At 40.2% G+C, this 121,896-nt stretch overlaps 2 protein-coding genes across 6 annotated transcripts; one reads left to right on the top strand and one right to left on the bottom strand.

Annotated features, from left to right (window-relative positions):
* Nucleotides 1–1,929: 1,929 nt before the first annotated feature.
* Gsdme (gasdermin E) lies at nt 1,930–52,049 on the top strand. 4 transcript variants are annotated; one of them, XM_042684975.1, is made up of 10 exons: nt 1,930–1,997; nt 5,746–5,975; nt 9,035–9,227; nt 29,804–29,975; nt 32,731–32,851; nt 39,430–39,594; nt 42,093–42,220; nt 43,834–44,035; nt 46,121–46,194; nt 50,626–52,049. In XM_042684975.1, the coding sequence occupies exons 2-10, from the start codon at nt 5,765–5,767 to the stop codon at nt 50,854–50,856; spliced, it is 1,497 nt and encodes a 498-aa protein (XP_042540909.1). In that variant the 5' UTR covers nt 1,930–1,997; nt 5,746–5,764; the 3' UTR covers nt 50,857–52,049. The 4 variants fall into 4 exon arrangements, with proteins under 4 accessions (XP_042540909.1, XP_042540908.1, XP_042540910.1 ...); XM_042684974.1 differs by having other exon boundaries at nt 1,965–1,997; nt 5,750–5,975; XM_042684976.1 differs by lacking the exon at nt 1,930–1,997 and adding an exon at nt 3,647–3,726 and having other exon boundaries at nt 29,804–29,948.
* Nucleotides 52,050–59,014: 6,965 nt separating this feature from the next.
* Pals2 (protein associated with LIN7 2, MAGUK family member) lies at nt 59,015–107,394 on the bottom strand. 2 transcript variants are annotated; one of them, XM_042684971.1, is made up of 12 exons: nt 107,275–107,394; nt 97,890–98,042; nt 96,057–96,206; nt 95,110–95,337; nt 87,143–87,184; nt 85,609–85,740; nt 83,542–83,641; nt 83,147–83,215; nt 80,674–80,835; nt 67,637–67,839; nt 66,591–66,719; nt 59,015–59,451 (listed from the first exon to the last, which is right to left on the bottom strand). In XM_042684971.1, exons 1-12 carry the CDS (start codon nt 107,389–107,391, stop codon nt 59,275–59,277), a joined length of 1,662 nt encoding a protein of 553 aa, XP_042540905.1. In that variant the 5' UTR covers nt 107,392–107,394; the 3' UTR covers nt 59,015–59,274. The 2 variants fall into 2 exon arrangements, with proteins under 2 accessions (XP_042540905.1, XP_042540906.1); XM_042684972.1 differs by lacking the exon at nt 87,143–87,184.
* Between the last annotated feature and the right edge of the window lie 14,502 nt (nt 107,395–121,896).

The following is a 121,896-nucleotide window of genomic DNA, read 5'->3' as shown; positions in this document are numbered from 1 at the left end:
CTTCCAGAACTGTGAGGAGCAAAGTTGTGTTGTTTATAAGCTATCTGGTCTGGTCTGTGGGATTTTGTTACAGCAGCCTGAATGGATGAGGACATTTACACGTCACCTTAGACCCTTGAGGCCAGGCAAGTCATCTTTACCAGCTGAATGGTGTGTGTGTATACACACGCACATGCACGCGCACATGCATGCACACACACACACACACCAATACTAGGACTTGAACTCTGGGCCTGGGTGTTGTCCCTTAGCTTCTCCTACTCTACCACTTCATTTCCAATTCTTTACTGTTTTATTGGGGATTAAGGGTCTCATGGACTGTCCCAGGTTGGCTTTGAACTTCCGTCTTCAGATCTCAGCCTCCTGAGTACCTAGGATTACAAATGTGAACCATTGGGCAGTCAGCCTACTTTTTCAAAAAATTTCTTGTAGGTCATGGGCAACTGAACTCTGGGCTTGGACGCTGTCCCTGTGCTCTTCAGCTCAAGATGAGTGCTCTACCGATTGAGCCACAGCACCCCTTCTGGTTTTCTAGTGGTTTATTGGAGATAAGAGTCTCACAGACTTTCCTGCCCAGGCTGGCTTTGAACCTCAATCCTCAGATCTCAGCCTCCTGAGTAGGTAGGATTACAGGCATGAGCCACAGGCGCCAGCTTGCTTTTTCTTTAAATACCGAATCACTTTGGCAAAACCAGCAACCATTTGTTTACCTATTTATCCAACATCCATTAATTTTCACCGATCTTGTAGAAGAGTAAGGCCTCACAATCTGGTTGAAGAAACAAGAGGGCTCATTCCTAAATGTTTTTTTTAAAGTAAGTGCCATGCAGTAAGTTCTAAGTTTGTAGTAGTAAGCAAAGCAGACAAAAGTTGTTGTCTTTAGTGAGCTAACATTACAAGTAGGATAATGCATGAAATTAGTAAGAAGAACATCTAGCTGATGGAAGAGCAAAGGAGAAACAGTAAAGCAGGGAAGAAACTAGGGTTGTTGTGGGTGGGAGCTTTAATTTTGGGCCTTGGGGTAAGGCTTTATTGAGACTGCAATTTAGATGCCCCACAAAGCACATACTGTCACGTGTGTCTTTGTGGGTGTTGCTTTCTCCTCACCAGGTTTGAAAGCAACCACAAAACTCCATGGCTGGTACTAGGACTTGAACTCAGTGCCTGGGAGCTATCCCTTAGCTTTATTTGCTCCTGTGTAGTCTACCACTTGAGCCACACCTCCTCTTCCAGGAGAGATAAGAGTATCACAGGCTTTTCTGCCCAGGCTGGCTTCAAACCTCCTACCTCGGATCTCAGCCTCCTTGGTAGCTAGCTGGGATTACAGGTGTGAACCACTGGCACCACGCATCTCTATACTACTTGAAAGTATGGAGAGAGAAGAAACTTTATTTTTGGTTCTTCCATGGGATGAGAAAAAAGCGATCTACAAATATTGACTGAAAAGATAATAATCAAGCCTTGAGCACCGGCTAAATTCCGGTTTCACCTGGTGTTTACCAGCACCTAATACTTGTAGGAGGCCAGGCTTCGACGTCGCACGTAAATCCAGCTGTTCCCAGGCAGGGGCACGGTGGCCTCCCGAGGCCAGCGTGGACAGTGAAGGCACGGTGCGAGTTCACACCCCAAAGTGGGGGGGGGGAGCGGGGAGAAGCGTCTTTAGACTTTAGGACGTGCTGCTGACTTTTCCTCCCATCCTAGCACTACTCCCTGGCTCCGGGTGTCACCGGAAGGAGCCCACAGAGGTCTCTCCGGGGCGATCGCGCCCCCAGTGTCCCACCCGGCTCTCCACGATCGCCGTCCACGCCTCCTTCCTCGGCCGCCAGGGGCCACTCAGCCCCGCCTCCGCGCGAAGCCAGGAGGCGGCGACCGAGCAAAGGTCCTGCGGCCGCTCCCTCCCTCCGCGCGCGCCCATCGCCCCGGCCCCGCAGGCTCCTCCGGCTGCCCTGTGCGTGAGCGCGCGGCGGTGGGGACCCGGCGGCGGCGGCGGCGCGCGGGTAAGTGCGCGGGGGCGCGGGCTCCGCTCCGGCTCCTCCCCTCCCGCGTCGAGCCGCGGGGTGCCGGCTCTCCCGGACCCCCGCCCCTCCCGCATCAGCGCGCTCCCACCCCGACCCTCACCCCGCCGCCTTCCACGGTGGGGCCAGCGCGCCGGGGCCTCGCGCCCCCCACCCTGGCGCCGCCCGGGCCCCGCTCGCTCCTTCTTTGTCTTCGGTGCGGTGGGCGCGGGGCCGTGCGCCTCGGGAAGGAGGCCGGGGCCGCCGCGCGGGGGGAGGAGGCCGGGCCCGGGGTGCCCCGAGGGCTGGGCGAGGGAGCGGGCCCCCATCCCGGGCCTCCCCGACCCCGTGCTCGGGGGAGCGGCGTCCCGTCTTCACCTGCGCGGAGAAGGCCTCGGGGCCGCGCTGCCGAAGCATTCGCTGTGGCGTGGGAAACGCCATTCATTCATTCATTCATTCGTTCACCGGAGGGGTGAACCGGACCCCCCCAGGGTCGGCCGGGAGAGGCCGCGGGACGCCGGGGAGGAAGCGGCCGGGGCAGGGGAGGGGTGCCCGGACCCCAGGCCCGCGTGCGCTCCGGAGGCCGCGGCGTCGGGCGGGTGGACGCGGCTGAGCCACGGCCGGGACCGCGAGCGGAGGCCGGGCTGCCGAGGCCGGCCTGCGGGGCTGCCTGCGGGGCTCAACGGGAAGATGTCGAGGTGGGGTTTTCTCCCATCCGTGTTTATTTAACCGTCGGGGGTCCGAGGCCCCCTGTTCTCAAGCGGCCCAGGCCTCCTGTGGCTGCTTGATTTCCCAGAAGCCTCTGGTGCCTCTCTGCTCAAGCTGATGTGTGTGTGACCATTCTTTATTTGGTGTGTGCGTGTGTGCGCGTGTGCGCACGTGTGTGCGTGTGTGTGCGGGGAGGGGTGGCGGGCTTGAACTCCATGCCTCTCGCCTTCCTGTGGCTTTTCCCTCTCAAGGCTGGTGCTGGCTGCTGGAACCACACCTTTCGAGATGTAGTTTTTACTTTAAGAGATGGCAGAGTATCTTGAAGTTGTGTTCTCATTAAGGTTCAGGCTGGGCGCCAGTGGCTCACACCTGTAATCTTAGCTACTCAGGAGGCTGAGATCTGAGAACTGTGGTTCTTAAGCCAGTTCCAGCAAGAGAGTCTGTAAGACGATCTCCAATTCCTCTCTCTCTCTCTCTCTCTCTCTCTCTCTCACACACACACACACACACACACACACACACAGCTGGAAGTGGAGCTTTTGGCCCAAGTGGTAGAGTGCTAGCCTTAAAAAAAAAAACTAGGTTCTGGGCTGCAGCTATCAGAAAATATAAAAGGATGGCACCTCTGTGTTAATAGACTGAATTTCACTTTGTGATTTAGGAAACTAAAAAGACTTTAAACTGTGTTAACTTGTTAGGAATGACACCGGCACACGTGTATAACACTTGTGCATTTCTGCTGGGAGCATACAAGTGATGTTTTTATGGCAATGACTTGTTTCCACCATAACTGGGTAATGTTCTTTCAACCACACGTTTCTTATCTTACACAATGAATCACATGTTCAAATTTCGAAAGAAAAAGTAGACTGGAGATTAGCAGAGTAGGGCAGTCCGACTCCGGAATCAGAACCTCCAGAAGAATCTTGCGGGGAGGATCCATTCTTGTAAAGTTCAAGGCCTTCCAGTTTTACCTGGAAGGGCACAAGTTGGCATTGTTGCTCCTTCCAGGAGAGGTTCCCAGGTGATTGGGGGGGAGGGCTAAAGGGAGCAGGCATTGCTCTGGTTTGAATGATGTTAGAGGAAGAGATTCTATGATTGTGTGTCTTCATCCATCTTGCATAAAGGAGAGAAGGTCACAATGAAGCCGCAGCTGTGGGTGGTCAAGAAGCGGCAGTGGGTCACTGCCGACTGGAAGGAGTTGGCTGTTGGTCATTTTTGTGGTTTGGATAATGTCTGTGTTTGGTCTGTGGTTTGTTTCATGTTGATGGCCAGCGTCACTTTGTATTCAGCAGAGGAATGGCAGGCCTGCTCCTGACTGCTCCTAACCAAGGCTGGGATGATAGCCTGGCTCCTGCTTCTCTTCTTTCCTGATCCCAGCCACATTCCTAATGTCTTCGAAGGCCACATCTGTAACATGTGGACAATGTGTGCCTCCCAGAGCTGGAAAGATTATGTGAGGAAACCTGTACAAAATGTGCACTCAGCCCAGTGCCTGACACACAGTAGGGGAGGGTGGTCCTTGATCTTTGTGAGGTGTGTTTGATGTTGAGGTTGAGGCAAGAGGATCTTGAACGATAAAGCCCAATCCTGTCTCAAAAAAAAGAAAAAAAAAAAAAAAAGCAAGACTGTCTCAAAAAAGGGGGGCAGTAAAGAAGGAATAGGAAGAAGAGTTTCTGCCTATCAAGTTTGAGCCCTGAGTTCAAACCCTGGTACTGCCAAAAAGGGGGGGGAGACTTATTCTTTCTGGGAATATATAGCTCCAGGGTCAGGAAGCTACTTTATAGTAATATAAGAAAAAGTACTGTAGAGTTAGGTAAGGCAAGTGGTTTTTGATACTGAAGAAAAGATTCATGTTGAAGAAACTGAACTGAACAGCTAAAATGCAAGATTCATCTGGGTTTAATTTTTATTTTTTGGTGCTTGACCTGGGGCTTGAACTTATGCTCTAGGTGCTGTCCCTGAGCTTCTTTTGCTCAAGGCAAGCACTCGGCCACTTGACCCACAGCTCTTCTTTCAGCTGTTTTGGTGGTTAACTGGAAGTAAGAGTCTCATGGACTTTCCTACCAGGGCTGGCTTTGAACCACGATCCTCTCAGATCTCAGCCTCCTGAGTAGCTGAGGTAACAAGGAGTGAGCCACTGACACCTGGCAGGTTTAATTATTTTTTTAATTTGCTTTTTTGTGTAATGGTTTTCCTTATTCTATTTGTGAATGTGGAAGGTGTGTGTATGTATGAATTTATCTGGCTATGTTCAATTTGTGAATTATAGATCTTTATAACTCTTTTTATTGTGAAAATACTGTACAGAGGGGTTACATTTACATGGGCAAGATAATGAGTATAGATCTTTATAACTCTTATCCATGTTTCTACTGGAGTTTTTTTTTTTTTTTGTCCATTGTGGGGCTTGAACTCTGGGGTTGGGTGCTGTCCCTCAGCTCTTCACCTCAAGGCTAGCACTCTACCACTTAAGCCACAGTGCCACTTCCAATATTTTCTGCTTATGTGGTGCTGAGGAATTGAACCCAGAGCCTCATATATGCGAGGCAAGCACTCTACCACTGAGCCACCTTCCCAGCCCTCTACTGGAGTATTTTAAGTTTGGCTTTTGCAATTTTTTTAAAAAAATAAACATTTTAGTTTGGGTCATAAGTGTTACAGGTACTTTCACCATTTATTTGCCTCTAGACTGACAAGGTTCAAAAGAGTTGCTTGTGCTTTGGTCTGGATCCTTAATAATTACAATAAACAAAGCTGTCTTGTCTTCCTGGATAGGAACAAATAAAACTTTTTTGTTATTAGTCACTGAGATTTGGGGGTTGTTGTTTCTGGAATATAATCTAGCCTATCCTGACTAGTATATTCTCTTTCCATATTAGAATTCTTTATCCTTACCTACATTCATTAGCGTTCACTAGAAAGCAGATCTTTTTCATGTGAACTGTTGGGACTAAGGAGTATGATAGCTCTAGAAAAAAGATACAAAATAATGGAACTTTGTATTTGTCTTTAGGGTAATCTTATTTTTCTTTTTTTCTAGATAGTTTGGGGTCTTCAAAATGTTTGCCAAAGCAACAAGAAATTTTCTTAAAGAAGTTGATGATGACGGTAACCTGATTTCAGTATCAAACTTGAATGATTCTGATAAATTACAACTTCTAAGCCTGGTGACTAAAAAGAGGAGATACTGGTGCTGGCAGAGACCCAAGTACCAGTTTCTATCTGTCACCCTGGGAGATGTACTCACAGAAGACCAATCACTGAGCCCAGGTATGTCCCTTTGTATGTATTCTGTTATCAGACCCAGAATAGAAGGTGGTTTTTCTAGATATGTGTTGTCTAGAATTGAGGGGAATCTCTCTTTTTTTTTCTTTCTGTGATATCTTAAGAATATCCTTTCCCACGACGCAAGAATTCTGCAGTCCTGACATTGCACAGTCGTAGCTTAATGAATTTATATAGTTTTTCAGTGTTGTTATAAACATAATCAGTCATACTCACTGTAGATGGGGAGAGGGTTGGGTGCCATACCCAAAATTTGGTTTAATGTTGGGGCTGATTATGTGTCATAGTGATCAGGAGGGTGTAAGGAGACTCGGCTGCGTTGGTGAGGACACTGGCAGTCAGTGTGGCTAGAAAATCCCTGACTACGGTCAGGATCAGGGGCCGGAGCTCATCCTGGATTCTGTGTCCTGCTAGTGCCAGAGTGGCAATGAGAAATGTCACTACTTTGTCTGTTGAGCAGATACAAGATGGTCATTTTTGGTTCCTTTTTGCCACTTAGAACAACACTGGCATGTGTTGCCCAAGGGATAGAGAAGGAATAGAGGTTGGTTGGTGGCATTCCATTGATGATAACTGCCTGTTGGTTCCTTCATGACATCTCTTCCATCAGCAGCAATTGATGGCTTGATGCCAAAGTGTACGCAAATGACATCTTTCGTGGAAGTGTGTCTAGGGTGGCGTTTGAGTGTACACAGTCTTTTTTTATTTTGTTCTGGTGCTTTTAACTCACAGCCTGGGCTCTGTCCCTTAGGTTTTTTTTGCTCAAGGATGATGCTCTATCAATTGACCCACAGTTCCACTGCTGGCCTTTTGCTGGTTAAGTGCGGATATAGTTTCATAGACCTTACTGCCCAGGTTGGCTTGGCTTGGAAAACCATCATCCCAGATCTCAGCCTCCTGAGTAGCTAGGATTACAGGAGTGAGCCACTGACACTTGGCTGATATGAAGACTTGATTGTCCCTATCTGCTGCAAGACAAGTTTTGGAAATAGTTCCAAAACAGCAATGGCAGGCCTGAGACCAGAATTGTGTCCTGAAGTGAGAATGTCTGTGATTGCAGTAGCCTTTGGGAGAATCTGGATCTGCTCTGTTTATCAGAAAGGATGCTGGTTTGACACAAACCCACTTGTCTTTCAGACTGTGAATTTCACTCTTTGTGTATAATATCAGCTGGTAACCAGAATCCATCAGGTAGTTACCATTAATTATCTCAGAATGACACACGAAAATCTCAGTTCAGGGAGATGTTATCTAAGGTCTGCCAGGACTGAGGAAGTGGCTCAGATGTAAACTGCTTGCGTTTATAAAACCTGGGCTCAATCCCTAGTGGAAAGAAACCAAAACAAATAAAAAGAATAGTAAAAACCTGGAGTCCTAAGGTTGGCAGTTCAAATATGAGGTCATCTGATATTCATCTTGAGGATTCAGACACAAAGGGCAGAGCCTGCAGGCAATCTAATAGCAATCACCTGGATGTGGCCCTGGAGGTCAGTTGGAGGGCCGTGCAGGGTAGATAGTTTGCAGCAGACTTGAGTCAAGCTGGGATGTTAAGTGTTATTCCTTAGTGTGGTGGAGCCAGGAAGAAGGGGAGGGGGTGAAGGTTGTATGTTCTCCGGTGATGACTGAGGGGTTAGGGCATGTCTGCTGACTTTATCAGGAAGGCAGATAAGGAATTACTTAATAAGGATTGAATGATTGACTAGCATTCAGATAGAAGAATGTGAATAGGAGAGGGGAATTACTTGAGTGGAGTTGGTAGCTTGGCCCAAGGGATGGATCTTTAAGACTGGTGGGCAAAATGGCCAAGGACAGTCAGGAAGCTGAACCGCTAAGACCCCTGTCTGGGGTATGTTTTGCTAAACTGTACAAATGCTTTTAATGCTGTCTTCTCTATTTATTGGAATTGTAAAACAATAAACCAGAAAGCACCCAGAGTTCTCTGATGAGTTAGAGCAATCAGAATCCATCTGCTCCCTAAAAAAATATTTTCTTATTGTAAAGGTCATGTACAGAGCCGTTAAAATCACATAAATCAGGTAAAGAGTATATTTCTTTTTGGACAGTGTTACCTCTTCTCTCACTCTTTCCCAGTTTTTCCCTCCTCTCCCTTCCCTACCTACAAGGTAGAGAATTCATTTTCAACATAGTGTCCAGTGAGTACCACTGCTACCTTTGTTCACGCTGTCTCTCCATTTCTGTGACCCCCACCCATCCTCCCAAAGACAGATAAATGAAAAAACAAGACAAAAAGAAAAACAATAAACTATTGTTTTCATTTCCCGGAATTCACTTGGGTAAATATTGTTTTATATGATTAGAGGCACATAGGCATTGTGCCTTTGTCTGTCTTTCCTTCTTCCTTTTTTTTTTTTTGGGTCGGGTCGTGGGGCCTGAACTCTGGGCCTGGGCGCTGTCCCTCAGCTCTTCAGCTCAAGGCTAGTGCTCTACCACTTGAGCCACAGCGCCACTTCCGGCTTTTTTCTTTTTGCTTATGTGGTGCTGGGGAATGGAACCCAGGGCCTCATGCATGCAAGGCAAGTGCTCTACCACTGAGCCACCTTCCCAGCTCCTTCTTTCTTCCTTTCTTTCTTTCTCTTTCTCCCTTTCTCTCTTTCTCTCTTTTCTTCCTTCCTTTCTTTCTTTTCTTCCTCCTTCCTTCCTTCCTTTCTTTCTTTCGCTTTCTTTCTTTCTTTCGTGCTGGTACTGGGGTTTGCACTTTGAGCCTGTTATTTAGCATTTTTGCTCAATGAGACTGGTGCTCTACCACTTGAGCCACAGTGCCACTTCTGGGTTTTTGGTGGTTAATTGGAGATAAGAGTCTCAAGACTTTGCTACAGAGATTAGCCTTGTACCTTGGTCCTCAGATCTCAGCCTCCTGAGTTGTTAGGATTACAGGTAGGAGCCCTTGGTGTTGTTTCGGTTTTCTTTGGCTCAGGCAGCAGGGGCTGGGGGCTTCCTCTTGGGTTGTGGGAGTGGGTGGGTGGGTCCAGAAGCCAGGCAGGCTGACACCCAGCTCACCACTTCCTCTTCTCCATCCTTCCCAGTGGTTGTGGAGTCGGACTTTGTGAAATATGAGGGCAAGTTTGAAAACCACGTGAGTGGAGCCATCGAGACGGTTCTGGGGAAAGTGAAGCTGAATGTGGGCGGCAAAAGCCTGGTGGAGAGCCAGTCTTCCTTCGGAACCCTGCGGAAGCAGGAGGTGGACCTGCAGCAGCTCATCAGGGATGCGGTGGACAGGTCAGGACAATTGGGTGTGGTTCTGGGTTGTGGCGCGTGTTGCGTGTAAAGGTCATTTGTTTGGACTTTGGTGAAAAGCGTGGACAGGTGCAAACCTTGCCAAAGCAGCACATTTGCTGGGTGCCTGTTGTGTGAGGCGTCACAGGAATGCTTCTTTATTCTAGAATTTCTTGATTTGTTAACCTGAAGGTGAGGAGCTAGGATGTATTTTAAGAGGATGTTATTTCAGGTGTGTGTGTGTGTGTGTGTGTGTGTGTGTGTGTGTGTGTGTGTGTGTGTGTGTGTGTGTGTGTGTGTGTGTGTGTGTGTGTGTGTGTGTGTGTGTGTGTGTGTGTGTGTGTGCGCGCGTGCGTGCGTGCTGGTCCTGGGGCTTGAACTTAGGGCCTGGTTGCTGACCCTGAGGTTTTTTTGCTCAAGACTGGTAATCTACCACTTGAGCCACAGCTCTACTTCTGGCTTTCTTTTCTTTTCTTTTTTTAATGTTTTTTTTTTTTATTGTAAAAATAGTGTACAGAGGGGTTACAGTTACACGAGTAAGGTACATTTCTTATCCAGCATTGTTACTTTCTCCTTTGTTTTTCCCCTACCAACCCTTCCCTCCCCTACTACCCCCTCCACCTCCAAGTTGTAAAGTTCATTTTTTATATAGTGTCTTGTGCATCTCATTGTTACAATGGGTCAACCTGTATCCTTGTTTCAGCATTTTGTTATTTCCCTTCCCCTTCCCAAATTAGAAAAATGTATATACCAGATGCAGGGCACCCATGTCAAATACAGTAAAAACAGGGGTTATACTGTGGGGAAAGAACATACAAGAGAAACAAAAAAATCACGTAGTACATTTTAGATACATTAAAAACAGTAGAAGGAAAAAACAAGTTGTGTTCCTATCTTGGGGTTCATTTCACTTAACATCATTGTATGTGGTCATATGTACATAGCATTTGACCTTTTCTGCTTGTCCTAAATATATACTAGTTATTTTAAATAAGGGAAACCATGGGACCTAGGTTTCTTTGGGCCTGGATTACTTCACTTAATATAATTTTTTCCAAGTCTTTCTATTTCCTAACAAATTGGGCAATGCCATTCTTTCTGATGGAGGCATAGAATTCCATTGTGTATATATACCACATTTTCTTGATCCATTCATCTACTGAGGGGCATCTGGGTTGGTTTCATATCTTAGCTATGGTAATAAAATGCTGCAATAAACATAGTTGTGCTGGTAGCTTTAGTATGGTCTTGTTTGTGATCATTTGGGTAAATGCCCAAAAGTGGGATTGCTGGGTCATAGGGGAGCTCTATGTGGAGTCTTTTGAGGAACCTCCATACTGATTTCCAAAGTGGTTGAACAAGTTTACACTCCCACCATCAAAAGACCCCGAATAGCAAAAACAATCCTTAGCAGAAAGAACAGTGCTGGAGGAATATCAACACCAAATTTCAAACTCTACTACAAAGCTACAGTAATCAAAACAGCTTGGTACTGGCACAAGAACAGATCTGAAGACCAATGAAATAGAACTGAAGACCCAGAAATGAACCTACAGACCTCTAGCCACCTAATCTTTGATAAGGGAGCTAAAAAAAAAATAGAATGGAAGAAAGACAGCCTCTTCAGTAAAAGATGCTGGCAAAATTGGTTAAACACCCGTAGAAAACTAAAGCTGGATCCCCATATATCACCCTGACCCAGAATCAACTCCAAATGGATCAAAGACCTCGAAGTCAAAGCAGACACTCTGAAAACATTACAGGAAGGAATAGGAGAAACCCTAGGTATCCTTGGCACAGGCTGAAATTTTCTGAATAGAGACCCAGAAACACAACAAATCAAAGAAAGGTTGGACAGATGGGATTGCATTTTCTTTTCTTTTCTTTGCAATTTATTGGAGATTAGAATCTCATGCACTTTCTTACCCATGCTGTCTTCGTACTGTGATCCTCAGATATCATCCTCCTGTGTAGCTAAGATTATAGGTGTGAGCCACTGGTGCCAGCCTGTAAATATGTATTTTAAAAATCATCATTTAGGAAAGACTTAGAAAAAAATCATATTAAGTGAAGTAAGCCAGACCCCCCCCCAAATATAGGTCCCATGTTTTCCCTTATTTGCAATAACTAGTATACATCTGGGATAATATTTTTTTGTTGTTGTTGTTGGTCGTGGAGCTTGAACTCTGGGCCTGGGCGCTGTCCCTCAGCTCTTCAGCTCAAGGCTAGCGCTTTAGCACTTGAGCCACAGCACCACTTCTGGCTTTTTCTGCTTACGTGGTGCTGAGGAATCGAACCCAGGGCCTCATGCCTGGGAGGCAAGCACTCTTCCACTGAGCCACCTTCCCAGCCCCATTTAGGAGAATCTTATCAGATGAGCAGAAAAGCTCAAAAGCTATGTACATATGACCATATGAGATGATGCTAAGTGAAATGAACTCCAAGATAGAGACACAAGAGGTTTCATTGTTGTTCTTTTTCATGTATTGTGTGATTTTTTTGTTTCTTTTGTATATTCTTCCCCCTATGTTATATTTCCTGATGTCACTGTATTTGATTTTGGTACTCTGCATCTTGTATATACATTTATTTAATTTGGGGGGGAGGGGAATAACAAAATGCTGAAACAGGACACAGGATGACCCATTGCAACAATGATACTCACAAGACACCATGTTGGAAATGATCTTTACAACTTTGGAGGTGGGGGAGGAAAGGGATAGTGGGATAAAAAGGAGGGGGTAACAATGTCCAACCAGAAATGTACTCATTACCTTACTCATGTAACTGTAACCCCTTTGTACAGCATCTTTACAATAAAATAAAATTTAAAAAATAATATAGTTTTAAGATACAATGTTAAGAAATGAACAAAAAGGAACATAGAGCCAGATAAGTTATATTGTAAGCAAAGTTGATAAATAATAAAAAGCTTACCACTTCCTTAAAAAATAAAAAATAGGCCTGGGAAGGTGGCTCAGTGGTAGAGTGCTTGCCTTGCATGCATGAGGCCCTGGGTTCGATTCCTCAGCACCATGTAAGCAGAAAAAGCTGGAAGTGGCTCAAGTGGTAGAGCGCTAGCTTTGAGCTGAAGAGCTGAGGGACAGCGCCCAGGCCCAGAGTTCAGGCCACATGACCGACAAAAAAAAAATATAATAAATCATCATTTATGAAATAACAATAGAGATACTAGTCATAGTGAAGAAAGGTTACATCTTGATTTTATTTTTATTCTTATTTTTGAGAAGGTATCATAGACTGGCTTGGAATTCACCTCCTGCCTTAGCCTCCCCAGTGCTGGGATTACAGGTTTATGCTACCATGCCCTGCTCTCTCACACATTCTTTCTCTGTCTAATATCTCCTCTGTTGCCAGTGCTAGGGATGGAACTTAGGGCTACATGGTCACTGACCTATACCCCTAGCCCTTGCATTTTTTGAATATTAATATCAGCAGCAGGAAACCCACTCTAGCAGAACTCCCTCGAGCTCTTTATACTTTCCTAGTAAGGAAGACAGCAAGGGACGGGCTTTAGGGGAAGGGTTGTTTTTCAATATTGACCCCTTGGAAAAACAACATATTCATTCAGCTTTCAGTAAATATTATATATTCTAGGATAGTTTGTTAATATTTATACCTTAAGTCGATTTATCCACTCACTCATTGGTTTTATTAAATGCCTACTGTGTGCCCTTCTCCATGCTGAGGATGCTGTGGTAAGCAGAATGCCATGACTTGTCCCCTACATTCTAGTAGGAAGCATGGAAAACACGTAACTAGAGCCGGGTAGCAGTGGCTCACAGCTGTGATCCTAGCTACCTAGGAGACTGAGATCTGAGGATTGTGGTTTGAAGCCAGTCTGGGCAGGAAAGTTGGTGAGACTCATCTCCAGTTAACTACCAAAAAGCTGGAAGTGAAGGTGTGGCTCAAGTGGAGAGTATGAATCTTGAGTGAAAAATCCTGAGTTCAAGCCCCAGTACTGCTAAGTACACACACATGCATAGCATATATTATGTGTATCTATACAGATATGTGTGTGTATATATCCTACCTCTCCTACATCTACTTATATTGTATATATGTGTGTATAGATATATAGATAGATAGAGATGTAGGAGGGATAGAATGTGCTAAGATCAGGGCTGTGGTTTTATGTGGTATGGCTAGAGACAGCAGCAGGTGGAGAAGCTGGTTCCAGAACGAGCCCTGGGGGGAGAGGAGAGGACAGGCAACGATGCTGTGGGCAGCGGTCAGGGTCCCGAGAGCCATGGTGATTAAGGAAGGGTAGGTAGTGGAACTAGAGTGAGCCAAGTCCCTCAGGACCTCAGAGGCCATTGAAAAGACTAACTTTTGCCCAGGGTGAGCTGGGAGCCCCTGGAGGATTCTGAGCAGGAAAGTGACAGGATCATTCAGGCAGCTGGGTTGAAAAGAGACTAGATGGGCAGAAGGCAGGAATCTGACCGAGAAGTTTTGCACTCATCCAATGGAGATGATATTTCAGTTTATACAGTGCCGTATGTGCATTCTCATGAAATTTCATCACCTTTTTTTTTTTTTTTTTTTTGCAAGATACAAATTTCAATGCAGAATGAAAAGTCACTTGTATTGAAGTATGGGTAGCTGATTTTTTCTTCCAATGTTCTTTGGATTGTATGAAACTTAAAATAGATACTCCTTAAGCAGAATTTTATTTAAAATGAATAAAAGTATCATAGAACACACATATGTGTGGATGGATTGTATGTGTAGAGACTGGACAGTTTTGGTCTTCACAACTGAGTCTGGCTCCTGAAAGAGCCTCTGTGGAGTAGGGTTGAAAGCCTCTGGCCGTGTATTTGACTTCTGCTTCCTGGTTCTGGATAGGAACTGTCTGATGGTCAGAGAACTTGAAGGCAGGTAGCAGAGGTGGAAGGCAGTCAGCTGTATGTATGTCTGGTGTTTAGTTCTTTCCTTTAATGCTTGTGAGATACTAGACACGTGTTTGTTTATCTGAAATTTAAATGTAACTGGTTGCTCTGAGTTTTCTTTTGATAAATCTTGACATGCTTTGGATTGAGGAAGGGGATCCCAGAAAGCTTGGAGGAGGCCAGGGCTTCTTATTTGCTCCTGGAGTCTTTATGTGGTCTCTTTTTAGCTATATATTGCAGTCTTGTCATTTTTATTTCCAGAAGCTCGCAGTTGGGCAATGGCTCTGTAATCACATTTCCTGATCGAGGTTTCAAAACACTCTTCGTGATTCAGGTGTAGAAATTATGGCCAACAGGAAGTACTCATGTGCACCCATGTGTCTGTGTGTGTGTGTGCATGCACATGTGCATATGTGTGTGAGTACAGTGGGAAAAAGCAATCTGGAGACAAGAAGCTATTTACAGTGATGAGGTAGGAAAGGGGCATTATGGATCACCTACTGTGTGCCAGGCCATTATAATCTTCATGTCATTTCCTCTGGGTACCTGTCCCCTATTACACATGAAGGAATTGAGGTGCAGGAAGGGGAAATAACTTGTTCCCTGGCATAAGGCTCAATTTGGGTATGGGAGATGGGCTTCTACCCAGGATTTTCTGGCTTTCAAGCTTCCTGTTCTTTCCTTAAAATCATATTCTGTGAAGGTAAAAGTACTGAAAATGGTAGCACAGCCTGCAAAGGCAGAGGCGTGAATTGGAGCTCCCTCTTTTTCCTGGTATGGGGGCACCTGCTCAGGGAAGAGTGATGAAATATGCCGCATCCTGAGCAGCTCATGGGAATAGCTGGGCCTGCTCACCTGGGTGTGCCCAGATAAAGGGAGGAGCTCACCTAGGAAGAGGCATCAGCAATCCCATTTATTACAGAGGTCATGGGGCTGGGATGGCCTGGGGGGTGGGGATCAGTGATGCTAGGAGCAGGATACAGAATTAATGAAATTAAAAAAAATACATATGGTGCCTTCAAACCTGTCACAGAATCATTTCTTTCTTGTTAGGTGAATGAGAGTTCAAGGTGAGCTACAGGAAAAGGTAGGAAGGTTCTACTCTTCGGTTTTCAGGATGGATACCAATAAAGCTATCATTCTTGCTAGCATTCATGCTAGAGCAATAAGTTGCTATCTAGATGTCCTGTGCCTATCTTTGGACTCTTATAACATCATCTGGATTGATAAGGGGCTGTTGATAGATGTGTCTTTTGGGAGTGGCCATCAATGATGCTTAAGTACTGTATGTTCTCCAAGGCTTATTTGCAAACCAGGCAATTTTATTTTGGGTCATATAGATAAGTTGTCATCTGTGTACAAGTTATTTAAGCCCTCATATTAGAGTAGGAAGGCTGGTGGTGTATAACTCAGTCCTGGAGTGCTTGTCTAGCAATGCATCAGGCCCTGGATTTGATCTCCAACATTGTAAAGAAGAAGAAGGAAAAAGATCAGAGTATTAAATTTATTTCCTGTGTCATGTGAACTTAGTTTCTTGTGAATTCTCAAAAATAAACTTGAAAAAAATACATGTATCTATAAAATATTTCTCTTGAATTATTGAGCATGAAAAGCATTCCAGGAGAATTAGATTTCTGGAGACATGAAGCTGATTCCTTTGAATGAGCTCACTAGGTTTATCTTAAATGTGTCTGATTCAGACAGATCATCCATCCTAAGATCTATTACATTTCTTTCTTCTTTAAATGAAGAACAACCAATACTGAGAATGGCCTCAGATTCTGTTTTTGTCTTCACATCCAACTTGATTCTGCCAGGAAATTCCAGCTTTCTTGTCTTGTCCTCCACCATCAGCTTTCATTTACCACTGCCTTGAGTAAAACAGCCATTCCTGGCCTCATGTCTGACCCCGCTTTATTGCCTTTAATCTCCAAGGGTCTGGGGCAACTTTATTTCTGGTAAATAACTTAGGTGGGCTAGGTAAGTCATACCAGGCTTTGGCCTTACTTTCCCCAGTTGTAGGTAAGATATTTGGATTGCATGGTCTTTTACAGGTTCCAGCTTTCTAAGTGTCTGGGAGGGAGCCCTGGCCTACAAATGCCAGCTGTTCCCCTTGTTTTCCAGCTGTGGTACCATCTTGGTTTTATAGGCTACTTGGGGATCCATGATGTTGTTATCATAAATATACACTAGATTTCTGTTATTTGCCATATTGAAAAGCACAGTTTACTGAGGCAGATTACATTTATGCAGTGTATACTTGTTTGTTCAAAGTTTGGTTCTTCATAAAGATTTCAAAATTATATGAAATGGATGTGTTATGACAGCAACGATGTAGCAATAAACCTTCACAAATATTTGAAATACTTTCAGACTCAATGTCATTTACTTTATACACATTTTTAAAAAAGTGCTCTGAGCCGGGTGCCAGCGACTTACGCCTGTAATCCTAGCTACCCAGGAGGCTGAGATCTGAGGATCGCAGATCAAAGCCAGGCCGTGGCAGGAAAGTCCATGAGACTCTTATTTCCAATTAACCACCAGAAAACCGGAAGTGGCACTGTGGCTTATGTGGTAGAGCACTCGCCTTGAACTGAAGAGCTGAGGGACAGTGCCCAGGCCCAGAGTTCAAGCCCCATGACTAACAACAAAAAAAAAAAAGCTCTCTGTGGTGTGTGTGTGTGTGTGTGTGTGTGTGTGTGTGCGTGCGCAAATGCACACACATGCTCAAACCCATCCTGGAGCTGGAACTAAGAGCCTGTATACTATTCCAGAGCTTCTTTTGCTCAGGGCTAGTGCTCTACCACTTGAGCCACAGCTCTACTTCCAACTCTTTGGTAGTTTATTGAAGATCAGAGTCTCATAGATGTTCCTGCTCATGCTGGCTTTGAACCACGATTCTCAGATCTCAGCCTCCTGAGTAAGCTAGGATTACAGGCGTGAGCCACCAGCACCCAGTAAAACTTGTGAGTACTGTTTCAATGTTAATAACTTATTTAGAAGTTTTAAAAGGGGAATGTGAGGACTCATGTTTGTTCTGGAAAAAAACACACAGCAAAGCTTAAACTACTCTTTTTAAATATTTGTTTTTTGGCAGCCATGGGGTTTGGATTCAAGGCTTGCTACTCAGGTGCTCTGCCTCCTGAGTCATTCCTCCAGTCATTTTTTTTCTGTGGTTATTTTTGAGATAGAGCTTTTTGCCTAGGCCAGCCCAGACTCTGATCCTCTTATTGTACTTGCTACAATAACTGATGACAGGCGTGTGTATATACCACATCCTGATTTTGTTGTTGTTGTTGAGATGGAGTTTCATGAACCTTTTTGCTTGTCGTCCTTCTGATGTGAGCCTCCCATTTCATTGGGGTGCTAGACACAGACTATTATACCTAACTATTGGTTGAGATGCAGTTGTACAAACTTTTTGCTGAGGCTGACCTTAAAGTGTAATTCTCAGTCTCTACCTCCTGTAAATTGATCTCAGTCTTCATTTGTCTGTGGCCGTAGAGGATTTGAAAATCATCCCACTTGTCTTTGTGCTTTAGTCAAGGCTAATCACTGCGTTTGGTAGTTCGTGCCCCTTTCTTCTCTTTGAATTCTTTCTCATTCAGGGAAAGCCTGTAAATATCAAGAATAATCCAGGTAAGGCCCCCTGAAGTAGGGGGTTGAGGCTGGTAGTGCCCCTTGATGTTCTTCTGTTGGTGTTGGTGGTGCAGATAGTTTTAGATTGATTTCAGGGTGGTAAACTTCAGCTTCTCTCTCTCTTTTTTCCTTTCTCCTTTCCTTTCTCCCTTCCTCCCTCCCTCCCTTCCTTCCTCCCTTCTTCCTTACCTCCTTTGATTCTCTTGGGAGATAAGGTCTTACTTTATAATAAAGCCCATACTGGTCTCGAACTCTTGACCCTTTTGCCCCCACTTCCCAAGTGATAATATATGTGCCCAGTTCAGGTTCTTTTCAAATTATATTAAAAACCACACAATTATAGAAACATAGAAACTTAAAAAAGAACAATATAATTAACACTAACATATTACCTTTCACCCAGTTCGACAAAAGATCTTCATCATCTCCTGCCTTCATGGCTCAGAATTTGGTCAGCAAAATGTGCTTCGTGTTTCTATGGGGATTACACTAGAGACTCTAAACTGGGCCAGTGAATGGCAAGTTCTCATGCTTGTAGCTATGACTAGTATGACTTCTGGCAGAAGAACAGAGCCTAGTTACCAAGCCTGGGGAAGCTCAGCTCTCCTGGTGGAAGAGGCATGATTAGCATGCACAGGCCAGCAGGAGGCGCAGAGCTTAGCCATGAGGCCATGAGGTGGCCTCTTGTTCCTGTTTCCCATCCTTACAAGGGACAAAGGCAGGGTCGTCTCTGTTTTGAACTGCAGTATGGAATGAAAGTTGGAGGAGCTCTGGTCCTGATTTATAGCAGCTACCTGTGTTCTTTCCCAAGATGAGGGCAGATCCAGCCATAAAGCTGTGCCCTAGAACAGCCAAGAGGGCACACACAGGCTGTCCTTGGTGTATGTGTTACACACACATACACAATTGTGCTTTGCACTGTCACTTGGCTTTTTCTCTCAAGGCTGGTACTCTACCACCTGAGCCACATCTCTCGTTCCAATTTTTTGTGCTGGTATATTGGATACAAGAGTCTCACAAACCTCATAATGCCTGGACTGACATTGAACCCTGATCCGCAGATCTCAGCTTATTGAGATGCTGATCATATGATGATTACAGGTATGAGCCATCAGCATGCAGGTGCATTGCACAAGATTCTTAAGATGCAAGAAGCTCTTAAGGAGAATCAGTAAGACTTTCTTCAATGGGCCTTATGAAGAACTCAGTTCTGAGGCTTTCATGGCCTGAGCAAATTTATTTTATTTATTTTTAATAAGTTTTTTTGTTGTGAAAATACCATACAGAGGGGTTACAATCACAAAGTAATGAGTAATGAGTACATTTCTTATCAAGCATTGTTGCCTCCTCCTTTGTTTTTCCCCTACCATCCCTTCTCTCCCATCTCCACTACATCCCCCCTCTCCCTCAAATTATACCAACATCAAATACAGTGAAAATAGGGGTTATACTGTCAATTGGAGTGAGAGTCTTCTTTTTTGTTGTTGCTAGTCATGTGGCTTGAACTCTGGGCCTGAGCGCTGTCCCTCAGCTCTTCAGCTCAAGGCTAATGCTCTACCATATAAGCCACAGCACTACTTCCGGTTTTCTGGTGGTTAATTGGAGATAAGAGTCTCCTGCCCAGGCTGGATTTGAACCACGATCCTCAGATCTCAGCCTCCTGAGTAGCTAGGATTACAGGCATGAGCCACCGGTGCCCAGCACAAATCTATTTTTTAAAATTTTATGTGTATGTGTGATGTGTGTGTATTTGTGGTGTTGGGGATTGAACCCACACATTTCTGAGTGCTAGGCAAGCACTCTACCACTTGGCCAACCTCCACTCAATCTCTACCCAATCTGTTCTTTCCAATTCTTTCAGGCTGCAGCATTTCATGTGTGGACACGAATCAATTTATTGCCCTGTTTTTCCTAACTTATTTTGTCTCCTCTTGCTCTTAGCTGTTGGGACTGCAAGCCCCTGAAACTTGGACCTCTGAGGTTTCCTTTGGAAGGATAGCACAGCCCACTGTTCACCCCAGGCTGGAGGGTGGGGTATGCTGGGTAGGCTGGGCTGAGTCAGGAGTTGAAATCCAGGTGAGCTGTTGAATGTGCTTCTGGGTGTGTCACAGTGTGTGACACGGAAACTCCAACCATCTCTGAACTTCGCTTCTTCATCTCTTACCCACCACAAGGAGCCATATCTAGAAGGCTAGAGATCAGACATGCATCCCTCCTCCCCTTCTTTCCCGCACCAAGTGTCATACTAGTTGATTGATTTTAAGCTCTCTTTTTTGGTGCTGGTACTAGGGCTTGAACTCAGGCTCTCAAGCTCTCCAATAGCTTTTTTCTTCAAAGCGGACATTCTACCACTTGGCCACACCTCCACTTCTGGCTTTTTGATGCTTAAATTAGAGAAAATTAATCTCACAGACTTTTCTGCCTGAGTTGTCTTCATACCACAATCCTCAAATCCCAGCCTCTTGATTAGCTAGGTGTACATGTGTGAGCCACTGGTCCCTGAAGCTCTTACATATTTGTCCTACACGTTCCTATTGCCTCCAGCCTCATGACCATTTCTTTCACCAACCTTTTGTTATTTGTTCCCTTCTGGCTCCTTCCATCTCATTCTCTACCAGGCAGCAGTGGAATCCCATCACTCCTGCTCATGACCACCTGTGCTGTCCCCACCCCAGGACATGTACACAGGCCTCTTCCACAAAGCCTCCTTTCTCCACCTTCTCCTTGCTTCCTCCAGGCAAGTTCCTTGCACTTACTTACTTCAGATCCTGGGATCTGTGGTCTCTAAATTCTCTCTCTGCCTTGCCTGGCCGATTCTCAATTATGGGTCATGCCTCAGAATTGTAGGTCATTCCCTGATTCCCCCGTTGGGATGCCAATCATGCCATGGACTCAAGAAGTCTGTTTTTGAGGTGTGTGTTGGGGTATGTGTTGGTAGTAGGGCTTGAACTCAAGGCCTGGGCGCTATTCCTGAGCTTTTCTTGCTCAAGGCTAGTAGTGCTCTATCACTTAAGCACCGCTCCACGTCTAGGTTTTTGAAGAGGAAAGTTTCATGGACTTTTCTGCTGTGATCCTCAGATCTCGGTTTCTTGAGTAGGTAGGATTACAGGTGTGAGCCACCAGCACCCAGCTGGTGGAGTCTGTTTCAATTGCCTAGTCCTTCGTCTGTATTTCCTTCCTGGAACATACCTCTCTGGTCCACTGTGGGGTCTGGCACAGGGCCTGTAGCGTACTAAGCACTGTTTGGTTGAACGAATAATTGATTTACTCCATTTTTACATCCAAGAAGTCTGAAATGCAGAAATGAATTGACTAAATTCAGCATTTAAGGCCAGGCTCTCAAAACACATGACTTTAAAAAAAATTTTTTTTTCAGTCCCAGCAGCTGCTAGGCACAGAGCTAGGAAAGAGAAAAAATTTCCAAGATCTGCTCTGTGATGTCACCTCCCAGTGTTAGCTGCACTTGGGCTAATCATCTTTCAGGCTTGTTGCATCTCATCACCCGCTGGCGTTAATTAGTGACTGAAAGGCTGAGCACCATAATTGCTTAGTCACATTTTCCTTCCTTTCTCCCAGAGTTGTTTCATATGAGGAGGATAAAGGTGCTGGAGATGCGGGTGGATAGAAGCAGAGCAGTCAGTGTGGCAGTGGTGGCTGTGGACTTGTCACCTTGGTAGTCCCATATACAGTCAGCATTAGGCCCCGATTATTCATCACAGCTGAGCCAGGAGGGGGAGAGAGGGAGGGAGGACTTTTCTTACTATGGTAGTACCCTTTTTCTGTGCTGGTACTGGGACTTGAACTCAGGGTCTTGCACTGTTGTTTTTTGTACTCAAAGTTGACAGCCTACCACTGAACAACACCTCCACTTCTGGTTCATTGGCGATAAGAGTCTACTTGGGCTGGCTTTGACTCACACCCTCAGATCTCAGCTTCTGAGTACCTAGGAATATAGGCAATATGAGCTACCAGGTAATCCCTGGTAGACTACCAGGAGAAGCTTGAAAGTGAGGCTAGTACTTGATTTTATATGTGTGTGTATGTGTGTGTGTGTAGAGATATACATAAATGTGTATCTACACATATATGTGTATATAATACATATTTTCTATCCATACCATTGATAGAGATCAACAAGAGCTAATAACAGAATGAAGTTATAACAGTTTATGTAATTGAAGTTATGTGAACATGGTCTCTGTCAGAATATCTTGTACTGTGCTCACCCTCCTTACAATGATGTATGATGATCGATGTCTGTATGAGATGGAGTGAATGAACACTGTGGACTTAAACCTGATGTGGCTTTGCAGCTTGATACTTGACGGAGTACATTTGTCTTACTGGAGATCTTGGCAACCTCCCAGGTACTCTTCTTGTTTTTCTGATTGTCAGAAAAAGTTGTTTTTTTTTTTTCAAAATTTGAAGCACTTTAAGGCTTGTTTTGCCTCTTTTTATTTTCAAACAATGTAGTGGGAAAAAGCAATGATCTAAGCATCAATATATGTGAGCCCTGGTTTGGGCTCTGCCACTAATGTACCACAAGATTCAAGGTAGTCTGGGTGACTTGTATCCATGAGCAGGGATGGGGGATTAGACCCACATGCTCAGGACAAGCTCCCTCCCATGCAGGCATTACAAGTCAGTCTCAGACCTCTTGATTCTTATTACTTCCCAGCCTAGACTTAGTCTTAGACTCATTTCTTTGTGACTCAGCAGCACTGTCTGCTGGATTGATCAGAGGATCAATCCTGAGAGGAAACTTGTTCTCCATCTGATAACTAGATAATCCTGGTCTCCAGTGAATAGTACAGATACGTGGAAGCTCCTTCCTCCTGTGTCATGATGGCTGTGGGTTTTGGAGCATCTGGTTAGAGCTCCATGGACAGCTCTGTCTCTGGGACATGCTATTATTACAGGTTGCACATGGGGAATTGTGCCTGCTTTAGTCTTGCTCATCCAGATTCTGTAGCACAGAGGGCTCAGTTGTTCATGAGCTGGGGAAGTGAGCACCACTGGGGTTGTTCACAGAAACTGTGCCATCCCCATCTCTTGAGGAGCGGGGTTCCCAGGGAATGCATTTATGCTTTGGAAAAGAAGGCTGCTTCTTGCCTTTGAGATGTTGCCAGGGCTTTGAAGATCTTTGGGTTTCCCCTTGGCAAGTTTACATTTTGGCTTCTTCTTCTTCTTTTTTTTTTTTTTTTGGTCGGTCGTAGGGCTTGAACTCTGGGCTTGGGCGCTGTCCCTGCACTCTTCAGCTCAAGGCGCTTGGCTGCCTTTTGGGTTTGAGAGCATTGGAAGTGGAGACCATGGAAAGAAAAACCTGAGCCTGGGAGAGGAGCAGCTTCATTTGGTGTCAGTGCTGAGGAGCTGGTGGAGGCCCTGTCCCAGCCTTCCTTTCTCCCTGGTGGCCCCTGGCCTGGGCACAGTCCAGCAGCCCCCTAGAGATGGAGATGAGGGTGGAATTCTTAGTACAGCCAGAAGGTGTCAGGGGCTGCTGAATGATCAACCTGAGGCTAGCTGTGTGACTTTAGCTACTGTCATTAATCTCTCTGAGCCTAACCCAAGGTCTCATCAAAATATAGCTGGCTCATCCGCTTGCCCCAGGACCCTGACTCATAGTGAGTGCTGCTTAGGGGGAGATCAGGGGGCCAGGGGCTAGCCCTCTTGAGCCATTCTGAGGATATCCCCCAAGTATCCATTGTCCTCAGAGGAGCATCCAGACTTCTCCTTGGGTTTCTTGGAGCCAGACAGGAGGTAGAAGGAAGGATTTCTTCCAGAGATTGTTTGAAGAAAGTCAAATGATTTGTTTTCCTCTGACCCCATGAGGTCTCTCCCAAGGAAAGATAATAATGACATCTGTCCAGCATCTGGCTTCCAAAAGGTGGCAGCACTGACCTGGGAAACAGAATCCTAGCCCCACGGCTGTCATCACAGGGGTGAGACAGATTGCAACTGGGAGGCAGCTTGGACTACGTAGCAAGGTCAAGGTCAAGGTCAAGGAGGGGCCCGCAGGAGCAGGGACTCTGATTTCTGCCTGTCATCCTGTCAACCTGTCCCTGGGTGAGCTTCTGCTTCCTGTTCAAAGTGATCTAGCAGGTCCCTTGCTGTGCTCAGCAAGCCTTGGGGACCATCCTGTCACGAGGTGCCTTTCCCAGGTCTAAGGGTTCTGGAGAGAGGTGAGGATTTGAAGTAAGGAGACTTGGTGTCTCGCTTCCTTTTCCTTTTCCAGCCACTTAGTATGGACTCAGAACAGCATCCAGTGTTTTAGTGGGTTCTGTCCTGGGCGTGTTGCCGTGCAGTGATTTTAGATCGGGCACAGTCACATGGGACTCCCGCTTGGCCCCTAGGCAGTTCCTCTGCTCAGGTTTTGGGTTTGTAATCAGCGGTGCTGCTGCTGCAGGGTGTGCTCCAATGAGTCAGTGGCTTGACTGCTCCACCCATCGGTTCCCAGGGGTCTGCAGGAAGATGGAGCTTTGTATACGAACAGGAAGAACTTTAGATCTGGTTTCTAGCCAGGTGCTGGTGGCTCACACCTGACATCTTAGCTAATCAAGAAGCTGAAATCTGAGGAACATGGTTCAAAGCCAGCCTGGGCAGGAATGTCCTCAAACTCTTATCTCTAGTTAAGTACCAAAAAGCCAGAAGAAGAGCTGTGACTCAGGGCGTGGAGTGCCAGCCTTGAGTGAAAAAGCTAAAGGACAGAGCCTGAGTTCACAACATGGTATTTGTATGTCCTTTATGACATCTTAGGGTATATTGTAGTTAGCCAATACAAGTATATAGTGTGTAATAACCAACTCGGGGTAAGCATTACCATCTCTTTAAACATGAATCATTTTTATGTATTAGGACTGTCATACTCTTCTAGTCACTTATTTTTATTTTTATTTTTTTTAATGCTAGTCCTGGAGCTTGAATTCATTGACTGGGTGCTGTCGCTGAGCTTTTGGGCTCATGTCTGATGTTTACCACTAGAGCTACTGCTCCAGTTCTGGCTTTTTAGTAGTTAATTGGATATAAGAGTCTCATAGACTTTTCTGCTTGGGCAGGCTTTGTTCCTCAAATTTTTGCCTCCTGAGTAGCCAAGATTACAGGCATGACCACTGATGCCTCGCTTAATAACAATAACTTATTATTTAGTAGTTTTATTATTTGTTATTATATTATTATGTATTATTATTTGTGCTCCTACTTAGGCAGAACTCAGGTCTTAGGCACTGTCCCTTCTTTTTTTTGGTCAAGGCTGGCACTTTACCATTTGAGCTCTATTTCTTGCTTTTTGGTATTGATTGGAGACAAGGATCTCATAGACTTTTCTGCCCAGGCTGGCCTCAAACTTCAGTCCTCAGATCTCAGCCTACTAAATGGTTAGGATATAGATGAAAGTCACCAAATCTTGGTTCTTTGTTTTTCTTTAATCTTTTGCATCTCACTGAATTTTCTTAGGATCATTATTTAAAATTTCTTTTAGATATTTAAAATATCTTCTTTAAACTGAGAACTATTTCTGGAGGTTTTTTTTTTTTTGAGGGGGTCGTGTTTTCTCATGGCATCATGTGGTTATCCGCACATCTTGGATAATGTTTGCCTTTTTCCAGTTTTATGAAGTGTCTTTTGTATGAAGGGACTTTCTATTTAGATGGGATTTAGGAATTCAGTTGAATACATGTTTTAGTTGGTCGTAGGGGGATTCCAAAACATGGTGCCCGTATAATTTCTTCATCTTTTATGTCGGCCGTGTCATTGAGTTTCCTGCATTCTAAGGTATTCATGGGACAGTTCTGTGGCTTTCCAGTAGACACAGGCTTCTAAAGGTTTCTGTCTATAGGCTCCACAGAATCCAGCCCTCATGGCATTGGTATAAATAGTGGCAGCTGCCAAAGTTTGGGTGGCGTAGGTTGTGAATAGAGCTTTGCTCAGGTCCCTCATTACAAGTTCAATGTAATGCCCAAATAAGGACATGATCAGTCCTCCTGGGTCACAGAATGTACATTAGGCCACCCAGGAAACCTCAGGATGAGCGTGGGAGATGCCTGTGCCAGCAGCCACAGTTCTGGAGCTGGGCTGGCGGTGGGGGTAAGGATGGACCTTCCCCTGGTGCCTCAAGAGGAGCTCAGCTGGTACTGAGTTTGTGGCCCTCGTGACTGTGGGCTTGATGTGTTGGAACACACTGGTGACTTTTCTAGGTTCTCTGGGGGTGACTGCAGTTGGTTCTGGGAGTTGGAGTGCTTAGCTGTTTTCACAGAGGTGTGGCAGCTACATGATAGCTTCTCTGGGCCCCAGGAACAAGCACAAGTGGATCCAGGGCGTTAGACACAAGTACTGATTGGTGGAATTCTGTGGATTGTGGTGGAGATGGTCCCAAACTAGGAACAGTTGGGCTGGTGGAGCTGGTACCCGTGCCCCACTGCCTGTGGAGGAGACCTCCCTTAGGCCCCTAGGGTTAAGCAGAAGTGGTGCTAGGGCTTGCACCTTTGATATCTGCAGCCATGTGGCTGCAGAAGATGGGTTAGAATGGCTTTAGATTGTGAAGGGCAAGCTCTTTTGAACACTTGGATTGCAGCATTGTGGCTGTAATCCTGTCACTGCAGAGCAGGCATGGGACTCTTCTCAGAATCCCCAAGGACAAGCTTGCTCCATGATGAGGCTTTTTAATTTTCCACCAGCAAGTGCAGTCCTACCACCATAGTCCTGGAAGAGGAGTTCTTGTTCTTGTTGGGCAGGTGCAGAGGTAGGTGGGAATTGGATCTGTCACCTCAAAATATGTTTTCTCCTTACATCATTTTAGCAGCTTTTCTTCCTTTCTTTCCCTCTTTTTTTCTTTCTCTCTTTCTCTTTCTCCCTCTGCCTCCCTCCCTTTCTTTTCTTCCCTCCCTCTTCCCTCCCTCTCTCTCTCTCTTTCTCTCTCTCTCTCTGTCTCCCTCCCTCCCTCCTTTCTTTCATTCTTTCGTTCTTTCTCTTTGTGATGGTACTGTGTCTTGAACTCAGGACCTCTTGTTCTTGCTTGGCTTTTTTTGCTCAAAGCCAGTGCTTTACCACTTGACCTATATCCTCACTTTTGGCTTTTTGCTGGCTGATTTAAGAGTAGGAATCTGAGGGATTTTTCTGCCTGGGCTGGCTTCAAACCACAATCTTCCAATTTCAGCCTCCTGAGTACCTAGGATTATTGGTGTGAACCATTGGTGCTTGGCTCATTTGTGTGTTTTTAACATGGAAATTGTGTAAGATTACTTCATTCCTACCTTTTCTCAGTTGTTTCTTCCTTATATTTGTTTTTTTCCTTTCCTGCTTGGCAAAATTTGACTTCTATGTAAGGATGCTTTTCTAGTCCTCGTCTAGTTTCAGCCCCGTGGTAACCGCTTTGGCAGTGAGTGTCCTCAGGGACAGCTGTGCCGGTCCCCTCCCCTCCCCTCCCCTCTCCTGTGCGGGGCAGATGGTGCATTTCTTCTGCAAACCTGGGCTGCTTTTCCAAGTTGCTGACCTTTCTACTGTCCTCACACAACCTGGACTTCATCATCCTTTTGGATGGATGGCTGGAGCACTGGACTTGCATCTCAGCTCTTTGGAAAGTGGAGAAGATGTGATCTTCCTGCAAATGTGGGAAAGAACCAGAAAATGCCTTTTATGGCTTTTGCTTTTGTCAGAAGACATAACGTTAGGAGCTGGTGCCTCCATAGTCCAGCCCCTGCTCACCCCACCCCGCAGCCATCTCTCTGCCTTTTATTCACTAGGTGCGTGCCCAGTTATCTTTAACAATCATCACCTCCAAGGGAGACCTTGGAGGTAGAGTAGGGTAAAGGTATGTCTCGAGCTCATTTTCTCATCTTTCAGTCATGGAGATGAGGACACTGCTCACCTCCATACTCACAATCTCAGTGCTAGATCAGCACCCAGAGCACATGAAGGGCTCAGGAAATGTTGTTAGAATAAACAAATAATATCCTATCCATTTGCCCCCTCTTTGTTTCTTTGCTTTAATGAGTGTCTTCATGTGTGCATTTGTGTGTGAAAGATGAGTCAGGGAAGATAGAGGAAAAAGGACGAGGAGCCCAGATTGGCTTAGTGAATGATAGCAATGGCCAGTATGAAGCTTAGCTTCTTTGTGACGTGTTTGTGTGTGTGTGTGTGTGTGTGTGTGTGTGTGTGTGTGTGTGTGCGTGCGCGCGCGCTCGCATGCGCGCACACCAGTAATGGGGGGCCTGGGCATTGTCCCTTAGCTTTCTCTGCTCAAGGCTGGCACTCTACCATGTGAGCCACAGCTCTCCTTCTCGCCTTTTGGTGCTTAATTGGAGATTGAGTCTCATGGATTTTCCTGCCTGGGCTGGCTTCCAACTCAATCCTCGGATCTCAGCCTTCTAAGGGTCGGTTATGAGCCACCAGTGCCCTACTGGATATTGACCATTTAAAAAAATATATTCCCTTTTTATTATTATTTTTATATATTTTATTATCATTTATATAACATAAACATTTGCTACTTTAACCCATTATTAAGTGTACAATTCCACAGCATTAAGTGCAGTCCTACTACTGTGCAGCCTTTACCACTGTCCCATTTCTAGAACTTATTTCACCACTCTACCAGGATTCTATCCCAACACCAATTAACCACTTCTCATCCTTCCTCTCCTAGCCCTTGGTATCCTTCAACCTTCTATGATTATGAGTTTTCCCATCTACATTTGGTCCTTTTATACTTACGTTATTTCTTTCATACTGTAGCATGTGTGGGAACTTCCTTCTTTTCTCTGTGCATGCCACATTCCCTTGTGGGTCACGTATCCATTCTAGGCAAGTTAACACATGGAGATGGCCCTTTCCAGCTCCTTGCTTCAGTTCAGGCTCCTTCGTGAAGGCTGTGGAGTTCATGTATGTCTTCGATGGGTTACCTGTTCCTTGTGTGATTTGGGAGGGGTGCTGGGCTTTGCAGAGCTGCTACAGAAGCCCCAAATGAACATATAGATCTTTTCATGCAGACATCAGCTCTGATTTGTTTCTTCTGCCCACTTCATAGATACAGTGTTCAATGATATGTCTAAGAAACTTTATTTCTAAACATGACATCACTTTCTGTAGTCCAAGGTCTCTGCTTAGTGGTAGACAGTCCATGTGAAGTTGATCTTTGTTTCTCCAAGTATTGGAAATCCCTCCTAAGAAGTTATCTACTCTTCCCATCCAGATAAGAAGCCCTGTTTACTCCCTCCCTCCCCCTCCCTCCCCCTCTCCCTCCCTCCCTTCCCTTCCTTCCTCCCTCTCTCCCTCCCTCCCCACTCCCTCCCTCCCTCCCCTTCCTTCCTTCCTTCCTTCTTTCCTTCTTCCCTCCCTCCCTCCCTTCCTCTCTCTCTCTTCTTCCTTCCTGCCTGCCTGCCTGCCTGCTTGCTTGCAAAAGTAATCCTAGCTACTCAGAAGGCTAAGATCTGAGTGTCCTGGTTTGAAACCAGCCCAGTGTGAGATTCTATTTCCAATTAACCAGCAAAACAATAGAAGTGGAGAGTAAGACTCAAGTGGTAGAAGATCAGCCTTGAGTGAAAAAGCCAAGGAAGAACTTGAGGCCCTGAGTTCAAGCCCCAGTACTGGCACATATAGGAAAATCACCACCACCACCACAACAAAACCAAACCATCTTAATTTCCTCCTTGCTACTTGTATTTAAAGCCTGTAGTCCTCTGTGTTAAGCTGCTGGCCCCATCCCTATCATTAGCTCCCTGGGCCTGGCTGTGATGTGTTGTCCCTAGGTTCCCCCAGACTCCATGCTGGATGGACTGCAGATGCTCTGTGCATTGGTTTCCTCCTTGAAGCTAGTGCTGCTGTTGGGATGGACATTCTCTCTTCAGCCTGTCCCGCAGCATGGATGTGAGGGGGCAGCAGAGGAGTTTGGTTGAAACCTTTCTGGTTGACTTTTCCTCTCTTTCATTACCAGGAGGTCAGCACAGCTGATTGTCACCCTTCTCTCCTCGGCCATCTGTGTCAGGAAGAGAGAATTTGTGTCATCATCTCCCTGAGCCATTCATGGTCATTTTCCTTTTTCAGAAAGCTCAATCTGAAGGACCCAGTGCTGCAGCAGGTGCTAGAGAGGAGGAACGAGGTCCTGTGTGTGCTGACACAGAAGATCGTCACCACGCAGAAGTGCGTGATCTCTGAGCATGTGCAGATCGAGGAGAAGTGTGGTGGCATGGTGGGCATCCAGACCAAGACGGTGCAGGTGTGGACTGGGAGTGGGCGGGGCCAGCCACAGCCATGGAGACACCGCGTGGGCGGGCAGGGTGATGGCTTCATTAGAAGAAGAGTTTCCAGAGTGGGGTAATAGATATACATGTCACACTTGCTTTAGTGAGCAAGAACGTACTCGCTGCTGTAACTGAAGTATTTGAGGCAATCTGGCTTCAGTTACTGCTGGATCCAGGAGTTGACATTGTGGGTCACTGTCCCTCAAAGAAGGTTAATTTGATTACACTGCCCCCCCCCCCCCCCCGCCACCTCCCCAGCCCCAGACAGCCTCTCATCAGTTTTATTGCTGTCTGTGGGGCAAGATTGCCTCAAAACTACATCTCACCTGGGTTGTGTCTCGGCCTGAAGCAGACCCATGGTCTAGCAGAAGGGCTCTCCGATTGACCAGGCATTTTCCTTAGTGGGAGTGAGATTTCCCCCAAAGGAAAGTAGGTTGAGTGGCACTGACCAAGCCAGATATACAAGAATACTCAGCACACCGTGGAGTCAGGACTCTCAAATGTTTACTTTGAGGTTAGCTACCCTGATACTTTGCGAACTGAATGAGGGCAAAGATCTAGCTATGTATATGTGAATGGATTCTTCCAGTTTAAAGTAGAAATGTCTTTGGGACTGATCTGCGTGCTGGTGCTGACAACCCCACACTGCACCCTTGATCCATTGCTCCCTAGTGTTTTGGAGATCTACTTTTCGGGTGACTTTTGGCTTCTTCTTTTTTGCTGTTGTTGTTGTTGTTGTTTGTTTTTGGGTGCTGGTACAAGAGCTTGAACTCAGGGCCTAGATGCTGTCCCTTAGCTTTTTTTTGTTCAAAGCTGGTGCTCTACCACTTAAGCTACAACTCTACTTTTAGCTTTTTGGTGGTTAATTAGAGATAAGCTTTGAACTGTGATCCTTAGAGCTCAGCCTCCTGAGTAGTTAGAATTCCAGGCATGATCCACCAGTGCTAGCTTACTTTTGGCTTTTTCTAGCAGACCTTTCATGGCTGTATTTGTTAGGTGGTGCAGAAGTCATCTTGAGCTGAGACTTTGGGGGTCAGTAGGGGGTGATAGTACAGCAATGAGAAGAGAGGCGCTTCGTAAGAGAGATGGCTTAGGTTGTCCCCATTGATGCTTTGGGTAGTGGTCAGTGCCTGTTCAAGTCCTGGTGCTGTACAAGTCAGGAGCCTATCAGCCATTGCTTGACCAAGTTGCTAAAAATAAGTTTCTTTGGTCCCCAGCAATAGATTCCCAGCTTTGTTTCTCCAAGAGCATGGTGGGATGAATGTCAAGGATGAAACTTTCCTGCCTGCCATTTCCTTCCCAGCCTCTCCTGCCTGCTTCTCAACCTCTCCACACACTGCACTTCCTCTTCCTGGCTCTGTGGGGATGGGGTCTGTCCACAGGAGTCAGGCTGACTCAGCTGGGGTCTTCCAGATACACTGGTTCTGTTGGGATTTTTAGTAGGATTTCCTAATTGTTTCCATAACCCTTGATGGGAGAATTGGGAGTTGATCTTATTTAGTCCTACATTGCTTATTATGTTCTGAGAAATGCTTCACTAAATGATTTCATGGTTGGGAGAACATTACAGTGTCCAGCTGCACAAATGTAGATGGTTGAGGTCAGTTAGTTGATGTGGCCTCTTGGTAGTCTAGAGACAAGGGTTCTGAGATGACAGAGGCTGCTGCCTGCATCACTCAGCACAGTTTCGCCGCATACTTCACCTTCTTCATAAGTAAGAAGTACAGCCAAGTGCACTGGCTCCTGAGATAGGAGGATCAAGAGTTCAAGGCCAGCCTGGTCTACACAGGGAGACCCATTCCACTATGTGTGTATATGTATGTGTATGTATATATATTCTCTATATATATACATACATATATATTCTATATATATGCTGTATAATTTATATGGTTTATAGTGAATACTATATATACTTAGGTTTTATATATATTATATACGTAGTATATAGGAGGTTTTATATATGTATATATACACTATATACTTAGTCTATATATACACAAATGCTAAAAAGTATGGTAAAAATAATAGCACAGCTATTAATAGCATGACTATGTGTGCATACACGCTAACATTACCACAAACACTAGTGGTATCTCTTGCTGTGATGTCACAATGGCTTGAGAGGAACTTTTTGGTTTCATTAATTATGTTATGGGACCATTGTAATATATATATATATATATATATATATACTCTGTTGACCAAAATGTAACTCACTTATGTGATGCCTGTTCATTAGTTTGTTTGTGGGTTTGTTTGAGTTCAAGTGGGGCTTGAACTCAGAGCCTCATGATCTTGCTTGGCTCTTTTTGCTCAAGTTTCACCCTCTACCACTTAAGCCATGCCTCTACTTCCAGCTGCTTGATTGGAGATCAGAGTTTCATGGACTTTTCTGCCTGGGCTAGCTTTGAACCACAATCCTCAAATCTCAGCTCCTGAGTAGCTGGGATTACAAACATGTGCCACTAGGACCCTGACATGTCATGTGTACTTAGCACTGTACATCTGAGCTCACAGCCTCCCGCATTCTAGGGCCACACAGGTTGCCCTCAGGCTCTGGCATATGTGTCATACATCACAACATGGTGGGGTTTAAGGCCTCGTTTTGGCCAGCTCCTCTTTCCCACTCCGCTCTATGGACATTTCAACAGCACACTCGTATGCAAGGCAGGCAGAAAAAAGAGCCGAGGAGTGAGTGCAGGTGGGTACCTGTGTTCTCCCCCGCAGGTGTCAGCCATGGAGGATGGGAATGTCATCAAGGACTGCAACGTGGCCCTGGAGATCCCAGCTGCCACCACCATTGCCTATGGCATCATGGAGCTGTATGTGAGACAGGATGGCCAGTTTGGTGAGTGCCACCTTTGGAGGAGGCTGAAGGGCCCTGAGTGCCCTTGAGGCACCCACTTGTAGAGGACCCTTCTACTTGAGGGGTCCTAGGGAGAGAGTCCAGGGGGAGCTCCTTCTGGAGATGTCGGTGTGGGGGTGAGGTTCTGCTGCCAGGTCAGGGGTAAGCACATGCCTCTGCCATCAGCCACGCAGCACCTCAGAGTGCCAAATCTTGGCACTTTCAGCTTCTCCCCTTGAAAGGGGGGAGAAGCTCCCTGGTGGGACTGGTGTGAGGTGGAGAAAGTGCAGGGTGTGGCAGTCTAGCTCCCCCACCTTAGCTCTTAATAGTTTCCTAGTCTGACTCTCATGCTGGTGATCTTAACTGAGGTCCGAGGATCCTGGTTCAAAGCCCACCCGAGAAGACAAATCCCTCAGACTCACATTCCAGTTAACCAGTGTCTCCAATTAAGAGCTAGAAGTGGAGGTGTGGCTCAAGTGGTAGAGCTCCAGCCTCTGGTGAAAACAGCTAAGCAAGAGCATGAGGCTCTGAGTTCAAGCCCCAGTACCCCTGCACATGTGCACGCGCATGTGCACGCACACACACACAATTCTAATAGAAAGCAAGTGAGTAAAACTGCAACCTGACCTTCTGCTGCCATCAGAGGCCTGTCATTGTTACTGGAGGCAATCAGCCCTTTTGTCTCATTCCTGTCCCCTCATCTTGGAGGCTCAGGGCCCCTTCCCTCTCAGTCTTAATGAGAACTTGTGCTGAGCCCAACAAATTGCTTCCTGGGAACCAGAATGAGTAAATGTAACAGATCGTTGCTACCCTTTTGGGGTATGATAATGACATTATGGCAGTGTTTCTAAAGTTATCATGTAGAAGCCGGCATTGAAATCTCACAGATGGAAGGACTGTGCATCTGCTTCCTCTACAGTGGGGTGAGTGGAGTGGGTGGAGGTGAGGCAGGGTGGAGGATCCTTGGCCAAGGCCCAGGTCCTGACCTGGTCAGTGGGACCATGCAGGTCACAGCACTTCATTCACAGTTGTGGTGCTGTTTGACATTTTCCTCCTGGGAGGAGGTGCGCAGGAGTGCCCCACATGCCCCTCTCCTGTGGTCTCCTCTCTCCTCACTCGCTCCAGCGACGTGGGTTCAAGATGAGTAATCCCATGAGACAGCTTCCCACTAAGCCATCCACTGGACACACCCCCCCCTCGCTGGCAAACCAGGGATGAAGACACCAGAGGTAGTGTCCTGATGCGACCCTGTCCTCACCTCCTGGGAGCCTGGGGGCTCAGCCTCCCCCATGGCTTTGTACACAAAGCAAGCCAGCATTTGGGGAAGTCCAAGTGAGAAGATGTCAGGGTTTTTGTTTTATTTTGGTGCTGGGGCTCGAACTTAGGGCCTTGGCACTGCCTCCGAGCTTCTTTTTCTCAAGGCTATCACTTGAGCCACAGCTTCATTTATGGCTTTTTGGTGGTTAATTGAGGATAAGAATCTCAGTAGCTTCAAATCATGATCCTCAGATCTCAGGCTCCTGAGCAGATAGGATTATAGATGTGAGCCACTGCCCTCTTGTTGAAGATGTCAGTTTTAAGGAAGTTTAGAGAGGTCAGTGATCAGGAACACTAAGAACTCCAAGAACCGTGAGCTCCACACTCTGTATGAGGCTCCTCATCTGCGCCATCCTAGATGGCATTATTGTTTTATTATTTCTCTTTGAAACACTCATCTTCCAGGTGGACTGCTGTGAGGGTGAATAGGTTACTCCTGCTTCTGGGATACGCAGCTGTGTGCTCAGCCCAGTGCTGGGCTTTGCAGTTCTGTTCAGCTGGATTTGGCCCGTGGGCCAACCCTGCTTTATTGAGATGCAATGGACAGAAAACAAGTTAGAAATATTCAATGTATATAGGGCAATTTACTATCATATACACTGTGAAGTGATTGCCACAATCAAGCTAGTCAACACATCCATTATTTGACACAGGTATCATTTGCAAATTGGGGAGGGAGGGAATGTGCGTTAAAGATATGTGCTCTTAGCAGATCTCAAGTAAGCAATTTTTTTAGTTGTTCTAGACTGTAATTGCATACTTATGGGTTATCATTTGATGTTTATTTAATGTTTCAATGTGTGCCTACGTTGAATATTGCTCAAATCTATCACCTTGTGCTTTTGTTATTTCTTTATGGCAACTGTATTGTAAAACTTCTTCTCTAGCTATTCTGAAATATACAGTTAACTGTATTGATAACTAGCCACTATCTGTTCTTGAAAAAACAACAATGACTTATTCTTCCTATCTAATGGACCTCCTATGCATTAACACTCTCTCCATCTTCCTTTGGGAACCAACATTCTGGGTTTTTGTTTATTTTTGTTTTGGTTTTTTTTTTTTTGATACAGAGGATTAAACTCTGGTCTTCAGGTTTGCTAGGCTAGCACCTTATGAATTGAGCCATACCTGTAGTCCTGGAACATCAGTAGTCTTTAGATCTTGGTAAAATGGGGGTAATATGATGTTTACTTTTTTTTGTTGTTGTTGGTTGTGGGGCCTGAACTCTGGGCCTGGGCACTGTCCCTCAGTAATTCAGCTCAAGGCCAGTGCTCTACCACTTGAGCCACAGTGCCACTTTAGGCTTTTTCTGCTTATGTGGTGCTGAGGAATTGAACCCAGGGCCTCATGCATGCGAGGCAAGCACTCTACCACTGAGCCACCTTCCCAGCCCCTGATGTTTACTTTCTGCATCTGGCTTACTTCACTCAGCACATTGTCCTTCAGGTTTCTCTGTGTTATCTGAAATGATAGGATTTCATTCGTCTTTTAATGGCTGAATAACATCGTTATGTGTGTGTGTGTGTGTGTGTGTGTGTGTGTGTGTGTGTGTGTGTGCGCGCATTGAGTGTGTGCACATGTGCGTGCATGCACCCTATATTTTCTTTATTCATCTGTTCAGCATTTAGGTAGACTGCAAGTCTTCACTAATAACGCAATATTATTTTTTGTAACACAGTATTTATTAACTATTGTCACTACTACATACCAAATCCCCAGAACTTAACAACAGAAACTTACAATCGGTTGTATATCCTCATTTCTTCTGTTGGCAATCTTGACAACCATTGTTCCATTCTCTGCTTCCATGAGTCTGACTGGCTTTTAGATTCCAAATATAAGTGTGAGCATAGAGTGTGTGTCCTTCTGTGTCTGGATATAATGTTCTCCAGGTTGAGGCATGTTGTAAATGGTAGATTTCATTCTTTTTTATGGCTAAAGAATATTCCAGTGTGTATATATATTTTTTCTCTGTTCATTTATTCTTGGACACATATTATTTCTATATCTTGACCACTATGGATAATGTACCATTATTGTGAGCTCTTTTGAAATCTTGGCACATACCAGAAAAAGCCCCTGAGATCTTTAAGGACACTTGGTGGCTGGGGAGACAGGCAGGGAGTTCTGGCCTGCCGTGTCTGCCGCTCTGTTGGGTAGCCTGTCTCTTCCAGGGTGGCTTCTTTCTTCTCAGAAGAGCCTTTGAAAGACACACAGCCTTGTGTGGCCTGCTCTCCTGTTTGCATTTTAATTTGGAGCCTTTTATCTTAGCTGGCTTTTGCTGTGTTTGAAAATAAACTCCTTATTATGCTGCCAAGAAGAGGCGCCCTGGGAATAGCTCAGCACTCCTGGACTCATTTCCTGATGCCCCATGGCCCTTGCCCTCTGCTCAGTGCCATGCCTGGCATGTGGAGCATCCCTCGCCCAGATTGTAAAGCACTGATGCATTTTTGTTGTTCTTGTTGTCAGTTTTTCCTTTTCTTGCCCATTTGTGCCTTCTGTCACGCTTGCCCCAAAATGATCTGGTTCCGCCCAAGTAAACAAGCCTGCAGGGGCTGGAAGGACCCTCTCTTCCACCTCTGGTGTCATGACCTTGGACAGTGACCCTTGTGTCCTTTGTTTTGCCCTGCTGGGCCAGGTGCTGCAGCCTGCTGCCTGCAGTACTGTGACCTTTTCCTTCTACAGCAGATCACCCTTGGGGAAACTGATGGCTAATCAGAAATGCTCCTTTATCATTTTGCACTTTAGCCAATGCTTTTGTTCCCTGATCCTTGGTATTTGCATATCCTTTCAGCATCAGCTTCGGATCTGACTCTCCCAGGTTGAGAAGCCGTGTCTCACCCTGACCTCCAATCTGTGCGCCTCTCCCCAGGCCAGCTGGTGACCCTGGGATCTCCCTGGCTTCCCGCCAACTGCTTCTAACCAGACTCCTCTGCTTCTCTCTCTTTCGTTCTGTCCCAGCACTGTAACTAATGTGACTGTTTAAAATCACATTTTAAATGTGTTTTAAAACCATTAAACAGGTCATTTCAGACATCCTCTTTGGCTTCCCCTGTCCCAAGGATAAAGTCCCTCGACCTGTACCTCCAGGCTTTTCCTCACCAGTCTAACCCACCTGGTGATCTGCCCAAAGTGAACCCACATCCTGACCAGAGTGTGTTTCCACCTCTTGGCCTTGAGAACATCTCCAAAACTTTCCTCATGATGCTTAAGGCATTGTCCATGAGCCTTTCGCCATGAGGGATTTAGGATACGTGACCCAAAAGAATTTGAAAGTGAAGGAATTTGAAGAAAGGGCAGAAGCCAGAAGCCCACTCAGACTTTCTGTGAAGCAGAGGACAAGTGCCAGGAAGGATTTTCTGGCCTTCCCCATATACAGGTGACACACCATCAGGACAAAGGTGCCCTCTCTCTCTCTGCCTATGGGAAAGATGTTCTCTAATCTGTGAGGACACACACAGAGGAATGTGAGCACAGGTAGTTTCTTCCTAGGCTCACACGACAGCTCAGCGCTGTTTGTTAGTCATCTGTTTTGTCTTAATACTTCTCTCTCCATTCTTCATCAAACCTAGCATACCTTTACTTAGGTGAGCTGGGTATGGTGGTGCATACCTATAATTCTAGCACTCAGGAGGCCGAGGCAGGAAGCCAGTGTGGATTACATAGTGAAACTCAGTCTTAAATAAACCAAAAGCCAAACAAAGAAAATAATGAAATGAACACGGTCAAGTATTGCTTTCTCTGTCCTTAGGAGAGTTTCTGTGTAGTGCAAAGCTGCTATGCAATGAATCTTTCTGCCTCTGTGTTTGTTGATAATCTGTCTTTGGTTACAGAGGCCTCAGCTACGAATCTAAGGTGGCTTCAGGTTCACTTTTATTCTATAGCTTTGCTTTTATTCCTTTGTTTTGGTGCCAAATTTAATGAACTAGAAGCATAAAGAGAACATTAATTCTTGAGCCTGCTCCCTGTTTACGCTAGCAAAAACATCCCAAGAGTTACTTTTTTTACTCACCGTCTAGATTCTTAAGCCCTCCATTATATTCCAAGAAACATTTCTTTTTATTAGTAAAAACAAACATTTCATTATGGGAAATTTCACACGCTTAACTATGGCTAATGCCGTAGTGACTGGCATGGACCTACCACCTGGTTTCAATAACCAGGTGACCTCAGGTTTCATGGCAGTACCACCACCTCCCATCTGTCCATGGATGGCTATGAAGCCATCAGGGCTGGTCCTAGGGCTTGAACTCAGGGCCTGCGTGCTTTCTTTGAGCTTTTTTGCTCAAGGCTAGTGTTCTACTACTTGAGCCACAGCTCACATTCTGGCTTTTTGGTGATTAATTGGAGATAAGAGTCTCATGAACTTTCCTGCCTGGGCTGGCTTTGAACCTTGATTCTCAGATCTTGCCCTCCTGAGTGGCTAGGATGACAAGTGCATGCCACCAGGGCCTGACTCAGTTCAGCACCTTTAAGCAATAAGGGAATACGATATAACTAGTTTTGCCTCAGTGTAAATAGATTCTTATAAAATGCATTATTTTTTGTCTGGCTCTTTTTGTTCTATGTAATATTTGTGTGATACACTCATCCCATCGCAGAAGTCAGTAGTTTCTTTTTATGGCTGCGTATCATTGTCTTTACTAACACAGAAGCTAGGACTCATAAAGATGTAACTGAATGGCTGACTGTACACCAGAATATACTGACAAAGAGTCTTGAATATGACAAGTGTCACATTTCCTCAATTGTTTTGTTCATGGTAGGTTTTATTTGTCTGTTTAGCGTTGTTTGTTCAGGTCAGAGGGAGAAAATACTTCCAGCATGTGAAAGATGAGAGGGCTTTCTACTTCTATGGACATCTAGTAGATGAGAGTGTCCTCTAGAGAGCGGACACTCAGACAACAGGCACTTGAGGGAGAAGGCACTGCAGAGACAGGGTACTGCATAGACTCCATAGAAAGGACAGTCTAGAGGGGGGCATTCTAGAGACAGCGCAGTCTCGAGAGAGTGCGTGTGGTCCAGAAAGAAGGCACTTCAGAGAAAGGAGCTAGACAGGGCACTCTAGAGAGCTTTGGGCTCCGCACAGCCACTGAGGGTGCATTTAGAGGCAGTGGCTAGGTTTTTGATTTGGCAGCGGGAGGTATGTGGGAAGTGGTGGTGTGGGGAAGAGGATACCCTGAGTTAGGTAAAGGTAGGGGAAGATGTATCCAAACTGGGCCAGTGCCAGGCCTAGCCTGCCCTCTCCCTCCACACTGCAGAATTCTGCCTCCTCCAAGGGAAGCACGGTGGCTTCGAGCATGAGAGGAGAGTCGACGACATCTACCTGGACCCCCTGGCCTACAGAGACTTTGCGTTTGTGGACGTGCCGGATGCTGGGCTTGGGACATCTTCCCACCATGGATCTCTGCATGCTTTAAAGCAAGGTACTGTTTGCCATCCTCACCTCCAGCAGGTGGTGATGGCTGCCGGGCTCAGTGACTCACAGTAAGTAACTCAGTGAACATTGCAAGTGAGTCGCTCTGATCTGAACCCCAGTCTACCCAACAGGAATCCTCTTGGGTTGGTCTGGGGGCCTGGGGAGTGAAGCCCCATCCTGCCCTGTCACCACAGAAGCCTGCTGACTACGAAGAATAGCAAGTGAGCAGCCAGGCTAGAGAACCCAGCTTTTGGACTGGTTTTCATTGTATCCCAGGCTTCCTTGGCAAGAGCAGCGATGCATTGTCAGCATCCCACCAGGCAGAGCGCTCTCTGGGAAGCTTTTCATCCCTCTGGCCCAAGCCACTTAGTACAAAGAGAAAGAGGCCAGGACTCCTGAGGTGCCCACAGCACGTTGTGTTTTCTTGGTTGGTTTCTTTTCGGTGAGGTTTCAGACTGCAGCATCCAGTAGAAGGAGATGAGCAAGGATAAAGAAACAAGTAATAAGATAAAAAAGGCTGGGCATTGGTGACTTGTGCCTGGAATCCTACTTACTCAGGAGGCTGAGATGTGAGGATCAAGGTTTAAAGCCAGCCAGGGCAGGAAAGTCTTTGAGATTCTTATTAACAATTAACTAGCAAAAATCTAGAAGTGGAGGTGTGGCTCACATGGTAGAGTATCCACCAGCCTTGAAGAGAAATGGTAAGGGAAGGGATAGAGCCCAGACTCTGAGTTCAAGCCCAATACTGGGGTCTATACACAGACATACACACAGACACAGACAGACAGACAGACAGACAGACAGACAGACAGACAGACACACACACACACACACACACAGGAAAAAGTGAGGAACAGCGGCTTGGAGGATGAGAGGAAAGAGTCCTCAATGGGGCTTCAGTGAATCCAGGTCAAGAGGATTTTTGTTTTGTCGCAGGTTTTTGGAAGGTTTGGCAATGAAAACCAATCTGGTTCTTCCTATTGATATTCATGTAGAATGGGACTTGTGGCTGACGGATATCCTTATCTATGCCACAGCCTTGAGCTACACTGCATCTGGGTCTGCCCTGACAGGGAACCATTCTAGTCTGCTGGGGTGTGGTGGCAGCCAGGCATGTCGGGCAGGAGTGGGGAGGGGGTAGCTTGGCTTCTGTGCCTCAGATCCTGGATTAACCCGCCCAGCTCTTCTGTTCAAGCCAGGGCTCCAGGAGATCTACTTGTGTTTCTGAATATGTCGTGTTACTGCAGTTCTCTCTTCTTTTCCTTTTCCCTTCTCTCCCTCTCTCTCCTCTCCTCTCTCTCTCTCTCTGGCTTTGTGCAGCATTTCTAGATTAGTATGCTGCCCTGCATATGCAAACATTATTTCCTTTTAAAAAATATATTTTCTAGAAAAATCTTCATTGAGCTCAACTGTGAGTGCGTGTGCATGTCTGTGTGCTGGTGCTGAGGCTTGAACTCAAGGCCTGGGTGCTTCCTTAGTGTTTATGCTCACAGCTGGCACTCTTCCTCTTAAGGCACAGTTCTACCTCTAGCTTTTTGCTGGTTAATTGGAGATAGCAGTCTTGGAGACTTTCTTGTCCAGGCTGACTTCGAACTGGGATCCTCAGATCTCAGCCTCCTGTGTAGTTAGATTTATAGGCATGAGCCACTAGTACCTGGCTTAGGAGCTTTTTTTTTTTTTTTTTTTTGGGTCCGGTCGTGGGTCCTGAACTCTGGGCCTGGGCGCTGTCCCTCAGCTCTTCAGCTCAGGGCTAGCGCTCTACCACTTGAGCCACAGCGCCACTTCTGGCTTTTTTCTTTTTTCTTATGTGGTGCTGAGGAATCAAACCCAGGGCCTCATGCATGTAAGGCAAGCGCTCTACCACTGAGCCACCTTCCCAGCCCCATGGCTTAGGAGCTTTTAACTACCCTTAAAATAGAAAGAAAAGAGAAGAGGATTAGAGGAGAAGGGAGAGGCTCCCAAGGACCCCATGTACATCTTGAGCAGATGGGAAGAAGGAAATCAGGGAAGAATTTCCTTGCTTGCCAGGATCATGGGGGTGCCAACCCCTTTGAGAAACATGCATTAAACACAAAGGATACAAAATCTTTATGAAAGAGCATTGAGTTATGTGCTTTGGAATTTGCATGTTTCTGACATATGCTCAGTAATTCAGCCTGGAGAATTCTGCAGTCTTGCTAACAGGGAGTCTAAATGACTCTTCTAGAAATATTTGGTTAGACTTGATCATGTAGTGAGCCTCCTGTGAACAGGAAGCCTGCAGTACAAACCTGGGTTTCCCTCTTCCTTTCTCCTCTCTCCCTGGAGGAATTAGCCTGGTTCTTGGAAACATTGCAGGGTTATGTTTCACTGGGTGCTGTTTATTTCTGAGCTGGCGTGGCTGACTGCAGCTGGATACATCTGTGAGGGGCGAGTGGGGAGGAGCTGTAAGAAGCCGGCATTGCCGTGTTAACCTCAAGAGCTGTGCATAGCAGTCATGGCACCAGGTCTGTTCTGTCTTCACAGTGACTCTGCGCCTGGAGAGCAATTTCCACCCGTTCGTGGAGCTGCCGGAGCAGCAGCAGACAGCTGTGTGGCATCTGTTGCAGATGGTCCTGTTCGATGAGGAATTCCTTGTGGCCCTAGAGCAAGTGGTGAGACAGACATCTCCTGCTCAATTGTCCTTTCTTCTGGCTAGACCCAGTAGACAAAGGCTTGGGGCTAGAATGAAATGGTGCTACGTTTCCCCACCTCTTTCAGTGCTTAACCTTAGTTATTTTCTTTCTTAGTTACAGGTCTTTAATTTTTGAACTGCAGAAAGGTAGCTGACCCTAGGCAGAGAGGGATGTATGAGTTTCTCAGACCTGCTACAAACAAATGACCACACACTTGTGGCTTAAAATAACAGAAATTTGTTCTCTTACAGTCCTGGAGACTGGAAGTAGAAATCAAGGTTTGGGCAGGGCGTTGCTACTTCCCCTAGAAGATCTGGTGGCTCCTGGCATTCCTTGGCTTGTGGCTGTGTCACTCTGCCCGATGCTGCCTTCATATGTTCTTCCTTACACTGTGTGTGTTTGTGTCCCCTCTACTGTCTCTTTTGAAAGGACAAAAATCACTGGATCTAGGGCCTACCACAGTGTAGGACAATCTCATCTTGAGATTCTCACAAAGAGTCTTGTCTTTGAATAAAGCCCCATTCTGAGATTGCAGGTGGACATACGCTGGATAGGCATTAATTAGCCTATAATAACAAGGGGCTATCAGACGAACCTCGGCAACCTCTTCTGTTCCGAATAGAGAGAAGCAGGAATCTACATTTTTCAGTATTGCAGCAGGATTTCCTGGGTAGCACAAGTGTCTGAACTATTAGTTTTGCATTTGCAGAATGAATCATTTATTAGGGATCCACTTGCTGTCCTTTTACTTCCCTATGCCCAGGCTTTTTTGTGCTTAAGGCTGAGGTTTTGGAAACCTGCCTTTTATTGTAGTTTTGGTTTTAGGTCTTCTGTTGTTGAGGGAGTTGGGTTAACTGACCGACTGCTTTCTGACATCCAGGATAGTGTTCATAGTATTTTTCCTTCAACATTCGATTGTGCTATGGGCATTTCATCCCCAGTGATAGGACCTGAAGTTGTTGAAACAGTTCAATGACCCTGAACACCTCTGCATTCTGAGCTCAGCCCCAGAGAGAACACAAATTATTCAAAAAGCCGGGGACTTTTACTTCCTAAAATAGCTCTTTCTAAGAAGAAAATGTCAGGCCTGCCTCCTGTGGCCCGAGCATCAGCTACCCCGAGACACTTGGGAGCAGAGCAGCCCAGGTAGCAGACAAGGAATGGACAGGAGCCAGAGGCTGACTGCTGGGCAGAACTGGCAGGGGGTGTGTGGGGTGGGGACCTTGGCTCACGCAGCAGGGCCTCGGAGGGTGGGTGAGCAGCCAGAACATAGAAAAGGGCACAGCATCTAGCTTTGCCTGGGAGGTGAAGGACATGGAGTGTGTGTGTGTGTGTGTGTGTGTGTGTGTGTGTGTGTGTGTGTGTGTGTGTGTGTGTGTGTGTGTGTGTGTGTATTGGAGTGTGTGTGTGTGTATGTATTGGAGTGTGTGTATTGGAGTGTGTGTGTGTATTGGAGTGTGTGTATTGGAGTGTGTGTATTGGAGTTTGTGTGTGTATATTGGAGTGTGTGTGTGTGGGGGGGGTGGCTGGCCTCTGACCTTTATCACACCCTCCTGTTGTCTTCTCTCTCCCTCCCCCCAACCCCCCGACAGTGTGATGACGTGGCCAGTGGCCTCTGGTCCCCACAGGCAGCGCTGGCCATAGGCGGGCTGAAGGCTGCCCAGCAGCAGGACTTGACCGCCTTCCTGGGGCTGGTGGGGTGCAGGGTACAGGGTGAGCGCCCTGGCCCTGAAGACCAGATCAGCAACCAGAAACTCTTTGCCACAGCCTACTGCCTGGTCAGCGCACTAGCAGGTATGGAAACAGACAAAAGAGAAACTGCTGGAATGTGGAAATCATGTTGCTTTGTGGAACACAAAAGATAATTGTGGGAAGTTTGGTAATTAAAACAGGTTCCTCCTTTCCAGTCTGGTCAGGGTAAGAGGCAGAGGCCAATGGAGAGTTCTAGACTCTAGCGTGAAGCAAGCCTTACTACCTCGGGCCTCTTCTGCCTTTGGAGGAGCTGCTCTCCCCAGCTCCTCTCTGCGGATCTGTCATCCCAGTCTATGGTGGCCCCAGGCTGCAGAGGGTCTCGGGTCCCATGTGAAAGGCTTGGAGGCAGGGTTGTGCTGGGCCAGCCATGGCTCTTGCATGGATCCTAAAATGACCATCAGTGACTGTGGACCACCAGACCCTGCCTGCTCATGTCTCTGTTGCTCTCATCCAGACCCACTGTGTCAGAGGCCCTGGTGGTAGTTGCCCTTTGCGAGGAAGCTGGGCATGCTGTTACTTTTTGGGAAGAAGTGGCTGAGCAGCCTCAAGCCCCTGCTGCCCCTTCCCAGTATTACAGGAACAGGCCCAGGACCATTTGGTTTTTCAAAGAGTCACCAGAGAATAATGCCGTCCCCAGTCCATCATCCTTCCCCAAGGATGCATGTCAACTCTCATATCTTCCTGGCGTGAGTCTTCTCGGGGTGCAGGGACCACAGCTGAAGGCACTGCTTGGGGGAAATCTCCGCAGGATCCTGCCTCCTTTTTCCTAGCAGCCGTTGGTTGCTCTCTTTTGAGAATGAGCCTTGTTCTGCTGTCCTCTAGATTGCAGGTTCAGTGACATGCTGCCTTTTTTAATTTCATCATTATTTTTAGTAACCCAGACATTCAGAAGTTCATTTACAACGGCATTTACATAGACTGGAAGATAATTACGGTAATTCTTAGCTTTTATAACGACAGGCATCTTTAAATTCATCCTTCTGTCTTAGGAGACGCTGTTTAAACTGAACATGGGTTGAAAACAGACTTGTAAATGTGAGAGAAATCCAGGCAGAGGGAAGAGTTACTGCAAAGGCCCTGGGGTATGGCTGACTTGGCTGATCAGGGAGGCCACTGCCAGGATGAGTTGATAGCATCAGAGCTGGGCCAAGGCCTGCTTGCCGAGATCTTGTGGGCCAGGTGAATGAATTTGAGGCTGCTGGGGGAAAACTCATTGTGGCATCTGGAGTGAGGCCAATTAAGGTACTTTATAAAATTAGCATACATTAGCATACATGTTGGATTTTTAAAAAATATAAGTAAGGCTGTTAATGCTGCAGGTGAGAATAATTCCTGAGCAGTCAACACCCCCTACCCCCATCCTGCCTCTTCCCAGGTGGTTCAACAGGTGATTTTTTCCCCCTTTTCAGCTCTAAGCTTGTACCCCATGAATTGAGGTTGTTTTAGGAACTGTAGCTGTTTTGGTAGTATCCTAATATCTATTTGGAATAACAGACTTGTATTCCCTTTCCCTGGGAACTGACAGGCCCCTGCCACAGAGGTGCCACCGCTATATTAGTCTATGCTGAACAACTCTCCCTAAATGTTTGGGGCCATGGGTAGAATCCCTTCATGGTTTATGCAGTTTGAAATATGCTCCCCCAAGATAATCTATGGTACATGAGGAACTTGAGGCCCAGTGACTCATGCATCCTTGGAGCCTGATCATGTGAGGGGCTCAAACCATGTCACCAGATGACAGGCTCTACTTTTCCATGCTGATTCTTTTCTCCCACAATCCACATTTTCTCCCTGACTGGTGAATGCCAAGGAATATGCTCTGGTGACAGGATTCCCATGCTTTTCAAAAAGGTCTACAGTACATTTAGTACCTTTCATTTACGGGATAATTATTCAGCAGCCTCCCCTCCCCCGCACCCCCTCCCCCACCCGGCTGGTTTTAAGCATCCTTCAGGGGAAGTTTTTGGTGGGGGCGGGAGGCAGAGCCTTGCTGGGTAGCCCAAGCTGGGTTTGTACTAGTGATGCGCCTGCCCCAGCCTCCTGAACGCTGTGATTACAGGTGTACACCACCCTACTTGGCGTGGATGAACTTGTTTTTGTTGTTGATCTAAGCTTTGTTTCCTGCAGAAATGCCAGATAATGTTGCCACTCTTCTGGGTATTTGCTGTAAGCTCCAAATGATTCCCACGCTGTGCTACTTGGTGAGAACGCAGTGCGGTGTGGGGGACTTTGGGAGGGACAGGAATGGGGAAATGGTGGGGGAAGGGTAAAACTCTACATCTAGTGAAACATCATTCACCACAGCCCAGAGGGGTCTCTGCTCCCTGCCCATCCCACGGCAGGCTCTACACTCCCAAGTCACATGCGTCCCCACCGGTCAGGAATTTGGCCACAGCTTGAATGCAGCCTGACAGCCCTATCTGTCATGGTTGTTGGGCTTACACTTACACTTCTACTCTATCACATTCACCAGAGGCATTCAGGACTGTTTTGTCTTAGGGAGGCAGTGTTCATCTTACCTTCTCTTTTAGAAATGTCATTATAAAAGCAAGAGTTAAGCAATGATGAGTGTAGTCTGAGAGTCAAGGTTAAGTTTTTCGAGTTAGACTCCACTGTTGGTAGAAGGAGCCACTGACAGGTGGCCCTCAGGTGGTGCTCAGCCTGGGCAGAGGGGCAGGGCACGCCTGGCCCACTTAGATCCTGAGGTCTTGTTACCGAGGACCAGGGCCAGGCTGCTGTTAACCCAAACGACCACAGCTCAGAACTCTGCTGTCAGATCAGGGACTGCCTAGACTGTACCTGGCATTTGTTAATCCATCCACTGTGAGAACACTGAGCAATGCAGTCTGGTGCTTTTGGTGGTACTTTGCAGATACCAGAAGACTATACTCTACATGCCATACTATTCCAAGGAGCAGACAGGATACAGCCTGTGCGTGAAGAGAGGCCCAGGGGAATACTGAACTCCTTGCAAAGATAGTAGCTTGTGTATCCTGGGCCAGCTGAGGACAATGGTTGGGGTGTACTTTTGTTATAGAAGTTATCATTATCCTAATGAACAGCAGCTCCATGAGTTCTGCTCCAGTTGGCAGTATCTGAGTGATCAGCAGGTCACAAGCCAGCCTTCGTATTTACAGATTCATTAGTTGCATTGAGAAAGTTATGCACAGAAAGAAGTCCTCCCAATGCCATGTGAGCTAACTCAAGTTCTGCTCTGTTGCTGCAGCCAGTAACACAAAACCACTGGGATTCAAGTAAAAAGTATTCTGCTTCCCACCTGCAGAAGTATTTGTTTGCCTTCAGCGTACTTTTGTGTATGTGTGGTAGAAGTGGGGGTTTGAACTCAAGGCCTTTGGGCTGGTAAGCAAGCACTTGGTTTTTTGCTTGGCTACCACTTGAGCCACTTCTTCAGATGAGAAATCAGAGACCACTTTCCTTTACACAATTGCTTTAGATTTGCTGTAATTCTGTGATAGCCAGGCTCCTGCGTCCTGAGGGAGTCCTGAGTATCATGTGCTTCTTCAAAGGACTTGGAACAGGGCCCAGAAATCCTGCATCCCGGTCTCATCTTGTCTGGTGGTCTGAGGAACTTTGAGAGGCTTTTGGGGAAACTAACATGTTTGCCAAAAACTGTGAAGTGGGTGAATTAGAATCTAATAGACTTCACAGCTTTGTGTCATGGCAATCCCTTTAATACCAAGCTGTGCCTCTGGGCAAAAGCAGATGGTAGCCACTTAGAAAAGGAAGTTGGGTGCTACTCAGCACCTGCGCACCAGGCAGGACGCAGAGCCACTGTGCTGCTGGCAGCTTCCATGCTGAATGGAGCCCATTCTGAACTCACTGAGATGTAGTTTGCACTGGGAAAAGTGGGTCAAATCCTAGCCTACTTCAGTGTGGGCCAAATAGCTGCATTGAGTATGTGGTGAGGCTTTTTATTTTGGGCTATTACTGGAGTTTGAACTCGGCCTGGGCACTGTCTAGCTTTTTCACTCAAGGCTGGTGGTCTACCACTTGGCCTACCCCTCTACTTCCAGCGTTTTTGGCTTCATGGTATGATCCTAAGCCTCCTGAGCAGCTAGAATTACAGGAATGAACTACTAGTTCCTACCAAGGTATAGATTTTTGTGTGCTGGTCCTGGGGCTTGAACTCAGGATTTTTTCACTATCCTTGGGCTTTTGTGCTGAAGGCTAGGGTTTTTACCATTTTAGCCACAATTCCACTTCTCATGGGCTTTCCTGACCTGGCTGGCTTTGAACCAGAATCCTTAGATCTCAGCTTCTTGAGTAGCTAGGTGGCATAAGCCCCTGGCACCTGGAAGATATAGATTCCTAAAGCTGATTTTGGTAACAAACACAAAGTACTCATACATTTCCACATTGTTGCCCTGGGCAGGCTGCACATTCCTTATAGAAATGCTGCTCTCACACAGAATATTTCTAAATTCTTTTGGATTCTCTTCAGATTCAAACACGGTTTCATGAAGTCCATGAATGGGCTACTTTACTTTTCACATTTTATTCTCTGTACTCTGTATTATTAATCTGATCTTACATGCCTTTTCCAAAGTTCTTGCTTCACCCATTCCATTTCATCATGATCTGGGAAAGTTCCCAGCTGAGCTCCACAACCTAGGAGAGCACAGTCTATGGCCCCACCCCAGGATCCAGGGTAGGGCTTCCTAGCCTAGAACCTTAGGACTGTAGTCGCTGAAAATTCCTGGCTTTACTCTTGTCAGTTGCAAAAGCTGAGAAAGTTCCCAGCCCAATCCAATATCCCTAGGAACTCATTACCAGAGGCCCAATATCCACCAATACATGCACTCATAAGACAGGAACTAATGGGGGTCTGCTTAGGGTCTGTAGGTGCACAAAGTCCCAGTGGTAGAGCACTGAGAGGTCTTGAGTTCAAGCCTCAGCACCAACCAAGCTTGTCCCTGAGGATAAGGGGAAGATCACATCTATTTTGTTTGGTCTAGGACAGCAGCTCAAAATGCAGAGAGCTTCCCAGGTATGGCAAGGGATATCCATGCCTCAAAGTTCTATGGCCATAATGCCAAATTTACCTGCACTTGACCTGCAGGACCTAGGGAAAGACTCTCCTATAGTCCTACATGCTCAAGAGCATGGACCCCAGCACCACACGCCTTGGGAGACCAACGGAACATCTCTATAGCTCACAGACTGTTTGAGCCCAAAGTCTGGCTAACACTTGTGCTTGTCCTTTGGGTCCTCAAGAAGTAGCTGGACCCACAACTCCAAAAAAGTAGTTAGCAGTGCTACAAGCCCCAGCAACTGCCATCTCCCCCATGGGACCCAGGAGAGTCCCCAAGGACTTTCCCCCTTAGCATGGCTACTGGTGCCACAGATCTTAGCATCATCTGTGCTCACTCTGTAGAACCAGGTGAAAGTCCCCATCCCTCCCTGTATTCCAGATCTGTGGGAGCGGTGTCATAGGCTTAGGTGTCTCCTACAAACCTTGGACTCACCTGTGTTAGTATTGAGGGGCTTGTAAAAGTCCCCTCAACATGCCACTGCAAGACTAGGGCAGCTGCAAGTACTAATGTCAGGGATTGTGGAGCCTGGGCGTGCGCGCACGCACGCGTGCGCGCGCGCGCACACACACACACACACACACACACACACACGGCAGCCCATGACAGCTGCAAGTACTGTCAGGGATTGTGGAGCCTGGACACACACACACACACACACACACACACACACACACACACACACACACACACACACACACACACACACACACACACACACACACACACACACACACACACGGCAGCCCATGACTGCTTCACAGGTGCACATGAACCGGTCTGCAGTAGAGACTATTGAGACAGGCAGACACTGCTGACATGGGTTCAAAGAAGAAATCAAAGGAGAATGAAGATCAAGAGGCATCAAAACAGAAGAGGGATTATTTCCTATTTAACACAGTGGGTAACTGTTTAGACAATATATATTCCACATACAAACGAGGAGTGACTTTATTTTGCCAGTCCTGGAACTTGAACTCAGGGCATGGGCACTGTCCCTGAGCTTCTTTTGCTAAAGGCTAGCATTCTACCACTTGAGGCATAGTGCCACTTCTGGCTTTTTCTGTTTATGTGGTACTGAGGAATCGAATCCAGGGCTTCATGCATGCTAGGCAAGCAGTCTACCACTAAGCCACATTCCCAGCCCTGAGTAGCACATTCTTAATACAAAAGTGATTCCTTAAAGAGATGTAAATCCTTATTACCTGAAGTTAATTACGCATGGTATAACATATTACTGTAACATGCCACAAATGTGCGTCAAGACAAAAAACCATAGACAAACCCTTACATAATGGTGTGTGAAAAAGGTACCTCTGACCTTTCTCATCAGTTGGAATTACTGGGTCTAGCAGGCATAGTTCAGAGTGGGGATTTAGAAGACTCAGGCAAATTGGATAAAATCAGGCTTAAGATTCTACCCTGGAACAAAATATAAAATATATCTTATTAATGGTTTTCCTGATCTATTTGGGGAATTAAACTATTTGTTGCTTTTTTTTCATACTGAGCAATGCATTAGTGTCTAAGTCCATGGATTTTCAATGGCATTTTAAAATAAGCTTAAATTTGTCATTTCAGCTGCATGCTCTGTCTGATGATGAGATATCTGATCTTGAAGACCCAGCCTTAGCTCCTCTGAAAGACACAGAAAGGTTTGGGATTGTGCAGCGCTTATTTGCCTTGGCCGACATTAACCTGGAGAGAATGCAGTCATCTGTGAAAGCCATCATCCTCAGGGACTCTCAAGTCCTCCCGCTAATTCTCTGCATTGCCTTGAGTGGACTTGATGCACTAGGCAGGGAACACTAGCTGTCTGTCAGTATATGTTATAGGACCAAGCCTGGGTGCTCTTTTTTTTTTTTTTTTTTTTAAATTTAATTTAAGCCTGGGTGCTCTTTAGAATTGTTAGGGTACTACTTTGGGATTTAGGTCTAATTGCACATTAAAAGTTGATCAATGAACATATTTATAGAGCACTTTAAGAGGTGGTTTTGTACTATGAATGCCAGTAGGTACTCTTATTAGAACTGCTGTTTTCCAGAGGCCTGTGCTAGATTCTAACACCTGTGGAGCTGAGATGCCTATTCAAACCTGTTCCTTGAAGAATAATGGACCATCCATTGTTTCTTTTATATACACTTCTTGGCTTTGTTATACAATAACATGAATCTTTGAACACTTTAATCCAAAATTCATTTTAAATTGTGAATACTATGGGAAAGCAATTTCTGTATCCTCTCAGAAGAAGTTACATTTTGGAAGTGCTGTGAATTTTGGTGATTGAAAAATGAACTGTAAATGCCACTAGCGTGTATGAACACACACACACACACACACTTTCCCCAAAACCTCCGCAAAACAAAATTATGTTTAAGTATTACAACAGTAGTCCTTCCTTGTTGGGAGTCTAGCTAATGTACATTTTATTTGAACATGCATTGATGAACGTACTAATTCCTTTTTCTTCCTTTGGTGGTTCTGGTGTTTGCATTTATCGCCTTGGGCTCCTTACTTGAGTGCTCTACCACTTAAGCCAGACCTGCAGCCCATGAATATGACTAATTCTATGACTGTGGTATTCTTATGAATTATGGGTACCTAAAATGTCACATACTGTTTTTGATCAAAGGGAAGGTTGAAGTGTATTTTGCCCTTTTGTTTTGATGGCTGTCTCCCTGAGGGCTGCTGATCCCAAGGGCAGGGTCTGTCAGCCTTCAGGGATTGGAAGGCCCTGGGATGAGGAGAGAAGCACATTAGTATGTTCTCTTTTCCTTCACCACCCACGTCCACCCTTTGTCCTTTCATATTTTAAGAAACATGAACAAGGATGAAATAAAGCAAATAATACTTTCATCACCTCTTTGAAAATGAGACTAGCCTTAGGCAACTGCTTATTATATGTGGGGGAAAGGATCTAAGTTGCACACTGTGGTAGTGACTTCAAAAGCAGTTCCCTTCTACACAAAGTGGGAAGAATATACAAGTGAAGTAGTTGTGCTAAATTAGTGGCACCCTAGGTCCCTTTTTGTCTGGTTTTCTGACATCAATGTAAAGAATAAACTGCAAAGAGAATGTGTACCAAGAACCTCCTAGTATAAAAGTGTATGTATCACAAGAAACCTGGAAGTGTTCATTTGTGTTTAGGGACTTAAGATGTTGGGACAAGAGGCAAAGGGACTCCTGTATTCCTCTTAGACATCTTTATGGATCGTCCTCTGAATTAAAAGACAAAGATTGTAGGTAAGACGGAGCATCATGTGGAGTAATGAACAATATAAAAAAAGCCTGGTGTGGAGACATGCTATACTAGACTAGCACTTTCTCAAGTGTGACGTGAACTCCTGGCAATCATCTGCAAAGAGCCCTTCCTGTAAAGGGCCTGCCCATCTCCGTTGCTTGCTAGCCACTGCTCCTCTCTAAGGAGCTGCAGGCCCAGGGCTGTGATACACAGCAGAGCCTACTCATTCCTGGCCAACAGGAATTCCTGGGAAACAGCCACCACAACTAAGCAATCTGTATGTGATCTTGTTCTTACATTTTATCCCCTCCAATGCTGAAGTTCTGATTTTGAAGTCAGAATAAGCAAGGCAGGCAAAAATTTTACTTAGGTCAGAGAAACTAAACCACACAAGAGACCATACAAAGACTACTGGCAGTAAAGGAAATTGACAATGCTGATCTGATACCCTGTCCTCTACCTATAAACTCTCCCCTGTACCCCCCAAACGCTAACTGGGCCTCTGGGCTTGGGCACTGTCTTTGAGCTCCTTTTTGCTGAAGGCTAGTGTTGTACCACTGGAGCCACAGCACCACTTCCAGCTATTTTATCAGTAGTGCACTGGAGATGAGTCTCATGGACTATCCTGCCTGGGCTGGCTTCAAACCATGATCCTCAGATCTCAGCCTCCTGAATAGTTAGGATTACAGGTGTGAGTCACCAAGTCCCAGCAAAGCACTACCTTTTTAGTACAAAAATTTTACCAGGGCTCTCACAAATTGAATATTTCAATCAATTTTTTCTTGGATAATAAATGGAAATATGTTAGTAATAAGAAATTTCTGAAAGCTGAATGCTTAATTGGACTGAGAAAATTTTATACAAGAACAGTAAGATTTTATACAAGAATAGGAAGCGGTGGACTGGGAAGGTGGCTCAGTGGTAGAGCGCTTGCCTTGCATGCATGAGGCCCTGGGTTCGATTACTCAGCACCACATAAGCAGAAAAAAAAAAAAGCCGGAAGTGGTGCTGTGGCCCTAGTGGTAGAGTGCTAGCCTTGAGCTGAAGAGCTGAGGGACAGCGTCCAGACCCAGAGTTCAGGCCCATGACTGGACCCCACCACCAAAAAAAAAAAAAAGAAGAATAGGAAGTGGTGATACAGTTACTGGGACAACTGTAGTACTTAGTGTTTAAACTTTTTCATCAGAAATCTAAACAGTTTTGCTCAGCTTTGATTTTGATGACTAATAAACATATTGCCTCTTCTTGTGGGGAAAAAAAAAACTGTTACAGAGAGCATGTATTTGTATTTAAAAGCTATACTGAAATGAACTGGGGGAAGGGGAGAGGCAGAGATTATTAAAAAGAAAAAAGGAAAGCCACAACCAGGTTCTTCGCATCACCTACTCTTCATGGGCTCTAAGAGAGCTCATAGTTCCACACAGAACACTGCAGTCACTGGGTCCCTACTGCGGCTGCAGATACAAGAGACTGCTTAACACAAGTTAAGGACAAGACAGCAGCCAGTCAGCAGTATTTTTAAAAGAGGACACATAGCTTTAGAAAATATTTACTTTGTACTTCAAGTATAGATATAAACTCTGACATCCTATCTGGTTCTTCCTGAAAAGACTAAGGTAACCACTTGGAGCCTATTTATAAGGTTTGTTATGTCCTCAAAACAAGGACATACAAAGGACATACAGAGGTGGGCAGAACCCACCTCTCCTGTTAAGGAGATGATGACTTTATTTTTTGATATTGTGTAATTTATTTCTGATGAGATTTTGTCATTGTTGCGGCTGCTGCTCACGGATGGAACCTAAGACTTTATGCCAAGTGTTCTAGCATGCAGTTGCATGCTGCATCCCCACCCTGATGATTTTGTGTATATGCTGCAACTGGAGCTTGAACTCCGTGCCTTTTCTCACACAGCTGACACTGTACCACACTTGAGTCACATCTCTACTCCAGTTTTTTTTGTTGTTGTTCATTAATTGGAGATAGTTATGGCCTTTTCTGCCTGGACTGGTTTTGAAGCTTGATCCTCCAGGTCTCTGTCTCCTATGTAGCTAGCGTCTTAGTATGGATTACAGGTGTGAGCTGATGAGCTTTTAATACTGTGCTTTCTTAATTTAGACTCATAAAGATTCTTCTAAGCTTTTTGGAAGGAAAAAAAGGAAATTTTAAGTATGGCCTCATATTTACATATATTGCTTTCTCTGGCTAGCTGAAGTCCTATAAAGACAGTTATTTTAAAATCGGGGTCTGGGCTTATTGTTCAGTGGTGGAATGTATACTTAGTATGTGAAAGGTCTTGGGTTCAATCCTCAATACCATAAAAATCAGACTATCTCTATTTTGTGGTAACACTAATACCCATATCATGACATTCAAAGACAGTTGTTTTAGAAGCAGTAATTTAACTTTCAAGCTATAAGTGGCATTTACTTCCACTGATACACTCATTCAGTCTGTGCTGGAGATGAGAAAGCAGGAAAAAGAAAGGAACTGTTGTTTTCGACCTTTTGTGTGTGTAGTCAGATTTGTCACACCATTGAATTATCTGAATTATCAGCCAATGGTGGAGAAGCAATTAGAGAAATAATTCTTATCTGGATTTTGAGGTTCATTAATTTGACTGAACTGTGACTGTTTCTTCCTATGAAGAAAGAGATGACTGTTAAACTTAACATCAATGGCTTAAACAGGGGCTGCAGTGGTAAGGACCAGAGTCTATACTGTCTGGATTTGGAGTGGGATTCTAGAATGGGACTCAGTGGTCCTACAGCACTACCAAAAGGGCAGCACAAACCCTCAACCCGGCTGGAACTGCATGCCTGAGGGAAGGGGGTGGGCGGGGGGAACGGCTGTCTCAAACCCCAAGGTCGGGCCTGAATGGTGTTTACCATCAGCTGCATCACCTCAAGATGAAATGGACTTCAAGGAACTGGAGGATAAACAAGCTCAATGTACGTGAACATATTTAAAAAAGTCTAAAAGATTTACCACATCACATTTACAAATTACCTTTCTTGGCTTTATAACTTAAGGTGGTATTAACTGAAGCCCTATGCAACATGGGCAATAGTAAAGATAAATGAATGTATAAATTTTTATCAAGAACTAGAGTCAGAATTAGGATGCCAGCAGTACAAGCACTAGTTTTACTTTTATCGTGACTTCAGGGTGCTGTCAAAGCTGTGGAAACCATGCTCCTTACCTGGCAAGTGGGCCACTACCATTCCTTGTACACATTAAGGATTCATGTTTGATCCTGGGTATTTCACAACTCATTCCAGGCACACAGATGTTAACATGATGAAATATAAGAAAATATTCTTTAAAAAGAATGTAATTTGTAAAGAGTTAAAAAAATGCAGTTTAATGATAACCCTATTTTAAAATACCAGAGAACTGCCACCAGCATCAGGCCTATCACACATACTTACATAAAGACTGACACAATGCCTAATTATTGGCGAGGTGTATTCTTCTTACATGCTTGTGAGTAATATCCAGTAGCACTACACATAATAATGCCATCATTAAAAATACTGAGTTTTCCCCAGGAACTCCAAATACATTATACATATTACGCAAATATTCTCTTATGACAAAGGAGGTGCTGGCACCGGTGGCTCACGCCTGTAATCCTAGCTACTCAGGAGGCTGAGATCTGAGGATCTCAGTTCAAAGCCAGCCCAGGCAGGAAAATCCTTGAGATTCTTATATCTAAACACCAGAAAACTGGAAGTGGTGCTGTGGCTCAAGTGGTAGAGCACTAGCCTTGAGCTCAAGAGCTCAGGGACAGTGCCTAGGCCCAGAGTTCAAGCTCCACAACCAACCAAAACAACAACAAAACAAAAACAAAAGAGGAGGGAGGGTATTATAATCTTTAAGACTAGATCATGGCACAAATTCATTTGAAGTTCAAATATGCTTTTCCCAAGAGGCTTCTATCTAGAACTCTGTTTTTTCTTGGGAAAATTATGTTAGAACAATATTCCGAGTTTAATTTCTCACATATTTTTCTGAAAGGAAATTAGTATCAGCTTCAGGGTTGAACCAGGGCCTTTAAAAACAAACTATTTCAGAATGTCTAATAAATTAAGGAATAATGAAAAATTTTAGAAAACCACTTATATGGGTAAATATTTTTATTATTCATGTATTTTTGGAGAATATTAAATATTCTACACATAGCTGTGTCTATATATGTATTTATACACATAGCTACAGCTACTCAACATTTAAAAATGAACTACTTATGTACACAAAATTTTAGGATTGCCGTTTTCATATTTAGTATAAAGATTGGATATTATAAAATTATTGGCTCTCTAATCCATGATTCTGAATAAAGGAGTTTTTCAGAAGTTATCCAAGTAACATTACTAAGTAAATTATTTTAAGTGATTTACAAACGTTCAGATTTTGAATTTGCCGATTCAAAATAACAATACATAATTCTATGGCGATCTTACCTTAAAAATTAACTCAAATCTTTGGATCATGACACTTGTTATACATGAAAATTTTAAGATAAGGATTTTATTGTCATTAGCATGGGCAAAACAGTATCTGGTCATAAAATTATACCACTGGATTTTATTGCTAATTTAGGTTAAACTGTGGGTGTGTCTTAACCAATTTGCAGTTTAAAGAAAACTTCTTATAGGCTGTAATAAATAAATCGATTAGTCTCTACAATCTAGGGTATAGAATCCTACTGCAGTAGCCATACTGGGTTTCTATTAACAGTTTCTCTTTTGGAAAGCTATAGTCAACAACTGTATGAAGTTGGCCAAAATGAAACAGACTCCTGACGTATTTGACACTGGATATTACCTAAATATCAAAGAATGGGGACTTCATAATAAAAATTAGGCTATAATAAAGGTAAAAATTCTACTTATACGGCATCAAACATAGTCTGCTTGCTACAGCTAAATGTAGAGATAATGCAGAGGGACATCACCTCCATGAGTATTATCTGTACCGTACGTTTGAAAACGGACATGTACATAAACAGTCATGCCAAGTGCTAGATGTGGACTCTCATCTGGCCACAGGAATCCTCAGGTGTTACATATCAGCACACCTTGTTTACCTTTATTCAGTATCACTGTAAACCATTTTTCTTCAGTAAAGCTATTATAAGGAAGTTGACTAATTCAGACTTTTCCTGTAAGAGGAGGACACATTTCCTTCATTACATTACCTGGAAAAATCCTGAGGTGGGGCCTCTGAACCTCCTGGCCTCAGCACAGCAGTGCTGTAGAAATACTTTGTGGATAAGCGTCTGTGCTGTTCCAGTCATCCCAAAGCTGTGTGAAAAGCTTTCCTGCAGCAGTATGCAGGTATATTAGGGAAACACGATCCATTTTGTGGGTGTGTGGAACTGATATTTCTCTTAAACATATGGTGTATTGAAATATTAGGTCACAGGCTTTCACCTCAGTAGTGTGCTTTCATTCACGTTGTTTCAAAAAGCCAAGATTTTGGAGCAAATATAGTTTAGCACTTTCCAATGTTATTAAAAGGGGAATTTTTAGGTTTTGGGAAAAGAATTTATATTCTGGCTATAAAACCCATAAAAACAAACAAAAATGCTATAGATTAAGATTTCCACTTTAAACAAATACAGTAGCCAGGTATCTCTGTCACCAAAGAGTCTCATCGATATTTAAATACCTAACCCTTTTTTAAAGTATGAAAACTGTATATGAAAAGGTGGAAGTGACACAGAATACGGTTAAGTTGTTAGCAATGATCTGGACCTCTAAATGTTTTTCAGAAAAAAATTATACCATGTGAAAGTCCTTAAGGAAAGACAGAGGTGAATGTGGGAATTTTTATATTATGGCAATCAATGCATCTAAAGAGCTTTTTCCTAGTTATCAGCAAAAAAGTACATTTCCTAAAAGAAATGTCAAAACCCTCAAACCATTATAATACATATTTTATGATGTATATAAAATATGATACATATTATATAATGTACCCACTATGTGTATATATAAAACAGACATATATGTCTAATTTTTGTATATTATTCAATGGATTTGATTTCCTCATACAACAAAGATAACAAGTACCCTAACACTAACATCACATTCAAAAATCAGGGATCCTTCACAAAAACACTTCCAATGGTAAACTTAGAGCCATCTTTAAACAGCACAGACATTTGCAGAGGCACAGTTTTACTGACTATACCTTTCAAAGTATGAATTTGTATTTTCCAGGATAAGGCACTCTCTCAGTGTGCATGACCTGGCTCAAGATTTTATACATGTCAGTTAGCATCAGCACGTCACAGCAACAAATGAAAAGAATAATCTTGTAAGAGAGTGCAATTGCTCTTCATTTCTTCACTCGTTAGAAACGAGGGGGAAAAGCTAATCTTACTGTATAAATTAGCAATCAATCACTGAAATAATGTAAAATACATGACATTGGAAGGATTTTCTGATATCAGACTTAGATGGTAGGAGAGTAGCCATAGCACTGATTTTAAAATCCTGCCTCTGTAAAATTCTGATTAAGAAGGAAAGGTTGATAACTACGATTTTCTTCTAATAAGAGCATCTGACCCTTCACTAGTTACTGAACTAGATGACAGCTTTACAAAACTATTTCAAGTATTCATTATCACAGTGAAAATGTGAGACCAATGTTAAGAGTGAATGATCTGAAAATTCCTTTGATGAAAAAGGTAAGGGCACTAAATCAAAACATACAAAATGCTTCAACGCATTTCTTTATGTGATATGAATAGAAAGATTATCCATAAAAAGTTAGAAAAATTAAGATAAATTATATATTAGTACACCTTCTCAACCACATTTTATATAAAAATTCAGAATAGTGTACTGTTATTTCATTCTACACAATAAAAATGCCTTGATTGGGCAGATTATCTTCTATCTGTGCATGTATTCTCTCAGCAGAAGGTTTATTTGTTGAGTCACTAGTTTTATTTTAATTGTTAGCCTATTGTATCATCAGTAAACCCAGCTGATTGGAACCCACTGTGGCTCCATTCTCAGTTTCTCTGTGGCAGTTTGTAGTTTCTCAAAGGCTTTGTCTAGATTGTCATTTATGATGATCAGATCAAAATAGTGGTTGTAGGCTCTCTGAATCCGGGCACTTTCATCCACTGTTTTCTTCAAGTCTGAATCCTGTAAAAGTTTTAAAAGATAATGTTCATATTATAATACATATTTACTTGCTCAAACTCTAAAAGCAAATAAGACATAGATCCAGCAGATATGTGTTTATTATAATCCTTTCTAAAATTTTACTTTTTATCTTTAAATAGTTACACAAAGGAGTTTCAATGCAAGAGGTTAACTTGTTTATTATGATTCTGATATTAATCTTTAAAATCTATTCAGTATTAAAAATAGCATTTTTTTCATCTCTTAGCTTTTTCCATCTACATTTATATTTGTATTTTGGGTATTCCTTACCTTCTGTTTTGCTGACATGAAGATAGAATTCCTAATTAAAAGACTGCTGACTATAATCCTAGGGTGTTTATAAGGTAATAAAAGAATTATTGAAGGTGATAGGTTTCAGATTCCTTTCAAAAGATGTTTATCTTATGGGCTATGTAGTTCATGCAAGCCACTAACTAAACTAATGGGTTCTGTATGAGCAAGTAGAGCTTTTCATAAAATTCCATGACTCTATATCCTACAAATATTTACTTGAGCTCCTGCTGTTTCGTAATCGGTAGCAATAACAATGAGTAAGGCAGAGAAGGCTCCTGTCTGCTGTGGAAGAGACAGATAATGGACAAATAAACACATACAAACTGCAAGTTATAAAAGAAACAAAGGCAAAGCATTTTAAGAGATCAACTTGAGACAGAGTGACTGGAAAGACATTGAGCAAAGGACAGTTTACCAAAAAGCAAGAGAAAATAAGGAAGTTGTCATATGTGTAGTAGAAGGAACATTCCAGGCAGAGGGTTCAGCAGTGTCAAGTCCAGAAAGGAAATGGCCCTAGAATATTAAAGAGACGGAGATGGAGGGTTGTAGGTTGAGGCAAGGTCGTGAACAGCTAGATGTGATAAGGGTCTCAGGTTGAAATGTGACATATAAGTGAATGCAGGAAGACTGGTGGCTGTGATCCAGTCAGAGAAAATGGTTACCTGGGCTCAGTGTGGGTGGCTCACACCTGTAATCCCAGCCACTCCAGTGGCTAAGGTCTAAGAATCACAGTTCAAAGCCAGCCTGAGAAGGAAAGTCCATAAGACTCTTATTTCCAGTTAACCAGCAAAAAGCTGGCTCAACTGGTAGATCATCATCAGCCTTGAGTGAAAAAGCTAAGGAACGAATACCCAGGCCCTAAATTCAAGTCCTGGAACTGGGGCGGGGTGAGAGGTGGGGTGGGAAGGCTACCTCTACCTGGATTGTAACAGTGGTAAAGGACATGGTAAAGACGCCAGCCTGGACATTTATTTTGGTGATAAAATAATCAGGATTATCTGAATAACAAGAATGAAATAAAAGCTTCTCTTAGGTTTCTAGCTTGAGTAAATGCATATAATACAGGCTTAGAAGATGTAAGTTAAGGGGTTGAAATGAATAGAGAATTTTTTTTTGAAGTTTACAATGTCTGAGGTATAAAGTAGGTGAGAAGTCATGGCTTTGTGGTCTATGAAGTTCATCAGAATAGGTGAAAACACCTAAAGGGAAGTGTAGAGAGAGAAGTGGATTTTGCCACTAGGCCAAGGAACCTAAATCCTTACAAATTTCCACTGAGACTTGAAAGTAAGTTTGAAAGTACGAGAGATTTGAAAGTAAGAAACAAGTAAAATATCTTGGCTATAGAAATACTATCAGGCTACTATTCAAGCTGAAAGCAATTCTTAACTATTATAGTCATTTGTTGATATGTCAAAAAAAGAAAAAAAAAAACCCAAGCTTACTTTTTGAGTGTATGTGTGGCGAGGAGAATGGAATTCAGGTCTTCTACAAGTTAGGTAAGTTCTACCATTGAGCTATACCTCCAGCCCAATAAGCCCCATTTTATATAATAATCCAGAGAAATACACATACACACTTAAAACAGTAAAAATCGTTACCTCAAATAGTTATATATGGGGGTGGAAAAGAACAGAGTGGACAGAACACAGAAATATAAATTATTTTTTTTAAGATTTGCATTCCAACTATGAAAATGTATAAAATTGTACAACAAAATTAAATTCAAGTGGAAAAAAATCATACTGAAAAAATTTAAAGCAGAGATGAAACAACCCAGTGTTTCCAGCTGGTGCTTAATCACATGGGAAAGAATTATTTTGATGATTTTAAAATAAAATGACAGTATCTAGTGAGATATAGCCTATGAATAGCTAAGAAAACTTTCTACTAAGAAAATTATATATGTGTACTTCTATACTTAGACACTTATAAAATTAATTAGGTTGATGTCATGAGAAACCAAGACTTCCAGCATAAGAGATAAAAAGGCAAATATAGGGTCAAAGAAATAAACGTAATGTGAAATTTGAAATGAAACTATGAAGTTGAACTAATGATGTTCATTAAAAAAACAAACAAAAAGAAATCCTTTTTCAGACCACAGACTAGCCTAGGAATGATGCCTATCTGAGTTGAATGTACACCCTTAGCACACTTAAGATTATCTCTGAGAACTATTTCCCACTAAAAGGGATCAGGGTATTTGTGTGGCTAGTTCCAAGTATGGGCCAGAAACTGTCTAAGAACAATCTGGAACAGCCTGTCATTCTAAGAAGCAAAGACTAATGGTTATGTTAAACAGATTCAGAGGCCAAGTTGAATGAGCTTACCTCTAGTTGAAAGCAGGATAATTTAAACAGCAAAAAGAATAATCAACTGATCCAAAAATACAAAGAGGAAGTACTGCAAGACATACTACAACAGAATGATTTGGCTGACTATACTTAGCAGAATATATTGGAAAGAAATCTGTGTGTGTGGGTAGGGGAATCTTCATAGTAACCATACCATAGGATAGTAGATGATGTACTTGCTCTCAGACTGTTGTGTGCATACAAGGCATAAAGCAAATAGCCTGTGTAATATTCTAACTATCCACCAGTGTTGAGAAGAAAGAAGGAATTGAAAGTTTGGGAAGAAAAGTTTGGGAGTATCAATATGAATTGAAAAAGTATGATAGAAGCATATGTCAAGCTCTGTCTACATAAAAAGGCCTAGTTACAATGATTAGCTGGGGCTGGTGGCTCACGCCTATAATCCTAGCTACTCAGGAGGCTGAGAACTGTGGATCACGGCCACTGATCAAAGCCAGCCCAGGCAGGAAACTCTTATCTCCAATAAACCACTAGAAAACTGGAAGTGGTGTTGTGGCTCAAGTGGTAGAGCGCTCGCCTTGAGCTGAAGAGCGCAGAGACAGCGCCCAGGCCGGAGTTCAAGCCCCATGACTGACAAAAACAAAACAAAACAATGATTAACCCTATGACAATGTGCACCTCTTTTAGTCTTAAAATATAATTTACTCTAAGGAACCTGAGCAACACAGGGAGATAGCTGCCTCCTGGTCTAGAATAGGAAATACAAGTAAAGCATGAAATATCTGTCATGTAAGGTATCAAGGAAGCAAAAATCATCAGGTTGATAAAGGTGTCAAGTCAATGAATACATACTTATAATGGTCAAAGACTGGACAATTTAGCTGGGTGCTAATTGTTCACACTTGTAATCCTAGCTACTAAGGAGGCTGAGATCTGATGAACGCAGTTCAAAGACAGCCCAGAGAGTAAAATCTGTGAGATTCTTAACCCAAACTAATCACTAAAAAGTCAGGAGTAGAGCTGTGACTCAAGTGGTGGAGCACTAGTCTTGAACAAAGAAGTTCATAGACAGTGCTTTGTCCCTGAGTTCAAGCCTTAGGAATACCAGGGGAAAAATAAAAAAGGTAGGGCAATTTGAGTATGAAGAAGATTACTACAATAGAGTGTACGGAAAGTGTATCAAGTAAATTTGAATCCACGCATTCCATAAACAAAAACCAAAGAAAACTAGCCACAATCAGTCACATGGAGGTTGAGGGAACAAGTATATTATTCTAAAAGATAGATGACCTATAAAGCAACAGTATCAGACATGTACTCTGCTTTTCCCATATGAATTGTATTCAGAATAAGAAACCAATAGGGAACAGCTCTTCTTGGTTTTAAGAACTGCTTTGGTTGAGTCTGATGGAGCACACCAGTTTGCTACTGAGGAGGCTTGAGAACTGACAAAGTCTGAATTTGGCTTAAACACACAAATCTTATCTCCAACTAACTAGCCAAAAAAAAGCTGGAAGTGGAGATGTGGCTCAAGTGACAGAGTGCCAGTGTGAGTGAAAAGTTGAGTAAGAGTACAAGATCCTTAGTTCAAGCTCCAATTTAGGCATATATATACACACACACATACACACACACACAAGTGCTCTGGTTTATAAATTAAAGAATAATAAATTTAGATTATTACTTTGCCACCCCTAAAAACGTAACTGATTCAGATAAAGGTTTAAAATTTGTTGAAATCATTAAGTGAAATGCTACTAGGGAACTTTCTAGATCACACAACCTCTGAACCCATTGCTTGACCCTATCACAGAAGAGAGTCTGACATATGCTTAATGATGTAATGAAACAAATGCTAATTACAAATGGACTTTTCAAAAACCAAGCATCAAACCTGAATAAGCATTCTGACCAGGCCTCTCTGTCTACCAGTAAGTTTATGGAACACAAATGGATATGAGGAAGACTCTATAGGACAAATGACTTAATGTTTTGAACAAATCAATCACAATGTCAAAAGAGAGGACACAGAGAAAGCTAGTGGGAACTTATTGACTAAAAGAGACCTAAAAGGTAGCATAACAAGAGCTAGACTAATGCTGCCACATGGCAACCTAACATAGGCAAAAATGTCAAACACTACCTTGAAAGAACTACATCAGGCAATGAAGGCCAGAGATCGTAAAGAAAGAAGAACGAAATGAAGGGTACTCTGAGATTACTCCAGTTTAATGCCTTGAAAAGAGTTTCTAGATGGGGAGCCCAGGAAGAGCCCAAGGGAGACAGTTAAGAATAGAACATCAGAGGTAAAAACAAAACAAAACAAAAAACAGCACCATATGAGAACATATTTGTTCCTATCAGAATAGAAACCCTGAAAATTTACTGGCCATACAGAAATAGAGCACCAAACAGGTCTCATCCACAGTAGAAAATAATGGGCCCTAGAATGAGAATTTAAAAAGCCAGACCTGAGAAAAATGGTAATTCCAAATAACTGCAACTTAGAAAATTCATGCCTAGTATAAAAGATCAGCGTTGCAAAGACATACCAAAATTCTTCTATACAACTACTTAAGGACAATAATTTTTTTGACAATAATTTTTTTTTTTTAAGGAGTAGGAAGAAGCCAAGTGCTGCTCAGGAGGCTGAGATCTGAAGACTGTGGTTCAAAGTTAGTCTGAGCAGGAAGTCCATGACTCTTGGCTCCAAATGACCAGAAAAAAAAAAAAAGCCAGAAGTGGAGCTGTGGCTCAAGTTGATAAAACAAATTAGCCTTGAGGAAAAAAAATTTAGGGACAATGCCCAGGTCCTGAACTCAATCCCCAGGACAGGTATGAGGAAAAAAAAAAAGGAGGAAAATACAGCCCACAATGAGAAAAATCAGTTATTTACTCCAAGTGGCCCAGAACTGGTAAAATTACAATTAGTAGTAGACAACAACATTAAGCATTTATTGTAAGTATATTTCAGAAAGTGAAGAGATGGAGCAATTTAAAAGAGCTAAGAGGACTTAGATCACTTGATTTGAAGGCACCTTATCTGCTATATAGGATGGGAAGAGCAAAGTGAAGCAGGGGATGGTGGTACAGGGATTTTTATAAAGGAGCACAGGAAAAGTTTTAAAGGACATCAGTATTTTGGTTGATAGTTTTCATGAATGCATGCATAGGCCCAAACTTATCAATTGGATACTTTTAGATAAATAGAGATATCAATTATACATCAATTAAGCTGAAAAAAATAAGAGATTAAGGAGACACTAAGTAAACGCAATGTGTTGATCTTATTTGGATCCTGGTTTGAACAAATCAACTATAAAAAATTCTAAGGTTTAGAAATTAAAACATAGAAGAGATATTAACATTATAATACTATTTTTTTAAATTAGTAATGTTATGATCTTGTTTCTAAAGAAGTTCTTATGTTTTAGAAATAAATAATAAAGTATAGATGCCATGGATATCAGAGATTTGCTTCAAAATAAATCAAGCCAACGGAGAAGACAGAGAGAATGGAAACAAGAATGGCTAGGTATTATTAAAGCTAGGAGACGGGCACATGAGGGTCATTTGGCCTTTTTGTGAATGTATCTTTCTCTTTTCTATAATATGAAAGAGAAGCCTGTCACAGAAACTAAACAGAGAACATGGGACCCTACTAGAAAGAAGGCATCGGATGAACATGTTTGTTAAATATCTTGAGGCTTCATTTCCTTATTAGTAAACTGAGAGGGCTGACTTAATATGCATATCTTAGTATAATGCTTTTCATTTTTTATAAAAGACAGACAACTTTTGTTTTTGTTTTGGGGTCTGGTCGTGGGTCCTGAACTCTGGGTCTGGGCGCTGTCCCTCAGCTCTTCAGCTCAAGGCTAGCGCTCTACCACTTGAGCCACTGCGCTACTTCCAGCTTTTTTTCTTTTTGCTTATGTGATGGTGAGGAATTGAACCCAAGGCCTCATGCATGCAAGGCAAGCACTCTACCACTGAGCTACCTTCCCAGACCACAACTTTTGTTTTAAAATAAGGATTCTTTCTAGGCACCTGTGGTTCATGCCTATATTCCTAGCTATTCAGGAGGCTGAGATCTGAGGATCATGGTTCAAAGCCAGCCCAGGCAGAAAGTCTGTGAGACTCTTATGTCCAGCAAACCACTCAGAAATGGGAAGAGGTGCTGTGGCTCAAGTGGTAGAGTGCTAGCCTTGAGCTGAAGAGCTGAGGGACAGCGCCCAGGCTGAGTTCAAGTCCAATGGCTGATAAATTTAAAAAAAAAAAAAAAAAAAATATATATATACATATATATATATAAATATATATAATAAGGATTCTCAATTAAAAGCAACACTGTTTCTACATTTTAACTAAGTCTAGTGAATTAATCTTTATTCTATAATATCTTGTATAGTACGTTTAGATACTATTAGATAGAATGCAGCATACTCAGATGAAAAGAGAAGGAAACAATCTGGGGAAAATAAAACCGCCTGTCTGCAAAGCAGCACTTACAGTCAGAAGCTTGGTGGTGATCCCTGCATCCACCACAGCCTTGTGCATGGCACGTAGTGTCTCTAGCTCTGGGGCAGCAATAAAGACCACATACGGCATGAACTCTGAAGTCCTCAACACTTTCAGTGCCTGTGTAGAAGCATAATTAGAAACCAATGTATAGAGCACTAGAATCTAAAGTACATTATCATTTAGTGTAAACCAAAGTCTACCTGCTCTAGTTCTAAGAATTGAGGATATCATTTACCATCTGCCCTCACTCTACCCTTCTAACTCCAATTAATTTCCTGAAACGGTCCATTTTGTTGTGAATCTGGTCTCACTCTTCTTGAAAAGTGTAAAAATTAACAGAAAAATGATTGATGTAAACTCTAAGAGAGCTGTCAAATTCTGTTAATATTGAAAAAGCAGAAATAACTTCAGAATTAAGTGACTATACATTCAATGAAATTCTATGCAGCTACTAAAACTAATAAAAACAGCTTTTCAGAAACTGACAATGAAGAGATCAAGAATAAAAATGCTGAAGAATCTGTGTGTAATCATTCCACTTATATAAAGTGACAAAAAATAGAAAATCAGTTACAGTCTGTATATATCTGCATTTATAGCATACAAAAATGACTAGAAAGATATACACCAAGTACTTATTTATCTGAGTAGAAAGGCTGAGCTGAGTGTAGAGGAATCGGAAGGGGTGAGTAAGACAGATATGGAAAGAGAATTGATTCCTTATGTTGCAGCTTTGAGTTTTAAATTTAGTATTTCCTGACATATGCACTTATGTATTACATAAACAAGTAAAACATTAAACTTATTTAATCATAAGATTTCTATTGCTATTTAAGGCCCTACTGGCTAATTGATCAGATATTTATTTACTTAACAAACTATCGATGCATAATGATGTTCTCTGTTACCGAAAGTTAAGAGACAAAGAGTTGTCTCTGTTTAAGAAAGCAAACACTCCCATCTAGCATATGCAGAAGCAAAAACTTCCCAGGAAATAAAAATTTTAAAACAGCTTTGGAATCTATGCAGCTCACTTGTGGGTTGACATCCAAAATACATGTCCGTCCAGTTTGGACAACTTCAAGAATAGAGTCTATCTTCGTTCCGTAGAGGTTTCCTTCATATTCCCCATGCTCCAAATACTTTCCAGCTTTAATATCTGCTTCCATCTCTGATCGTGACACAAATTTATATGCTTGGCCATCTTTTTCATCTTCCCTTGGCTTCCGTGAAGTAACTAAGTAAAATAACATTCCAAATTTGTACAGAGGTTATAGGGTATAAAAATTAAGACTAATGTACACAAAGTAGCTTGTATGTTTTTTCTTAGTACAGGGGTTGGTAAATTACACCTTATAGCTAAATCTGACCAACTTTATGTTTGTAAATAAATTTTTTTGGGGGGCCACAAGCTATTCTCATTTAAGCATTTTCTATAGTTTCTTTCCCATTAAATTACAGAGTTTTTGTGACAAAGAGTAGATGAACTGCAAAGTCTAAAATGTTTTCTATTGTGGCCTGGCCTTTAAGCAGAAAATATTTGCTTACTTCTGACTCAGAAGAATGTTTTAAGAGGTAATAACCAATATAAAATTTATATAAAAATGTGACTTTAGAGAGAGAATGGAGAGGGAGAAGGAGGGTCAAAAAACTTCATGTATGGAAGTGGAACAAGGAAGCTTGGTGAAACTGGTTTGTGAAGAGGGCTGAGGGAGAGCTGGGAAGGTGGCTCAGTGGTAGAGTGCTTACCTTGCACGCATGAGGCCCTGGGTTCGATTCCTCAGCACCACATATGGGGGGAAAGAGGGCTGAGGGAGAGTGATGGAATAGTTGAGTCCCATCAAGGGACACTGTGTATACAAATATGTCAAATGAAACCCTGTTGTATAACTAATTGATGTTAATAAAAATGTGGGGGAAAAGTCATTTTGACACTTAAAAAATTATTACCTAGAAGCAGAGTCCTCAATTAAGCCTACTGTTATATGAATCTTAGTAATTGAGCCCTATTGCACGTATCTTTTCCAATTGATCAGCACATGTCTTTTTCCTTAAAGAATATATCTTTTCTTTCTACTTTACTATTTCCTGAGTACCCAAAAGGTGGGCAAAGTTTGCCATTTCTTCGTTTGTAATACCAATTTTCAGAAATGTAATTTTGTCTACAAATTATCTACTCTTTAACTTCTCTGAACACCTGCCTTTTAGCTTCCCACTTACTGATCTTCCCAAACTTCAAAGATAGAGTTAGCCACCTCATTACTGTTATGGCCTAAACCCTCACCTACTGTTCCTGTCATATGCTTTGTGAATGAGGGACTAGCCGAGGTCCAAATTCAGAAGAGGATCTCTTTGTATATTTTAGAGTAATTTGTATATTTTAGAGTAATTTTAGACATGTAAGTCTTTGGTGGAATGGACTACTACCATCTTTCAAACTATTGCAAAGGTGTAGATATTTTATTGTGTATTATTTTAAGCTTCTCTGAGCCTGGCTCTGTGTGTGTGTGTGTTGTGTGTGTGTGTGTGTGTAGAGCACTAGCTTTGAGCATGTGGTGTGTGTGTGTGTCTGAAGAGCACTAGCTTTGAGCATGGTGTGTGTGTGTGTGTGTGTGTGTGTGTGTAAACAGAGCACTAGCTTTGAGCAAAAGAGCTTAGGGAACCATGCCCAAGCTCCAGGTTCAAGCCCCATGACTAACTAAAAAAACCCAAAACAAACCTATCTTATTTATATTAAGTACTTAAAAATGCAGAATGTATATCCAACAAATCATTAAGTACAAAGTAATCTAAATAAAAAGTTGGCAGTTTCAAAATTTAAGATATCATTTGTACAGGATTTCTTTTTGTCCTCCTTTCTTCTCTGGAATAATTAACTTTCCATTCAAAATAATACGATCCCTGTTTCTGAAATCCATCAAACGTGGTATGATAAAATTTCTAAGGCAACTTGAAATTTCCTATGCAAATACATATTGAGACTTGGCTCAGTATCTGAACATAATCTTTAAAATAATGTTTTTGTTTTGTTTCATTTTTGTGAAGCCCTCCAGTGAAACCATGTATAGGAATGTGCTGCTTAAAATCAAAATAATAATGTACATTGTGTCATACCTCAATATGTTGATAGCTACTCCTTCCTTTTTTCTTTCCCTTTTCCCTTTCTTTCTCCCTCTCTTTCTTCCTTCTTTCCTTCCTCCCTCCCTCCCTCCCTCCTTCCCTTTTCTCTTTTTGCCAGGCCTGGGACTTGAACTCAGGAACTTGTTTTCTCACATAGCTGCCTGCTCATGGCTAGTGCTCTGGAGATGGAGTCTCACTAACTTTTCTGTCTAGGATGGCTTCAAACCAAGATCTTCTGATCTCAGACTCTTGAGTAGCTAGGATTATAGATGTGAGCCATTTATCAATGGCAAGAACCTTAATTCTTGGTAAAATGTTTACAAATGATTAAGTACAACCTCATTCTCTACTGAACATGCTTAAAACAAAACTTTATATTTAAAACCCTTTTGCCTCATATTTATACCCTTTCCCATTCCTAAAAGATAGAAATTAGAATTGAGTACAACTGATTCCTTGTGATTATATGCTAAGCAAGTAATTATATAACGTGATTTCTTAGAAGTGAATTTCTGTAAATGATTGGCAAAATTCTAAATTTCAGCAGGAAAGAAATCAACAATAAAACACTTCTTCAGTTTACTAAGTTCAAGAAATCATTCCTAAAGAGAAAATAGTTTTTAAAAGATAGTTTGTCTTCCTGAAATAACAATGCTTTTCTACTTTACTTTATGATTTTATAATATATTAAATATTTTAAACACTTAATATAATATCATCTGTATCACCTGATAGTGTCTCATACAACACTGTGTATTATACATTAGCAACAGCCAGACTCCCACTGTAGGGCACACACCCAAAGGATATGAAATGAGACATGGGCATTCCTGTGTTCACTGTACCCCTATTCACTACAGCTACATATGGAAATAACTTGTATCCAAAAACTGACAACTAGACAAAAAAAAAAAAAAAGGTATATAACCACAATGGGATGCTATTCAGCCTTTAAAAACCAGGGAATTTGTAACAACATGATAGAGGGTATTAGGCTAAGCAAAGTAAGCCAGGTGCAGAGACAAATGTTGTACATTCTGACTTATAAGTGGAATTTCAAAAATTTAAACTCACAGAAAAAAAAAGACCAGCCTCTGATTACCAGGCTGAGTGTAAGGAAAGGATGATATTCGGCTAATGGAGGGATAAATTACGATATTCTATAATATGGTGATGAAATGACTAGTTAAGAGTGAATTCTAAATGCTCTTACCACAAAAAATGATGATATGCTAATACAATGTGGTCATTATATAATGTACATATGTATCAAAGCGGCCAATTAGGAAAACTTGTCTGTCTTAATCTGTGTGCTATAAAAAGCCAGGTAAATGATTTAAAGAAATCATTATTAAGGTGGGTGTTGCTGGCTCATGCATGTAATCCTAGCTACTTAGGAGGTTGAGATTGGAGGATCACAGTTCAAAGACAGCCTGGGCAGACAAATTTGAGAGACTTCATCTCCTGTTAATCAGCAAAAAGCCAGAACTGGAGGTATGGCTCAATCTTGAGCAAATTGCTGAGTAAGATCTAGAGGCTTTGAGTTCATGCCTCAATACTGACACAAAAAAAGAGTAATTATATAAAGAAATGTGAGTTAAAGATACACAAAATTTCTTCTACATAATTTAGACTTGAATCCACTCAAAATTAAGGTCTCGGGCCTCTGATATGTTGTGTACATGCCTGAAATCCTAGTACTTGTGAGGCTGAGGTGGGGGGGATGTTGACAGACTTTGTCTGTTAAAGATAAAACATCTTTCTGAAATTAATGTGACTTTATAAAATCAGGAAACTTGAACATTTATATATACCATTTGATCTAATAATTTTATAAGATTTATATACATACTTTGTAATCATAATCATTTATAACAAAAACCTCCCTATCTGCCAAGCCCACATAAAAGAACAGAAGTAATAATTTTTAATAAATTTTATAAATGTTCAAATATTAAGAAACTATTAAAAGTGTTCAACTTTCTATGGTAGTAGAGCATACATAAAAGAGACCATTCTAACAATTCTTACTCCAATTCAGTACATTTAGTACATTAACACTGCAGTGCAACCACCAGTACTATTCATTCCAGAACCTTTTATCACCCACACTTGGCTCCATGAATAATAATTCTCCACTATGTGTGGTCCCAGTTATTGGTCAGCACTATTTCATCCTTTATCTCCATTTCACATACTCTAGGGACTCCTATTTCATTCAATTGCACCAGGTATCAGAATCCCATTCCTTTTCTAAGCTGCATAATATTTTATCATATACACATCATACATTGTTTATCTTATCATCCATTGATGGTCGATTGTTTCTGACTACTGTACATTATAATGTGATGAACACTAGAGTACACATACTTATTTGAATCTTCTCAATTCTGTTCTGAGAAGCGAAATTACTACATGAGATGGTAACTGTATGTTTAATTTTTACATACATGCTTTGGGGCACCCTCCTTAAAAGTAATGTACCAAAGGTTCCAATATTTCTCCGTCTTCATCAACACTGGCTATTCTTTTGAAAAAATACAAGTATTATGCTGGTAAGTATGTAGTGATATTTTACTGCACTCTTGATTTGCATTTTCCTATTTCTATTAATGATACTGAATATCTTTTTCAGGTGTATACTTGACTTTTTTTTTTTTTTAACCAGTCCTGGGTTTGAACTCAGGGCCTGAGCACTGTCCCTGAGCTTCTTTTGCTCAAGACTAGCACTCTACCACTTGAGCCACAACACCACCTCTGGGCCTTTTCTTTCTTTTTTTGGGGGGGGGGTCCGATCATGGGGCCTGAACTCTGGGCCTGGGCACTGTCCCTCAGCTTTTCAGCTCAAGGCTAGCACTCTACCACTTGAGCCACAGCGCCACTTCCAGCTTTTTTCTTTTTGCTTATGTGATGCTGAGGAATCGAATCCAGGGCCTCAGGCATGCCAGGCAAGCGCTTTTAACCACTGAGCCACCTTCCCAGCCCATGGCCTTTTCTGTTTATGTGGTACTGAGGAATCAAACCCAGGGCTTCATGCATGTTAGGCAAGCACTCTACCACTAAGCCACATTCCCAGCCCCATACTTTTTTTTTTATAGTTTTTGAAGAAATGTCTATTTATTAAGCCCTTGTTCCTATTGCCCTTTTGTGCCAGCCCTGGGGCTTGAACAAATGGCCTATATGCTCAAGACTAACCCTCTATTACTTGAGCCACAGCCCCACTTCTAGCTTTTTGGTGGCTAACTGACAATACGATTCTCAAGGACTTTCATGCTTGAGCTGGCTCAAAAACCACAATCCTCAGATCTCAGTCTCCAGAGTAGTTAGGATTATAGGCATGAGCCAGGTGCCAATGGCTCATTTGCCCATTTTTGAATTGGGACCTCTATATCATTGTGTTGTAAAATTAATGTTTTCCCAGATACCTTAATGACATAGGAAAAATGCTGATGTTTACTAATTTATCGAGTATTTACAGAGCACATACTTTTTCTTTCTTTCTTTGTCCCTCAGCTCTTTAGCTCAAGGCTAGCACTCTACCACTTGAGCCACAGCACCACTTCCGGCTTTTTCTGCTTATGTGGTGCTGAAGAATTGAACCCAGGGCCTCATGCATGCAAGGCAAGCACTGTACCACTGAGCCACCTTCCCAGCCCCTACAGACCACATACTATAGACCCATGTTACTGCAGATCTTAGTCTAAACTAAAAGATAAATTCTGTTATTATGGATATTTTTAAACATGAGCCATGTGAGTAATTAAACAACAAATAGGAATTTAAGTCCTATGTTAGGTATACTAGAGACTAATAGACTATCCTAGTGAATGGTCAGTGAAGGTCTCTGAGAACATGACTTGAATAACAAGTAACAGCCTGGCATGCAAACATCTGGCAGGCAGAATGTTCCTGGGAGAGGTACTAATAAAAACCAAAGGCATGGGAGACAAGCTTGAGAGGTTTGAAGAAAAAGGAGTACACCAAGTAGGAAAAAAATGTATGCAAATCTGATTTGAAGTGATAATTCTATAATTGTGAATTCCATAATTGGAAGATTTGAATGTTTTCTTTATGCTTATAAGTAGAATGGTATTTTAATTGCAGTCTCAGAGTTTCATTCAAGTCTTAGAAGGTGCTAGAGAATGTCAAGGATCTATAGTCTCAACTTTCTGTGTTATCAAAATATAGTCAACCTGGTCATGGGTCATTTACCTAATCTCTCCACTTCGTGTATTTTCAGAAAGGAGTCATTGAAGTAGTGAGTCATAGGTTCACAGAGCAATGCATATCTTCTTTTTCATGATGACTTGTTCTGGCAGTGAGGTAGCTTGTACTCCTATTGTGTTTTAACAAAGTCAGAATGACTTTCCAGTAAGCTAATAAATATATGTATGTGAGTATCCAAAAGATAGCATGTGTGGATTCTGCTGAAGATGCTATGTATGGAAATACAGTAAAAACAAGTTAAAAAAAGAAAACAGCCTTCTACAGCCACAGACTCTTCAACTGCCTATTAATCTAATCATAGATGGAAAATACTAATCACAGATTTAAAAAAAAAAAAATCTCCTGCATCTATACTGAGCACATACAGATTTTTTTTCTGCCTTTTTAACTACTTTTTTTTTTAACTGCTTGCAGCTATGTTGGAGTTTTATTTATAGGTATAATAAATAATCAAGAGACAATTTCAAGTATGCATGGGTGTGCATGGAACACATGTGAATACTGTGGCACCTGAGTATCCTGATTATCAAGTGTCTTGAGTGGAGGTGAGGTATCTTGGAACCAGGGCAGGGATGACTCTTGAAGTTATGGGCAGAAGCTTTGGCAAAGGCCCCAAAGAAAGTTTCTAAACAAGCTCTGAATTGGCCACATTGAAGAGACAGTATTTGAACATTCAAGACATGACGAACTTCAACAGGCCACGTCTCAAACGACAATACTTTGTCTCTTTTCCTTTAGTGCCCACTTCTTCCTGGTCTGCCCTTGGAAAACCAAAAAACATTAGAGGTGGATAAAAAAGAGAAAGGGCAGGCTGATCAGGAATGAGCTGTGAAGAAAGAAGAACCTGGAAACTAGCCAAGACTAAAGTATTCAATGAGACTAGCCTTTTTAAAAACAACTAAAAGTGACTATCATTTAACAAAATCATACAAAGAACCGAAAATGAAACTTACAAACTCTCTCAGGGGACTGAAATAAAAAAGGGGAGAAAGATCTGATAGAGTATCTGTGGTTGGATAAAAACTGGGCTCCTTGCTGTTTGACTTCAAAAATTCAACAAATTAGTTTCTAACCAGCAGAGATACAAAGTTTATCAATGTGTTTTAACAGAGTAGAGGGAATTTGGGTAGATAGATTGAAGCTGTTTCCTCAAATTTAGAAAAGGTTTTTAAATTAATGAATTATGGCCAGATGCTAAAATCACTGGGTAAAAATTTGTTGGGAACAGTTACATAGTTTCAAAGTGTTTCTGAAAAGATTACTTGTCAGTCACATATAGAGACAGTTACCTTTATAGAGGAGTCATTTACTAGACACTAAACTTAAATCAATTGTCAACACTAATATTAATAAGACACATTGACAAGATAATAGTCCAGATGCCCTAGTGATATGCAATATGCTAAAATATAATTTTTGTATTTCCAAGAATGTATCACCCGAATGTAATTATGAGGAAACAATCAGGCAAATTTTGATGGATATTTACTGTATAAGTACTTACGTTGAATCAATACAAATTCTAAAAGGCAAAGTTTGGCACAATGTGTTGAAAAAGAAATATCATGTCCCAATAAATATGGTACCTAAGAAAGGCACTTTATATTTAAAGACACAAATATTAGACTGAAACTAAAAGGATTGAAAAAAACCCCCACGATACTAACAGTAATCTGAAGAGAGCTGCATACTCATCAAACAACACAGCCTTTAAGACAAAAAAAAGTTAATAGGAACAAGGAATATTTTATCAAGAAGATGAAAGAACCGTAAGCAAGTATTCCTCTAACAACAAACTCCTGAAATACCTGACAGGACTGAAGGATGAAACATGCAAACCCAAATAGCTGAAGACCTTAACACCCTACTTTCAATGGTGGAGAGAACAAATAGTTAAAAAAAATATAACCAACTGGAACTGACAGATATCCAATGAGCAACACACCATTCAGCAATAGAATACATATATTCCCCAAGTGCACATGAAACTATTCTCCAAGACATAAAACAATTCTCAATAAATTTAGGAGAAATAAAATCACACATGTTCTATGACCACCATGAAATTGTTACCAATATTAGGGGAAATAGCAAAAATTTAACAATAAATGGCATATGAGTAGAGGGAAGGTGAGCAAGTGCAGTCAAATAATTTTTAAAAAAGCACGTGGAACCCAAGTGATATATTCTCCTAAATAACCTATGGGTAAAAATCACAAATCATAAGCAAATTTAAAAATTACTTTTGAGATGGAGATGGTGTTGCCTGATGAACAGTTACTGATAGAGCTGCCCAGACCCCAAGAGATCTAGCTGTTGGGCAGCCTGTCCATAACCCTAAAGAGGGAAAGTCTCTGTGGAGGCCTGTTTGCCTTGAGTGTGTTAGGAAGTACTGATGGGAAAATGGTTAGCACTGTGGTAAGTTCCAATGACCTGAGCAAGCATCACGTGGAAATCTACTGCAGCTACTGTGAATGGGCTGAAGAACAGCACCAAAAGAAGAGGACATGACAAAGTAATGACAAAGTAATCTCTCGGTAAAAAACCCAGGGAGTGGCTGGTTTTTCTTTTCTTTTACTTCTGGCCAACAAGTTAGGTCTCTAGTTCCCCTACATAACTTCTCCCACGTAACTTTTCAGGTAAGGTTAAGTGTCATTTTGAAGGGAGGAAGGGTTGCAACACGATAGTAATGGTGAGAAAACAGTTTATTATTAGATCTGGCTAATTAATCTGTGTTGCACAGTTCTATATTCCTAGATTAACAGTTTAAAAATCCCTGTAGACATCTATGTGAAGAGAAAAATGGACCACAAAATCCATTTATTTTTAATCTATTTATGAGAAAGAATGGACAGAGAATAAGATGAATGAAAACAAAATCACAGCGTACAAAAAGTTCATGAGACACAACAATAGTTGTTCAGGCAGAAGCCATAAAGATGCAGAAAGGGAGTTACACAGTGGATTTACTCCAAAGAACCTTGAAGAGATTTTTAGTATAAAACTTACAATTGAGAGAGATTTATTGTGCATATAGAGCAAGTAATTTGCATCTTATTCCCTTCTTTATCTTCAGTAAATAATAATCCTGCTGAGTAACAGGATTATTATCTGGAAAAATGCAACAATTACAAAATAAAATTTCTTGTACAAATATTTTGCGCTCTTCCAGTAAAGCAGCTAATTCCTTATCTCTTCGCTAAAATAAAGCTCAGCCAACTGGCAAGACTTACCCCAAAGCATACAGAACTGTATCACTGGTTCTAATGTTTTACTTTTAAGTCTAGATATGCAATCTGGGATCAGTCCAGCATAAAAGGAAAAAAACAGATCTACCATGAGCAAATAGGAACAACAACAACAACAATAACCAGGAGAAACAACCAGAGACTGTAGCCTATGCAAGTATTTAAAAAATAAGTACTATATTTAGAATTCTTAAAGGTACAGAAGAGCTAGTATAACAGAAAAAAAGAAAAAGAAAAAAAGGAATAGGAAAGAAAAAGATACACAACACAGGGGTAAGAAAACAGAAAAAAAAAAGATAAATACTGATTGTTAAAGTAATCTTTCAAAAGGCAAAACCAAACCAAACCAAACTCTGAAAGCACAGATAATGTGTTGGGTTTTTTTCTCCCTTAAAGTACAGACTGAGAAGAGAATCCAGGATGTCCAATATCTCAGGCTAATGAATCTTTAAGAAAATAGGGAAAAATCAACCAAGAAATAATAAGAAAATTGTCCAGGACTGAAAACATGAATTTCATGCTTGGTATGTTCACCAATCATCACAGTAAATGAAAAAAGATGCAGCATTTAGATGTATTAATAAAATATTAGAATACTTTGAAAAATAGTAAAACAATGGAGCTTAAATATCTGTGAAAGAAAAATATGAGAGGCTGGGAAGGTGGCTCAGAGGTAGAGTGCTTGCCTTGCATGTCTGAGGCCCTGGGTTCGATTCTTCAGCACCACATAAAGCAAAAAGAAAAAAGCTGGAAGTGGTGCTGTGGCTCAAGTGGTAGAGCGCTAGCCTTGACCCAAAGAGCTGAGGGATAGCACCCAGGCCCAGAGTTCAGGCCTCACGACCAGACCCACCCCCCCAAAAAAAGAAAAATCTGAGAAAGTAAGAACTAGAAGGACATTAATTTTTCAACAGAACTGGATTCAGGAATAACATCTTTTAAGTTTTATAAGCCAGAATTTCTATTCTCAGCTAAGCAATCAACTAAACTGAGGGTAGAAAACATACCCCTTAAAATGCAGATAATAAAATTATATTCTACACAGTTCTTTTGAGACAAACCCAGCAGGGAAAATGGCAATAAACCAAGCAAAAAATAGAAGGCATTTCTGGGGATTTAGTCTGATGACATGCTTTTATGGTCACAGCTACTTGGGAAACAAAGATTGAGAAGATTTAGTGTCAAGGCAACTAAGTTAATGAGATCCCTAACCCCAATCTCAACCAATAAACTGAGCATGGTGGCAGGCATCTATAAGCTAAGCTAAGCAGAAGACAAAAGTAGTAGGATCATAGTTTGAGGTCAGACTCAGGTAAAAATGTGTGATCCTATCCCAAAAATAATGGAAAGAACGGCTTGGGGTGTGGTAGAATGCCTGCCTAGCAAGTTGTTCAAACTTTAGTCCTACCTCCTCCCCTCTAAAAAAGGATATCCACGAATGACAGCTTCAACCCAAGACAAGATCAAAAGGAAATGCCCCAGTGTTAACAGCTGGGCACGGAACACACAGGATTCTGAGACAAGAATGACTTAGTGGATAAATACATTTTGGTTCATAGAGCAACAACAAAGAATTATAACATCCATTCACATAAAAGTCAAGTAAAGAGAAAAAGAAAATCAAAAACAAAAAACCTCTATGGGTTGCTGGGTGGAGGGAAGACTATTCATGAAGTTGAACCAACTGAAAATAAAGTTATCTTTGTATCTTAAGAGTAGTCAAAACACATGAGACAGCTTTGTCTTAAGTCTTGTCTTGAACTCAAGGAATTCTCCTGTGTCAGCATCTTGAGTAGCTGGGACTATAATACTATGCCATCATGCTGAGGTATATGTGTTTAGTTTTAAAACTTTTTATTCAAATGGTACTCACTAGACATTACATTGAAAATGAGCTACTCAACTTATAGGTGGGAATGGGAAGGAAAAACTGGGAGAGTGTGAGGAGGGATGACATTGTCCAAAAATAAAAGTACTCTTTACCTGACTAACCCTCTGTACATCACTTTATAATAACAATAATTTTTTTTTTTTTTGGGGTCCAGTCGTGGGGCTTGTACTCTGGGCCTGAGTGCTGTCCCTCAGCTCTTCAGCTCAAGGCTAGCACTCTACCACGTGAGCCACAGCACCACTTCTGGCTTTTTTCTTTTTGCTTATGTGGTGCTGAGGAATCGAACCCAGGGCCTCAGGCATGCAAGGCAAGCACTCTACCACTGAGCCAACTTCCCAGCCCCAACAATAATTTTTTTTTTAAAAATAAAGAGTAGTCAAAATAAAATTATCTTTATATCTTAAGAGTAGTAAGAAAGTCAATAGTTAAATCAGAACTGGATAAAGCAGGAAATAGCAGAATAAACACACTAAGAAGAGATATGGAAAACTACCAAAAGAAACAGCAAGAAGAATGAAAAGCAAATGTTCTGCTAAGTGGGTCAGATGTAGTCTAGAAAGACAGGCCATTATTTTTTCCATGATATGTCTTTAAGAATTAGTTGCTAAATGTATTATGCACATACTAGTTGATAAAAATAAACTTTTTTCTTTTTTTCACATTTAAACCTTAAAATACTCTGGTCAAAGTGAAGTTTTATTTTGTTAACTACTTATCTGAATTCAGTAATTGGCAGGGTGGACAACGGAAAGGAAAAGTTTTAACCTGAGGGGCTGTAAGTACACCAGAGGGTACACAAGCTTATTCTCCAAACTGCTGGTAAGTTTAGCAACAGGCTGCTTATTTACTGATGATTAAATCTTAAAAAGAATGTTGCCTTTCATAGGGGAAATATAGGCCTTAAGAGATCCAAAAGAATAGTGTGTTAAAGGGGAAGCCCAAAAAAGGGACTTACAAAGGCAACACTGGCTTATAGCAAAGGCTTATGCATCCCAGAGCCAAGAGACAAATGTGTAGTTATCACCACAATGTCAATGATACCATTCTAATTCCAGTCTAATCATATTTCTATCATTTTATTTTCCACATATGCAAAAAAAAGGCAAAAAAGGCAAAAATCATGCGTGCTTGATTTCCTTAATGGCTATACCTCTCATGAATACTATCTCATTTATACTATCTCATTTTACTTATCAATCTGTGCTTTTAATGAATGGTATCTGCTGTGGAGGACAAACTGCTCTTAATGTGCAATCAAAATTTAGGAATATGACCTTGCAGGACTGAGAGACAGACCTAAGCTATTGCCACACTGACTAAGTGTGTATCTGAGGATTTAGTAGGCTTTCTCCTTTGACTCTTTGCATTTAACTCTAATATTTTTAGGTTAAATAGTCTTGGAGAGTTAATTGCTATCAGCTACAACAAATACAGGTATGGGATTACTGAATTTTTCAAGTGTTGCTTCTCCTCTATTTACTTATAATCAAATTTTAATTTACTTAAAATAACAAGTAATAAGAATTCCTCTACCTCCATGCCCACACTCTTTCCTGACAATAAACAGAAAACACACAACACTTACATGGCACTGTAGTTCCAAATCTACTGGGATTCAGTACTATGAACCTGTTTTTCAAGCTTCGTCTGCCCACACCCTGAGCTCCTATCAATACTAGCGTTTTTCTCTGGAAGGGGGGCATTTTGGCAACCTCTTCATATATCTGGATTTCATGACGATCAAATTCTAAATGAGAAACAAAACAGAAAAAATTAGTTTGTTTCCTTTTCTATACATGAAAAGAGTTCTGCTATTTTGATAATGGTTTCCTTGTCTTGATTGTTAAGTATCACTTCACATGAAGCCCTAATCAGTTTTTGTAAATTTGGTGAGGTACAATAAATTTTATCTTCAGGTTTATATACTTGCTTCCATGCCCTTGCCCTTAAAATTTTATCTAATCAAGGTAGAAAAAATCTCCATGTTTTATCCTAATTTACTAAATACTCTAGTCATTCACAGCTCCTTATTATCAATATATACAAATAAAATACAGAACATCTTATGAGGGTTACTCTAAAAAGCATCTATTGAGCCTGAAGGACAAGAGCATACTTACGCTGCACAAATGAGTATGTCCTTCTGAAATATTGTAAAAAATGTGTACAAACAGCATACTGGTATCATCTTCTTTAATACTAGTCTTTTCTAATTAAAAAAATATTCCATTCTTTAGTTTATTAACAGTGTAGAACTGAAATATTTTATTTTATTTATTTATTTATTTTTATTTTTTTATTGTGAAAATACTGTACAGAGGGGTTACAATTACATGGGCAAGATAATGAGTACATTTCTTATCAAGCATTGTAGCCTCCTCCTTTGTTTCCCCTTCCCATTTTAATTTGGTGATTTCCACAATTATCTCCTTCCTCTTTTCCTCCTCTCCCTCCCTCTTCCTCTTCTCCTCCCTCTCCTTTTTATCCTTCCTATTTGAGACAGATTCTAATTTTAAGCTATACCCTTACCTCCTTGGTCTGTGGTTTTAATTTTTTTAAAATGACTTTTCAAGTTTTAAGTATAATTGACAAATAGGAATGGATATACTTAAAAACTATACAACTTGATGTTCTAACGTATGAATGCACTGCGATCTTATAAACAAGATTATTAACGTATTACCTTACATGGTTACTATTTCCTTCTTTTAAAAAAAAATCTTAAAAATATATACACCAAAAAATTTAAGAAAGAATCCTATGAGACTAAGATTCCTTTGGTCTAGTACTATTTTTCCAAAAGTTGCATAAACAATGCTATGGGACCGCTGTCCTTAATCATAATTAAAATTATTCATAAAGGCATCCTGTCCTTTAGTAATGGCACATAAAATTACTATTTCAAAATTCTCTGAAAAAATAGTTTCACTCAATAGCCAGGATGGAAACAATCCAGATGTCCCACCACAGATGGATGGATTCAAAAATTGTGGTATCTATACACAAAGGAATATTATGCAGCCATTAGAAAGGACAAAATAATGGCATTTGCAGGGAAATGGATGGAACTAGAAGAAATCATGTTTAGTGAGGTTAGCCAAGAGGAATGAGACAAATGGCACATGGTCTCCCTGATAAGTGGATGTTAAATCCAAAACGTAAGGTGATATGACAAAATTAACAAGGCTTAAGAAACAAAGGACTTCCACTCATCTGGTGGAATCACTACTAAATAACCCCACGATGCTGATCACATATATGGTATGTATGTGCACACCAGAGGGGAACCAGGAGAACGACACAGAACTAGAGGGAATCAGGGAAAAACATACAACAGCAGGACCCATCAACTGCACTAGACATTGATCAAAATGAACTAAGCAACTTAATGGCAGTGATGGGAGGGAGGGAACTAGTGGGAAAGAGGGAACAGCTGATGCTATGCAAAAGAAATGTCCATATCACCCAATGTGGAAGAAATAACTGTATCACAAGGCTCATAGAACTCATAAATGTTATAGACCACAATAGACAATCTGCCCCATGAAAGCTAGAATATGTTTGTGACTTTAACTAAGCATCACTATCCCACAATACTGTGAAATTTGGGAAATTATGTAATCACTTAATCACAATAAAGAATTTGAAAAAATAAAAGAATAAATTCATATGAAAATGTGAAAAAAATAGTTTCAGTATTTACTACAGTGTCTTACACTGAACAAGCATAAATCCTAACCAAGTTATTTTGTTAACTATATTCACAAAATAAGGCACATGCAGTATTACACAGTATCAGTATAACATTATATTTCACTATTTTCTTGAGATTAAAGGTCGTCCTATGTAACCTAGGTTGGCTTCAAACTTGAGATTTAAATAATTTATCTTATATTTTACAATGTGTTCATATGCCACACTTGCAACTGGGTACAAATCTAAAATGTATTATTTTAAATTTTTATTAAATTATGTATTTAGAGTTTGTACCATTTAAATTGATGATATAAAGCTACTTAGACCACTCAAAAGAACATTTAAAAGTACTTAAAACCTACCTGCATTTCTGGTCGTGAGATACATCATCTTTTTCTTTTTTTTGCTACTTATGGTTCCACAGAAAGGTCCTGAGGATAAGACCAATATAGTTTAAGCAATCTATCAAAAATATGATAAACGATATGTTATGGGGGCAGAATGCCTAAGCTCCCGAGGATAGCAGGGTACTGAGGTTACTCCACCAGTAGGCAGAAAGGATAAAAAAGATGTTTCAAGATGGGCACATAAGGTGCTATCAGGAGCGCACACACACAAACATACACACACAGTTTCAGGAAAGAAAGTAGATAGGAGGGGCAATATCTACTTATGTTTTAAAGAAATGCATTTGTATATTTAGACAAAGAAAGGTGAATACTAAATACTAAACACTAAAATGTGTGGACTTCATTACCTGAATTGTCCCAGTCTCTTCTAACAAATGCCTTTCTCTTCTCTTCCAGGAACTGGCTTGGAATGAGACCAGCACTGCCTCCCTCTTTCACATGGCTAGCCTAAAATCAAATTAATGAGTCATATATTTCAGTGACCAAAATTTTAAGACGATATTCTAGTAACAGAACAAGCAATTGTCAGCTTAAAAAAATCACATTTCCTCTTAGAAACAATTGTTAAAAATCCATGGTTAAGCTAGTTTAACACTTGAATTAACTGGCACCTAGGATTCTTTATATACATACATATATAAATATATATATTCTAATAGCAAAGGACTGAAACTATTATGTTATATAGGCTCTGTAAATTACTAAAATTTGAATTATTAAGTTTGTAAAAAGAAAAGGAAGGATTATATGCTTTCTACAATATATGCTAAGCAGACATTTCATCTAATACTGTTAATAAGATATGTACTAGGAACCTAGATCTCACTATTACTGGTATTTCCTGGGGACAAATAACGAAAAACGCCAATGCTGGGAGGACAGTGTAGAGGTTAGCTTTTTCTTTTCTTTTTTCCTATTTTCTTGAGACAAAGTCTTACTATGTAACTAAGGTTTTGGCCTTTAATTTGAATTCCAGCCTCTACCAAGTGCTAGAATTATAGGCATGTACCACCAGGCCTAGCTTAGAGTGTAAATTTTTATTATCCTAAGAGAAATCTAGATATTTTAGGAGGTAGTAAAATCAAATAGCCAAAACTTCTTCTAGTGCCAAAATATTTTTAAATAAAACTAAAGTGATAGTTACTGACTGCTAGAGAACTGATTGTTAGAGGTTTAAATTAGTGTCTTTATCCTTAACAACTGGCATAGAAAATCTGGTCTTATTTGTAGCAATCCTGAACACTAGAATTAAAGCAAAAGGCTATCAAAATGGAGATAATACTGACTTAGAAGAGAAAACAAAGCAATGGCATTTACAGAAAATGAAAAAAGGGAAAACTGGGGAAAAAAATCAAAATAGCCATAGAAAGCAGATTTTAACAAAGAGAGTATTAAGAAATTCAGTGGAAAGCTATCAAAATTATGAACTCCAATTTGCCTACTTGTTCATTTTTGTACCAATATGGTCTTAAGATGTACTAGTAAGACTCTCCTCAATATGGGAATCATTTCCCCTTAGAGGTCAACATACAATAGGAGGCTGAGACCTGGCGACTGACACTCAAAAAGCCAGCCAAGGGAGGAAAGTATTTGAGACTGTTATCTCCAATTTATGACCAGAAAACTGCAAGTGATACTGTGGCTCAAAGTGGTAGAGTGCTAGCCTTGAACAAAGAGCTCAGGGAAAGCGAGCAGGCCCTGAGTTCAAGCCCCATGACCAACAAAAACACGGAAAAAAATTAGTATGTAACATAATAGTGCTAACATGAGTTGCCAGAACCTCAGTTAATTCTGAAGTTTTGTGTTAGGTCCTTGGTCCTTCCTTCTTACATCTTATTCTCTAATGATACTACCATTTGTTTTGATAGTTTAAAAGATTACAGATTTTGTTATTACCAGTTTCTCCAATTCTAAATATTGTAGTTATTTGATGATATGAACAAATACAAAAACAATGGGAAGAAGTGGGTAGATTTAAGGGCTTGAAAAATTATGCTTTACTTGCCATGAACGTACACACACAAGATAAAGACTGCTGTGTCTACTATAACAAATTCTTAGTTAAAACAAACCAAAACCAAACATTGACAAACATTGACCCCAAGCAGGTTCTTCTTGTCTGATACCATATTTTAACGCAATCATCCATGTGTAAGAATCAATTAGTCTAATGCCTAAACCAAGGGGATAGTACCACAGGTGGGTTAATTCTGCATTTATTAACAGCTACTCACAAATTCCCTCTCAATTTGGTCTTCTGTCATCAAAATTAGTAGCCATGAAGCAGGAGCTGTTCATGCGGGAAAAATCATTGGAACAAATGCTAATACCTTCTTCCTGTATATTCAGATACTGGCCAGATCTAAGATTAAAAATAGAAAAGCAGTTGAGGAACTTTTGAGAAGCATACTAACCTGCCACCAATTTGGATCTTCTCTGTTTACAATCTGAAGAATTTCTCCTTTGGAAAACTTCAGTCCTGCTTCTTTGCAGGGTATCAGGTTATCATTGTATGGATTATAATCAAAATGACACTTCACAAATACCTAAAACACACAGCACAATGAAAAGTACCACACTTGTATCATTTGCCATTGGATTTTAAAATCCTTTTCAAGTCACTGTGATTATATATAGTACTTCAGATAAACAACTATTTCTCACAAATAAAAAATCAAATTGTTAGAATATTAATAGAATTTGGCATTACCAAATAAGAAGCACTAATGCTTTGTTTGTTTGTATTTTAAATTCTCATCTTTAATCAACAGTTTGATAATCATTCTAATCCATCATTCTTTTACCTTCCGCAGCCTTCTCACTTGATTTTCCAACCAACTGCATACTTTTTAATATAAATAAATACACTTTCCAACTAACATCCTATAATATATGTAACTAATATAAGGCAGGAATTTCAGATATGTTAGGTGAAGGTAACCTGAATCCAAAATCAAACATATAAGTTCATATGTAATCAGACCTGAAATATATTTAATAACCTTTAGAAAAAGTTAAAAACTCAACTTTCCCCTCTAGTAATACTTTTAAAGATTTTTACTGGCTAAAATATAAAAACAACCTGTTGAACTCATTCTGATTTTCATAATTTAAATTTAAATAACAGCATTAAATTAGTGAAGACAAATACTAAAGACTTACAAATATTTTCCAATTTCAAGTCATTTAAACATTTCCATCTTTCAGTCTTATTTATTAATAAAAGTAAAATTAAAATCAGTCACAACTGTTATTTCAGATCTCCAATATCTGGAATATTTTGCTTATTCACTTTAACTGAATCCTACTTAAGTGCTGTCAACATTTGATGGCAAACTGTTGGAATTAACCTGGATTCACATGTATTCATAAAAATTCAAATTTTATCTTTTAAAGAACACTCACAATTAATCAGCAAGTAAATTTTAGTATGCAGGAAAGTACACAATTAGTCAAACTAACAATGTTATTTGCATATTTATCACACTTCTATAACTAATCAAACAATCTATTCAAACAGCATAAGCAGATACAGTGCATTATTAGTATAATGAAAACTGATGACCAATGCCTTGTGAAATTATTTAAAAGTACAGTCTGGGTGCATGTTATAAAATTTTAGTTATTTACAATTAAATGATTCTAACAAAAAAAATTGTGAAGTTTTACAGTTACTTTGAAAAGGGTAAAAAAAAAAATGAATGCTTAAAACAACCAGTAGGCCAATAATTGTTTCCCAATATATAGTTTCAGAAATATCTACTAAGCAAGCATACAAACAATATTAAAATTGCTAAAATGTGATAGTTGGCTAATTTCACAGTAGCATGCAGGTTCAATGTTTTGACAGTGAGAAAAATCCAAAATAACTAAGTCTAATCAATGTAAATTTAGTTGACTAATAAGACAAGAAAACTGAATACCGGAGATTTTTTTGGAATATCATACCTGCCGGACGCGTGCTGGTTGCCTCTCCATATTGATGCAACTCTAGAAATATATATTTTAATTGCATAAATAAAGCCAGATTTTTAAATTATAATAAACTAAGATATAAATTACTGGCCCATTGTATCTTACACACTTGTATTACTACTCTCATTTAGACAGAGATATAGTGAAATGGTGGTTGAATTCAATTGTAATATCAATGTACACATGTGAAAATGGAAACAAGTAACCTGATATGTGGGAGGGTGGGGACAGACAGAGGGGGCAGAATGATGGAGGGGTGGTACTGATCAAGATGCTCTAGTTCACAAATCAACAATGTTGAACTAAAATCCTTTTGTACTATTTAATGAAAAATAAAATTTGAAATTAAAAAAATCTACCTCCCTACAATTGTCCCAAGGTTATGATGCCTGCAAATTGTAAATAACAGAAACAAGTTGGAGACATTTGAGATGAGGCAAAGAAAAGGGAGGCATGCAAAGTCATTAAAAAGACCAATACTCGCCTCACTTTGGAAGGTGCACTGATTTGTGGACCATAACTGTGGTCTTGGCTTGGATCTGTTTATCAGTCTTTTTATGTGAGACAAGACATTTTGCAACCATAAAGTTACACATTTTATCTAAATTTCAAATATCAGTTACCTAGCTCCCTTTATATTGTTCAGGACATGTTATTATTTATGAGAATATAAACGACATCTATCATATATAAAAGATTTCAAGAAGAAAAATTATTTATCAACAATTTTTAAAGCACTACCCCTGTGCTCAAAAAACTCAGATTAATCTGGCTTTGCTTTGGTAAATCTATCTGAAAAATCAATTAACCTAACCTTTCACCTTGGAATTTTGTAATGACTTTGAAATAGGAGTTGGCTAGATTTAGTACAATTATGTTTTATGAAGTGTATATTACAGTGTTTCACTATTAGGTTATGAATTGCAATTTCATATTCTTACTAAAGAATGACCAAGAATTTAGAATAGAACAGAAAAGGAAATACAAGTAGTTTGTAAACACACATGTTCAGCCTCACTCAAAAATAGAAAAACTAAAATTATATTAGGATAATGTTTTATTTCCTATCTGATTACAAAAATCAAAATAATTGACATTCTGTAAATAGGACTATGCTATTTTCCTATAGGCACTTTCCTAACAGGCTCTGAAGGACTCACTGAATCTCTTGGGAGGACTATTAGATAATAGGATCATTAAGATTACTAATGCAACCCCCCTAACCTATAATCCATTTCTTAGAATGAATTCAACAGCTATATTACTCAGCTAAGGTGCAAAGTGACTACTTATGAAACTATTAACTACTGAACTATTCCTAATAACTAAAGAAGCAATCTGCTTAAATAGTCAATGCTAAAAAAATGTCCATTTGGAATATTAGGTAGTGATAAGATTCTTAAGCTACATAGCTACTTGAAAAAAGGTTCAAAATAGCATTTACACTATAAAAATTTTTCATGGAATAGGGGAATAAGAATAAAGAAGCTTGGGGCCAGGCACAGGTGGTTCATGCCTATAATCCTAGCTACTCAGGAGGCTGAGATCTGAAAGTCCATGAGACTTATCTCCAATAAACCACTAGAAAACCAGAAATGGAGCTGTGGTTCAAGTGGTAGAATACTTGCCTTGAGCTGAAGAATGCAGGGACAGTGCCCAAGCCCAGAGTTCAAGCCCCATGACTGGCACTCCCCCCACACACACACCAAAAAAAAGAAGCTTTGGAAGAGAAACTAGTATCATATTTTCTTTTTTCTTACTGGGACAGCGAAGACGAGGTTGTACTAGAAAAGAATCAGATATTTTTTGATATCTGAATCATGGGATTCACTTATTCAAAATTAATATCATTATAGTAATAATAATTAAAAAAAACTCTTCTTTCAGACTTAGATGAAGTATCAAGGACCTTCTCACCTAAGATATCTAAAAAGTTGACCTTTGTACATATAAAACAATATGTCTGAAGACTATAGATCCAAGATCAGATAAGGCAAACATGGAATCAAGCAAGATGAGCCATGCTGAGAAAAGTTTCCAGGTTACAACTCAGGAAGAAAAAAATCATGTTGCAACCTGGTGAGCTTCAAATTGAGAAAATGAACTGGGAGACCAAGGAGGTTCAGGTGGCCACAGTACATGGAACAGTAGTACCAGTGAGGAAAGTTTCAGAGACAGTGAGAAACACGGGGACTTAGTTCAGCTGTGCACTGATTGATCACAGAGCTCTTTCCTCATGACACTTTAAGAATCACTTGAGGAAGTGGCGCTGTAGCTCAAGTGGTAGAGCGCTCGCCTTGAGCTGAAGAGCTGAAGGACAGTGCCCAGGCCCAGAGTTCAAGCCCCATGGCCGACCAAAAAAAAAAAAAAGTAATTTTGGGTTGGGAAGGTGGCTCAGTGGTAGAGCACTTGCCTTGTATGCTCGAGGCCCTGGGTTCAATTCCTCAGCACCACATAAGAAAAAAGCTAGAAGTGTCGCTGTCGCTCAAGTGGTAGAGCGCTAGCCTTGAGCTGAAGAGCTGAGGGACAGCGCCCAGGGCTGGAGTTCAGGCCCCACGACCGGACCCCCCCCCCCCAAAAAAAAAAAAAAAAAAAAGAATCACTTGAGCTGGGCGCCAGTGGCCTACATGGAACAGTAGTACCAGTGAGGAAAGTTTCAGAGACAGTGAGAAACACAGGGACTCTTAGTTCAGCTGTGCACTGATTGATCACAGAGCTCTTTCCTCATGACACTTTAAGAATCACTTGAGCTGGGCACCGGTGGCTTATGCCTGTAATCGTAGCTACTCAGGAGGCTGAGATCTGAGGATTGCAGTTCAAAGCCAGCCCAGGCAGGAAAGTCCGTGAGATTCTTATCTTCAATAAACCACTAGAAAACCTGTGGCTCAAGCAGTAGAGTGCTCGCCTTGAGCTGAAGAGCGCAGGGAGAGCGCCCAAGCCCAGAGTTCAAGCCCCATGACCGACCAAAAAAAAAAAAAAAAAAGAATCACTTGAAAGTCTTAATAGGGAAACAATCAGGTCATGTAGGTTAAGAACATCTCCTCTTTATACCAGGTTGAATAGAAAAACCTCCTAATTCATGATATTGAGTAGAGGCACTTTGAAAGTTTATGCCCTAGACTTCCCCTGCTGTGGTATTAAAGTTTAAGGAGCTAGATCTCAAAGATGAAACTTTTCCCAAGTAAACTAACTGAATCTTAGGATGAAGCTTAAGAATCCTAATTAAAAAATAGCCAGCACTCAACTCAGCTAGGCATGGTGGTTCACATTTATAATCCTAGTCCTCAGCATACTTAGGCAGATGGATCTTGAGTTCAAAGCTAGCCTGAGCTAGGGAACTACCTCAAAACAAACAAAAAAGACTCAATCTGAACTTAAATAAACCAAAATGTCTGATATAAAAGCAAGCAGGCAAGCACAAAAACACACATTAAAAAAATCAGGTGCAATTTTACTAACTATATTTCTTTTGCAAATTGCAGAAGAAAGATGAGTGAACTTTTTTGTTTTTTTTTGAAACAGGTCTTACTAAGTAGCCCAGAATGACCATAAAACTCCCAATCCTGTCTCAGATTTCTGAGTACTGGAATTAGAGGCATGCACTACCATAACCCACTAAAAAACTATCCAACATGGAAAACTAAGCAGAGCTACAGTAAGAATTGGATATCTATGGCAAAAAAAAAAGAGAGAGACAAAGTAAAAATACCAAGTCAGGTATTTTCTTCATGCCTTATATCAAAATGAAGAGTAAATGTATCATATATCTAGAGGTAAAGCACCAACCAACTCATAAAATTATAGAAGAAAATCTTTCTCACATACAATTTCTTATGAAAACACGGTTTATTAAAGGAAAAACTGATCAATTTGTACTTTCTGAATGACACTGATAAAAGAAAGAAATGTCACAGAATGAGAGAATATCTCTGCAAATCACAATACTGATGAAGTACTTGTTATCAGAATACATAAAGAACACTTTAAACAAGAAGACAAACAATTCAATACTCATTACTGAACACAAATATTGAAAATGCTGTAAATTAAAATCACAATAATACTGTGTATTTACTGTAATACTAAAAGACCGATAATACTAACTACAATGATGATGTAAAGTGACTCCCTCTCATACAATATCGGTGGGAATGTAAATTGGAAGACCTGTTTTTGAAAATCATTAATTTTTAAAAAAAATTCAACATATATCCACCACAATCATCCAACTTGTATTTACTCAAGAGAATTACATTTAAATGTCTATAGTAAGTTTACTCGTAACAGCTGCAAATTGGTAATAACATTAATCATCAGCTGGTTTACCACAATAACCTAGCTCTTACCATTAATAAGCTACTGCTTTTCTGCCTCAAAGATAGAAAACAAATAGTTGATATAAGCAATAATTTAAAAGTAGTATACTAGGGTCCCTGAATTTTAAATACAAAAGATGGTAGTATATTTCATATTCTACTTAAAAAATTAAAGATAGTAAAAAAGTTGAAATTTTACTTTTTTAGAAGTTGAATCAATTGTTTGTTTCATTGTTTAAAACCTCATCAAAATTCTGAAAGAGATCACCCTCCTTCTGCAGTAGCAAGTGGTGCTTTTCCATCCAGCTTCTGCCAGCGTCCTTAAGCTTGTCAGTGCCAAGATGGTTTAAGATCCTGGGTGACATTTCTGTCAGCTGCTTTGTTTCAGCATGACTGGGAATGGTTTGAGTTTGGTTGCCAGAGATGTCTGAATGCTGCTGGTCTTTATCCCCTTTAACATGAGACACGCTTCATTCCTAATTTCTTTAAGAACTGAAGATTTGTACTGTCATTTACAAAAAAAATACTTTAGGTCTTATCATTTGTGGGCAATTCCTTTTACCAGTGGAAGACTGGGACTGACAGTGGGCAAGTCTCTTGGTTAATGATGTGCTCTTTATTTTGTGGGAAATAGGGCTTCAGCTGGCATTTGAGGTCTCCAGCAGAATAGCAGATCTACTTTCTCATTTTAAAGGGAGAGCTTCTAACATAGGCTACTCCTAAGAATGTCTTCATTTTAGTGTGTTTTTGAAAAAAAAATGTTAAGGAGATTACCTCCTGTTCCTAGTTTATTAATCTTAAAAAAACATGAATAGGTATTAAAATTTATCAAATTCTCTATTGAAGCTATTAATCTGCCTATATATGGATTCTTCTAATGAAAATCTGTGCTAGCATACCTGCAATAAATCCAATTTGGAGATGGTATTATCATTCTCAGATTTGCTGATATTTTATTAGGAATTGTTACATGTATATCCTTGAATGAAAGAGACCTGTCATTTCTTTGGTATCTAGATTTCGATGGTTTTAAAAAATGAGTTAAAAGAATTTCTATTGAGAAAGTTCATGTGCTGGATATCCAGATAGTCAGTTGGTCAGATGGTGGAAAGATGACTGGATCACCACAAGAGCACCTTGTCAATGATTAATTCACTAATGAATTCATATTGAATGAGCTATTAGGAGGTAGGGAAGGCAGGAGGAAACAGGCACTGAGAGCTTGTTCTTGAAGAGTTTATCTTGCCCTGAACTGTTCCTGTTTGACTCTCTGCTTCTGGGCCCCATGAGATGAGCAACTTTGCTCCTTTCATGCCTTTCTGACGTGATGTTTTGTATTACCACAGACCACAATCAATGGTGCCAAAGAATCATGGACTGAAATCTCTCAAACTATGAGGCAAAATAAATCTTTCTTCCTTTTAAATTGTTCTTTCAGGTACTTGTCACAGTGACAGAAAACAAACACCGACCTTAAGCTGATTTACTGACATCCTTTGAAAAACTACCCGAAAAGAATGCTCCAGGCTTCCCTCTGTTCTCACAGCAGTCCGAGCAAGAGATTTGAGAGGCAACATAGAGATACTTACTTTTTCCATGGTCTTTAAAACTCAAATACTACTAAAGTTCATAATTTAATGAATTTTCCATTTGAACTAAGCCCTTAACATGTAATTTGGCCATAACTTTTGCTCTAAGGGGAGACAGTAAAACTAATTTTTTCTTTTTGGTGCCAGTCCTGGGGCTTGAACTCAGGGGCATTTCTCTGAGCTCTCTGAGCTTTTAACTCAAACTTTTTTGTTCAAATGGTGCCACAGCTCCACTTCTGGCTTTTGGTGGTTAACTGGGGATAAAAGACTTTCCTGCTGGGGCTGGCTTCCAACCACAATCCTCAGATCTTAAGTCTCCCAAGAAACTAGGATTATAGGTATGAGCCACTGACACACAGTAAAACCAGCTTTTATTTCTTTCATTATCTTATGGACAAAAGTCCTATTCTTATTATAGGTTTTAGCAGTCTAGGAATAAAATTTTTAATTGAGAGCTTTCTCCTTTGCACTATAAGGAAGAAGCACTATGGCTTCTGATTTTGCCTATGTGTTTCTCTTAAGCTTTGGAGCCATTATTAAGCAAAATAAGGTTAACCTACACTCACATTATCATGATAGACAAAGTGGATAGATACTAAGAGATTAATGGACAGGGGGTGTATATAGCATGGATACACTGGACAAATGATTCACATCCTGAGCAGTACTCAACAATAGTTATTACATTACTCAGAATGGTGTGCAGCTGAAAATTTATGCATTGTTTACCTCAGGAATTTTCCACTTAATAGTTTGACCCCAGAAGGTCAACTGAAACTGAAGAGAGCATCACCATGGGCAATGGTGGGGAGGAGACTATGTACTACACAACAGAGATGCTAGTGAAAGATCTGAAGAGCCTCAATGCCCTTCCTTCCTCACAGGCTCTGTTAATAGGACACTCTTGATTTTCCCAGGACAGTCTTGGTTTATGCCTATGCTCCAACATAATGAGTTCTCCTGTCCATTTTTTAAAAGTCCTACCGTGGATATGTCTTAGCTTATCTTTGGGAGTCTATCTCTGTTCAAGTACCTTTTCTTTTTCCTGGGGCTTCAACTCAAGGCATGGGCACTGTCCTTGAGCTTTTTTGTTGAAGGCTACTACTCTACTAGTTGATCACAGATCTACTTTTGGCTTTTTTGCTGGTTAAATGAGAGTTTCATAAACTTTCCTGCCTGGGCTGGCTTCCTACCATGATCTTCAGATCTCAGCCTCCAGATTAGCTAGGATTATAGGTGTGAGCCATTAGTGCCTGGCTTACCTTTCTCTTTTTAAGGCAGACTAAGCCTGCTACTGCTTCACAGATTTACACAGATACAAATCCCTCTCCTTTCCCAGCTCCAAAGGCTAAGTAAAATACAGAGATTAAGAAATTAGGAGATGGGGAAAATTTTATGCGTATGCCAAGGCTTAAATAAATATCCATACATTTCATGCAACCTCACTCATCAGACACAAAAATCTACCTAGAATCAAAACATTACAAAAATTTATTTTTCCTATAAAGTTCATCATAGCTATGGTATTTCTGGTTTGGACTACAGAGGGTGATGTCTCTATCACTAGAACATTCCCTAGTTCAATTATCTATTTTACCTAAACTACAGGATCAAATGTGTGAAAGACAAGTGTCCAAGATTTTCTTCAATCCATTCTTCCTTCTGGCTTTATTCTTCCATCAGCCTCCTATCACAGGAACACGAATCTAGAAGCCTTAATACATACTTTGAATACCGCATGTTAAAAATGTTCACATGACTAATGAAAAGTTTTAAGGTTTTTCTGATATCTAGCTGTAGACTTCTATAATAACAAGGTTTCTAGTGCTCACAAAGATAGGTCATTATTTCTTTCATAACAGTATTAATTGCTTAAAATTCAAATATTCACTCATGACAAAATAAGCCACTTTAGAATAATTAATTCAGACAGCTGTTCTGATCTTTAGGGGAAAAAAGGCAACTGGTGATTATATCCAATAGAATGATTAAGGGAACAAAAATGTTAGTATGATAAAAAAAATTGATTACCAACCTGTTGAGGAGTAATGGTATCTCTGTAACTTGGTAAAATTTTTAGGGTGACACTTCCACTAATATTTTTCAGTAATTCTTGTAATTCTTTTGGATTATTTCCAACCTCATGGCCATTGACTTCTTTAATGATATCTCCCACATGCAGGAGACCTTGTCGATCTATCATTCCTCCATGAAGGATTCGGGCAATTACTAGATCATTATTTTCAACTCTAAATGTAACACCCTTTAGGAATAAAAATGAAAAAATAAAAGCCATTTATTTTTTATTAAGAATCAATATGTAAATATGCATTAGTACATAAATGCGAATAAAAACCAGGTAACTGAATTGTTCTGACTTTCCTCACGTTTTCTGTGATTATAATTTAATCCCACTGGCTTAGTTTTAACTGGGACAATGTATTATGCCACTCTGTCAAAGGGACTTCCATGGCAGGGATAACCCTAAAAATGAGGCCAATATCAGTATGTAGTCTATCTTCCACAGGATAACATGAAACTTGAGGAGGTAGGTAAAGATATTCTGGCATTTGGATAGGCTTATCCCTGGCTTTTCCTTTTATTTATATCACTGTTCTTTGTTAGGACTCATTAGAAACAGTAAACTTCACTACTCACAGGATCACATTATCCTTTAAATTTTTATAGTAACTTTCGTATTTTGTTACTCTACTAATAAACAAGCAGTTCATTTCTTCAAAGAGTAGAAGAAATGGAATATTAATCTTTTAAACTTTTTGCTACTCAGTTTAATTTTTCACTTTGATTTAGTTTCATTGGCTAAACCAAATTTAAAGACATCAACTATGTATGTATATACAGATCTGATAAAAGAAACATGGATTCAAATCCACAGTAATATGTACAAAAGACAAAAGCAAAGTAGTGACTGAACCACAAAATATATCTAAGACCTAAAGTGGCATTGATTTGTCTACTCACCAATGGTTCCCCAGCTCTTTTGTGAATACCAAGAATACGAATGGCATCTACTGGTAATAACTGATTATTGATAGAATTATTCATTTCTGGACTTGATGGAGGTGAATCGTAACACTTTGATGCGACAATATCATGGGCTTCCAAGAGTGACTATAAGGAGTCAAAACAGCCTGAGGTTATTAGCTACTGATGGAACATGTTACTAAAAATAATTTGTTAGTTCATTATCACCATGCAGTACTAAAAATTTTCAAGGCACACACACATTATTAAATTCCCAAATGTAAATCAAATCAAATATATACAATTTTAAATTATATGTGTTATCATTGAACAATTTTGTATTCTTATTTTAGATTTGAAGAGTCAGTATTCAATCACACATTTTTCAAGGGGCATGCTCACTGTAAACTGAATCTGGGTTTTTAAGGGGGCACTGAATTTCCCTGCCACTAGTGTCATTCTCCTCATTCCATGCTTATCATTAATCTCAATTCATCAGTACTATAAAATTTTAAGTGATAATTTTTTATCTTATGTCTGTTAGTATGATGATATACTTTTCAAACATACAAAATGTCTATTAAAAAGCTGTCTGAAAGAAAATAAAAACCAACAACTAACATCAATGATAGGAAGTGTTATATGTCAATAAAGGATTTAGTCCGTTAAAAACGTCATTTTAGGACAAAAAATGAGTCAGAAGAGTCCTAGATATAATGCACATTTTCTCTTCTGTATTTATTATGTATATACTGTCATCACGGATGATTGTGATCTAGCTTTCTACGAATTTCTTGCAAAAATATTCTTGTATACTAAAATTTTTTTCATTCCCCATCCTAAGGAGTAAGTTGTACTGTAACTGTACATGCTCATCATAAGACTAAATTTATGTGAAGTGAGGTGATAACTGGGGAGGTAGAGGCAATATAATTGTGAGTTCAAGGCCAGCCAAGCCTAAAGTGAGGGTTTACCTAAAAAACAAAAAACAAATAACCCTAGGTTAAAAATATTTTCTTTGGAATAGACAGACTACAAATTAAAAACAAAAACAATTTAGATATTAGCCAAGACCAAACAAAGGGTGTTGGCAATCCATTTTCAGACTACAGATCTTATTCTTCCATACTACCAACACCCTGTCTCCATTATAATGCAGTAACAGTCACAAAGTTGCTATATATGACTGGATGTATTTCTAGGGTTTCTATTCTCTTCCATTATTCTATTTTCCTAACACTCCCCAGTTCACATTGTCTTAATTATTACTGGTTTAAAATAATTTTTCCTGTTTTTACTTTGAAGCAGATTCTTCCTTATGAAACTGATTAACTCATTCAGAAGGAAATGCTTCAATTCCACTTTTTTTTTTCATCTGTGGAACAAAGTATGTTATGCAATGGTTTCTATCCTTAGTTCTTTTGTTCCACAGTTACCAACTATATCCTCATCTTGAAAAGCAATGCTAAAAACAATGTTCATTATTGGGCCAAAGGAGGAATGGCAAATAGAGTGACAGTAAAGAAGGAAAATAAATCTGTTCTCCTAATGAGGAGCATACTACTATAGTGTGGTCCGATAGTGAACCAGGCTTGCTATTTCTTAAATTGTGCAAAGACAGGTCCAAGGTGATGACTTTCTTCCCAACAAACACTATGCATTTGTGTAATAATGTGTCTGCTTTTGTACCTTTGGCATATCAGGATACCTGTTGGAATTTACATACTTATAAAATATTTTCATAAGTAAGCCTCACAAGGAAAAATTAGCTTCAGCTGGAGCTTAACTACTAACAGAGGACTTTGGGGTAAGGAATGACAGAAATCTTACTTGGAAATGAGGCTCTTTGAGTATACCAACCAGCTCTGCTGCATTTTCATCCACATTTATCAGAGGAGTGATATCTTCAAGAATTTCATTGACTAATTCCAAGTTATTGTCACTGACAGCTTCTAATTTTGAATCTTCAAGCCTCTCATGAGCCTGAAAAGACAAAAGAGTTACTAAAGTAAAAGTGTTTGCTTGGCTCTAGGTAAGTTTTTTTTTTTTTTTGACAGTTCTTGGCTTATTTCTTTTTCCTAGTTTTAAAAGGTATTGATTGGGAGTTGATTAATTAAAGCCAAATTTAATAGTTTAATAAGAGGAAATATTTGGATTTTATAATGTATCATGCAAAATGATAAAGCTTAGCTATAAGTAGCTACAGTTTTATTACCACTTCTGAGAAGACTGAACAATCAGATGACTAAATATGAAGTATGTTATGTCATCTATTCACCAACAGGAATTCCTAATGACTTCCTAGCCAAAGCTTGAATTCTAGATACAATTATGTTTTATTAAATAATTATCCATAACAGAATGAACAATAGACATGATCTTTATATAGGATTATGTTTGCAAAAATGTGAAGATCAGCCATGTGTGTTGATACATGCCTGTAATTCCAGCACTCAGGAGGCTGAGGCAAGAGGATTTTTAAGGTTAACCTCAGTTAGATAGACTTTGGGTTTTAAAAAAATTAAAATGCACAAAAAAACAAAGATCATTTGGGAAATCTTATTTTTCAATTTTGAAAACCAGAGCTTTAGTGCAGCACCTGCCTAATGTGTGAGGCCCTAGGTTCAAGCCCTACAACTACAAAAAGTAAAATGCTAATTTATAGCAGGTGGTTCTTGAATAGGACTTTGACAGACCTCATAATTTAAGTAGGGAAATGAGCCCTTCTGTTTCCTTATGTTTTAAATAACACAACCCGTCCCACAAAAAATGCATTGTGAACTTGAATATCTTAACAGGAATAGTGAAGCAGACTTCTAAATTCAAACAGAATGAATACTGAGCAGACTCCATCTTTAAAGTGCTTTGCTTTTCTAATAAATGTGGGAAATTTTGAAGCAAGTAAGAAGACACTTAAGAGTTCCCAAGAAGACACTCTTCCCTTCCCTTCCCTTCCCTTCCCTTCCCTTCCCCATCCCCTCCCCCTCCCCTTCCCCCCCCCCCCTCCTCTCCCTTCCCCTCCCTTTCCCTTTCTTGGTCAGTTATGGGGCTTGAACTCTGGGCCTGGGAGCTGTCCCTGAGCTCTTCAGTTCAAGGCAAGCATTCTACACTTGAGCCACAGTGCCACTCCAGTTTTCTGGTGGTTTATTAGAGATAAGAGTCTCACAGACTTTCCTGCCCAGGCTGGCTTTGAACTGTAATCCTCAGATTTTAGCCTCCTGAGTAGCTAGGATTACAGGGGTGAGCCACCAGAACTTGGCTTATTCACATATATTCTTTTGCCTCTGCCCAAACATAGTTTACCCTATTAGTTGCACTTTGTATTAGTGTGGTAAATTTGTTGCAATTGATGAACGAAGAATTATACATTATTAAGTAAAGCCAATAATACATTAGAGTTCATTCTTTATGTTGTAACAATTCTAAAGGCCTTGACAAATGTCACCTGTGCACCACTACAATACAGAGTAACTTCATTGCCTTAAAAGGCATCCTGTTGTAAACTATTCATCCCCGTTTCTCACAATTGCACCATCCAAGTACCGATTTCTTAAACTGTTTCTACTTCTGCTTTTTTCAAGAATGTCAAATAGTTGGTATAATCCCATATGAGGCTTTTTCAGACAGTTTCTTTCACTTAATAATACATATTTAAGGTTCTTTCATGTCTTCCTATGGCTTGGTAGCTTATTTCTTTCTATGGCTGAATAATAATCCATTGTATAGTTTATCCATTCACCTACTGAAGGACATTTCACTTCCAAGTTTTAGCAATTACAAATAAAGCTACTATAAACATTTACGTGCAGGTTTCTGGGTAAATATAAAAGATCAAGTCACTGGGTAAATACCATAGAGCACAATGATGGACAGAAGACTACTTAATTTTTTAAGAAACTGCCACAGGCAAATTAGTGAACCTCTATAGTCCTAACTACTTGGGAGACAGAGGGAGGAAGATCCTAATTCAAGGCTAGCCTTGGTAAAAGTTAATGTGAGAACTTAGAGGTAAAGGTGATTGCTAGACTGTCTTCCAAAGTAGCTGTATCATTTTGTACTATTACTAACAATGAATGAGCAGCTTCCTTTTAGGACACAAGCTTTTGAAATATTATTTCTAGTCTATAAATTGACTTTGGTTAATAGTATTTTGTGAAATAGATGTTTTAATAATTAATCAAATCTTTGTTATGCATTAGGTTTGTCTTATTTGAAGCAATAAGTATGCCAGCTAGAAATAATCATTTTATGATATATACATATACAATAATACAATCTATTTGGTAAACATCTTTTCTTTTTGTTATTGTAGAGCTGATATACAGAGAGTGAATTAGGTAATGAGTAACTGTACAATTCTTTTTGAACCACCTCTCCCCTTCCCTCAGTCTCCCAGTTTTTCTCTCCCTTCCCCACTTAGTGTCTAGTGAATACCACTGTTGCATTTGACCACCCTTGTTTCTCTTTTTCTGTGCCCCAATTACCCTCTCAAATACAAATGAAAGGAAAAGAAAACAAAAACAGCAAGGCTGGCAACTAAAACATGTCTCTTGTTTCTTTTTCTTGGAGTTCATTTCATAGAACATTATTTTATATGACCATATGCACATAGCTATTGAGCCTTTGTCAACCACTCCTATGAATATGTCCTCCTTCACCCTCACCTCAGTGTGTGAATGTCTAGAGTACTATATAATCTATCATGTCCCATTGTGTGTGTATTTTAATCATTCAATATGTTTACTTGTATATACTACATTTTTTAAATCCATTCATCCACTAAGAAACATCTGGGTTGCTTCTGTATCTTGGCTATGGTAAACAATGCTTCAATGAACATGGTTGTGCTGGTGGCTTTACTAGTTATGCATCAAACAGGGGCATCATATCTAAAATATACTTAGAGCTCAAAAAGTTAACCCCCCCAAAAAACAAACCCTCAACAACTCAACCAATAAATGGGCTAAAGACTTAAAAGAGACTTCTCAGAGGAAGAAGAATGACCAGTAGATGCATGAAGAAGTGTTCAATGTCTCTAGTCATAAAATAAATGCAAAAAACTGAGATTCTACCTTACTCCAGTTAGAATGGCAATTAACAGGACAACTAAGAATAAATGCTGATGGGGATGTGTCCAAAAGGGAACTCTACTCCACCACTGGTGGGAATGTAAACTTGTTCAACCACTCTGGAAAGTTATATGGAGGTTCCTTTAAAAATGACATAGAGCTTCCCTATGACCCAGCAATTCCCCTCCTGGGCATTTATCCAATGGACCACAAACAGGCCACACTAAAGCCACCAGCACAATGTTTCTCCTCTCCTCTCCCTCCCTTCTCGTGTGTGTGTGTTTACGTATGCACACGCACGCATGCATGCGCATGTTCGCATGCCCATCCTGGGGCTTGAACTCAGGGCCTGGGAGCTGTCCCTGAGCTTTTTTGCTCAAGGTTAGCGCTCTACCACTTGAGCCACAGCTCTACTTCCAGCCTTTTCAGTGCTTCACTGGAGATATGAGTCTCATCTCATGGATGGGACCTCCAGCTTTTCCAGTGCTTAATTGGAGTCTTATCTCATGGGTTTCCTGTCTGGGCTGACTTTGAACCCTAATCCTCAGATATCAGCCTCCCAGGGCTAGGAGGATTACAGGTATGGGCCACCTGTATTTTGGCCTACAAACACCTTTTCTGTATGTGTTCTTTCAAAAGTTTTGATGGTCTTAATTCATGCTCTCTGATCAATGATTTATGCTGAGTACTCTTCTCATCCATTGTGAAGAAAAGGAAAATATTCATTTTTTTGCATATGAACATTCAATTGTCAATTGTTCCAACAATTCAATGTGAAAGGATTCTCAACTTGTCCACTGAATTCCCAATACATTATTAAAAAATCAGTAGCATAGGCACGTGCTGGTCTCTTTCTAGATTCCCCTTTCTGTGCTGTGACCTTTATGTTGATAGTAAATTGTCTTTATTTACAGTAGAGTCATAGCTATCTTTGAAATTTAGCTGGTGAAACCTCACATTTTGTTTTCCAGGTGCGTTTTTTTTTGTTTGGATAATCCTGAAATTTTGACCAGGATTATGCTGCATCTATAGATCAGTATGAGGAGAATTAACAAAAAGTAATATAACATCCATTCCCTCCTGTATATACATATACGTACATACTTAGGCCTTCAGTTTCAATAATGCTTTAGTTTTCAATGTATAGGGCTTGCACATATTTGGTAAAATTTGTCCCTAATTTAAACTACAATTTCCTTTTCTTTCATTGCTAATATATACATGATAGAATGTATTTCCTTCCTTTCTGTAGGGAATAATGTAAAATAGTATTTCTTCAACTATTTGATAGAATAATGGTGAAGACACCTGTGGCTAGAGCTTTGTTTACAGAATGGTCTCAAACTACTCAATTTTGAAAAAAAAAAGACTTATAGAACCTTTGTAGTTATCTTGTGAGAAAATTTGTGTCTTTCAATTTCATCTAAGTTGTCATAAAGTTCTTCATAATATTTCTTCTTACCCTTGCAATGCCTGTGGACTTGTGAGGTGCTCTTTTATACCTGATACCAATCATTTGGGTCCTAAATCATACTGATTTTTCTCTATTTTTGTCATTTTTATGTCTATTCTTGATTATTTACTTGCTTTTCTACACTAGCTAAGGGCCCCTAGTATGCAGTGACAGAAATGATGGAAGCATTCATCCTCATCTTGCCTCTGATCTTAAAAGAGGAGCATCCTATTTTCCACCACAAATTAAATCTTCTTTGCTTTGTGAGATCATTGCTCTTTTCTAATATTGGCATTTCCCTCTAAGTGTTGCTTTGCTGCATACCACGCAATTTTTTATATAAATTCTCATTTATATAAAACAATTCTTGTGATCTCTTCTTTGACTCATCGTTACTTAGAAGCATATTATATCTAAACATTAAAGGATTCCCCCCTCTCCCCCCCCACCCCCCCCACCCCCACAACTTTGTTACTGATTTTCAGCTATAGTCTGTATTAGTTGATAAGATCAGGCTGCTATAGTATGTTGGGTATGAACTTTGCCCAATAGCCTGCAAATTGTGAAGGCTTACAACTTAAGGAAATCAAAAGATTATCTGTCCTTTGTGAGCCATGGAAATTGCTTAGCATATTTATTTCTAGCATATCTTTCCTAGGGGGCTAGAAGTTTATTTTCCATATGTGTAGGTCAGTACTCACCAAAGCTCTTTTTTTTTTGGGGGGGGGGGGTCTGGTCGGAGCCTGAACTCTGGGCCTGGGTGCCGTCCCTCAGCTCTTCAGCTCAAGGCTAGCACTCTACCACTTGAGCCACAGCGCCACTACTGGCTTTTTTTTTTCTTTTTGCTTATGTGGTGCTGAGGAATCAAACCCAGGGCCTCAGCCATGCAAGGCAAGCGCTCTACCACTGAGCCACCTTCCCAGCCCTCACCAAAGCTCTTATGTTCAAATCTTCCTCCTTGCAGTTTGTACCCCCCTAATTCCAATTACATAATATTCAGAATTCTATCAAGACAATATTATGGTTTGTTTTCCTCTTCTGCATTTCAAGCTAAAAGTATATATATTTTTATAATTTCTTTCCCTCAGGGGTCATAGTTCTATACTACTTATTGTTCAGTGTCTAGAAATAAGATATCTTCTTTAGTATAGTATCCTTTCTAGATGTTTCTGGAGGATAATTTTAGACTTCATTTATTCCTTTTTTGGACTGGGTGAAATATATTCATCCTTGTAATTTTACTTTTGGTGGTTAATTTAAAAGATTTTAATATCTGTCACTGATATTTTAAATTCCACTTAAGCTATTACTTTTACCGCTTCTGAAAAATTAGGCCTATATAATCCTTTTGGACTAATATCTTCACCAAATTTGTATATACATATCTGCATATATATCCATGTACATATACTATGTGTGTATTTACAAACATACATGTAAGTCGTGGGACATATCATTTTAAAAATTGGTATTACGTTTACCAATTGAAAAATCTGTTATTCTATCAAAAATTTTTTTCTTGCATTTCTCGTAGAGAAATGAATATAAACTTTCTTAGATCTTGGTAACAGTATGTTCTGTTTAATAGTCAAAAGTTGATTTTGCTGGTTAGAATGCAAAGTTGGCAGTGTTTTCTTGCTGGCACTTTAAAAATTTCAAACCATGGTGCTATGACTTTCCTAGTTCCTATTTTATTGCTACTCATTCTTCTTCTTTTTTTTTTTGGGTCCGGTCATGGGGCCTGAACTCCGGGCTTGGGCGCTGTCCCTCAGCTCTTCAGCTCAAGGCTAGCGCTCTACCACTTGAGCCACAGCGCCACTTCTGGCTTTTTTCTTTTTGCTTATGTGGTGCTGAGGAATCGAACCCAGGGCCTCAGGCACGCAAGGCAAGTGCTCTACCACTGAGCCATCTTCCCAGCCCTGCTACTCATTATTCTTATTCCTCCTTAAATATAATGTGCCTTTTTCCCTCTGATTGCTTAACAAATTTCCATTCTGTCTTCGAATTTCAATAGTTTAACTAGATGTTCTTGTAATATGTTTTTCTTTAGAGTTCTCTTGCCAGAGAGTTTACTTGCCCTCCTAAAATAATGTCAGTTAATGTTATTAGTTTTGAAAATTCTTGGGACATTGCACTTTGAACTATTCCTTCCCCTCTTTCCATTTTTTACTAATTTTAGATATATATATATATAAAACTAAAAATTTAAATATTTCTAATACTCTGTGCTGTTGTTATTTTGATACAGGTTTTCTAACAGCATTTTATTGTTTTTACTTTTCTTTTAATAAATTAAGATGTATGTTTACAAATTCCAATAGAATGTCTATTTATGTTATTGCTTCTGTTATTTCCTCCTAATAACTAGTCACATAATTCTGCCTCTCAGGACAGCAATATATGCCTCTCTTTTTTTGTTTCCTACTTTATGCACTAAAAGTATTGGCCTGCTGTGACTTATTTCTCCTTAGAAGCAGAAGTCCTCCTTACTATTGCAATTTCTTTACCTTTAATGTGGGAATATTGACTATAATCTGCTTGAATGTTGGTTACTACTGAGTCTGGTCTTAATTTAATTTTTTCAAATTTATTTTTATTGTAAAATTTATTTTTATTTTCAATTTTGTTTTTGTGTTACAGTTGCATTAAGTCAGGTAATCAATACATTTCTTTATAAACAGTGTTACCTCTTCCTTAATTTTCTCCCAGTTTTTTCCCTCCTGTCCGTCTTCCTACACAAGTTGTATAGTTCATAGTGCACATCACTACTGCATTAGTTCACCCTCTGTCCCACCATTGCTATGCTGTCCCTTACTCTTCATTTAATTGTAATCAACAGAAAAGTATAGTTGCACCTTACCTGCTCAAAAGTGATTACACCATTAAACTTTAGAACCATTTAAACCATTTAAATTAGTGATTCTCTGAAAGGCCATCACCACTATCACAGATTCAGTAAACTTTTACTCACAGTTGTTATGAATATACATATATACCAACACTGTTACCACAGAAAGAGCACACTCCTGACTTGAGAGTAGGAAACCTATCCTAAATCTTATCTGTCAATTACTGACAAAGTGACCTTAGGTATAAACTATTTTAACTCATATATGTGTGTGTGTGTGTGTGTGTTCATTGTAAAAATACTGTACACAGGGGTTACAGTTACATGAGTAAGATAATGAGTACATTTTCTATAGAGCATTGTTACCTCCTCCTTTGATTTTCCCCTACCATCCCTTCCTTCCTCACCTCCCCAATTCCTCCCTCCCCACCCCCAGAGTTGTAAAGTTCATTTTCAACATAGGGTCTTGTACATCTCATTGTTATAATGGGTCAACCTGTATCCTTATTTTAGCATTTTGTTATTCCCTTTCCCTCCCCAAATTAGAAAAATGTATAAATTATTTTAACTCATAGTTTTCTTTTCATAAATCTATTGCAGGGCTAGGAGTGTGACTCAAGTGGTAGAGCACACTAGCCCCGAGTTCAAATCCCATTACTGCCAAAAATAAACGAGCAAAAGAAAACAAGTTATTACAAAGATTAAGAGTATGGCTTTTAGTTCTGAGGCATTTTAAAATGTAAAATATGTGTTTAAAAAGAACTTTGTAAGTTGTAAATAGGTTGTAAACATGGGAACCAGAATGAAACTGATTCATGGAAAACAAAACCTAACTAGTATGACGCCAAAGGAGGAGTGGAAAATATTTTACAAGTACCAATGAGAACCTAGGATAAGCCATCTAATACAGGCTTAAAGAGCGCCTACTAATTTCTACAGGTTCTGAAGCTATCACTTATCTCCACACAGAAAGCCAATGATATACTATATATTATCTTTGAAATATAAGTGTATAATAAATGAGAAGCCTGTAATAAAAATGGCTAAAATAAAAAACCCAGTTGGGTGAGCAGAAAGAGGATTCCTTTGTACCTATGATCCTTTGTATCACATGTTAATATAAGTAATTGTATGAATAAAATGAAGATTATGCATCATTAACTCACTCAATAATAGAAAACTTCGTAAAATGCATGATTTTCCAGAATGTTTAGACAAAAATAGATTCAGAGAGATTACAGGAGAGGGTGAAAATAACCTTCTAGGGGTGGAGAACAAGAAGAATAGTGGCTGGTGCTAGGGGCTCACACTATAATCCCAGATACTCAGGAACTTGTATGAAAACAGGCAGATGTCATTAAAAAAAAAAATCAGTACCTTGTTACTGTGGGAAATGGAGGTAGGTAACATGAATGTGTTTATTATGATTTCTCTAAAATGTTAGGTAAAAGGGTCATTTAATTCTGTATTTAAAGACAGAATAAGCTGGGCACTGGTGGCTCATGCCTATAATTCTAGCTACTCAGGGGGCTAAGATCTGAGCATTACAGTTCAAAGCTAAGCTTTGGAGAGAAGTCTTATGGACTTACCTCCAATTAACCACCAGAAAACTAGAAGTGGCACTGTGGCTCAAAATGATAAAGCACTAGTCTTTAGCACAAAAGCTCAGGACAGAGCCCAAGCCCTGAGTTCAAGCCCCATGACCAAAAAACTAAATAAATTATGTGTTGTTAGTATTTGCTAACTATGCTTAAGGTATATTAACCAAGTTCTAAGTAATATTGAAATGACTTGTAGACACAATTTTCAAAGCAATCCAGTAAAACTCTAAATAAGCTGACATACCTTAGCAAGTGATTTTACAATAGGATTCTCCATAATCCCCTTGAGGAAAATTAGGTCTATTTCTTCTGCTCCTGTAGATGAGGGCAGCTCTGTAAGATTTTCCAAGACTTGCTGCATTGCTGTTGAGATAAAAGCCACAGTAAGAAAAAAGAAAGTCATCTAAGCCACTATAGAGTAAGACATTAATAACACTTTTGAAAGTATTGTTCATTAAAAAAACTGAACTATTAAACTATATGAGTTTCAAATTAACTTCTCATGAATTAGACTATTTCTATTTAGAAATGAGAATATGTTAGAAATTAGAATATTTCTATTCTAATATTTCTATTAGATTTTTACATATGCAATTTGGGTTTATCAGACAACAACTTGCAATGGCTTTATATTTTTCAAATCTGAAAACATTACTCAACAGGAAATACAAATTGGAATAGATTTAACAAAAGATAAATACATTGAATCAACAATTAAAAGGTCCCACAATTTCAGAATCAATCTTTACTGGTAAATTCCATAATTTAAAACGGTATTAAAACTAATAATTAACAAACTATCACAAAAAATACGATAATAGTTAATACTTCCCAACTCATTCTGTGAAAACATCTACCTTGACACTAAATCCAGAAAATTCACAAAAATGTACAGCAATATCCTGTATACATATGAATATATATAGGCAACATCCTAATTTATTATACATATGATTTATGAATACATAAATTATAGCATATATGACAAATATATGATGTACATTATATAATATATACTATACATCAGATATTACATATCATATATCCTTTATGATTATATATCCTTTATGAATATATATGAAATGACAAATACATATGTATTTACCATATATCATGTATTATATATGCACACACATATATGTACATACATACATTTACATGTGTATGTATGAGAAACTTTTCATGAAGTATATGACAGGCCTACTTCCAACTTAAAAAAGTGAAGTTCAACAGAGTTCTTTACCAATATTAAGGCAACAAAGTCTGAGCTATTACTGGGAAACCTTTCCTGCTGCTGATCCTTCAGCTAAAATGGAAATACGTGTATTTTTTGTTCCTCACATTTCCAACAAAGTACCTTCATGGTTTTGAAAAAATAAGACAAAGAAGACATTAATGAGAATTAAAACCACAGAGCATTAAAACATGGAATAAATGCATAATAATGACTCAGACATAGATAACCATAGGGCAACTCCAGTGTTTATAAAAGTGTTGTATATAAATAAGCAGCTCTTGTCAGGCAGCAGAGGCTCAGGCCTATAATCCTATTTGCTCAAGAGGCTGAGATCTGAGGATCCCCTTTGAAAGCTAGCCTGAACAGGAAAGCCCAGGAGACTCATTTCCAATGAACCATTAACAAGCTGGAAGTGGAGCTGTGGCTCAAGCAATAGAGTATTTGCCTTGAGCAAAAATGCTCAGGGACAGCACCCCGGCCCTGAGTTCAAGGCTCAGAAAAATTTGCGCAGACACACACACACAACATACACACACAAGTGTGTGCAGGCACACACACACACACACAACACACAACACACACACACAAACACAGAAGAAGAAAACAAAAGAAAGCAGCTCTGCAGTGAGAGACTTGTAAAGTTAGGACAGGTCCAAGTGGTAAGAAGTGTCCTCAATTTACTCAGAGATTCAGGAAAAAGAGAAAGCCTCAAAACTAGATTTTGATTTGCAAGTTATTCTCCTCCTCCATGAATACTACAGGATAGACTCAGCTTGATTTGATAACACAAATCAGTTATTATTTGCATGAGAGAAAACATATTTAATCTAGAATCTTCAACTACAAATATGAACAAACGAAGAAGAATCTCCAAACACCTATGAAAACTAGCACCATGAATGACAAAAGTCAACAAGCATAAGTACTTTCCTCCAAAAATCAGAACTAAAAGAAAAAAGAGAGAAAGAAAGACTAGGACTAAATTAAAAATTGGAAAAGTTGGAGAACCCTGTCTTAAAAACAGGCAGTGAGGCACACTCCTATCGTCTTAGCACTTAGGAAGCTGAGGTAGGAGGACTATGTGAAGAAAACCTGGGATATACCTCAAGTACTTACTTCCTGCTTCAAGAAATAAAAACAAAGCAAAAAAGATTTTTTTTTTTTTTTTTTTTAAGGCACAGAGGCTGGGGATGTAGCTCACGGGTAGAACACTTCCCTAGCATATCTAAGCCCTGGCTTCAATCCCCAGCACTGCATAAAATAAACTAATTAAATTTTAGAAAAAGAACAAGCAGAAGGATGGAGAAAATAACTATGTATCAGGAAAGACCAAGATGCAAAAGGTAAAAATGGAAATACAAAGGAATAAAATGAAAAAAAAAAAATCAATCAAAATACAAGTAAGTGACATTGAATCAATAAGCCAAGAAATAGCTGGCTATTTCAAAAAAATCAGAAGAAACAGAAGAAACTTGGCTAGTCTGACAAGATACAAATAACAAGAATGGGACAGGAGATCCACTGTAGTAGAGAAGCTTCAAAGGAAAATAAAAGGAACAATTTTATTTGAAAATCTAGTTAAGCAGATGCTTCCTAGGAAATTGCCAAGGACCAGATCTTAGGAAAAAGGTAGAAAATGGCAACATACTATAATAAAAGAAACTGAAGGGTTTTCAAAAAGCCACCTTTTAAAAAAAGGCATGAGGTCTGGACTGATTTAAGAATAAACGCTACTAAAACTGAGAAAGAAATAATTCAAGTTTTAAAATTAAAACAACAACAACAACAACAACAACAAAAATTCAAGTAATTCTGATGGAAATTTTGACCTTAGTAATAACAGAAGGAAAGAAAAGTCATTTTATCCAGTCTAGAGAAAGCATCCCACTTCACAGAGGCAGAGAAGTGTCAGGAAGTCAAGGAGCAGACAAGAGTGTCCAATAAGAGAATCACTTTTTAAACTGCCTTTTAATCTAAATACCTTCTTAGAAAGTCTCATTCATTATATTGAGAGTTTTGATTATGTATAAGAACATGAGGAAAAAAGTAGAATGAAAGCATTAAACAAAAATATACTTTGCAGCTGGAAAGTGGCAGGAGTAGGAACTGGAGCATAAGGAAACAGAAGATTCCACCTCTGAAGTATTTCTGGAATATTAATCCATTTCTCTCCATCATCATATGAGTTTTAGCCATGATTATTATCTTGTTCAAAGTACCATAACAGCCTCTCTTTATATAAAACATATTTAACCCTATCTATATATAAAGCTATCTATATATAAAGCTTTTTGTTACTGTACCAAATACCTGAGACAATCAACTCACAAAGTTTTGGCTCACATTTTTTTTGGAGGTTTTTACATGGCTACTGTCAGCCTCTAATGACGCTTCATGGAAAGATACTGTGGCAGGGCAAAGTCATTCACTTCATGGACACAACTCACAGATAAAGATCAGACTCCTACCATCCCTTTTGAAGCCACGCCCCCAATAAAATCTTCCTCTACGGACACTAAGGCTTGAACTCAGGGCCTCATTTTTTTGGGGGGGGAGGGGGGTCTGGTTATGGGGCCTGAACTCTGGGCCTGGGTGCTGTCCCTCAGCTCTTCAGCTCAAGGCTAGCGCTCTACCACTGAGCCACCTTGCCAGCCCCCTCAGGGCCTCATATTATTGCTCTACTTTTTTGTTCATGCCTGGCATTCTAACAATTGAGCCACAACTCCAGTTACAGCTTTTTGCTGCTTAACTGGAGATCAGAATCTAATGGATTTGTCTGGATGGGCTGACAAAACTGCAATTCTCAGATCTGTCTTTCAAATAGCTAGGATCACAGACAAGTGGCACAGGTGTCCAGTTTGTGGGGAAATCTTGTCACTGATTTAACCTCTCTTGAAGACACGGGGGTAACTTTTTCTTCTTTTGTCAGCTTTACTAATTTATGATCTTTATAGAATCTGTTCATATCATCTACAAATAATATTCTAGAGACCAACTGAATGTGGAAACATTTAGATATCATCTATTATTCTCTTTCATTAGCAACTATTCTAGTTAGATTTACCAACTCTGTTTAGCCATAAAACGTTCACCCTTGTTAGGTATGGTTAATTATTATTTTAAGCTTCATATAATAAAGCTTGACAACACACATTAAATTACCTGCAGTGAAACAATACTATGAATATTTACCATTAACCAGGATAAAGATCATAAAGAACCTCAGGGCAGTTTAAGTCAATTTTGCTATCAATTAATTAGAAAAAAGATGCTTTGAGGGACTGCTTGGAATTACATACCTGCACTCCTCTACATGTATTTTTGTTTTCCCTTTTGTGAGAACATAGAAATAAATCCACCACCATACAGGTTTCCATATACGTACCTTGTAAATGTGCTTGCTGTTTATCTATGTGAGGTACAACTTGTCATTTTCTGAGCATTGTATAGAAATATATTTATGTCATGTATACACTTCTTTTTTTATAAGTTAACATTTAAATCTTAAGATTCAGCTTGAGGAAGTACTACTTGAACACGTGGATTTATTTTTATTTTTTATTTTTTGGGTCCAGTCATGGGGCCTGAACTCTGGGCCTGGGCGCTGTCCCTCAGCTCTTCAGCTTAAGGCTAGCTCTCTACCACTTGAGCCACAGCGCCACTTCCGGCTTTTTTCTTTTTTGCTTATGTGGTGCTGAGGAATCGAACCCAGGGCCTCATGCATGCAAGGCAAGCGCTCTACCACTGAGCCACCTTCCCAGCCCGAACACGTGGATTTATTACCCACACATATTATTTTACTTGTCTACATGAAACATGTAAGTTGCATCGTTATTTTTGCCATTAGGAAGGTTTCACAGTTGTATGGGCTTATTGACAGGGCAATTTATAGAAATAGAATTTCTGTATTAGCGAGTATGTGAATTTTTATATAGAGCCAAATTGGCAATATGAGAAATAACAGCAACTGCCAATTACTCTAATTTAAACAGACAGAATATACAATCTGATAGGCTTTGATATATGTGTATGTTTGTGAAACTGGAATCATAGGAGAATGAACATATCCTTCACCCTCAGAGGTGCACTTGTACCTTCCTTGTTTCTAGCCCCTCATACCACTCCTCCCACTCTATAGGACAACCACAGAACTGCCACAACAGTCTAGTTACATTGCTTAGAATTTGGATGCATCATGGTACTTAAGAGAAAATAAGTAGTCTTTAGTATAGTTCACTGTATCTAGTAAGACCTAACCAACTGTCAGGTCTTTAGTCTCACTTATTTTTTCTAGTTGATCTGTGTGGTATTCAGTCGTATATTATTAGTGAGCTTCTGTCTACAAGGTATAGATAGTTATGTTATCTTGTGTGAAAAGGATTGTCCTTCATTTTTTTTTTTATTTTTTTGGGTCCGGTCGTGGGGCCTGAACTCTGGGCCTGGGCGCTGTCCTTCAGCTCTTCAGCTCAAGGCTAGTGCTCTACCACTTGAGCCACAGTGCCACTTCTGGCTTCTTTTTTTTTGCTTATGTGGTGCTGAGGAATCGAACCCAGGGCCTCAGGCATGCAAGGCAAGCGCTCTACCACTGAGCCACCTTCCCAGCCCTTGTCTTTCATTTTTAATGCTCAGGATTTTTTTAATGCTTAGAATTTTACTTTGTCCAATAAAGACACTAGCTTTGTTCTTTGTTCCATTTGCCTCATACCTTTTTTTCATTTCTTTACCTTTAAACTTTTGAATAAATTTGTATTAAATATCTATTATATGTAATATAGTTTGTATGCAATATAAGTTGAGTTTTGGTCAACTGAAAATCTTTTTCTTTCAAAAGGTAAGTTAATTCCCTTCACATTTAAAATCATTATTGTTTGCTTATTTAATTTTGTAATATTTGCAATATGGTTTATGAGAAGTATACTCTTGCCCTGTTATTCAAGGTTTATTTTGAGAGGGGGGGATTTAGGAAAGTTTGTGGTTCTGTTTGTATTTATCTTTATATACATAACCTTTCCAAATAAAGTCATTAAGTTTTTGTTGTTTAACTTTATTGTGTGGTTTATCAGGACCTTAAAAAAGATGCTTGAACATGCTTTAGCTACTATGTATCCAATATGTTTTTATTTTTGTTTTCTTCCCTTCTTTCATTTCTTTATCTGCATTATCTCTATTTGTTGCATGTTTATTTGTATCCTTGTTTATGAACTTAAGTTTGCCTTCCCTTGGGTAAATGACCACTAGAATTGCTAGGCCACTTTGCAAGTGTGTGCTCAATTGCATAAGATTACTAAATTCTTCAGAATTTTCACAATGCTTTTTGGATCATTATCACATATGTGCCACCTACTGGCTAGTATGGGATTTGGTAGTGGCCAACTACTCTATCAGTATGCATCTTAAAGTATATTCTCCAGGGTGAGGTTCACACATGCACAACTAGGAGTGAGCTAAGGGCACTAATAATTTTAAAGATTCCCTTTCCATACCTCCTACTTCTGTATAATCTTCCCTGTGCTTGTGATTTTTCTGGGATGCCCTTTCCTAGTCTTACAGTTCAAATCTGGTACTTCATTCATGTCACTCTGCCATAGCTGACAACTACACTCATACCCAGACTTAAACAGTGGAACAACTCAAAGGAAAAACTTCACAGGGTTCTGCTACCATCCTGGGACCACAGCTCTTCCAAAGGAAGAGGCAAGTCCCCTTCCTTGGTGTTTTAGGATCTTGTGTTGTAGTTGCATTAATATTGTTGCCAGAAGATTTCCTGGGATTTAGGAGAACACCAACACAGAAAAGAATGATGGGAAGGAGGCCAGAGACAGAGATTTATATACTACTGAGTATTAAAAGCCCTTTCCTACTTTTCAAGTCAGAACTTTAGAGCCTCTCAAATTTTGCCTATGTATTCTGATGTCTACTTTTGAGCTATGGATTTTAAGCTATGCTGAGTTTGGGACGAGGATGACAAAGCCTAAAAAGACAAAACAAAACAAAAACTATCAACCACAACAAAAAGTGTAAGCAGTAAGCTCACCACTGACTTAGTGCTGTAGTTGTTATTGTATTTGCAAATAGCCACTCCATATATGTTCAGTTTACAGCTACATTCAATGGAAGAAGACAGGGTATGATGTACTTCCTACACACACACACACACACATATGCAATCACAAACACATAGATGTACCCTCTTAACTAAAATGTAGTAAAATCTTGGGATGGTTTAGTACCATTATTAAGTTGTTGTAGAAAGGCATTTCAATTCCAGAAGTCAGTTTATGAATACAATGCATCTTGGTCAATGTCACCCTTCCTACCTTGTTATGTAGTTCATTTTTTAACAGGTTGTACAATTGAATATAATGGCTGTATTTGCTTACCCTTCATCCCTTCACTGGTATGCTCCCTTCTCATAGTTTACCCCCTGAACAGGTTTCATCTTTCTAATACCCATTTGTTAAACAGTTCATTAGTGGTTCAAAGGAGTTACACTGCTGGACTCCTCCCCTAACAGCCATAATTTGTATGTATATGCATATAATCTATATATGTTATCATGTATGTTTGTATATTAGATCTAACTTCCACATAGGAGAGAGAACATGGGCCCTTTGTCTTTCTGAGCCTGACTTAACAAAAGTTTTTTTTAGGTATGTCTACTTTCCTGCAAATTACAGTATTATTTTTTCTGACAGATCCTCTCATCTATTGTAGGGTATCTTGGCTGTTGTGAATAGGGTAGCAATGAACATGAATGTGCAAGAATCTACTGTATCCTGGTTTGTAATATTTGGGGTAGATGCCCAAGAATGGTATCACTGGATAGTAGGTAGGTTCTCCATTGAGTTTTTTAAAGGAATTTCCAAACTATCTTCCAGAGTGGTTGCACTAATTTATACTCCCACAAGCAGTGAAATCGGGTCTCCCCACCCCTCCCCACTATAACCCGCCAGCATTTGCAATTGTTTGTATTCATAATGCTAGCCAATCTTACTGAGGTGAGATGGAATCTCAATGTTTTTTAATTTCTATTTCCTTTATGGCCAAGGATGTTAAGCATTTCCTCATGTAGTTGTTGGCCATTCTTGCTTCTTCTTGATGTCATTTTTTTCAAGTATTTTTTTTGTCCTTTCCCTTCTTCCTGTTGGTCTAAAATCTTATTACAAATATGCTGAAAACTTTGACATCCAAGCAATTAGATTTTGGAGGTTCTATTTACTATTCCTTTTTTTTCTATTCTTTTTTTTAAAGATATTTTTCTTTATTGACCTTTGAAAGAAAATACAAATAAAAAAAAGACCATAAGTTATGATAATTTTGCCTGATTATATTGTAGAACACTGATAATGAAGATATCGTATAGTTTTATTATTTTTATATTTTACATTGTTATATTATTTTATATTTTATTATTTTTATATTTTCTGGGTATTAAATATTTACAAATATTTCTAATTTCTCATTGTTATATGGATTTTAAAATTCAGAATACTTGTGGCTCTAATGAAAAAGTAACCATCAACATATAAATCTATACTTACACTAACAACCAGTGTTGGTTCTGTTCACTATTCTTACAAACCTTTTCTTCTCCCTCCTTTAGACTGATGTTTTGTTTTGTTTTGTTTTTGGTTGGTCATGGGGCTTTAACTCTGGGCCTGGGCACTGTCTCTCAGCTCTTCAGCTCAAGGCTAGCACTCTACCACTTGAGCTACAGTGCCACTTCCATAGAATGATTTTTTTTTAAGTTATCTTCACATTTACCCTACCATCTCATGTCTCCTGTTGAGCCTGCTCATCAAATAAAGTACTTTTGAAATCTAAAATTTCTATTTGGTTCAAACATACTAAGACAGTGATTTGAAAACTGTTAAACCCAACACAAAGTCCAGTTGGTCAGTTTCTATTGACCTTTTTTTCTGGTTTATGGATCACATTTCTTTCCCCCCTTCCCACATTCGTTTTTTTTTTTTTTTTAAAGCAATATTAGTGAAGTACTGGGATTCTCTTACTTTTCAAACTTAATAGTTTATCCAGTAATTGCAGACTCTGTTTCCCTCAATTGTATACTGTCAGAATGTCTTGCCAAGTTCAGCCTGGCTCCCCTAGTGCTGTGCCAACTTCTTGTAGCTTAATGATCAGCCAGTGACTGAGAGGCTGTGCTCACATACTTTGTGCCTGCAAGTCTTTTGACTGCAGAATGTTTGTATGTTGTGGGTTCAGAAGCTCAATTGAAGTTTCATTTTTTCCTTTAGTGTTCACTTGAATTTCCCCATGGGAAGAGGTTATCTCAGCTCTTCTATGTTCTTTCCTACTAAATAAATACCTGTTGGATCATTGTTCACACAAAACCAAGTCTGCAACACAAACCCGGCAGAGCAGCAGGTTTTCTACATCTGTATCCAACCAAATCTACCATTTCTCACCAGCAAAGTCACAGGTTTTTGCATTCTCTCTCATTCCATTCTGGCTTGCATCAAGGTGTTGTAACTCTCAGGCAGCAGAGAGGATTGTCTTCAGTTCAGGATAATATAACAAGAATGTCTATCCATCAATCTCTTTGCAAGGACATTGATGCCACATGGGTCATGATTTAACCACTCGTCATGATTTAATCACTCCACTTCCCAAAGGCCCCTACTCCAAATTCCACCCAACTGGGAAACAGGATTTCAACATACGAAGGAAAAGGGAATAAGCATTTAGTCCACAGCACAGAGAAAGCTTAAATTTTCATCAGTCGAGCTGAGGGGGGCTGAGGAGGTATATGAGGACAGCTCTAGGCTAAAAAGCCACAGAATGCCCACCCTGCTCTTAGTCAAGCTCCAGTAATTTTTCAAGAATGGTTCTCAATTTTTGAGCTGTTTTTGGTCAATTTCCAGTATGCTTAAATGGCTGTTTAAAAAAAACAATTTTGTCCAGTTTTGTATTTGCTTTATGCAGAGGCCAACTACCAACCTCTTCATGTCAACATTACCAGAATTTGAAGTGTTTTTAAGAAAGAGTTTCAAAATTGTAATTTTACTAAACATTATAAATTTTCTGTTAAGCAAAATAGATCATCATGTTGCAGGTAATACTCCTAACGAAACCATTTACTGTGGTGTTCACTGTGACATTACTTGAAAACATGGAAAAAAAATAGAATTAGAGCCGGTGTTTCTCAGCAGGAAAATAAGTAAACTATACTCATCCTGAAATAAAAAGGATAGCATGGCTTTATAGGCACCATCATGGAAATCTCTCTAAAACACAACTTTCTGTGGGAGAAGAACTATAGTACTATATTACTAATATGCTATGGAAAGATATTACAATATTTTATATATTTACAAAAATCTTTATAGAAACAATATATACAAAGTAATACCCTGTATTTCTTACAAGTATGTAAGCCCATAGCCTGGGCATATAAGTTACTACTCCATGGGGAAGGAACAAAGACTGTGGTACTTTAAATTGTTTTACAGCTGGGCACCAGTGGCTCACGCCTGTAATCCTAACTACTCAGGAGGCTCGATATCTGAGGATCCTGGTTTCAAGCCAGCCTGGGCAGGAAAGTCTGTGAGACTCTTATCAATAATGAACCACCAGAAAACCACAAGTGGCACTGTGGCTCAAGTGGTAGAGCTCCAGCCTTGAGCTGAAGGGATGAGGGACAGTGCCCAGGCCCAGAGTTTAAGCCCTATGACCAAAAAAAAAATGTTTCACAAAATTAATATACCTATGTATTACTGTGTAACAAATTGGTAATTTAAAACCAACCTATGAATTATAAACTATTTGAAGAGTCAGTGTCACCACAACTTCTACATGTATTCAAAAGGAAACCACTTTTTTTCTAAGCAAACATTCTTTTATAGAAGATATTAGGCAACATTTCTTAAAATCATAGATCTGTCTATCTGAAGGGTTATTCTCTATTCACTCATAAATATCCCATGCTTTATGTACTATTTTATACTTCTTGTCATGAGTTTCTTTCCAAGTAAGCCATTTCAGTCTCTCATATTAAATAACGTTTAATAACTGAATGGGTGTACTTTACCTGTAGAACTTTTTTAGGGCCTACAGTTAAGAATTACAATAAATGAAATGAAACTCATCAACAATTTCTCTATTTTTTTGTTTTTGTTTTTTTTTTTTTGTCATAGGCTTGAACTCTGGGTCTGGGTGCTATCCCTCAGCTCTTCAGCTCAAGGCTAGCACTACACCACTTGAGCCACAGCGCCACTTCCAGCCTTTCCTATTTATGTGGTGCTGAGGAATTGAACCCAGGGCCTCATGTATGCGAGGCAAGCACTCTACCACTGAGCCACCTTCCCAGCCCTTCTCTCAGTTCTTTAACTTTGTCTCTTATGAATCAGATGCTTTTACAAAAAAATATTTTAACTTTAACCCCAACCTTTTTAGATTCACAAAAGAAACCACAGGCTTCAGGACATTGTGGAAATAATTTAAAATAACTTATCTTCCACTTGTAGTCATTCACACACAAAATGAAAACTTGTTTCTACATGTAGCTCTAGGATATCTGACCTGAAATTTCTAATAATGGAATTCTATATTGATAAATATTATCAAATAAGTCAAAGGATTTTTTTTTACTCTTCAGAAAAACTCTTATACTTCCTCACACATGTAAAAGGGTAAAAAAAATTTCTATTTATACTAAGTGAGGAAAATTTCCTACAACAGTTTAGCCTTCTCTCCTAATATTAACATATACCAACTGACAGTAATTCAATAAAAGGTATCAATGGTAGAAACCTGCAAAAAAAAAAAATCCTCATTTTATATGACTCTTCCATCACTGCCTGTCCCCCTGTAGATATTGAGACTACTCTGTTTTAATTTCATTTTAGCTCAGTTGTTCACTGCTCCCCACCTCAGCTTAGTTATTCCAAAATTCATCATGGTAAATTCTAAGAATTGTTTAGCCATTACTTTAAATAATAACCTCCACTTTCAGGAAAAAAGCAAGAAGCTAGTTGGGACGAGTTATCTCAATGAGAAAAATGTTTAACTGAACGGTCCCAAGCCATGCCTATATTTCAGAGCTGTATTCATAGATATGAGCAACATTTCCCATGTATGAGTCCTCCACAAAGCAATCTCAGTATTTTCTATACACAGAAGGAAAAAAAAAAATGTCCAAGAGGCTGGAAGCATAATGACACTTAGCAAGAGACTGAGGTATAACATCGGTATGAGCCTATTTCTGCCAATGAAGACTCATATGCAAACAAGTGGCAGATGTGCAGAAAAAAAAATCATAGAATAATCAATCTAATCTTATTGAGCATGAGAAAATGTACTTTTATTCCTAGACTCACCATGAGGTAGTGTGGCTTTACTGTAATTTTAGTCCTGAAGCAACTGAGACACAAATTTTTGAAGGAATTGAGACACAAATTTCCAGAGTAACACCATCCCTATCTCATTATTCCCACTGTTCTGCCAACTATCCAGATATAGTAATAGAAGAATCAGAAACATCCTTGTAGAAGCTGGATGCAGCTGAGAAGCTCAAGAAGACGGATAAGAGATGCCAGTAATATCTTGCTTGAAACTAGCAGATGACTGAAAGAAATACTTGCAAGAACAAAAGATAACAAATATAGAAGAGTTAATAGTAATATATACAGACACACATATTTTTAACTCATCAAACTATCTGCAGAGGGCCCCATATTAGATGTTACAGACTAATAATAGTGTATCTTTGACTATTTTGTTTTATTACCTAAGTCTTCCTGAACTATGAAAGGTAAACAGATATGATTACTGTTACCTCATATTTTCTTCCCACTGAACCACAAGCTACAATCTGAAAGGAAGGTATTACATATACATATTTCTTTTTTTTCTCTCATATTCTTTGCTCAAAGTAATCTTTAAGAGAAGAAATGGTCAATTTTACAAGGGCATCAGTCTCATTCCAGGGTTCGATCCCCAGATGGAACTTCAGAAAGGTCTTACCTCTAATGTCATCACACGGAGGTATTAATAAATTTTAGAGGGACACATGCAGTCCCTAAGTTGCTAAATAAAGCCAAGATTCTAAAAGACTCAAAATATTCATATTTTCCCATTTCCCCAACTGTCTTATATAAAAATATATGGAAAGAATGATTTTTCCAGTATTTGCCCCAGTAGTCTCCTTTACCCATTGATTAACTGTTATCTGAAATTATCAAATGGAAAACTCCAGAAAAACAAAACATTGATTTTAAAATTATGTACCATTTACATAGCAAAATGAAATCTTACACCATTCCCTCAATTCTGACAGGAACAAAAATCACCCTTTGTCCAATATACTCACTATATATAGAAAAATTGTATATGGGGTTCAGTACCATCCACGGTTTCAGGAATCTAGGTGTCTGGGAATGTACCCACATACCTGTTTCATGTATGCTCTGCTTCTCTTAATTACAACATCTCAAGGAATAAGAGTTTACTTTGGTTAAAGCTCCCAGTATAGTGTCTTGTAAAACAGATACTCAACAAATACTTAGGAAATAAATGCACAAGGTGTTAAGGATTATTAGGGCTATGAATTATATCTTTATTACAAGAGCTTACAGCTCTAGAGAGAACTTCCTCAAGGAATCAATTCATTTCCTGATGATCTACAGACTTGAAGATCTAATGAAAAATGCGGACTGAAGCAAGGTGTGCAGTTAGTTATAACAGCTCTTGGAGATAAAGCTAAAGTGTATACTTCATCACCAATCCCTTTACCCAAAGCATCAATTAATTAGTTTAATTAATTAAAGTTGAATAGTTTTCAAGCAGAAACTACTCCCCAGTAGGCTCCAAAATTTTGTTGTGTTTGTATTTAGCAAGGGATCAATATTTTCAAAATACACTGAAGTCATCTAACTTTGCTCTTGCCAAAAAAAAAAAAAAAAACCCTAAATTACAATAAAGAAGTGTTTGTCCTTTCAGAAGGCATTAATTTACAAGGTAGGTTAAAGAAACAATATATTTTTTTGAAAGTTATGTAATATATAGACAAGGGAGTAAGACCTGAAGAGGCCAAACTTTAACTTGAGCTAAATTAACAACTTCATTTGCAGAACAGTATCTTCCCAAGGTTCACAAACTAGCTACACAAGGTACTAGAGGTGAGGGGAGCAACAATAAGAATAGGATAACAACAGGCCAGAGATATGGTTCAGGTAGTAGAGTGCTGTCTGGGTAAACAAGCAAAGAGAGAGGAGCTTCTGAGTTCAAGCTCTGACGCTATAAACAAACACTTTGCAAAGGACTAAGCTAATTCTTCTTGGTGACCCTGCACCATCCACCACACAGACGTATTTTCTGTAAAGGATAAGGTGAGACATGTCTCCAGACCATGGACAGGCCAGTGAAGGCATATGGAAAAATGTAAGCACTAAATGTAGAGGAAAGCCTTTCTACCTCTTCTCCTTCTTTACCTTCCAGGAAAATGTAAAATCTTCTTTGGAGAATATGGTCTCTGACATGAAGATCAGTTATTACCCAAGAACAATCCTGCTGCAAGATGGCCACAGGAAAGCCCAACATGCAACCCAGACCTTTTTTTTTTGGTACTTTTTTATTGTAAAAATACTGTACAGAGGGATTACAGTTACATAA

The sequence above is a fragment of the Dipodomys spectabilis genome, unplaced genomic scaffold, assembly GCF_019054845.1.
Source record: "Dipodomys spectabilis isolate Male_0828 unplaced genomic scaffold, ASM1905484v1 ptg000092l, whole genome shotgun sequence".
Taxonomy (NCBI): domain Eukaryota; kingdom Metazoa; phylum Chordata; class Mammalia; order Rodentia; family Heteromyidae; genus Dipodomys; species Dipodomys spectabilis.
Note: the sequence above shows the minus strand (reverse complement) of the source record. Positions and strands in the feature narration are given on the sequence as shown.

What these genes read in the sequence shown, in the direction of transcription:
- Gsdme (XM_042684975.1), top strand. Translation starts at nt 5,765, where the DNA reads ATGTTTGCCAAAGCAACAAGAAATTTTCTTAAAGAAGTTGATGATGAC. An exon ending in AGACCAATCACTGAGCCCAG is followed by an intron (nt 5,976 to 9,034) that starts GTATGTCCCTTT and finishes CATCCTTCCCAG; the next exon opens with TGGTTGTGGAGTCGGACTTT. An exon ending in TCCAGACCAAGACGGTGCAG is followed by an intron (nt 29,976 to 32,730) that starts GTGTGGACTGGG and finishes TCTCCCCCGCAG; the next exon opens with GTGTCAGCCATGGAGGATGG.
- Pals2 (XM_042684971.1), bottom strand. Translation starts at nt 107,391, where the DNA reads ATGCAGCAAGTCTTGGAAAATCTTACAGAGCTGCCCTCATCTACAGGA. An exon ending in ATTTGGAACTACAGTGCCAT is followed by an intron (nt 67,840 to 80,673) that starts GTAAGTGTTGTG and finishes TATTTTACTTAG; the next exon opens with TTACTTCACGGAAGCCAAGG. An exon ending in TTTTGGATGTCAACCCACAA is followed by an intron (nt 66,720 to 67,636) that starts GTGAGCTGCATA and finishes GCTTCTACACAG; the next exon opens with GCACTGAAAGTGTTGAGGAC.